This window comes from Amia ocellicauda, chromosome 11, assembly GCF_036373705.1.
Source record: "Amia ocellicauda isolate fAmiCal2 chromosome 11, fAmiCal2.hap1, whole genome shotgun sequence".
NCBI classification, from domain to species: Eukaryota; Metazoa; Chordata; class Actinopteri; order Amiiformes; family Amiidae; genus Amia; species Amia ocellicauda.
In genome coordinates, this window is record NC_089860.1 from 32,338,358 (window position 1) to 32,482,536 (window position 144,179).

The 144,179-nt window shown below is 42.7% G+C and overlaps 4 protein-coding genes and 1 long non-coding RNA gene across 14 annotated transcripts in view; 4 read left to right on the plus strand and 1 right to left on the minus strand.

Moving 5' to 3' along the window:
- Positions 1–6,865: 6,865 nt before the first annotated feature.
- Positions 6,866–14,313, minus strand: ctsl.1 (cathepsin L.1). The gene is made up of 9 exons (XM_066717485.1): positions 14,250–14,313; positions 13,987–14,087; positions 12,716–12,858; positions 11,920–12,117; positions 11,400–11,591; positions 9,661–9,826; positions 9,110–9,215; positions 8,289–8,418; positions 6,866–7,772 (listed from the first exon to the last, which is right to left on the minus strand). The coding sequence occupies exons 2-8, from the start codon at positions 14,084–14,086 to the stop codon at positions 8,319–8,321; spliced, it is 1,005 nt and encodes a 334-aa protein (XP_066573582.1). The 5' UTR covers position 14,087; positions 14,250–14,313; the 3' UTR covers positions 6,866–7,772; positions 8,289–8,318.
- Positions 14,314–29,319: 15,006 nt separating this feature from the next.
- vgll2b (vestigial-like family member 2b) lies at positions 29,320–34,994 on the plus strand. Of its 2 annotated transcripts, XM_066717488.1 has the most exons (5): positions 29,320–29,736; positions 30,594–30,852; positions 33,580–33,978; positions 34,419–34,496; positions 34,679–34,994. In XM_066717488.1, the coding sequence occupies exons 1-4, from the start codon at positions 29,641–29,643 to the stop codon at positions 34,460–34,462; spliced, it is 798 nt and encodes a 265-aa protein (XP_066573585.1). In that variant the 5' UTR covers positions 29,320–29,640; the 3' UTR covers positions 34,463–34,496; positions 34,679–34,994. The 2 variants fall into 2 exon arrangements, with proteins under 2 accessions (XP_066573585.1, XP_066573584.1); XM_066717487.1 differs by having other exon boundaries at positions 34,419–34,994.
- A 4,783-nt stretch (positions 34,995–39,777) lies between these two features.
- On the plus strand, positions 39,778–49,562 carry ythdf2 (YTH N6-methyladenosine RNA binding protein F2). Its single transcript, XM_066717489.1, has 5 exons — positions 39,778–40,216; positions 42,017–42,096; positions 43,762–45,384; positions 47,111–47,173; positions 48,584–49,562. Exons 1-5 carry the CDS (start codon positions 40,168–40,170, stop codon positions 48,605–48,607), a joined length of 1,839 nt encoding a protein of 612 aa, XP_066573586.1. The 5' UTR covers positions 39,778–40,167; the 3' UTR covers positions 48,608–49,562.
- Positions 49,563–83,608: 34,046 nt separating this feature from the next.
- On the plus strand, positions 83,609–117,114 carry msrab (methionine sulfoxide reductase Ab). Of its 2 annotated transcripts, none has more exons than XM_066717490.1 (6): positions 83,609–83,949; positions 95,218–95,286; positions 96,083–96,202; positions 100,209–100,313; positions 109,785–109,891; positions 116,608–117,114. In XM_066717490.1, the coding sequence occupies exons 1-6, from the start codon at positions 83,697–83,699 to the stop codon at positions 116,782–116,784; spliced, it is 831 nt and encodes a 276-aa protein (XP_066573587.1). In that variant the 5' UTR covers positions 83,609–83,696; the 3' UTR covers positions 116,785–117,114. The 2 variants fall into 2 exon arrangements, with proteins under 2 accessions (XP_066573587.1, XP_066573588.1); XM_066717491.1 differs by lacking the exon at positions 83,609–83,949 and adding an exon at positions 90,744–91,160.
- Positions 117,115–139,257: 22,143 nt separating this feature from the next.
- LOC136763454 (uncharacterized) overlaps positions 139,258–144,179 on the plus strand; it is a 9,068-nt gene continuing 4,146 nt past the window's right edge. For 2 of the 8 annotated variants that reach the window (XR_010820984.1, XR_010820985.1), the window contains exons 1-3: positions 139,259–139,478; positions 140,913–142,792; positions 143,299–143,773. This is a non-coding gene — a long non-coding RNA (uncharacterized LOC136763454). Of the gene's footprint in view, positions 139,479–140,912; positions 142,793–143,298; positions 143,774–144,179 lie in introns of all 8 variants that reach the window. The other 6 variants (XR_010820983.1, XR_010820982.1, XR_010820979.1 and 3 more) reach the window with 6 other exon arrangements.

Below are 144,179 nucleotides of genomic sequence, written 5' to 3' on the forward strand. Positions count from 1 at the left end.
ATAACTGTCAGTCTCCCTCAGTCTGGGGCTCCATGCAAGATCTCACCTCGTGGAGTTTCAATGATCATGAGAACGGTGAGGAATCAGCCCAGAACTACACAGGAGGATCTTGTTAATGATCTCAAGGCAGCTGGGACCATAGTCACCAAGAAAACAATTAGTAACACACTACGCTGTGAAGGACTGAAATCCTGCAGCGCCCGCAAGGTCCCCCTGCTAAAGAAAGCACATGTACAGGCCCGTCTGAAAGTGTTGTTGTCAGATGAGACCAAAATCAAGCTCTTTGGCATCAATTCAACTCGCCATGTTTGGAGGAGGAGAAATGACCCCAAGAAAACCATCCCCACCGTCAAACATGGAGGTGGAAACATTATGCTTTGGGGGTGTTTTTCTGCTAAGGGGACAGGACAACTGCACCGCATCAAGGGGACGATGGACGGGGCCAGGTACCATCAAATCTAGGGTGAGAACCTCCATCCCTAAGCCAAGGCATTGAAAATGGGTCGTGGATGGGTATTCCAGCATGACAATGACCCAAAACACACAGCCAAGGCAACAAAGGAGTGGCTCAAGAAGAAGCACATTAAGGTCCTGGAGTGACCTAGCCAGTCTCCAGACCTTAATCCCATAGAAAATCTGTGGAGGGAGCTGAAGGTTCGAGTTGCCAAACGTCAGCCTTGAAACCTTAATGACTTGGAGAGGATCTGCAAAGAGGAGTGGGACAAAATCCCTCCTGAGATGTGTGCAAACCTGGTGGCCAACTACAAGAAACGTCTGACCTCTGTGATTGCCAACAAGGGTTTTGCCACCAAGTACTAAGTCGAAGGGGTCAAATACTTATTTCCCTCATTAACATGCAAATCAATTTATAACTTTTTTGAAATGTGTTTTTCTGGATTTTTTTGTTGTTATTCTGTCTCTCACTGTTAAAATACACCTACCATTAAAATTATAGACTGATCATCTTTGTCAGTGGGCAAACGTACAAAATCAGCAGGGGATCAAATACTTTTTTCCCTCACTGTAGCTGTGTTATCCCCAAGTGCTATTCTTGCTCCGGACAAGATTAGGGGAAAAAAAGCACAGTGGCAAATTTCAATCATTATTTTTATGCCTTTGTCTTCCAGATATGGTCTGTGTCGATATAATCTGATCGAAGGCTTTGGTTTTCAGACCTGTTGCTCCATGTTAATAAACAGATATGCAAATGCTTTAGCATGATAATTTAAAAGCTTTCTACATTGAAAATACATCATTATTTTGAAAATAAATTAGGTAACCTTTTACCATGCAGTTGTTGTGATTACCCCATAAATTACATTACTCATTTAGCCTCTTAGCAAAAACAACAAGTGATAATAATAAAAATAACAGATAGCTTCATTTGTCAGAATGTTTTTCACACTTTTTGCCATTCTGTTGGGGTCAGTGTTTATTAGTAGGTTTTTGGTGGTGTTTTCAAGTGTCTTTTAACAATACAACTTTACAGCTTCAAAATGCATATTACCTACAGTGTAATCTATAATAATCACGATTACTAAGGATTAATTAAAATTAATTATCAATGAAAAAGCAGCTCAACTTAAAGAACACATAGTCAGTGTGTTCCTGGTTATGTCTGTCATACAGAAAAGTGTTATTAACCATGTGCCGGTTTAACAAATACAATTCTTGTATGGTGATACATGTAAGGAGAATTTAGTTTCAGTCTTTCATAGTTTTTATTTGCTCTTTCGTAGGTAACTGGCAGCCTGCCTTTGTCTGAAGATGCCCTCTGTCTTTGCATCGTCTCATGTGGTACAAAAGAACGGGTCCAGACCACATCTATTCCACAGTTTAAATGCCGACCCTGAAAGTAAAGTCTAAGCCAGCTGGAGAGCTTCACTCTCCCTCGAGCAAAGGATTAAGGGAATGCCAAGGTACATAATGTTGTCTTTTCCTTCCTTTCATTTCCTTTGCTTCCTTCCTCTTTTTCTTTAGTTATTAGTTTCTTGTTTTTGGCCTCATTCATTGTTTCACCCACACGCATAAGGGGAGGTGTCAGTTTCGCAGGTAGTCTGTTGGCAAGTGTTTTCCGTCTTCTGTCTTCTGGAGTACTGTTGATATTTGTGATTTCTGTTGCATTAAATCAGATGGATCATCCAACAAATTCCATATTGGGGGTAAAAAAATAAGAAACAAGTATAAAATCTCTTGAGTACTACACATGGAACAAATATTATTGTGTGTCTGTTCTTTATATTCAGTAGTCAGTCTTTTTTTCCCCGCCACAAACGTATATAATTAGTGCCCATTAAAAGCTCTTGCATCATATCTGAGCTCTGAATTCAATGTGAGAATTCACAATAATTTTTTTTCATGTTATCCAGTCATCACGTTGCTGCAAATTGTAGATCTCAGCCTACACACTGCATGTCACTTCTTTACAGTGGCGATGAGTCAGACTCGGGAAGGAAAAATTAGAATTGAAAAAATACAAATTAGTAATTCTATCACCCTGGATAAGGACGTCTGCTAAGAAATGTAAATGTATTGTAAACAACTCCGCTGCTGACTAAACCACAGCAGACCCGACCACCATCTGCATGGTCTGACTTCAATTGGTTTTGGATCGGACAGCAAGAGTAAAACAGCACCGCAGTGATTAGAAACGGAGGGGGGAAAAGGCACACTGGATCTGTTACTGAGAAGAAGTTCTTTCTGTTAAAAGTGTAGTAAAATCACAGCTGTCTGTTTCTGTGTAAACACAAGGAGCACTAGAAATACAGTGGTAATGAAACGCTCATATCCCAGCAGTGCTCGAAAACTATGGATTTTACAGGGAAAGGTCAAATGCTTGCAGGCATAAAATACATTAACTGCGTTCTTTGCATCACAAGAGGCAGAAAGTGAGAGAATCCTATCGTCTAAGTGCTCATCGGGCTCAGATATGGGCTTCCAATGTTGAGGCTCCAGAAGTTGGAGAGATGCCAGCTGAAACTGGCAATAAAGGCCACGCCAGTTCATGTGTCTTATTCAATTAGCCATATTAACCTTGGCATTGCATCGTCTCCGGATTTCACTGTTCTCGTGACACTGCAACCAGGAGAGAGAAACGTCTTGTGTTTGAAAGTACTGAAGGGTAACTTGCTCACACACGGGGTGTCACGAGTTCATCCAAATGGTCTGACTGAGAGCATGTCTTACGTCTGAAATATGCATGGATTGGGCTCCAGTGGTTTCTTTCCAAAGGTTATATCTGGGCTGAGACAGGAGGCTGAATGATGACTGGAAGGAGAAGGTATCGTAGGGATGTCTTAGAGGTCTGAATTGGAGTGGGAGTGGGGGTTGTCTTACACAATAGGGCAAGACAGTGCTGTATAAAATTTAGATTGAATTTATAGTCTTAATAATCTGGAAGACAATAAAAGCAATTTGTACCTGAAAGTGTGATATGTAAGGTCACTAGGGCTTCTGCTCCTGAGAAACTTCAGTGCTGTTCACCGCGTTCAACTTCTAGAAGCCTTTGTGAGAAGGATTGTGGCAATAAAGGGTAATTTGCTTGTAAAACAATGTAAGCCACAAAGCTGACAAAAGAATGAAATGCAGCGAGCTGAGGTGAAGGTAAATGCAGATTCGACTAAATGCTGAACACACATTTCTCCTCAGATCATTGATGTTGAATGAGACAGCTCCTTATTATTTTATTTTCTGTAGTATCTGGGCAGCCTGCGGCAAGAGTTGGATGTGCTCCAAGTCCGTTGATTATACATTAAAAAAAGAAGCCCCCAAGCAAAAGCATCTCAAAGCAAGTGTCTGCTAATGATTTAAATACTTTGCAAATAACCAAAAATAAAGCCGCGGTTTCTCATATTGCGACTTCAGGGATGCGTTTTCCTCAGAACCACGAGGGACTAGACGAGAAACAGGTTCTGATTAATTTACTAATAGCCGTATGTCACAGAGAAGTTTTCTAACTATCCCACAGTGTGCCGCTCAATACTCTCCTAAACAGAATTATGTAAGGCAAGCGCTTTCCAGATGGCTAGACTGACTCATTCAAGGCTCTGAAGTGAACGCAGACCTTTCTTCTCCAGTAATGCTCTAACAGGTTTAATTAAAGAAACTAACAGGCCGAGCGTGCCTTTGAATAACAGAGCTGTTTTAGCACTTGACTTCCTGGCCCAGCTACTTTTGCTCGGCAACCTTTTCGGAGCGTCTGTTGCCACCGAGCCACCCCTCAGCTGTGGATCAATGTGTATTATCATTAGTGACACATCCAGCATAGATTTCCACCCAGTGTGCAGGATGTGCCTATAGCCTGGATCCAGTTGGTCTCCGATCCCAGCCATGCCGCTGCCAGTGTTAGTTGTCAGTTTCCAGGGGCTGGGGCATTTTTTGGCCCAGTGTCACTATTTCCTCATTGTCAGTAACCTATTTGTGCAAAGAGCTCTAATCTTTCAAATCCTTCCTTGAAGTGTGTAGTTTGTCAGATTTTGATTTTGATTTAAAGTAATGTTCCTGGCTCTGGTGCTGACCTGGAGAAGTCCTCTAAAAAGTTTTCCACTAGAAGCCAAGTCAAGTCAGAACTCCACTGGAAACCAATCCTGAAACATCAGAATAATTGTGATGACCTACACCGGAAAAATAAGCTGCTAGCAATCATAAAGAGTGTCAGTGGCTAATCGGTCTCAGGTGAGGTCTAAGGCTCTCGAAGTGTCATTTTTAACTCACACAGATAGGCCGGGACAAGAGGGTTAACTGCCCTCTAATATGGCAAATAAAGATCTTCAAACCTTACGTCTGACCTTAACCTGTAGCTGTCATCTTTCTTGAAGTTTCCTCTAATTGAGGCTCTCCGCTGGCGTGTGTAATTTGTCATAAGTTCGAGGCGCTGTTGTGTGAGAGTGCCTAATACGCTCTCCCTAATTACATAAGACATGTCCACTGTGATCCGGTGGATGTGAAGTGGGCCACGGAGCAGCCCGTCTTCACACTGATTGCTGGACACGGATGCTCTCATCTCCCAATTATAGGTTTTCTGTAGAGACCTGTTTCAATGGCAGCTCAGACATACATATGCATGCATAGGCGTGACATCATTTTGCTTGCGTGTGCAGTCAGTTTGTGGTGAACTGTAGTAAGACAGGAATTCCGGCCAAGTGTGAATGTCATTTTCAGCTGCTTTAGTGCGACTCTGTTGCAGATCCTGGCAGAATATAAGCGCACGCCACCTTCCCCTCCGGCCGCGGTGCTGCTCTCTGACAGGCTGCCTGGAGATGCTCTAGTTAGCTGGGCTCTTCCCAACCGTGCACAGGGTCTCCAGAGAGCCCCTCCACAATCTGCACGCCACCCGCCTTCAGCTAAAACCATTCTCCAGCTCAGCCAGTTTTCACACCTTCCTGTAGCGCGAGCATGACGGCGGATCTGCGTACAGTGCCGGGGTGTGGAGGGATCACAGCTGCATGCAGACAAGCCCTCCTGGTCTCCATCAATACCCTGAGCAGGCATGAGATACTGATTTGAGTTTCTTTAGCTTAAGACTGTAGCATCTCCAAGTACAGTCCTGACGAGTGGAATGCTGCAGACTGGGAATTACACTCAATATGTCATCGGGGAAATCAACTATACTTACCTGATTTACAGATATGAATTAACCTTAAGTTCATGCATTTCGATCTGACACATAATCGGTGTCATAGTACCTACAAGATGTTCTCTTTCACCCTCGATTATGAGGAGAGTCCTGTTTAGGCTTGAAGGGAATACAATACCAATACTGAGGTCTTTAATTTGATTGAATAAATCGAAATGAAAAAAGAACAGTTCTTAACCAGGGTCCCCTAACATCAGGTCTTGACTTCGGCCATAAAGCAACAGGTTCTATAGGCCTCTTTCAATAATCTTAATAACTGGGAAAAGCTGTTACATATCTCTGATTCAGACCTTTAAATTGGGTGCTGATGCACTCATGTCCAAGTAAAACTGGAACGAACGCAAAACACCACCTCCATTCACTGCTGTGAGTGGAGTGGAGTGGAGTGTGAGTGGAGTACTGCTAGTGCGGCTTTGTGACAATAGTGCTGCTCAACTCCAACACTGCCATCTGCTGGACAAACTGCAGCACTGCAGGGTTTTGAAGGGCAGCTGTATGCTTTATTAGTTTATATTCTATTCATATATTTTTTATTTATATTTTTATTTATAATGATTTCTGTAATTATTGTCATTATGTTGGGTGTTCCTTAGGAGATTTCACAGCTGGATACTGGCACTGTTCGATATTTCTCAAATCAATATAAAAACAATCAATATGAGGTTGCAGTATGGAAGTGCTGGTTCAGCCCATCTTTCCCATCCCCTGTGTCAGTACCTTCGTGACCTCAGAGTTTGTTCCCCATGACAGCCCTTTGTGCGGCAAGAAGTGCCTCCTGAATTTAGTTGCAGTTAATTTCCATTGATATCCACAATCTTGGATATCAAGTCAGGCAGATATCAAGGTATTGGGGACTGGAAACATTTCGGCTGTAGGCAAATGGCAGATCCAATAGAGCATCATCATCATCATCATAATAATTAGAAGAAGATTATGATAATACAAAATTCTTCTTCATCATCAGCATCTTGCATAAAATGTTATTTATATATATATATGTGTGTGTGTGTGTGTGTGTGTGTGTGAATTTAATATACACAGTCCTTAGTGTAGTTTTTCCAGGGGGCTCTAAAGGTTGTCTCTCCATTATTCATGTGCCCACCGTAAAAGGCTAAGCTGACAAAGCACCTCTGAACTGCGTTCGAGCCCCACCGGCAGCTCAATCTTCCCCAGTGATAATTAGGAAACTTGCCGTGCTCAGTGGTTATAATCAGGCTCTCCAAAATCAGCCTCAGTGGAGTATATTTTATTTTGATATGTATATTAACAACAACAATTACAGTCAGTCTGACAGACAGATGAGAATCTACATTCACAGTTGTGGCTGATTTACAGTGAAATAGAAATTAAAGTGCAACAAGACAAATGCAAACTGTGAGGCAAATAAGACGGGACGGATGGCAGTTCACAGAAAAAACAATGTACCACTGTGTTTTACAACTTTAGTCTGTACCTCTAATAAAGCATATACATCTCTTTTACATCTCCTTACATCTCCTTTTTAGTGTCTTTGTGGGTATTATGGCACAGAGGTGCCATAATAGTACTTGAAACTGGGAAACTTTTCCCAGGCCTTTTTTCCCACAGTTCAATTCAGACACACTGTTTACATCTGGCAGATATTCAGAAGCACATTCAAATTACTTCAATGTAAATACCGTTTAAGTTACATCTCATTTAAAATGTCTGTAAGAAAAACAGCAATACAAAATTAACTGTTCCCTGTGTTGCTGTGTAGAGATGCCTGCGTAGTCAACCACTTCAAGGGAAGTAGGGCTGTGTTTTTCTCTGTGTGGCAAATGATGCTGTTAACCATCAGTATTTCCTGAGAGAGGAGCACATTCAGCCCGTACTTCAGCTACAAGTCTTCATTTGTTTAGAGTTACATCCGAATATAGAAAAGCGCCTAACGCACAGAACTAAAGTCCATGACCAGATTTTCTAATGACATGCACAGTTGTTGTTTTTATTTCTTTAAAAGTGAAGGTTAAGTTCAAAACCTTAAAGATGACCGGCCAGCTAATAAACTTAATTAATGAGGTATTATTGCACATTATTATCATTGGTTTGAGATTTATTGTGTATCATTTCCTCTTTGGTACGCCTCTGACTTGTTCACAGTATAGTCAGTCCAGACCTGAAAGACAAAATGAACCGATCATTATCTTAATGTAGGGCTAAACACAGCAGTCATGGGTGGGTAGGAATGATTGCAGATGAATTGAATGCCGTTTAGTTAACAGGAAGATGAAGATTAGCTGAAATTAGTATCTACAGAAAACAGTTTACATTATATAAAGTGTGTCTATTTGTGTATAAATTAATGGATCTGCAGACAGATAGACGGACATATACATAGATTGGCAAGTTGCATAGGCAGTAAACAGGCTATTATATGACCCTGTCCCTGCCCATGCATAAGTAAATACAATAATGACTATAGGTCTATCATTGTCGTATTTGGAATACAATATAAACGTATATAGAACAGTGCGGACTGTAGATAGAATCTTTAAATATAATGCACTTACTTTTAGTAAAGCTCTAATTCAACCAGATATTGATACATTTGTTTTCTAATAGTTAATCATATATGCTTTTCTATAGGTGATCAATCAGCACGCAGACTAGAAAAGACGTCCTCCTTTCCTACCTGTGTACGTTCAAGGAAACAGACTGTCCTTTAGACCAGAGGGTAGCTGGAAGCTGTGGCGATCCCACACTGGTTGTTTTGGTTTCTGGACATCTTGATGTAGCCTTTGTCTCCCCAAGACTCACCCCAGCTGCACATACAGCACATCATGCACACCAGTTAGGTTTACAGTTCCTAAAGCTATGTGTGTTTAAAGTAACCTTTGATAACATTGATCCCTGCAGCGAGGCGGTTCTGGATGTATGTTGTTACGGGCAATGAATGGAAACCACAAATGTTTCCTGTAAAAGTAGTGATAATTGTGTCACTACTTTCAGGCTTAAAGAAAAACCTATATGGTATATTGGTATTCTCCACGTACATGCAACCCGTACATCGACAGAAAGGCCACCGATGCTTCACAAAAATATATACATTATTTATGATTTATCTGACTTCAAACTTCAAACTTCAAACTTCAAATGTGAGATTGGAAACCTTAACAGTGTTCAAGTGAGGTGCCTGAGTATATCGCTTTTTCTTTTAGTTCGCCAAAGTGGTTATAAAAGTCAAGCTGAGAGTTAAAAATCTTCAGTTGCCCTTTTAGAGGAAATCATAGCGTACAGTGAATAACATGCCTTCTTCTGAAATTCACTGTAATAGACGGATAATTGATTTCCAGGACAATGACAGAAAAATCCAAGGCCTCCGTGCATTTCATCCACCTCTTGTGAATCTGAGTTTTATTCAGATACCTTTGTCTTTCACGACTTCTGTGTGTGTTTTTTTTTTTTAATCACTGATTTCCTCTTAGGTAATGCATTGGTTCCTCTCAGGTTTACCTGTTCTTCACCAGCCAGTAGTCCCTGCCATTCTCAGTGCCATAGCCCACAGCCAGCACGCCGTGGTCCAGCTCAGAGCTGCTGCAGGTGGGCTCATTGTAGATACCTGTGGTGAAGACATTTCCCCTTAATAAAGCAGAAGCATGCCGGAGACATTACTGTTTTAGGCATTTATGTCCTTTCTACATTATATATAAGTGCTGTTAAGTTTCTGGATGGAATGAAATCCCAGGCACTCAATACAGTTTTAGGGCACTTTTTTGCTGCTTTTGTGAATCTGTGAATTGTGAGTTGCACAAGATTTATTGAAACTAGATGATTACTTAAGAAAATAGTGTTTGCACTAGACAACAGAGCTTATTTTTGTTATGACAGCATGATGTGTTTTGCTGTATGGGGTGTCTGTTTTGCGTCTCTAGTCGGTTTTGTGGTTTGCAGTTGCTGTAGTTAAGGGTCCACAGGTACTGCTTATGTTTGTGTTCGGGGTTTGTCAGGACCGGGTGTGTTCCCTGGCTCGGGGGGTTAGGGGGCAAGGGGAACCAGTGCAGCACCTGACTGGTAGAGCTGGAAGGAGGAATGCCCAGCATCGATGGCCACAGAAATAGGCCCTTCGCTAGCCACGGCCTCCTGCAGGGAGTCCTCCTTTCCACTGGCGATGTCAACGTAGCCAGAGCAGGTGGCTCCGATGGTGTTGGGATTGAATCGGCATTCCCCATCCTGGACAGAGAGAAGGGGGATATGAACTGTCTGCAGGGGACGCTGTGAGGAACAGTCTGTGTTACAAATGAGCAATTTCTGTTTGGATACGCCGCGTCGGGTCCGGTCCCAGCAGGACACCATCCCAGTCACTGCATTCAATGTGGTGTTTACAACATATGTGAATATACCGACAAACCATATTAAACTTGTACTGAACTGTATTCTTGCACTTTGTATTGCACTTATATTTTGTAAGTCACCCTGGATAAGGGCGTCTGCCAAGAAATAAAAATAATAATAATAATAATCTTAAGGTGTGAGATGGTAAACATTTATGTAAACCGTAATTTCACAAATGGTTTATTTGGGGTTGTGAATATAATGGAGAAATTCAGGTGTATTTGAACAATAATTAACACATTGCAAAATTTTAGTTTGCTTAAGGTGACATTTCGTTTTTTTGTTCTCAAACACGTTTTCCAAAACTATGTTTACTCAACTGAACAATTTTAGTTTCCAAATGCTTTACCACATTTTATACAGTATGTTTGTAATGTGTAACCAATGTGAATTGTACATTTATGTAAATGTTATGCAATAGTTACACAAACTGCAGTAGATTAAGGTTGTGTGTATCCATACCCTTTCACTGAAGTTGTTCCGCTGAAAATAAGCAGTAATTTACGTGGAAAGAGTGCAAGAAATGTACAAACTGAACTCAGCACATTTTTGTCTTTTTTGAAGTAATTGAAAACCTTTTTTTTTACATTTTTTTAATTAATGAAATATTTGATTTTTATTTTCCGGGATCAGTTCATACATTTCTGATGCACTTTTTCCACTTGCATGAACTGTGTATAACTGCTTAGTTTCAGTGGAACAACTTCAGTAAAAAGTATTATTGACACACCGTGTTCTATTAATCTACTGCAGTTTACAACCCTGTTTTCAACCCTGAGTAAACCATTTGTGAAATTATGGTTTACATAAATGTCTACAAGCTGTGTAAACTTTGTAAACCTTAAGTTTGTTCACATATGTCATAAACACAACATTTCATGCAGTGAGTGATTGTGGTGTTCAGGAGTACCTGACGTTTCTTCGTGCAGCCTTCGAGCAAGACTTACTGGAGCTCAGCCCACAAAGGGGTTTGGGTATTCGAAAATCCTGAGTGGGTGAGCTCCCAAGCGAAAATTAGGAATGTTTTACGACTGAGCATAGGAGGTGTATTTTTATGCAAAGACTTGGGGGTTTGGAATAAACTATGCAGCCATGTGAGTTTAGCTGCCTCTTTTATTTCAGGAATAAGCTGAATGAAATTAGGACTCAATTAGCGACAACTCAGTGAGATGGGTAGAATGGGCCTATATCATTAAGTTCCTGCCTTATGTTTTATGTATGGAAGCCCAATGGGACAAGAAATCACCACGGTACATTTCAGAAACCCCTGTTGTGTGTTCTGAGTGGTTTTCTCAGTTTTGTTTTTTTAACACCATTTCAAAACCTCTAATCAGATGTGAATGCAAAGAGTTAGGAGACTATGTACTATAAACAAAACAATCAAACTAGACGTGTTGAATAATCAGCTCACTGTGGCCTCGTAGGGGTAAGACTCCTCCGTGTCGATCCCTCCGGCCTCCTTAATGTAAGCGAAGGCCTGGTCCATCAACCCTCCACCACAGCCGAAATTTCCGAAGCTACCTGAGCAGTCCACCAGCTGCTGCTCGCTCAGAGACACCAGCTTCTGGGTTTTCCTGAAATTCTGTCCTTCCAGAGATCCTGTCTGTAGGACACACACACACACACATTATATATGTATGTCTATATTATACATGCAGATCAGTAAAAATCAAAACAGAAACGTTTTTCCAGTTCCCCAAAAGAAGGAAGCGATCTCTCTAAAGCACCACCGTATGTAATCTGTGAGATAGACCTGGAATAGCGCTTTGCCAGTCTCACTTCAATGAAGTAAAAGACCTTTTTACAGAATAAAAGGTGATGGTTATAATGCATGCATGCCAGCATGGCTTGTGGGGTTCTGGTCTGGTTACGTGCTTATCCTGACGGACTTGGTTCCCTCTGCAGACGGGGGCCCCGTCCCCAGCTCTTACCGCACTGAAGGCCCAGCAGGAGCCGCAGTTTTTCTGGTCCTTGACCTCAGTGACGTATCCCTTGTCCCTCCAGTCCACGGTGCTGGGAAGACTGGCACCCACTGCCCGCCGCAGGAAGGTGGATCCTCGAGGGGCCTTGGTGCTGTTGAAGCGGCCCAGGCAGCCCCTGAACGCCACACGCCGGTACTCCTCGTTGTCCTGGGGCGGAAGGGCAGAGACAGGATGCCTCAGGTCTGAACTTTACTCATTTATATCCCCCACTAGTGGAAAGTGTGCAGACTACAGTAGTGCTGGCGTGATGTTCGGCTCTTGTCCTACTGCATACTAGGCATCTATGTATGTATTTAATGGGGATCATTGAAAGGTTGATACATGATGAAAAAAAATTTTTTTCACATTTTTACAAAGATCGGTGTGTCCTCCGTCGGATTAATAGCTGCCAATTCGGGTATGTTTTCCCATATGGTCCTATAGGATATCATATGGCGGTTTGAGTTAATAAATGAAAGACTTATTAAGATTAATGAAAGAAGGACGGACTCTGAACTTACTGCTTATCCTACAGTACATTGTCTGTTACTTTCCCACAACCCACTTTTGTAAGACAAAGCTACGGAACAGGCAATTTATGAGGAAATAAAGATTTTTTTTTAATAAACACTTCCAAGGATGGGCCCGATATGTTCTGCTAAGTTGGGGTACTGTAGAGTTGCAGATTTAATTCAGTTTAAAAACTAAATTAACTATGAGCAGGATCTGCTACGTAGAGCTGGTGTGTTCAGCATGCAGGCCGTACCATGTCAGCGAAGAAGGTCATGCCCAGTGTGTACGACTTGATTCCCTGTTCTGCCAGCATGTTGTGCACGATGACCAGCTTACGATTTGACATCCAGGTCTGTTTGCGCTGGGCCTCCTCAGCAGGCGAGCTGTACATCTTCCCTGAAACACAGACACACACTCTCTGCTTCAAAACCTGCAGTCTGCGCTCACAGAGCTTTTGGTGAAGATCTTAAGAAAGGTTGCTTCAGCTTGCTTTGCTTTCGAGGCTAGATCCTTTTTTTGCACCTGCACAACTTTGTGTTTCTTGTCCTGCACAGTATGCAGTTTTTTTGCATATTTCTGCAACTGCTTTGTGGATTCTGGCTTAAGGTTAAATTGAAGACTTTTCTGACTTAAGAATCTCATTGATGTTCTGCCACCGACACCGAGGGGGAATAAGAAACTGAAAGCATTTTTTTTTGCCCTGTATTTTAAAGAAATTTTCTACTTTTTTTTAATATTTACAAGAATAAGTTCCCTAAAAAATGTATCAACTCTAATTCAAAAAGCATCTGAAAAAACAGATCCAATGTATCTATATTGTTTTGACATCAAAACTACACATGTAGAAATGCAAATGTATTGTAAGAGAAGACATTTCAAAGAAGGCTAAATTGTCTTTCATGTCTTGGAAGCGGTGCGTTTTGTCTATCTGTGGATTTCAGTTCTATGACCTCCTCTGATGAATATGCTCATGCCTGTTCACTTCAGTTTGAGAAGTTTTAATCAGCGACATCTTAGTCCACGATGAGAGAGATCACATTAGGCTATTAAAGCTAAATTCATTTCAGATTGCAGCATCATGAAACTTTCAGAAACTTCTCTGATACAACATTAAAAAAACTTTTAAAAGGCTATTTCAGAACTATATAACTATTTTAAAATGTGTGTTTGTGTGTGTTTGTATAGTTATATTGTTCTGAAGCCCTAAAGCCCTTTTGAACTGCAGATTACTGTTGCAGCAATGGGCTGGCTGTCCGGTATGGGAATGTAGCCTCTACAAAGGCTTTTTTGTGACATGAAACCTTAGCCCGGGTATCTGCTAACTAGCCTTGAGCTGCTATTCAGTTTACCAAGTAAAACTTGTAACACAGGTATAATTGGGAGGCAGTCTTGTGGGTGTTGTGAAAGCAAAGACAGAAATCAAGACATGTCATGGTGCAGAGTTAGTTGGATTGAGACTTTTCTTATGGAGACTGAAGCTGATCGCAAATAACCTTTATCACTTTATAAGAGCGATTGTCTTACCATACTTAAGTTTCCATGCGTGAAACTCCAGGTCTTCAAGGGTTAAACTGGCTGCGCTGACAACAGCCACCCAGGCAGCGGCAACCACAAGCAACTTCATCCTTAAAGAAGAAACCAAAGGAAAAGTTACAGAAAAGGACTCCCGAGTAGTTTCTCTTTGTCACTCTCTCTCTTTGCCTCCCTCCCTCTGTCTCTCTCTCTCTCTCTCTCTCGTGCTGAAAGGTAGAGCTTGCCACAGGCAGGAAATCACTTCTGCTCCTTACCTGCTCAACGTTCAAGATAAGAACTGAGTGAGGAAACACGACTCTGCATGGCATTTATACACAGTTTCAGATAGTCACCTGACTGTCATAAACTCATAAACAAAATTTGAGCTTATGAACCACAAAACAATGTTTTGGGAAATTACGTATGAATAAGCAGGTGACTGAAGTACATTTCCAAAGGACTGCAGTTGTTTATTTAAATATATCAGCCCTGCACACAGTAATGGAGTCATGTTTTTGGAGATGCTTGTTAAATTGAAATGGTTTCTGATGTGTTCTTGGATAGGCGTCCTGAGATATTTTTTCCCCTTATGAAAATAAATATTTGTATCTATATACCAATATATTTCAACAATCATTATAGCCTGAAGCATTGGATTTACATTTATAATAATAACATATTTCACTATGTTTTCAAAATCTATTTCAGTATATTTTTCTGAACTGAAATGTAATTGTCCTCTGGTGAAGCCTCCCGGACCCAAACCACCCCTAACCCTGACTCTGTCCCAGACCTTTCCCAAAGATCAGTCTCTTCTACTCTCAGATTAGAAAAAGCACAGCTAAAATCAGTCTGATTACTTTAATCGCAGAACACTAACAACACAATCTTTAAACAGATAAGATAAAAGGCGAGAACTTGTTTGTACATGTGCAGTAGGAACACATTTCCCACCACCACATTTCTCTTCTAGTTACTTACTACTTAGTTGTTTTTCCAGTTAGGCACTGACTAATACTATGTGAAATACACTTTTTGACCTTTTGTTTCCCATGTTTTGAAACATTGTCTTAGTTAGTGTGGGTCACATGATGATTTAACTTCAGTTTATTAGTGATCAGGCAACTTTTAATAACCATTTAAAGCGGTCAGCAAAATCACAAGTTCATTAAGGGTAAAAGGAAGAAAAGGGTTAGTTTAAGACATGTTATTGTGGGCGTCTGGTCCCAATAGTGAGTCCAACCTCCATTTCTCCAACACGCTGTTAGAGAAATGTCTGGGTGACTCATGTCTACTGTAAGTAAAATCCTAAGAAATATTTGAAATCATTTTTATTAAAAGCGCGCCCACACGCCTTTCTAATAACCTCGGATCGTTTTTGCCATTTTCTTTACAGCCTTTTGGTTTTGTTTTGATGAAAGTTACAATCACATTAAAAGGGTACACAAGCCCAAATAATTATTTAAAAAAAACATCCCATAGCAATTCTGTGTATGTTTTTTACACCCTAAACCATTGTGCTGTGGTAGGTGTGGGAATGCAAAGTCACCCTTATGGTGTGCAACCATGAAACTGAATTTTAAAATCTCTTCAGTGTCCAAGTCAAGGATAGAAAATATATTAAATTAATATGAATCTTGCAATGAGGGGGGCTTCAACTGGTGGTAATACCCTGTGCAGGTCTAAATGAACCCACAAGCATTAGAAGTGCACAGTCATAGCACACTTCAGATTCTCTTATGCTCTGTTTAAGTCCAATGTTAAGAGCACTGCACATTGCTTTCCTGTCTGATAGAATATTTAGTCACAAGGTCCTAGTTTAGCCAACATCCAAACAGTATACCATAAAATACTTCAAGGCTAGAATCATTGACCTTTAAAATGTGCTATATACATGTTAAAAATTCACCTTTTTATTTCACGTCAGCATTCTTCTCACCTGCATAAATCTTGAATTTCAGATTTCCTTTGTTTTGCTGTGGATGTCTTTGAAATGATCATGAAAGTGTTCACTATTGCAGTACAGATGATAGCAAAGTGTAGGTTTGCAAAGTAGAGTTAAAGTAGCCATAAGATCTTGAAAGAGTTAATGTTGGTTCAATTTAGATTATATATATCTTGAAATAGAGCCAAGGAGAGTAATGTAAACTGGTTTGTTTCCTTGTCCTGAATTCAGTGGAAGCCCCTGTGTCTATAGACTGGAAGAGAACTGCTAAAACTCTAGCAGGGTAAGAAAATCACTTCCCCTTTTCCTGTCTCACTTCACCTTCAGTGTAAAAGTCCTGTGATGTTGCCTATTTTGTGTTGCTTTTTAAGATGCTTGCTCTGCAAAAGTGGAAAGTGCGATATAAATTAATAATAATAACTGAATTTGAAACAATTGGATTCTCAGAAGAATTCAACATGAAATTAAAAGAATACATTTTGAATCCAAATGTATCCAAATGCAAGGATATAATAAGTTCAATGGTTTTCCTGTATTGATTGCTTTACACTCAACAATACATTCAGCCTTGTTGAGATTGGTTGGTCAGATTGCTCACGAAGATTTTGTATTTTGTAAATGTGTTGCACACACTATTTCCACTATTCAGATTTCCCATGGCATGAAAGATGACAGTACAGTAGTGGTTAAAATCTGTTCTATATAACAGGAAACCACAAAGGGGGTCTTTTTCACCACTTGTCAATCTCAAACCTCTGCTTTCTCACCTGGTGTCTCGCAGTAAGATTGCAGCTAAAGGGAACAGGTGTTTATGATTTGGTCAGATGACTGAATATAAACCAGAGCATAATAAGAACATAAAAGTCTGGGTTAGGGTGCCTGGATTTGGGCCAATCAAAGTGAATGTGCTTCAGGTCAAGTTGCCTAAAGATCAGGTCAAGAACTCTTGTGTGTCTGTTAAATAACAAATCAGTCCGTAGTAGGACTTTGAAAACATGACTTAGGCAGCTTTCTTTTGATTCAATGTCAACTTCCCGTCTTCCAAATTCTGCAAATCATGTGATTCCCATGTTACAATGCATGTGCAACTAAAGAAAAAACGTCTGTATGGTGCATATTGTAAAAACACAAGTGTAACTGAAAGGGAGTATACAATGCATGTGACTTCTTACAAGTTTAGCACATTTGTGAAGAGTTTCAGACATGATCGCTTGTTTTGCTAGACTGAACTGCAGTTTCCCTTCAGTTGTTTGACAGTTTGAAGTTTCAGATTGTGGAAACGGGTTGTGAACCCTGTGTGGACTTTGATGGTGATATGCTAAATCCAAGCAGCATTCATAGATGAAAATTAGTAAAAAATAAATAGAACAAGAAACAGTGGTTCACAAAGTATTAAACAGGATGCAGGTCTATCAGTGGCACTCTTGCTATATGCCATTCCTCCCATGACAGTTTCTAGTGTTCATGTCTTCCTGATTCATTTCTCCACCTCATCTCAGAGGTGTTTTATGCAGCTGTGGTCAGGACTTGGAGCAGGCCATGTCATTTTTTCCACAACTTGACTCTTTTGTCTTTTTTATGTAATTTTAATCACCACTGGCAGTACACTGTTGTGCAAAACATCACAATACAGTAGAGACCTGCAATTTGGATACCCTCAAAACTCATCTGTTTAGTGCCAGGCCTCTGGTCGAATTTCTAAGGCAGCTTTGCCTTAGAGCCTCCTGTCATACAGTGTATATTAAATTTGAAATTATAATGTGGCATATTTAATGAGGCAATTTCATATATATTTTGCATTCAGTAAGGCTTTTTATCTCCCCCTAGGTACCGATGTAATTTGCTGCAAACGCCTTGCAAAGGTGTATCTGCCCATATTCACATGTAATAAATGTATGTGTAATCTCAGATGTGTAAAGTTAGTCATCTGTTTGGATTCTTGTCAGACCCAAAAGTATTTTCATAAACCCAATGCATGTTGTTTCAGAAAGACAACCGTACAGTGACTGTGGGATTTCATTTTACAATATAGTCTTTCTATGAAACATTTCCCATACACATCAGACAAATATCCTTTCCCTACAATTTCTTTAAAGTTTAATTATAGCTCCTTTTGAGACTCCCGTTATCTCTCTGCTTCGCCTCAGTCACCTGCCCCTCCCTGTTCCCCTTTTTCGCCCACTAACCACCTTTCCTGTCTGCATTGTGAGCCCTGAATTGTCACATCCTCCTGATGTTAAAAATCTTCATGACCCACGGTGTGACTGTCATGTGAATGGCAATAAAAGTAGGTCCTCCTGCTTAATGATTCTTTGCTTTTGAATTTGATTGCTCAATAATGTGGCTGTATAACAAATGTCTTGGAAATGCGTCTCTTTGCCCTCGTAAAAGACAAGTAACTCCACTCAAAGGAGCTCGCTTCTCCCTTCCCCATTTCATTTTTCATTATTTTTTTAATTGGGCTGCGTTCCGCTCTGTGTTGTTTGCGTGACTTTCTGGGTACGTTTCCGATTAGATTGTTTGTTGCCAGTGCACGGTAATTATTTCCAATAGCTTCCACTCCAAGTAGCCAGCTTTTTTAATTAAATAAAGGGCTTTCTCAGCATGAGCAAGGATTCTTAAAACGCACGCTATTTTAATCAAAATTTAGGACAGAACAAATGGGTATAGCACTCTGAAATTGGGCTGATCTTGTAATAAAACAGAAAAGCCTGGTATGTACATTTTAATTGATCTTCCAGGCAAAGATAATATATTAAAAGGAAAAACTCACTCTCAATCACTCAGACCTCATGGTTTGAAGATGACACTTAGAACAGGGGATGTGCCGACTGACTGGAAGACTGCAAATGTCATACCAATCCACAAGAAAGGGGACAAAACTGAGCCAGGAAATTACAGACCAATCAGTCTCACCTGCATCACTTGTAAAATGTTGGAAAAAATTATTAGACAGAAAATAGAGGAGCATCGTAATAAAAAACATATTCTTGGAGACAGTCAACATGGGTTTAGATGAGGCAGATCATGTCTTACTAATGTATTGGAATTTTATGAACATGCAACTGCAGCTGTGGATCATGTGAAGCATATGATATGACATACTTAGATTTTCAGAAAGCTTTTGATAAGGTTCCACACCAAAGACTGATCCTCAGATTGGAAGCTGTAGGCTTTCAGGGTAATGTAAGTAGATGGATTATGACTGGGATTATGTATAGGAAACAGAGGGTGTCGATTAGAGGAGTGAGGTTGTTAGTGGAGTTCCACAGGGATCAGTACTAGGGCCTGTGCTTTTTCTAATCTATATTAATGATCTGGACTCTGGGATAGTTAGCAAACTAGTCAAATTTGCAGATGATACTAAAATAGGCGGCTCAGCAGATACAATCTCGGCAGCACAGGCTATTCAGAGGGACTTAGATAATATTCAGTTGTGGGCCGACACCTGGCAGATGAAATTCAATGTGGAGAAGTGTAAGGTATTACATGCAGGTAACAAAAATGTCCACTATAATTACATTATGGGAGGAACAGAACTAGATGAAGTAACGCATGAGAAAGACCTAGGAGTCTACGTGGACTCCTCACTTTCTGTATCCAAACAATGTGGGGAAGCAATAAAAAAGGCAAACAGTATTTTAGGGTATATTGTCAAAAGTGTAGAATTGAGAACAAGGGCAGTGATGTTCAGACTGTACAATGCACTAGTTAGACCTCATCTGGATACTGGAGACAGTTCTGGGCTCCACACTTCAAGAAAGACATCGCTGCTCTAGAGGCAGTTCAGAGGAGAGCAACCAGACTTATTCCAGGTCTGAAGGGAATGTCCTACTGAGAGACTGAGGAACTGAACCTTTTCACCCTGGAACAGAGGAGACTACGTGGGGACTTGATCCAAGTCTTCAAAATCATGAAAGGCATCGACCGCATCAAACCAGAGGAGCTATTCCAGATCAGCAGGGACACACGCACCCGGGGACACAAATGGAAATTGGGCTTCAAGGCATTCAAAACGGAAAACTCTTCTTCACACAGAGTCGTCACAATCTGGAACAAACTCCCCAGCGATGTGATAGATGCTGAAAGTTTGGGAACATTTAAACATAGGCTGGATAGGATCCTTGGATCACTCAGTTATTAATGGACACCAAACGAGCACGATGGGTCGAATGGCCTCCTCTCATTGTAAACTTTATGTTCTTATGTTCTTAAAGTCTGAGAGGGACAAATGTAGTCAAACACTCAACAGTGTAACTTGTAGGTCTTTTATCTCCAGACCATAAGGCTGGTATACCTGGATAAGACATGATCTTGACTCCATGCAGACTTTTCTTTCTAATTCACAATTGCCTTCTCTACATCGGCACCTCCATGCAGGCTGAGCATGGGCAGAGCACAGATTTTCCTGCGTTGTTTTCTGTTTTGGACTAATAGTAATACATTAAACTCTTGTTCTGTTCACCCACCGTATTGCCTCTACCCACATCCCTGTCTGCACCCACGGGCCTCTTGTACCAAGGTGTGGGCAGATTTTCTGATGAGGATGCTGAATTTATTTTGCCATTTAGTAAAAACTTTACACACATTTTTGGATTTTCTGATTTGTTAAGCCAATTTTGTTAAACAAATTACTTGAAATTGCATTAATTACATTCAATTAAATGCGTCATACTGCTATGAACTGGCTGTGCTATTATTTCCATCCACGCTGCTTTCGTTTTACAGGAAATTACATGGTAGCCTGCATGCTGTACTTCACCTCTAATTTGCATGTGGGAACTGGAGAGAAGGCTTTACCAATAATCTTTCCTGTTCAGCATTATTTTTCCTCCACTGCCTTATTAGCAGCCCTGTTTGTCAGACAGTTTCCACTTGTGCTAATTCTCAGAAATGTGAACATGTCCTTGCTTCTGTTTTCTTTTATCTTTTCTATGTGTGGGGGGCAGGGGGATTCTCAGTTTCCTCTCCATTATGATAACATGTACAATAGGTCGGAGTAAAGTTGTCACCTGACTGTGCTTCTCTCTGAAAAGAGAAAGAAACACTCCTTTTTTTAACATAACCATGAAGAGTGTGCCAGTTCACACGTCTTAATCACACGTTTTCCTGCAATTTAAGCATTGTGTTGCAGTTTTTGTACTGTCAAATCACCCACTCATATTCTCCAGAACTAAAGGAATAGCACATTCATATACTCTTTTTCTATGAGTTCACCTTTACATTTATATAATTTCATTCACAAATTTGTTTAATTTACACATTGAAAATCAAAACTAAAAATATTAAGGAGGACATTGGTTTTATCATCACCACTTTAATTGTTGCCCTATAGCGAAACCTTTGTTATCCAAACGGGAGGGTACGTACGCATCCAAAGTATTTTACGTGCTGAGGCAGGAATGTGCGGCTGGGTTGATCTGAAAGGCACTCTGTGCAGAGCAGTGGGCGCTCAGACAGTGTGGGGGTTTTGGAGAGACTGCGGCGAAGTGTGCTCTCTGGAGAGGGTAATGAACTCAGACTATATGAAGAACTCTTGTATCTACAGTTTATTAACCCATATGCATTCACTGATTCCTGCGATATAAACTGTGGTCCATATGGGTGGGACTTGTTCTGGGAATCTGCTGTACAGTGTAAGTTGTTTTTCCATTCACCCACATGAAACTGAAAGCAAAACTGATGCAAATGGTTTCCTGTTTGTACCCAGTTACATATATATTTGTTTCTTCAATAAGTTAACAGTCTGGTCTCGCCAAAAAAAAAAAAAAAAATATATATATATATATATATATATATACACTCACCTAAAGGATTATTAGGAACACCATACTAATACTGTGTTTGACCCCCTTTCGCCTTCAGAACTGCCTTAATTCTACGTGGCATTGATTCAACAAGGTGCTGAAAGCATTCTTTAGAAATGTTGGCCCATATTGATAGGATAGCATCTTGCAGTTGATGGAGATTTTTGGGATGCACATCCAGGGCACGAAGCTCCCGTTCCACCACATCCCAAAGATGCTCTATTGGGTTGAGATCTGGTGACTGTGGGGGCCAGTTTAGTACAGTGAACTCATTGTCATGTTCAAGAAACCAATTTGAAATGATTCGACCTTTGTGACATGGTGCATTATCCTGCTGGAAGTAGCCATCAGAGGATGGGTACATGGTGATCATAAAGGGATGGACATGGTCAGAAACAATGCTCAGGTAGGCCATGGCATTTAAACGATGCCCAATTGGCACTAAGGGGCCTAAAGTGTGCCAAGAAAACATCCCCCACACCATTACACCACCACCACCAGCCTGCACAGTGGTAACAAGGCATGATGGATCCATGTTCTCATTCTGTTTACGCCAAATTCTGACTCTACCATCTGAATGTCTCAACAGAAATCGAGACTCATCAGACGAGGCAACATTTTTCCAGTCTTCAACTGTCCAATTTTGGTGAGCTTGTGCAAATTGTAGCCTCTTTTTCCTATTTGTAGTGGAGATGAGTGGTACCCGGTGGGGTCTTCTGCTGTTGTAGCCCATCCGCCTCAAGGTTGTACGTGTTGTGGCTTCACAAATGCTTTGCTGCATACCTCGGTTGTAACGAGTGGTTATTTCAGTCAAAGTTGCTCTTCTATCAGCTTGAATCAGTCGGCCCATTCTCCTCTGACCTCTAGCATCAACAAGGCATTTTCGCCCACAGGACTGCCGCATACTGGATGTTTTTCCCTTTTCACACCATTCTTTGTAAACCCTAGAAATGGTTGTGCGTGAAAATCCCAGTAACTGAGCAGATTGTGAAATACTCAGACCGGCCCGTCTGGCACCAACAACCATGCCACGCGCAAAATTGCTTAAATCACCTTTCTTTCCCATTCAGACATTCAGTTTGGAGTTCAGGAGATTGTCTTGACCAGGACCACACCCCTAAATGCATTGAAGCAACTGCCATGTGATTGGTTGGTTAGATAATTGCATTAATGAGAAATTGAACAGGTGTTCCTAATAATCCTTTAGGTGAGTGTATATATATATATATATATATATATATATATATATATATATTAACACTGCATTTCTTAAAATTAATCCTAAATGTATCTCATGTCCCCACAAGCTCCGGCCGAGTCTTAATGTATTCTGCATTTACTTCATTTGTCATACTTCCATTCAAGTGGGAATTATGGGGGTCAAATGCCAAGTCCAGACATGACACACTGTGCCAAAATAACAAAAAAGCAGACTCACATAATACTGTTTGTGATTTCCACAAAACTCATCTGTCTTGAATTTAATTTTGACACATACTGTATATTTTGGCCAAACCCTAATTCGATTTTGAAAGATGTATTTAGATTTGGCTTGAACTTGCTTGGCTGATAGAAAAAAATGTACAACCACAATAACAAATATTGTGTTCCTTTCTTTTTTGATTAATTGAACACAGAATCAGGATGAGATAAATTTAACATATTTATAATGAAGATTAAGTCCTGCTTTAGACAATAAAATAATAATAGTAGAAGATATTCAGTTATAAGTCACCACGCAGATTTGATTTTGTATTTTATGGAACAGTTCCTGCTCTGTACCTGCAGAGGGCAGCAGAGACTCTGCGATAGCTGCTGCTGATATCCTGTGAACAGACCGTTCCAGTGACAGAGTTCTTCGTTGAGGAGAATGTGCACTCATTGTTGAAAGGCGCTATACAGGCCTGAGATGCTTTTTACACAGCAGGGGGAGTAGGAGGAGCAGTGTACAAGCATGAGAGTAGTTGCTATTACAATGCTTTCAAAGAAGCTCATCACTGTCATCTTGCACTGTTTCCATCATTACATGGTAAATACAGAGCATAAAATAGAGTTGTCCCTAACATCAGTTTCTGTTTGTTTTGTCTAATTTATTTTTTCATTATTCGGGGGTATTTTATTACTGTTGACTTCTTTTTATCTTTGTTTGAGAACACACTATAAGCAAGGGTACACTCTTGGTGTTGCTCCATATTTTTCCGTTAAGGAGCCTGGTAAGTCAAAGAGAGACAAAAGCCTGTTCCCTGTGCGTTGTTCTCTCTCTCGCGTTTTGCGAGGACAAAGGCAGCGCGTGGGCCCAGAGACAGGACGCAGCGCAGAGTGAAACGAGAGGTATCCAAGAAACCAGGTGGCGCGGCCTCATTACCGCACTCCCTGTGCTGTTGGTAACCAATCTGGCCTGAAAGGAGGATGAAACACACATGCACACTCACACAGCACCGGGGAACTGTGCACAGCCCCTGCCGATGATTAGACTTTAATTAGACACTATTGTGCTGCGTTGAAATAATGCCAGTGGGTTATTGAGTGGCGGTCACCTCTCCGATGAGGAAAAGCAGCGAGGAAGGCGCTCTTCAGTTGCTCCCCGTGCCCGTTTCCACAGAGAGGGCTCATTATGACCACCAGCTTTGTGTTTCCGACGTAATTAGCAGTGTTTGTGCATGCAGTTTTCCCTCTGCCCCTCCGAGAACAAAGAGGGGACAAAGGCAAGCAGCCCTCGTTTTCCACTTCCCCCAGACCACCAAAAAACACCATTGGCCTTAAAACAAAGACGGGGATAGGGGCTGTGCAATACATGTTGCTATCTTTTTGTTTTCTTTTCCCATAAAGCTATGGTTGCTGCTCCTCCACCCCCCACCCAGCTTCATTCAATTCAATCCTGATTTTCAGGAGTGTGAACCAAGTTCCTAAGAATGGCTACAAATGAGAGGAAGCTATTCAGACTACCTTGCTTGTCTGGTTGCTATTAACGTATTGATCCAGGTACTAGTGGTAATAATGAATCCTTTGGCAGATGCTTTCCATTGCCTTACAAAGACTAGGGGTGTGAAATCATCAGCAACTGCTCCTGCAAAGCCACTCACAACAGGGCTTCACTTTTAACGTCTCACCCAACATAGTGCCCTGCAATTCATAACCACAACCCCCGTACTTATACACTCAGTCAACACACCGTGAGATATAACAGCTGTAGCAAATGTGGTCTACCATTACAATACAGTTGAACAGTAAGCATGTATTTGAGCTAAAAAAAATCCACAATTGCTTGTGATTTAATCTTTGATCAGTGGGGGTGTTTAAAGCAGAGGGAAGCAGAGATTAGGATGATAGAGTCCTCAGTTGGAGCTTGAATAGGTTCAATTAGGGTCCCACAGTTCAGGAGATCTGTTAATGTGGAACCAGTGCACAGTGCACAGTTTGTCAAATCTCCATGCATTGTGCTTCCTTCCCTGTCCGGGGATAGGCCTGTATTCCTTGCCCCAGCGACAGCAGTATTAATAGGTGTTCAGTATTCACACATCAGGGTGCTGAATTTATCTGCCTGCTCCCTGCACACAAATAAATAAATAAATACATTGCTGGGCCGAGAGTTCCCAGAGGATTATTGGTAATGTAGACAGGCTAGTGTGTGACATCACTCAGAGAGAACTCCGTCACATGGCCCTGTTACTGTATGCCATTTTTAGGAGGGGGGGCAGTATTCAGACAAACAACTTGTGCTACTCACATCAGATTTTAGGGCCGGGCACTATGAATACATCTCTCAAGAGACAAATGGTCATAAGGTTGAACCAACAGGTGTTGCCCATATTTAGATTTCATGTGTATTATTCACAAAACCGGAGTCTGTAGGGAAGCGTGCAGTGATAACATTGCAAAGGGTCACGATGCAGTGCAGTGACATCAAACAACGCTGAATACTGAATGCTATGAAATCTTTCTCTCTCGTTTTCACCGTATAAGCAAGTGAAAGCTCAAATCGCACAAACCCAGATCTTCGCTGGTCGCATTTCCTTTGATAAAATCTGTTTGGTCAGCCGTCTAATGCAACATCTTCAAAATGACTGCCTGTGGAAATCGGCTTAAGACTAAACTCTCACACCCTTTCCCCTCTACGAGCGCACCGGCACGAATAGGAACTATAGCTGCTTTGGTTTTGCTGTTTATCGTGCAATAAAAATAACCGCAGTCTCCATGATGTCACCTTGGCTTTAATCACCGGGCCTGCATCAAGCGCCCGGGCCTGTCCTTTTCCACAGGAGCGGAGCAGACTGCACCACAAGCCGAGAAGTTCCCCCTCCGGCCCGCGTGCTCATGTTTCCCCCCGCCACTCTCCCCTTACAGCCCGGTCTGCGTTTACGAGAGCCGCCCGTGGAGGAGAGGGGGTGATGTCACCAGGAGCCAGGTGTGGAGACCTTGGCAGCAGGCCGCGTGTCCCAAACTGGAAAGTGATCTCACGCCAGCTCTCAGCCCGGGGCCATCTTCGGCGCCGGCAGCAGGGCCGTTCTGGAAACCTGACCTGCTATAAATTATTATTGTTTTAGCATATGACAGATCACATTGGTGAAGGCGGCTAATCTCGCTCGGGGAATCGAAGTGCAAACAATGAATAGCTCCGTGCACCTTTGGGGAGAACTGCAGAAACACAGTGACAATCTTCTGTTGTCCAACAAGTCAATGTGGCAGGGAATGTGACATTGTGAGCTGTTTCGGGGAGGACTGTGGTTTAGTGCAGCTTATACTCTGTGGAAATATGTGCACTGCGACCTACAGTACAGTATAGGAAACACCATTGCACACTCACTGACGAGAACGAGAAGGCACCAGAATGCATCTAAATATATTTTAAAATGATCTCTCCTTGCATAAAAAGCATGGAGACACACGCACACTAATACTGGCCATTTGCATAGTCACTAGGCTGTCCCCCGGTCCCCTCTGCTGCATAGCACTGCTTCGTAATGGGTAAATGAGATGCAGCCTTGTCATCACACACAGGATGATTCCCCTGTAGTTTTCTGTCTGCAGTCTTTCCCCCTTGCACCATCTGCCACTCATAAGCACGGTTTGAAGATCCAGTTTTTGTATTGTTCTGTGCACCATATCTCCCCCTTCTGTGTGCAGTTTTTCTCTTTGCAGAGTCCTCCGTCTCTGCCCCAGGCCCAGTCCTTTTGGCTAGCCAACAAATCAAGAGAGTAGTTATGATATCTGACAGTTTTATAAATCAGCCTGCAAGAGATGGGATCAGACAGCTGTGGGGGTATAATGGGGCCGTAAACAGCTGTAGAGCTTGCACAGGAACAGGGTTAATCCGGTGGAGCTGCAACTAAAGCAGAGCGATTCCGAACAGGAATTCAGCGGTTAAACCCCCCAGGGTATACCCAGCTGGCATCCTAAACCCAGACTCAGACCAAGTCAGCTGCACTAACTTCGCTGAATAGCTGTACATTCTCATTAGGTGTGCCGGGGGTTGCAGAGAGCATTGGAAGAAACCCTCAGGATTTCATGTTTTTATCTTACTTCAGTTCCTTATTTTATTGATGTAAAAAGTCCTCAGAATGCACCAAGCAGTATTAAGCCGTTTATTTACTCGGGCAGGGAGAAAAAGATTGGTTGGTTTCAAGGAGCGGTCTAAAGTTGCTGCATAAACCAAAAGGGAAACCGTAAGTTAAAATTAACTTAAATGATCTAGTACTAACTGCCTCACAAGTGGACTAAATGAACCGCCCTCTGTGTTTGTACAGGAGACATGCAACCTTCCTCCAGGCTGAGCAGGCCTCACACAAGGCGTGTCAATCTGCAAGAGGCACGCACAGTGAAAACAGAGAGGGGAGGGGTCAAGCCTCAGAGCATCGTAAACAGAGAGGGTAAGCCTGGCTGGAGCATGTGAACCGGGGAAGTACCCTGGTAAATCTTTGGACAGGATGCAGATCCGCACTTCATGGCCCACAGCCTCCAAGTAACCTTAAAGGGCTGACTACTGGAGGTGGAAAAGTTCAGACAACAGCCAGGCCATTTCTTCGTATTTATATCTGAAACCTTTGGCTTCAGCATTTCTCACATGGTCATCAGGGCCCGGGTACTGAGAAGCCAGAGAGGGAAGGAGGGTGGCAGGGAAGAGGCAGAGGGGTGGGGGGAAGGGGTGATCAGATCCAAGCAATGATGTAACCCGTTTTTATTTTTGGCCCATGCACGCTTTCTCCCTAACACACACACACCCACAGACTTATTTTTACCTGACTGTCTCCTGACCGGCCGCTCAGATGTTTGTTTTTTCCTAGGCAAAGCCACACTCTCTGGCCCTCCACCCCTCTCTCCGATCCTTTCCCTAGTTTGGTCACTTTGTGGGGCGGCTGTCAGGTGATAGGCCCCCACATGAAACATTGGACTGGCCAACAAAGACAAATGAGTGGAAACAGCTGTTATGGACATGGGAGGGGGAAAGGAGGTGGGGGGGGGGGGGTCTGGAGGAGTGCAGGTCAGGGTCATTAATACCATGAACCGTCATAGCATGTGTTGTTGTAGCTCTACCACACAACCTCCTTGCTGTCGGGCTGTCAACAGCTGCCGTTCCCCACCACAGCCCAGGTTCGAAACGTTGCATCATTCTCCAGAGCTCACCTTCCCTGCTGCGAAGACTTTAGGACTGAAAACCTGCTCAGCTTTGTTTTGCAAGTCAGGGTAAAGCGCAGGATAGAGGCTATGTGTAGATATATTATATAGTGTCTTTAAAAAAGAAATGCCATTGAAGACCTAGTGCTCAGACACACGTAATGTTCAGTGGCACTGAAGTCAATTTGAGACGTGAGTTTCACTAGGAACAGTGCACTTGCATGCAGAAACTATAACAGGGTGATTTGCAAGGACTTCAGTTAGAGGACAAAATTTGCTCCAGATTTTGCCTCAAACTGGTTGTAAAAGATTAGCCCAGCAAACGTTCAATTATTTGTGCCATGCAACCACAATGTAAATATAAATATATAAACAATAACTTCCTGGTGCTGGTGAAAATGTGCATTTAATAATGTTCTTGAGCACCTTTCAATAACCATTTAAAAACATGATCTAAATTCTGATTGATACAAAATCTGTGGTGGAAATGGATTGAAGAACTGAGAAGATGACAGAGGGGTCCTGTTTCATTTTCATGCCGCTAAACCCTAGCAGCACTAATTGCTAATTGCTGTTGCCATGCCGCTAACCCTCATTTACATAACAGCAATTTAGCAACAGAGACAGTCCCAGCACAGGCCAAACACAAACGCGTCCGGCACCATCCTTCCCCTCATACCACTGCTAATAAGAGCATGCAAGAACTATTTCATGAGAATGTGTCACTCATTCTTAAACAAAAGTGCGTTCATTTAACCTACGCGTTTTGCTGTAAAGTTACTTATTAAGTGACATTGAACTGCATTGGCACTGACGACGGTTTTGAAAAGGATGTTTGTTTTTTGTTTTCCATGTATTCCACTTTTTGGTGCAAGAAATAAATGCAGTAGTAAATAATTGTATATATTTGTATTAATGCAGTTCTGCTGTATTGGTGTTGGGAACTAAATGTGTGTGTGTGTGTTTTATTCCCAGGTGCAGTTGGCGACCGATATGATGTTCATAAACATGGGAATTTGCAAGAAAATGTTTGAACGAAGTGAAAAGTAGGAGGTCGTTGGTTTTCCAGTCTAGTGTGGAGTGAGATGAGATGGGAGGAGTCGAGCTCTTGGAAGAAAAGACTTGTCTCTTCTGTCTGCTCAACTAGTGACCGAGTAACAGCTGTCGTTTACACCGTGATGTACAGGAGTGTCCCTTGGCTGTAACCGGCGGAATGCATGGCTCTTACAACACGGCGATTTCCACCGGAGAGACCCGCCGTCCCGTTCCTTGAGCCTTTGCACCGCACACTGGAGAAGGACCATGAGTTGCATTGAGGTTATGTACCCAGCCTATGGACCTTATCCACCCTATGCCGCCGCCGCCGCCGCAGCAGCCTACAATATCAACAGCCTGCAGGTAAGCGCCGTGTCACTGTGACACACCGAGTGCAAGTCTTACAAGATCCTCAGATTATTTGTTATACTTTGTAAAACTGACCAAAGGCAAGAAACCCCGAAAAGTAGTTTGCATGTAAAGATCCCCATTTATTTTTAGCGCTGGGGGGCGGGGGGTGAATGCTATTAACTACTTGGTATATGTTGTCACAGCTGTCTGGGTGTTTTACCCGTGACAGTTTATAGTCGGAGCTTAAAAAGAGATTGGGGGTGGGGGGATCCTCACATTTTTCAAATTCTGCATCAGAACATTTTGTCTTTCTATTCTCAGTGAAACAGTCTGCGCAAAAAGATTTATCCTTGTTAAGTGTACCCACTGCATTAGTATTACACACATCTTTCCTTGTGTGGAATTTGCCTGAACTTTGATCACATTTGCGCGGTGATGAGATGGGGCTCACTTTCAAAAGGCACTATATAGCAAAAGTGAGTGATTAATTGATTGATGGGTTGTTAATACACAATAATACATGTATTTTGTATTCCAAATTTGTATTCCAAAGTCATACCCATTATATGTAGTTTTAGATCATCTTGCCCCACTCGCCTTTTCTGAATCTCCACTTTATTTCATCCACAAGCATAGACCTGGAGTACTAACATAGGTCAGTGTGTTGTAATGGCCCCATTCCACTTTGTGTTGTGTCCGAATCCAGGGCAAGGCACTGAAGCTTTGAGGTCAGGACTCGGCCCAGGCGGTCTCTGCCTGGTCAGAGTGGGCTCAGAAAATGCACAATGGCATGAGGGAGGGCAGAGTTAGTCAGTTCGAGAGATCCTCTCTCACCTTTGGTCTCAAAAATGCCCTTCCCCTGTGGTAAGGTTTTAGGGGACAGTGGCAGGATGCAGAAGCGGCTGGACAGTGTCCCAGCAGCCAGTGCCAGCTCCTTTAAGGGGCCCAGGGAGGACACAGAAAAGGACAAGCAGGAAGCACCGGAGGCCGAGTACCTGAGCTCGCGCTGCGTTCTCTTCACCTACTACCAGGGCGACATCAGCAGCGTGGTGGACGAGCACTTCTCCCGAGCACTGAGCTCCTACATGGAGGGCGAAGGCAAGAAGCGCGGAGAGGAGCCAGGCACAGGTAACAACAGGAGTGGGGGCAGAGGGATTTTGGTCTGTTCTAGGAGGGCTGGCGGAAAGTGAATGTTATGACATTCGGGTCTGAGGTGGGGTAATTGATGCCCCTTTATTACCACCCCCTCAGATGCACCTCTGCTTATAGTCTTATGATCTGATTGAGAAGTGTGATTATCGCTCATGGTTAAACTTTGGATATTGAGATCTTTTTTTTGGAATGCATTTTGCACTGGAGTTTTGACACGCTCTTTTGCTTTTACAGTAATATATTTTCAGAATCAAGTGTCAATTACATTAGTTTAATATTAGGCTCTGTGTGTTTTCATGGTATTATGTTTCTTGTGTGTGTGTGTGTGTGCATGTTATGTATTTGTGTAGCCTATATGTAATTTATTGTCCTCCCGCAGCTGTTCCCAAGTGTTAATTAATTATTCATCGAGCAATGCTGATTGCTTCAGTCACCCAATTTCCCTGTTTTTGCATTGAGGAGTCCTTTAGGCGTTCCTGGAATAGCAATTGACAATAAGTACAACACCACTGGAACCCATCGCAGAGCAGTGCGAACACGGCAGGGCGTTGTAGAAGAAAAATGATCATCCAAGAACATAATGCTAACATGATATATATATATAAAATGCACGGGCCCAGGATAGTAAGAGCACACACAACCAAACGCAAAGCTGTGCCTTTTTCCTGTCATCTTTTAAGACTCGTTACTGTATTCAATCAAGTTCTGTGCGTAACTCTCTTTCAGCACTTCTGTAACGGGACCGTTAATTTTGCTAGTATCAGTTTACTGTTCCATCAGTTCATCAGCAACGCAGGACTAATCTTAATTCGGTCAGCATTTATACTCTCATTAGACAGGAAAACACTCAAAGCTCATGATAATCAGTATGCAAATGTGTGGCTTATTTTAGAGACACTTCCAGCGATCACACTAATACAACCACGACAGGCACCATTCATCTCTGCGCCTTGCGCTTTAAAGTACAGCCCCGAAGTGAATCGTATTTAAAGACTGCCTTGGACAGTATTGGCTGATGATAGTTCGATTGATAGTTGGATTATTACTTTATATTTCAGTGGAATTCTAAATATAAAATCAACGTCAAAATACAGAGCTGGCTGCCGGCAGTGTGGCAGGCGGGCAGTGAAAACAACAGGTGGACAGCGGCCGTCACAGAGCGCATTGCGCGCAGCGAGATGTCGCCACAGCCGTGATTTAAGACGGCTCCCATGCCTGCTGTTTTTCAGGTTAATGCTGCTTCCTAATATAGGCAGTTCAGACTTTGTTTTCACGGCGTGTACTTGTATTTATTTATATATTCACTTAAATGTCTTATGCTCTCATGGATCCGCGCACTGAAGGCAGAGTCCAGTCCGACAACATATACATTTTGCATATCCACCTGCAACGCGCACACCCATCAAGAACATAAGAAAGTTTACAAACGAGAGGAGGCCATTCGACTCGTCATGCTCGTTTGGTGTGCATTCATAATTAAATGACATACTATACAGTCTATTTTTAAATGTTCCCAAATGTTCAGCTTCAACCACATCGCTGGATAGTTTGTTAATAATAATAATAATAATAATTCTTGGCAGACGCCCTTATCCACAAAATATAAGTGCAATACAAAGTGAAAGAATACATTTCAGTACAAAGCATCAAACGTTACAAATTCAAATGTACATAATACAAAGCAATTCAAAGCGTAATACTTTTTACAACTTCCAATTTACACAAGAAAATACAATAAGTGAGGTCATACATCCTGGAAAGTAAAAGCTAATTGCTGTCAAGATGTTAGGTTACAGTCAAGGGCTATGGGAAAGGGAGCAAGGGGGAGATCAATAATACAACTTAGTATTAGTAACGCAAGAAGCATGGTAAAATGTTGTGAAGTGCTATCTTACATGAGAGTAAAAGGGCTAATATTACGAGTACAGTCAGATTGTGATGACTCTCTGTGTGAAGAAGTGTCTCCTGTTTTCCATGTTGAATGTCTTAAGCAGAAAGTCTGACCTGTGTTGTTTGGCCAGATATGTTTAGATGGCTGAATGTTTGCTGGGGGTCACTCAGCTCAATGCCCTTATATTTCCAGGGCGACTTACAGTTCTTACAATATATCACATTAGTTTTACATATAATTACCCATTTATTACAGCTGTGTTTTCACTGAATACCTTGCTCAAGGGTACAACAGTGCCCTCCACCAGGGATTGAACCCAGGACCCTCCATTCCAGAGTCCTGACCACACAGCTGTTAATGCATCCCATATGTGATGCTAACATAAGTATGCAAATTCATTTTGCTGCATATGTATTATCTTTTCTTCACTAAACATTGTAAATTATTTACCGCAAATGGTATTCATTGTTCATATTACATCTGCATGCAATTATAATGTTTGGAGACCAATATACAGTTTAATGTGCACCCTAACTGGTAATGGGTGCAAAATTATAATTATATTGTTGTCTAAACACAATCTGGTTCGCATCCTTGTTCTGCATGAGCCGTTACCAATGAGGCAGGTGGCACGCATGTGTCTGGTGACCCTGCTAAGCCTTCATGTTATTGCAGTGTGTAAAAGGTGAGTACAGTAATACTGTATTTAAGTAGTGTAAACAGCGCAGAACCCGAGAGCCTCCTGCCGTCCTTCATTCTCTCTGGTTGGTGCCGTTGTTCACTGTTCCCCCCTGTCTGGCTTCCTTTGACAGACAGTCCTTCCCCGAGCAGCAAACGGAGCTTCCCCCCCTCCTTCTGGGACAGTAACTACGCCTCCCCGCCAAGCCGGGGGCCTTCTGAGGGGGCAGCATACTCTGTGGACCCCTACTCCCCCACCCTGCACCCAGGCCTGCCGCCCCCGCACCCCTCTGAGTCCTGGGCTTACCCGCAGAGTTCAGCCTACGGTCCCCCGCGCCCCCTGCACGAACTCTACTCCCCCCCGGGGCTGGAGTCTCACTACAGCCCCCTGCTCATGCCCACGGTGCGTCCCAGCCGACTGCCCGCTCTCCCCGGGCACTACGATGTCACCAAACTGGACACCAGTCCTGCCTGGCCGGGCCTCCTGCCTTCCAGTGATGTCGCACAGACCTTGACACTAAACATTGATGCAGGTACGGGCCCTTTCACCGAGAGAGGAGTGTGTGTGTGCAGTTTTATAGCAGCCCTGACATGTTCACAAAACAAGAACGCTTTTCATCATTCACGACTCTGGATTTACACCTCTTTGTGTGAATTAAAGTATCGACGCATCATGTTTACCGCTATGTGACACATAAGCTGCTGTAACCCTCAAGTAATGTTCAAATTCAGCATCGACAAGCCATGACATTCATGACATTCTTAAAACTACATTCATATATCCATAGAGAGCCTCTTTTGTGGTTTTATTAGCACTGCAAAGGGTCATTTGTTTTGACAAAACAAGTAAACATGTCAGAACAGATGAAATCATGATGAATTGCAAGCTTTAACTTTTTTGTTTTTAACCATTTTGGAATAGTACTAACTTTGTGTCCTTTTATTTTTTCCCCAATGTATGTTTCTGATTTAGGCCTCCAGCACCACAAGAAAGGCAAAGAACTGTACTGGTTTTAAGATGCCTCTCTGAACTCCTTCCATAATACTGGTGGTAAACATTTTCGTCTCAACTTTAAAAACAGTTTTTTTTAAGGGTTAGTCTTCATGAATGCTCACTGACAGACTTGAGCGAGTGCCACGGAAATACAACAAACGCAGAGAGAGGTGCAGGACAACTTGCCCCCAGAGATACTGATTTGTACTTTTGTTTTCTTTTGCTGTGCTGCATTGAAGACCAGACAGCAGTGTTACAACCACAGACTCCCTGGAAAAGAGAGAGCAAGCGTGAGACAGAGAGAGTGTACAACCACTTTATTTGGAGGAGTGGAAGATGAATGGAGACTAAGACTGCTGCTTTATCTGAGTTTTCCCAGTGATGTTCCAAAGACATTTTGTATTTATCAGCACTACATGTAATGTGTTCACCTGTATGTAATGCTAAAGTGCAGTGAAATGATTAGATGTTTTCGTTGTTGTTTTTGTAATATTTATATTTATATACATGTAAAATCTGCCAAACTAAATGATAGTAAAGCAGGTACACTGAAAATATGAGTTTCTGAACTTCTGTGGCTTTGAAGGATGGCATTTTTTCGGTTCAAGATGGTGGCAGTGGCGACGGTTTTATTTGAAGTAGAAGAAAATGAAGACGTCATTATGAGACTGAAAAGCTTTTGCCAATTGTGTGTGGATTCAGCTCCATTCCTTACTTGACCTGCCTTACAGCTAGGATTGGAGACTACTTGGATGTTTTCTGGAAAGAAAACTGTTGAATGAAGCCAGAGACGCCGCATATTCCTCTGAATGTTGTGGTAATGGACGAGTCATCTTACTATAATACACACACACACACACACACACACACACACACACACACACACATTTTATTTTTGAAGGAACAAGCTCCAAAGTAAAGGTTATCAGATTAAGAACTAAAGCAAATAAATATATAAATAGACTATGACCTACTCATAGCAAATTGCTGGCTGGTTTAAATTCGGTAAAAGGATGCAATTATAATAAAAGTCGCCATCAAGTTATGGATTTGCAATTAACAATTATTTTAATATATTCCGGCCCTCAACTGGAGATGAAACTAGCAACCATAACATGGGTTTCGTTAATCTGTTCATGCTACTGTGACCGAAACAAAAGTGTGGTGATGGATTAGGACATGTTTCAGTTGCTGGTAAGTGCACTGTAGGACACAAACAACAACATGGAGCTAGCAGGACTTTTCTGACCCCCGTTCGCATATCTGCCCTGAGTCCCAGACAGAGGGCTAAAACTAAAGATCCTGAAATAAACACAGACAGGGCTCAACTGCCATGGCCTTGGTCTCACACGGTAGGGTTTATTTTAAAGGCTATAAATTATGGACTGACTTTGCACTACCTTTATTTTTTAGGTCTGTAACAAAAAAACATCAAAAATAAAAGCAGCATTTTTCTCTGTCTTTAAAAACTGGTTACCAAATGATTTGGGACGCAAGACAAGTCTGTTATGTGTTTTATGGGGTGGAGGGCCTTGGCCTTGTGTTATTCCTCTCTTGCAGTGTGGTGTTTAGCACAGCCAGAGATGTTTCAGTGGGCTCCTCCCGTTCCCTGCTCTTCCTCAGGCATGGATCTGTGGGATGGAGGTCAGGACTCTGAGCAACCATTAAATAGTTTTAATTGTGTTTTCCAGGAACCACTGTGTTGCTCAGATGGCTTTGTTCCATGTCAGTATGTCTATATATGGACCTCATCATAAAATACGATAAATGCTACGCTGTTGTCCAAAATACCACAATATGTCCTGCTAGTCACGGTGCCCTTCACATAAAACAACCTCTACAAAGCACACAACCCCGAATGCGACCTATTGCTGGCACAGGGAGACCTGTGCCATTACTTTTGGTAGCATAGTGCAGAATGCCTACACTGGAAACATCCGAGTGTCTCAGTACATGTCAGTGAGCTTTGGCACAGTGTAACGGGGGATTGTTTACATGGCTTATACAACATAACAGCTTTCAGGCTGTAACTGTAGATCCGTCCATTACCAAGTAAAAGCATAACAATAAGTGAGATTATTACACTTGGGTATCTGTGTTGTAGGCAACTGTCTGGCCTTAGCGCACTTAGCTTGCAGGTTGTGAAAATGTTTATTAATAAATCACAAATTACTGTACAAAAGCCACCCACACTTTGAAGTTCTTCTCATTCCCAGGGCCCAAAAGTTTGCAATCATCCTGTTTTTAAATTATGACTGAACAGGAGGGGAAATCACGTGGTTTCTGTGTATGCTGATGATCTGGCATTTATTTTGGTACCGTGAATAATATTAGACTGTGGTGCATCTTTGCTAACCTGTCCCTTTCCCAGCAGACGCGGAGGGTGCTTGTTCTCTAGAACCTAAGAGTTCGAAGTGTGATGTCACTTTATGCTAACACATGCTCCATGAAACGGGAAAACAAGTCTTTCAATGATTACTATCAGGTCACCGGAAGTTACTCCTTTAAGCTGTCTGGATAAAAACAAAACCACAAAAACAGACTCGACGAGGGACTGTTCTCCACTAAACACAATGACATGAGAGTGCAAACTGTATGTGTATGCCTTACAGGTATTCATGTAAGAAGAAAGCAACTCGGCTCACACGGGAGCTAACATGATAGAATCCTTTTTTTAGGTTGCACTGATATATATCAGCTGCTAAAAAGGTTTTACCCACAATCGGAAGCTGATATATACACTGATCAGATGTAGAAACAAGAAAATGATCTGCTATTTCACTAGTCTTCCAAAAAGTTGCATATTTAAACAAATATATTGGGTTTCCTCACAAGGGAAATTAGATTGACTGCTATCATGGAGACATGCTGTAGATGCACCTGTCTAACAGCTTTAAAAAATTGTCTTAAACTCGTGAAAAATATATTCCTCATTGGGTATTGTGTTCTAAATTGAATTTGTCAGGGTCATTTTAAAGATGCAAACACTAGGATCTTTGTAAATCAGAGGCTGAAGCACACCCGTTTGATTTTCTTACAACAAATGAGGAAACTGTTCCATTTGGGTTTCTTCTCATAGATGTTTTGCCTTTTTAAATAATTATTTTCTGTGCCTCAGACCCCACCAACAGGCAACAGGCAGCAAATAATGTTTTTTTAATCCTTGATTCATGTGTTGATGTTTATATGTTCTTTTTTATTGTTCTTTTATTAAAATGCATGTCTTTATCCATGGTTGTAATTATATTTTAAAAAATCAATGTGATGCAGTTTGTATTTTCTATTTTGTACAGCATTATATGTTGACTGTATGTTGTGGGCCCATTCATCAGCACACACAATATGGTTATCTGAGGAAACTGAGATTGCAGGGCAGTAGTTCAAGTAGTATAGCGTTGTGAACATTTAGTGGACAACTTCCTGATCTGCTGTTCCAGTTCCTTCCACAGGTGCTCATGGGATTGGGTTCTGGATTCTCTGTGTCACTCTTCAGTTTTCAAAACTGTAAAGCTCCCAGATCTGTGCTGGTAGATGTACCAGCCCTCATCATGAAATGTCATCAAAGCTATGGGTTGTTATGTTTCCCTAAAAATACAAAATAAAAAATAAAAACCTCTACATAGCACGTGACATCTTGGTTAACCCATTACTAGATGAGGGAGGCTTGTCTCATTAATGTGAGTGTATAGTGACCTGTATCAATAGCGAAGCTACTGGAATCTCCTCAAAGAGAGACTAAACTATTTCACAGAGGGTCCCGAGTTCTGATGGAGCAGATGTGTTGCAAGACCTGGACTCCTTGAGATACACGTCTCTCTCCTCCTCCAGGTGTCTGTGATTAACAATGCTTGGGGCAGGTCACGTAGCGAACATGATTTTGATAACTTTGATGTTCTGAAGTGCAGCTGATGTTTATCTCAGGAAGTCGCCTGGCAGTAGCCTTAGTTCTTGTTGATCACTGATACGTGTCTGAGAGTCAATCACCTTGTGACAACAAAGGCACTGAGATCTTGAGTGGCGCTAGTGTACAAAGTTTCACATAAAGTATACACTTCAATATCAATTCAAGGTATTAGACATCATACCCTCAAACAAAAGACAAGCCTTGTAGGTGATGTTTACTGCTTGTCTTGCCTTTTTCTTTATTGATTTGACTTCTCTTAATGTGCAATCTGAAATAAATAACCTCTCAGGTGGGTGTACTGTATTCTGTGTGCCCAAATGTTCACCACTTTTATAACATCAAGAACATTTTACAAAAGCATTGTATACACGCTAGCCATATCAACTGATGTGTTTTTATTGTTTGTCAGAACATTGTGCTTTAGCAACTGAGTCAGTAGACAAGCAGAGCTGAGGTCAGTCCACTCCTGCGCTGCACATGTGATCTATGACAGTTGTTCCAGCACCATTGCTCTAATCCGTGTGCACTACTCACATGCATTAATCTTGCCATCTTGTGTTCAGTCACGGAAATTACACTTGAAACCCTGAATACAACGAAGAAAATAATATATACATTTTTGTGCGGTGTCTTCATACTTGCAAATCAAGATGTCTGTATAAGGACTGGGAGTCGATTCCAGAAAAGTCGATTATATTATTTGATAGTCATTCCAGCGCTAGATTGATTCCAATTTGTTTAGACGATTTGATTTAAAATGAAGACTGATCCGTAAAGGGAGAGAATGGAGATAATGAATCTTTAAATAGTATAATAATGATAATGATGATGATAATATACTCATGTCCCCTGTCTGAGGTTTTGGGGGGACATAGACACTTTACTATGATATAGTACACCACACTTTACTGTGTTTCTATAGCACTCCAAACTACACTGTACCATATGTTTACCATAGTACACCACACCCTTCTTTACCATGTTATTACCATGTTTGGCCAAACACATGTTTTTACCATACAGTACTACACTTTAAGTTTATATATATGCTTATAAGTATCTATGTGTGTATCGGTCTGTGAGGATGTTTTTCAGCATCATCATTTGAACTTTTAATGGTTTACAAATCAATTACTTTGGTATCAGTTAAAAATAACTGTGTATGATGTACAATCACAAGGAAGTTTCGTCTGTCGGGCAGTTAGTGATGGAAATGAATCAACAAATAAACACAATTATCCAGCTAGTCTTTTCAAACAGATTTAAACCAGTTCCATTTTAATTAATAAAAGAATTGGGTATTTAAAGCGTCAGCCAGCGCCGCGACTCCTCCGGGTAGACAGGTGGCGCTGTCCTCCCGCAAACACGTGTGTACGTGGTGGCGCCGCGCCGGCCGCTCTGTCGGCCATGTTGAAATAGTGTCTGTGCCTCTCGCCAGTGCTGAGAGAGCAGAGGAGCTGCAGCCCGCCATTGTGTAGGAATCAGGCTCTATAGAGAGACAGGGCGCTTCACTCTCAAACAGGCTTTTCGCTCACCCGGCCGCGCTCAGTTAAAACTAAACTAGACATTTAGGTCCCCAGGGGAGAGAGAAATGTCAGCCAGCAGCCTTCTAGACCAGGTAAAGAGAGGCACTTTTTAATATTGACGAGACCCAGAAAGGAAAAAAAACACCATCGAGACGTAGTACCAGAAGCGGCCGCGACTCTCTCTCTCTCTCTCTCTGTAGTGCAGTAGGCCTGACCACCTGCCATAGGACTGACTGGGTGACTTTAAATTTCTCCATTTATTTTTTTTCCTTCTTTTCTTCTCCTTACTCAAACCTTCATGAATCACCTGGACCCAATCCAGAGACCGAAAGGCCAAGGAAACAAAGGTGAGTGGCGGCGGGGTCGGGCTGTGCCAGGGGGCTGCGGGCTGGAGCCCTGGCGCCGTGCGTGGTGTCGGACTTTCTTCGCTAGGCCTCTTTCCACAAGGAAAACCGTGTTTCTGTATCTACGCCGGAAAAAACGACAGCATTGCGGGGGGAAGATGGGGGTTTAGGGGTTTAAATATGCGCACAACATAACCGGGCCGTCTTCCACAGGCCATTTCTTGTTTTTACTTCACAATCGGAGGTTTTCTCTGCTCCCTCCTCGCCCGCTGTCTTGGTAACGTTACCTGTACGGATCAACTGAGGAAGTGATGAATAGAGCACAAAAAACGACAAAAAGAGGGATTTAGAGACGGGTATGGCAGCATGTTCAAGGGAATAACGCACCGATTGGCTCCCTCTTCGGCTCTTATCGACAAATGGATCGATATTGATCATCTTATTTTCTGACACCCCTGTAACTCACCAATGCTGTTTAAAAGATAGGAGACGAAACTGGTATATTCACCAGTCGGTATTTTTATTTCTTCCCAAGTCGTTTGGCACACATGGGGGGTATTTACACCCTAATGTGCGTTTCATTTATTTATTTTTATATCATTACGTCAGTTTCCACGGGGCATCCCGTTGGGTTGCGCAGCCTTGGTGTCGCTTCGTAAAGCGAGACGTGTCTTAATTAACTTAATTGTTCATTTCGTTTTTGAACTGAGGTGACCCCTTTTTAAAGTGGTACCCAACGTCCCCATCTAATGTACTCATCCAACAATAACGCTTATTTTCCAGTGCGGATCAGTAGGCCTGTTTGCCACATTTTTATGAGCTGTTGATGAGTAATGATACCAGGGTTTCCAGGTTGATTTTCCTACTTCTCCATCGCCATTTCAACAGTAATGCCGTCGACTTACCCATCTTGTGTTAAATGAGTCTTGAAGCTTTATAGGTCGATCCAAATTAAAAACGTGGTACAAGGAGTCAGAGCTAACCAGCCCCCGATGGTAACCTGTCTTTATAAGCGCACTCCTGCACTGTTGTTTAAGGGCGAGGTGAGCTGACAGGTCATATCATGCGTGCATTAGGTGTGAAGGAGCGGCTTTTAAAAAACACAATTCTGGGTTTAATTTTTTTTGGCTTATAAATATTTGTTCATGTGCTCTAGAAACGTGTTTCGGAAGTGGTAGCCATGTGTTGCCATGATGCTGGCAAGTGTAATCAAAATGTTAAACTGAAGGAGGATGATGCTTCACCATATGTATACTTGATAACTCATGATAAATCTTTCTATGCACCAGATTATCCTCTTTTTGAGTCTTCCCATTTTTAAAAAGTTACCTGCACTTACAATGTAGGGACATTGCAGAATTTCACACTTTCCTTCCATGACTTAGCCTATTAAAAATAGTTATATATGAACCTTTCATAGCTCCGGAGAAAACTGGTGCTTTGCCACAGAAATGCCTGAGCTTTTCAGACATTTGTGGAAGTTGTAAACTGCCCTGCACGGAATTGTCATTTTTTATGGTCTTAGATTTGTTTGAATCTAAAGGTAATGAAGCTCTGACATGTTTATGGCTGGTGTCAGTCAGTGAAGCAATGACTGGAAAAACTGTTTGCAGGTTTAACCTTTTAAATGCTCTGTTTATCATTTTAATTTGACACTGGACACTTTTAAATTGCAGTGGGATTAATCGGTCTTGTACCATTTATTGTACAGTTTTTGCAGACTGCGTTTTGGGGTAAAAGTTTGTTGTAAAAATGACAAGCTTTGTTGAATAGCTTTATAATCTCTCTCCCTCCCATTTGCAGTGCAAAACGGAGCTGTGAACCAAAAGGACACTTTAAATGATGACGAGTTTGAGCCTTACCTGAATTCTCAGGCTAGACAGGTAAGTTATTTTCCCTCCTCTACTGCATGTAGGCTCCATCAATACAACAGAAGTTTACTGCAAATTACCTGTGAAATGATGCACAGAATAATCAGTTCTCATAATCAGCCAGTATGCATGTATGCGTGTGTGTGTATATGTATATATATATATATATATATATATATATATATATATATATATATATATATATATATATATATATATATATATATAATTAATGTGTATATAATATTTTGGCATCTATCATCCTTTCAGATGAAAGCAATGGCTAACAAATTATTTTTGATTATCTTCCTGCAAACATTTGTTTGTTTCCCCCCATGGGCCAAAGTGAGTTTTATTGCTGTGAACAAAAGCCTATCTGTTCCTGTGGACATTCTGGGCTGCTGATAAGACTGACTCCTTATTTGGAGTCTGTGACCACAATGACACTGTGCCCTGTGACTGATCAGCTGCAGGCTGGATATTGGATTAAAGCAGGCCCACACACACTTCAAAAATCAAGATTTCTGCACGACAGCCTATTTGGCAACTTTGTGTGCCAACTCCAGGCAGGCTGGCATCCTTCTCGCACATTGCATGATGCTTTGCCCATGCGCTCTGATTTCATGGTCCGCTCTGAATGCGGTGCACTGAAGCAGTGGCAGTCCTTATCAAACCTGGGGTGGATGCTCATTTTGGCCCTTCAATGCAAGTGCTTTTTGGATGCTTGGGAATACCTTTTTTTCTCCAAAGAAATACACATTTAATGAAAGATTTATACTATAAACAGTTTGAATCCTTCTGCAATTGCCGACCTGCCACATGACATCTGGGCAGGTTTTTGTTTAGTTATACATTTCTTCATGTGCACTTGAAGGAACCTGTTATTTTTAATTTCTCAAATTCTTGGGTGTGAGTGATGTATTTTTCATTGGTAAAGAGTGCCTGGTGACGGTTCAGTCACACTTTTTAATTCCTTGAAATTTGATCCCTCACAGAGGAATCCGTGATTCATCCAATGAGACGTCAGGATGTTAGTAACAATATTGCTGAATTGCATGGCTGCTGTTAACGTTGTTTTGACAATATACAGAAGTGTATGCAGCCTGTTTCTGAATTGTCAGAACATGTTCAGTGCTTTTCCTTGGATGAAAAGAACTAACAAAAACAATGCAATGTTTAAATAATGAATTACAAGTAAAAGAAAACCACTTAAGCAAGTTCATCAGTGTCCTTAGATGGCATAAAGGAAGATTGATTTGTTTTCGTCTGGTTTAATGACGTAGTTGATATGCTTGGGGGGTTTATAAAAGTCGGACATCTTCCCAACCTCCTGTGGGCTAGAGACGGCACCATAAGTTTTTAGTATCTGTTCCATACATTAAATGTTCAGTCCTTAAATGTCAGAAATTGAAGACTTTTAGGCTTTATTGCAAGTAAATCCTGCATTTTGTTTTACTTCTTATGACTCAGTCTTCCATATAATTGAAAAGATCCTTCACTAATGAAACTCTAAAAAAAAATTATAGACACGGGTGCCTTCCATTCAGTAGGCTGTGGTCCTTGAAGTAGCATGTTTGTAGGTATGAATTATACCCTTGAATTATGTGCAGCCCATTGAGTCTGTCTAGTGTTAACTCCATGTGCACACAACGCTGATGTCTATCTCCTTCTCCACAGAGCAATGCGTATACGGCCATGTCGGACTCCTACATGCCCAGTTACTACAGCCCGTCAATAGGATTTTCCTATTCCCTGAATGAAGCGGCCTGGTCCACTGGTGGTGATCCGCCCATGCCCTACCTGACCTCCTATGGACAGCTGAGCAATGGGGAGCACCACTTCCTGCCAGATGCTATGTTTGGGCAGCCGGGGGCGCTGGGTAGCACACCTTACCTTGGGCAGCCTGGATATAACTTCTTCCCTAGTGGCATGGACTTTTCAGCCTGGGGCAACAGCAGCTCCCAGGGACAGTCCACGCCAAGCTCGGGCTACAGCAGCAGCTACGCCTACGCCCCAAGCTCCCTAGGGGGTGCCATGATCGACGGACAGTCTCCCTTTGCTGCCAATGAGACTCTCAACAAGGCACCTGGGATGAACAGCTTGGATCAGGGAATGGCGGGGCTAAAGATAGGTGCTGGGGATGGTGCCCCGAAGGTGGTAGGGTCTGTACTCCCTGGGGTTCCCCCCAACCCAGTCTCGGCCGCTCCCAGCATGCCCCCAGTCTCCATAGCCCCGGCAAAGCCCGCCTCCTGGGCTGATATCGCCAGCAAGCCGGCCAAACCGCAGCCCAAGCTGAAAACCAAGGGGGGCACGGGAGGGACGAACCTTCCTCCCCCTCCCATCAAACACAACATGGACATCGGCACCTGGGACAACAAAGGGACCATGCCCAAGGCAGCTGCACCACAACAAGCTGCCATTCCTAGCAACGGTCAGCCGCCCAACCAGGCTTCCCCTCAGCCTGCCTCCTCTGCTGGAGGAGGGCCACAGCAACCGCTCAGCAATGGACAGCTTGTGCCTCCTGTTGGCCAGCCTGGACAGCACCAACAGCCTCCCTCTGGCCAGCCAGGGACAGGGCAGCCGCAGCCCCCTCAGGGTCCACCTTCCGTCCAACCGCCGCCACCTGCCCGCTGGGTGGCACCCCGCAACCGTGCCAATGGCTTTGGCGATGCGGGCGGCGGTCCTGGACAGTCCCCACCGAACTCGGGGGCAGGTGGTGTGTCTGCTTCCTCCGAGCCCCACCCGGTGCTGGAGAAACTTCGCTCGGTCAACAACTACAACCCCAAGGACTTCGACTGGAACCCCAAGCACGGCCGGGTGTTCATCATCAAGAGCTACTCGGAGGATGACATCCATCGCTCCATCAAGTACAACATCTGGTGCAGCACGGAGCACGGCAACAAGCGCCTGGACGCTGCCTACCGCTCCCTGGCTGCCAAGGGTCCCCTCTACCTGCTGTTCAGCGTGAACGGCAGCGGGCACTTCTGCGGCGTTGCGGAGATGCGCTCCCCCGTGGACTACAACACTTGTGCTGGCGTCTGGTCGCAGGACAAGTGGAAGGGCCGCTTCGACGTGCGCTGGATCTTCGTCAAGGACGTTCCCAACAGCCAGCTCCGACACATCCGCTTGGAGAACAATGAGAACAAGCCGGTGACCAACTCTCGGGACACACAGGAGGTGCCCTTGGACAAGGCCCGGCAGGTGCTGAAGATCATTGCCAGCTACAAGCACACCACCTCCATCTTCGACGACTTTTCACACTACGAGAAGCGCCAGGAGGAGGAGGAGAGTGTCAAAAAGGTAACCGCAGTAGATCTGGCTGCCCAGGCCCAGTGGACTTGTACATTCAAGCAAATGTCTGTAAACTTTTGCTTCATGTGTGAATGCAAAAGAACCAAAGCACACCTGTCATTAACCAGCTGCTCTTGTGATGTTTACAAAGACCCAAATGTGCAAAGCATGACTGATCCTCCTATTATGTATGATTACAGTGCAGTCATTATCACTGTGTGATAAATCAGGAATTACGGTCATGCCTACTTAAGCAGTGTCTGGTCGCTATTAAATATTTAGTTCCGAAATCTTCAGTGTATATTAAAGTGTAAAATCTGCTGTAAATTCAATATCTATTGGCACATCTGTTTAACTGTTATCTTGCTGCATGAGAACATGCTTTACTAAAGATGCATTTTGGAGGGAAAAGGTTCTTGCAAACATGGCTGAAACTCTGGCTCCTCTAAACACTTGTTGGAGTGGAGATAATGCTAATTCTGCACCCAAGTCTAACACAACTGCATCACTGTATGATTCCGGATTGATTTACACTTTGTATTTTGCTGTTCGGTGCCTTGGATATCTCTGTGCTAGATGTATAAGTGCAGGGTTATGCAAAGCCCTGTAAATGTATATGATGGCGGTCTCTATTTTCTGTACCTGAATATAGTTGAGCATTGGAAAGAGAGCAGTCCTGAAGGTTTTGTTCAGAAGTGGCACTCTGTGCATGAGAGCCCTAGTGCAACAGGTATTGCTTTGAGTGCTGTTACATCACATGCTCTTCAAAAGCATCTTTCCATCTCGACCATAACCGGCAGTTCCACTACTTGCTCTAAACCAATAGCCTTAACTGGACCACAAAAGCTAATTATTCACCCAGTGATGCTGCATTCAGTGGCAGCTGTGGGTTCGAGTTTGCATTGGTGGTGTTCCATCGCTGCACGTGTTGTGAAGGTAAAGATCAGATTTATAACGTGGAGCATTCATACTTTTAATAACATGTCATTGTTATAGCTTCTAATTTTATTTAAACCCTGGGACTGTCTTTACATAGACAAATGCACTCCGTTTGCTGCTTATCTAATATAATCCCACTGTGACCATTTCAGCTTTTCATAATTGGCAAAACATTTTGTTAAGACACCATTTCCAACAACTATTTACAATATCATTGGTAGAATGTAAGGAGGAAAATAACTAGTGGAATAAATAGGGATGTGAGTGTGACACTTTAATGTAATAAACCTATAAATACTGTGGGTTTTAAAGTTGACACTGCCACGCTATACATTCATGACCAAATTACTTACTCCTAATCTTACGCAGAATCTGCTGTGACTTGCCCCGCTTCAGGAAGCGGACATTGGTGACGTTTGTCACCTTTAAAAACAATTACGTTTAACTGCTCACCGAAGGAACATACCTACGGGTAATCTCCTCTTCTCTCGCCCAAAACTGGGTGTTGTAATATCCAGGACTAAAGAGGTTTTTCCTCTGGTCTGTACCCGTCTTTCTGTGACTGTGAATGTGGTCCATGTGACAGTGTCAGTGAAGACAACGTGATCTGCATTTTACTTCCTAGTCAGGATGGAATATGCAATGTGTAACTGCAAGGTTTTACATGATTTTTGCTATTTTCCTAACCAATTTCTCACGCTGTGAAACTCTTGAAGCTGCGATTATGGGTATAATTATTACAGTAGTAGATATCTAGGTATGTTTTACCTAATTTGCTTTTTTTCGTTTTCAACAGGTAGAAGTTCAGGGAAGTGATCCCTATACCAGTAACCCAAGCAGGAGCCATTATCGACTGCAGGTATTTCTCCTCTTCAGATGTATTTGAATGCATATCCAATGTTACTATAAAACGTAAACCTTTATTAAACACTTGCTCACCACCATGATGATTGGAGTCGACTTGTGTTATAGCACCGCACACGGGCCAGTACAGATCTCTCTCCGTGCTCATCTGTACACGCATGACTCCCGCTCCCACTTTGTGTTTTTGTTGTCCTCCATCCCGCACTGCTGAGAGGTTCGTTGAGCTCCCCGTCTGGATGGATCAGTATCCATGTGGCTGCTTAACATAAACCATTGAACAGCCGTCGCTCCGGTTGACTCTGTAGGGTTTCCTTCACATTTGGGTTAGGGTTTGCCTCGTGGCTTTGCTGCAGGAAAGGGAGAAAAGAAAAGGCCATCTAACAGGATTGTTGTATTGTTTAGTTTTTTAAATGGGTTGTTGTACTGTTTATAGTCTATTGCCACAGGGAGACCATTTACTAGGCCTGGAAGGGAGTGTTGGAAGTCCTGTCAATAATGCAACGCGCATCTTGACATTTGGTAGTTAAATAAGTTGTGGTTAAGGCTGTCCTCACCTGATAATCCTGGAAAACAAGACCTGACCGATGCAAATTTTAGCCAGACTGTCAGTAACCAGAGTGCATTTAGGATCTATTCATACAAATGTGTTTACTCGGAAGCAAACGTCTCGCAGCAGCTGTGGCGTTGTCCTCTTGTGTGAGCTTGGGTGCGCTTTGTCAAATGAAACTTCGCCCCAGCGCATGGCATTCCCCTTTGTCAACTTCACATGAACCGAAAAGGAAAGTGTCACCTCCAGCACGCTCCACCAAAGGGTTCAGTGCCATGTGCTCGGGCAGTTTCCAGCAGTCCGCACAAGCTGTTAATTCAAGTTCCGGCAAAAAAAAGTGATTGGGAGGTGAACACACCTGGATTTTACATAGTTTAGAGGTCTCATTTCCCTGACTAAAGATCAGCCGTCCCTTCCTAGAATACAGATCAATGATTACGCCCGTGAAAAAGACTAATTCCATATAATCGGGAATACCTGAAGGAACGGGATTAGTGTCAGGGTAGACTGATTTTAAATTACTCCCAGCAGCAGCTTTGCCATCTTATCACTTTGAACTTTGAATTGATGTTATGGTCATCTGTTAACTCTGATTAGAGCCGATGTGTGCCAACTAGAGTTCATGACATGGCATTCATCACAGATCCAAAAAGTGTGTATATATGTGCGTGTATAAATATATAATTGTTTGTGTATGGAGATGTATGTATGTGTGTGTGTATATATATAATATATATATATATTTTTTTTTTTTTTTATGCATATAAATTAGTATATATGTATAATACATTGGCCAGGGGATGGTAGCAAAATTACAATTCTGGTTCTGCTTTTAAGTTGTCCTTCCTTCTCTTATAGGATCGCCAAGGACGTGTCAAGTAATGGTTGTCCCTCCTGAGCTAAAGACTGCGATGTCCCGCTCAGCCCACCCCCCCGCCCCTTCCACATCTTTTCAGAAATTCAAATGGGAAAGAAAAAAAAAAATAACTAAGGACAAAAAAAAAAAAACTAAATGAAGACTTTTTCTTGATTTCTGTTGACTTTAAAGACTTACTTTGAACTCGTAGTTTAAAAAAAAAAAAGGAAAAAAAAAACAATTATTCATAGGACTACAAAAACTTAAAACAAATCTATAGCTTCTTTAGGTGAAATGGTCAATTTATTTTCGCCTTTTTTTCTTGGTTTTGTGATTCCACTGCTTATGTTCTTTATTTTGTGTAGTCCCCCCCTCCCCCCCTACCCACACACTTTCTTTTATTTTATTTTTAAATATAAGATCTGATTTTCACAGTCCATCAGCCAGGCTTTGCCCATCACACTGAGAATCTGGTGTGGAAAAAAGTGGCTTCAGCCTAAATTTACTATCAGCTTTTGAAATGGGCCTTTTTTGTGTTTTCCCTTCAGTTTCAATTTTTATTGCTTCCCCAAGGAGACTTTTACATAAAGGATTAAGAATGGCCCCTTTCAATGGATTGCAACTTGATGAGTCAAGGAACACCCGTTTGTGTCATCTAGCTGAAAATTTCTGAAAGAAGAAACGAAAACGGATGTTCAGGAAAACTTCTGAGTTTTTTTTATTATATTGGAAACGGATTGAAAGCAAGAACAATTAAGTTGAGTCTTGGTCTCTATAATTTTATAGTCTAAATGGACTGTGTTCTGCTGTCTCTTGAGAACTCACTTTTTTTTTTTTTTTTTGACAAAAGTTGAATTGTTGCTATGGGCTGCTTTTTTTTCCTCAGTTTCTTGTTACGTCAAATGAGGAGACGGGCTTTGCCTTGCTCTATCTCTATTAATCAGTTCTCCGTAATAAATGTGATATCCTATTCAGCAGAAACTGTGTGCATTCCCCTTGTTTTTGATGAGCATGAGTGTCACGCAGCGCATCTTGTTTTAACGAGGAAATTAATGTCTCTACCCTTAACCGATTCTCTCACATTCCCACCTTCCTTCCCCCTGAATGTAGACGTTGGTGCAAGAAAGGGTTTTTCTCTTCTTGGAAATGCTGGGATTTAACAGTGGCATAATAAAAATGCAGCATAAAAACCTTGTAGTTTTCTTTTTACAGCCACTACAAGATGCAATGAAAACTGTGGGAAATGACAAGTGTTTATAGTGAGCTGGCTAATCTGTGATGCATTAGTCAAATGTTTTTATCTGCTCAATTAAAACTAAAAGTGTAACCTGAACTCCTGTATCAGTTCAGCCTTAATCAAGAGAGCAGAGTCTCCGGCCTCCTTGGCTGTTACTCTTTTGAATGAAGAAGCAAGACATTGCAGTGTGGGGGTATTTGGGGGGTTTGGTTTGATGGGACTACATAGGAAGCATCTTTGTGTTGTAATCTATTGTAATCTGCATATATATCGTTTCCTCTTCTGGGGCAGTCTTATCACTTTACCACCGCAGAATGGAAGAACATTTATTCATGTGTATATTTTGCTGTTTCAGTCTCGCAGTTGTTCATAGAGAAGACCAGTAAGATGGGGAAGAGTGAGAAGGGTCTGGTATCAAAATCGCATCGTCCTTTGAGATTGTGGGGTGGCAATAAAAACCACTTATCTCTTTGAATGAATGCAATGTTTTAGGAGTTCATTCAGTAGATTTGTGCACAGATTGTTGGAAATGCAACGTTCTTTACAATGACCGCAGCGAACATCGAGATTGAAGATATTCGCAAAGGCCCCTGCCTTATGTCTCTTGCTAGCTTTTAATTTCATTTAATTGTGTTTTTCATTCTTGTTCAGTACCTTATTGAGCACGTTGCCACTTTCCCCGTCTGCTTCAGTGTGCATCAGTCACTTTGGCAGAATTTTAGCCTAATTTGTTTTAAAATTACTTTATACCCCCTCCCTCCCCCTTCCATGTATGTGGGTGGAATTCATATACCAAGAATATTTTTTTTTTTTGTTCAGAGAAGTGTGGTCTTGAAGTTTAATGACTTTAATTAACATTCATTGCCTTCTGTGTTCTGCTAATGCGTGAGGTTGTGCAAGTGCAGTGAAATTCAGCTCCCTGTAGCGAAGACGCTGGAACTTAAAAGCGAAAGTATGGCTTTTCTACTGAGACGTGATATAATGGCACTGGTATGCACAGGAGTGGGTTTTCTCCATCGTGGTTCTGCTCTATGGGTTCAGCAGGAGAGGCACATATGTATGTGTGATATGGAACGGAGAACCTCGGAGTGGAATTCCGCTGTATTTCTGGAATGGAGTTCTAGAATTCCTCAAAGTTAGTTTCCTGGAACTTCTTAAGTTCTTAAAATTGACTTCCTGTTTGGTTACTGGCTGGGCGGTGGTGGAGGTCTCTGTATTTTTTCCATAGGCTGTGAGGAATTTCCAACTTTTATTTATATCCTATAAAATGTATAGCTGGACTGGCAGAAGTCCCACCTCAGGACTCCTGAAGCCAGAGGTAATGCATGTTTTTTGGGTGGGTATTTATTGGAAATTTGGCACCAAGATCACACACTGATGTAGCTAAAGCAGGTTAAACAAATTCTATATTAATTGTCCCTTTGTGTGAAGAATGTGCGCCTTAATCAGGCAGTCTTAGATGTGACGCCAAGCTTCATCTGGTCAATATGTAACAAAATGCCCAATTTTTAAGGGTTATATGAACTTACAAATGAATGCAGTGCAGTGTTTGTGCCGCCTTTGTTAGACTAGTTATAAAATATTAAATTTAACCTTTTCCCTTGCCTGTTAGCAATTACTTAGACCCCCCTACCCCCTCATTTTTATTTCTTGGCTTGTTTAATATGCATGGCTTGGGTATGTCTGTCACAATGGACATATGATTGAGATCGTATGATTTGTAATGTGCGTCCCACAGTGATAACCATTCTTTAAGGAGATCTGAAATCTGAGAATCGAATGTTGTAGCTAGTCTCGTACTGGAGAGCTGCATTGTGACAGATCCCTAATAAATGAAGCCTTTCTTTTCATGGAAGTAAAATGGTTGTGAAGCAGGGTTATCAAGTGGGAGCTTTTCGTGGTTTTTGATTTCCTGAAACTGAGCAGCCTTAGGGTTCCATGGATCTCGTTCGGGAAAGGATATAGAGTGTTGCATGACTTGGGGTTTAAAAGCAACTGAGGGCTACTGAACAGTGAGTGTTACCCGAGTCAGTAATGCTTTGTCCAGAAGGCTTTCATGTTCATCCAAAAGGAAACCACCATATAATGAGATTTTGCTGCCCTCCCACATCACTGTAAAATAGAACAAGATTCCTCCGTTTTCTAAATCGCACTGGACTCCGCTGTGGCTTCACTTTTTTCGCTCTTCCGAAAGAGGCGCAACGCAAACGCCGAAGCTGCCACGGTCGCCTCCTGCAGGTGAGTGCTCGTTTGTTTGTCCGCTTTGTGGAGCCCGTCGGATGAAGGTGCCTGAAGCGGTTCATGACGGCAATACGAGGTAACTGGATTAAGGGATAATTCACATTGTTTGAAGTTCCTCGCCCACACTGCCATTATCCACTGAAGTGTGTATAAATATCATTTACAAGACTGTGTGGGAGGGGAGCAGATAACGGATGAAACGACAGGTCTGGCTGGAGTCGGATCTACAGCTGGTACAAAATCGGTTGCTGACTAATTCCTTTTATGCTGCTCCTGAAATGCACTTCAATTACCTTAAAATGCCAAAAAAGCGTGGTTTCCGTCTGTTGATTGGCGGTACTTTTATTCCTTTTAGAAATAAAGCTGTGGCTGTTTTTTCCTCCCATGTGTTTTTTAAGGACTTTTTAATGTGTACCTTTTTCATGATGAACAGCCATTGTCAATTTCTAAATGCTCCCGTCAGGTTCTTGCGTCTTGTGTATTTCAGAAATGCACTGTAACGGGTTGAAAACTGAGCAGCAGAAATAACCACAACCAGGTGTGGACGGTTCTCAATTTTGAGCTCTGTGGAAATTCGTACTCATTAAAAAGCGAGGGGGGAACAAAATCTCAAGCCTACGTGTTAGTAAGAATTCTACCAGACCCCAAAATATGACATGGACACCGCAGGTGCGTTTTTAGCAGCTCCCCCGGTGCTATCCTCGCTGACCCTCGTGTGTTATGTCTGAGCTTCATCAACGGATCGTGTTACAGAGGTCTCCACACGGACTGGCCCCTCGAGCATCCTTGTCCTTCGTCTGTGGCCCCACTGGGGCTCTTGAATTATTAGGTGACCCCTGACCTCGAGAGGCCGCCTCCTGCAGAAGGTGTCAATTTCTTCATTTCCCACCTCCTCACAACCAGGATGATCCTGTGGCCCCCGGGCTTTGAGGGACTACACCCTTGATCAGGGCGACTTAGTTTTCAGAAGAAACCTTTCGAAGCATGACAAAGTGCAGTGAGTATGTGATATATAATAGGCATACATCCTAGCAAGTGCAAATGTAATCTGTCCCTGCTATGTGCTAAAGGGTTAGTTACATAATTTTCTACACGTTTTCAGTGGGTGGATCCAAGAAACTACATTTTCAAATGTATTGTTTTGGCACATGGAAATATTTGCAGTTAACTTGGCTCTGATATGGGATATGTACATTTCTTCAAGAGTTGAATTCCTTTCATTGATTGTCAAAAAGTCAAAAAAGGTATATAATAAATTATAACCGGTTTCTCACTGTTGGATCCATTCAAATCGGTTTCCACTTCAAATTGTAGCATTTGCAAGGATTGTAAAACCCAGTTCATCCACAAGGTGGCAGAAAACTTTCACTGAAAACGGTGCGGTTTTGAATTTGTTTTATTTCCAGGTTAGCTATGCATGTAGAATAACTTAAATCAGATTCTGTATCAATACAATATACATGATTTATGAAATATATTGCAGTAACAATAAAACCATTAATACGTCGTTTACCATCATATTCAACCATTTCAAATCAATTCAAAATGGAGACATTATTTTACCGCATATGAAATTAATGTTTAATGTGTCATGGTCTTTGAAATGGCAAATAGTTCCACAAATAGACAATTACAACATAAATCGTCAACAGATTTAAATTATATTTACCTTAATTTCTGGTGGAATAACATATTTCCCGTCGAATGTGTGCATTTAGATTAGTTAAAATTATTTGTAAGGACATTTAAGCGGTTATATCTGTATATAAACAGGGTTCAAAAAGGAATTATAGGAATGGAGGAACATGGGAAAAGTTCCCATTTTCTTGTTAGACTTGGAAAGCAAGGCTGCTGAGCGACCGCCAGGGGGCAGCAGAGGACAGGGCGCAGTGTGGAGCAGATCTGTTGCCACATTTCCGCAATGTAAACGGGCATCTCTAGTTTTGAATTTGAATTTCTTAGAGCTCTGATGACTGAGTTTGTATATATTCAATCAATGCTTTCTCACCGTCAACAAAGCCCAGCACGGAGGAAACTCATTCTCTGCTTCTGTGTCTTTAATGTGATGTGTTGCTATCTTTGTAAATACTTTGTATAAGATGGGAAGTAGACTAATCGGCCTATTGTCCTTCAGCTCTTCTGTCTCCTTTCTTGAGCAGGAGAATGATGGTTGTGTTATTCCATTTATCTGGGATTTGTTCACTTCTGAGACACTTTGTGAAACGTTGGCCAGAATCTCCTCCATTTCTTCTAAAGGTTCGTTTAGAATCTCTCCTGTGATTCCATCGTCTCCAGGTACTTTTCCATTTTACATCTTCTTTATGGCCTGGCCTATTTCTTCCTGAATCGCATCTGGTAAATAGAAGCCAGTGGAAACATCCTGAGGAGGCCTTCATCCAGCAGTGGGTTAATCTGAGCTGATGGTGATATATATACAATGAGTGTGAATGCAGTGTTTGAGGATGCTCTGTTCTGTGCTTTTTGCTTTACATGCATATATCAAGATGTCTCATTTTTAATATGGAAGGGATCTGGAACCCGGAGTAACAGCTGTTGTTTGGGGTTTGCAGTTTATAAGCAATGGACAAATTCTGGAAGCTGGGCAGGACAGTGGTTGGAACCGTGGCAGGGTGTGTGTGTGTGTGTGTGTGTGTGTGTGTGTGTGTGTGTGTGTGTGTGTGTGTGTGTGTGTGTGTGTGTGTGTGTGTGTGCACGTTTTATCGATGGGATCGACGGGTGAATGGATAGGTTCAGCTTTAACCCGCAATGTGGCAGACACGCCTTAAATCTTTCTACATGAGGTTCATCGCAGGTTGTTTGCAATTCTGTAGAACAAGAGCCACACAGGAGAACAATGGGGATTAACCATGTGTCAATATGTTTGGGCTGCAATCTGAAGCAGGGCGCTCGTGGTGCCAGGTGGCCTGTCTGTTCCTGCCTGTTTCTGGGAGATAGAACCGGGGTACCGTGTCAAGAGAGGCCCTGGGCCCGTTTAACGCCCGCCAGAACATCTTAACCGTTCTTCAGGAAACCAAAGAAGCCCCACACACAGTGCGCGGAGAGAGCCCGTTTAAAAACAGCAGGAGTTCGAGTGCGGTGATGGAGACGATGCTCTCGGAGGCAGATATGCTCCGGCTGATATGGAGTCAATCTACATAAATATTTGTCTGTGAAATTACCGAAAGGGAGGATAAGAAAACACCTGTCTGCCTTCTATTAATATCTCAGCAGAGAATACAAGCTGGTCAGCATTAGCAGATGCCAAACGAGTGCAGCAGCAAAATGCAACTGATAAACGGGAAAGGGGAGCGTGTGTTCCCAAAAAAAGCAATGACGTTTAAAGCACTTTGGAGTCAAATTGATAGTGTAAGATGTCCCACGTCAAGGTACAAACATTAGGCAGTGTTACTATAGTCCTCCATGCCTGTGATATAATGCAGAGGTGATTGTGTGTGCTGTTTATCACAGTTGTATTAAGCTGACTGTGTAATAAGGCAAGGCTCTGTATGCGTCACAAAGCCAGAAAATAATTTTATTGCACAATGTGTGTTCAGTCTAATAGCAATTTCTCTTTTTATTGAATAATTTAGAAGCCTCTTTTAATGAAAACACTGAAACCAAATTTCCTCTGGGAAGTGCGACTTAATTTTTTATTTCCAGTCAATCGATTTAACTTCCTTTCAAGAATGACCTAAAGGAAAAAGACGCACATTTCAGTCCTTCGATATCGACAGGGCCAAAACAATTTACAGCCGTTTTATTCATGGGCTTTAAAACGGGAATCTGTAGCGGCTTAGAAGAAATCAGTTGTTTGCCTGGCTTCAGAAGCTATATTCAATCAGAGCTGGAAAGGTGGGTGAGACAAAGACGATGTGATGTCATGATGGAAGTGACTTTTCACCTCTTGGGAAGCTGAAGCATGAGGTGTGTCTTCTTTTAGTCCAAGTTCCCCATAGACTGCTTTATAATAGAACAGAGTGGAGATCAGGCAAAGTGTTCACAACAGGTTAAGAGAGAGGGAATGAGAGACCACGGGACGTTCTGACCATTAAGTGCTCCTCAGTCTTTGGAAGCTCAGCTCGTCTGGTTTATAAGGCATGGGATTTAGGACCAGAAAAATCCCCTTTGAAGCCCTGTCTCTCACTAACTGCATGTCCCCGTCCCCAAACCTGCCCAGACTCTGTGCTTCTGATTTCACTGAAAGCTGTTGTTGACCCTCATCAGCATAAGTTATTTCGGAGAACAGACATCGCTATTTGCTTTTAGCGCTGCGTGGTTTTAGAGGCGGTATTCAATTTTTTGGGCCCAAGAGGACCTTCTCTGTCTCCATCGTGGAGCTACTGCCCAAATCCACCCTCGGCCCCCTGAGAGGCGACACTGAAGCATATTCTGGTGTCAAAGGTCACCAACCCCCCCCCCCCCACCACCACCACACGCAAGATAGAGAGTGCTGTCAATAAGGGTGTCACGCAGAGAAGAGCGGAGAACAAAGGAGCTGGCGGAGAAGAAGGCAGGGCTCACTTCTAGATTAGTGAAATTGGTGCTATTCACTGCACATCAGCTGCAAAAATACCACGGAGAAAAAAGATGTAATCTCGGTCCATTTCGGTTTCTTTACTGATCATATCTGAGCATATATTAGGAGACATTTTAAAAGCTAAATTACTATCATTTGTTTGATGTTCGTCCTTTGTATGTTTAGAAAATAACTGAAAGCAGGAGGAAACCCTAATACCAGTACCAATTCAGAGTCTTCTGCTTTGTTTTAGCAATTCCATCTAGTTGTGTTTAGATGCATTCTTCCATGTTTTGTCTTCTGGAGGGATGGCTGATGTGTGTGTGTGTGTGTGTGTGTGTGTGAGTGTGTACATCTCACGGCCCTGCAGGAAAGCTAGAGATTTTGCACGAGCGTTTACTTTCTGCTAGTAGTGACGGAGTGGAGAAAACACTCTAAGAATGCATCTTCCAACCCTACTCTGTCACTGAGCAGGATATAGCTCAAGTATATCTGAAGAACCGACCCAAAGGAGAGCCCATATCTAACTGGATCGGCACTCACTTTCCTGGCCCTTCTGGGTGGGCTCAGTCCGATCTTGGACAGTGTTTGCATCAGCTCTGGAAATGATCTTGGGTGGCTTTTGAACCTGGTGTGTGAAGTGTTTCAGGGTCCCGGACGCAGGGCAGGAGATGTACTCCTCACACAGACTGGAAGCTCGATTATATCTGATGTGAATATGAAAGTGATGCAATGGTTTTGTCCTTCCCAGGGTGATGCAGTTGTTCGGTCCTGCCGTGCCACAGCGCTGCACACTGTGCTGAAGCCAAGCGGGGATCTTTTGTGCCTGTCAGACTGCATCGCTGTCCAGCTTCCCTCTGTATTTCTTTCTTTGTTTGGCATCTTTTCTTTTTCTGCAATGTTTTGATGACTCTCATCTGTGCAAAGACCTCGAATAAGTCAGAACTGCGATCCCAACCCAGGCTTCCAGCCCTCGCCTGTGAAATACTTGTATCCAGAGAGCGACGGTACAGTGTATCTTCAGTCAGGTGCACTGCAATGACCCTGACGTTCAGGCTTGTGAAAGGGTGCTCAAGGAGGAAGAATTATACAAGTCAAAATGGATGGTTCCCACGTCCGATAGCACTCTCTACGAGCATGATCATGCATTTGTTGTGTCTTGTGTATTTGAAAGAATGATCATAAGTATTTCATTCATTGTAGGGTTTGTGTGAAAGGGGAAGAAGAAGAAGAGAAATCAGATCAAAAGTAAAGAACACTCACAACGATATTGGGGTTTTGGAATTTTATTCAACACAGACACAAATTATGACACAGCATCCACAGTGTTACAGAACAGCAACCCAGCAGCTAAATCTGCTATTCCTTTCATCGGGAGATTGATTTTATTGCTGCGTATTCAGAGCTACCTGTTCCAATTGCATTTCGTCAGCGCAATACAGTCTTGAACTGGACCTGCCACACATCAACATCTGCACCATGTTGGATATCCCTGTGTGTCTTTCAAACACAGCAAACACAGAAATGTGAACACAATTATGTGGCTCTGTCTATCTGTGCATTTAATTATCCACTAATATTAATAATTAATGGCCATTTTAAATGTATTTATTCTCTTTTAAATGTATTATTTGCAGTCTTGTTACTCATCTTAAAAATGATATCTGCTTCAGTCGAGTTATTTTTCATTTGCTGTGGCACAACGAAATGATCTGATGATTCTATGTATTCTATGTTTATTCCCCCTAACAGAATTAATACAAGTTCTTATTTTTCAGTTTACCTATTTTAAATACATACAAACCTAACGAAATGAATTATTGTTTTTTGTGATTACTCCTTCAAACAGGCGTCTTTTGGTCTTCGAAATATCAACTTGCTTGAGAGAGTTTAACTTATATATATATATTAGTGTATATAATGTAACGATTGGTTTTTCCCAGGTCTGCTACTATATATATATATATATATATATATATATATATACTCGTATATAAACAATTGCAGCGGAACAGCTGTCTGGTAACCTCTAACATCCAGTTTCTCATTTTCAATCCGATGTGCACATAATCAGTCAAATTGCACGCTTATTATTCTATGGATTTATATGGATATGTTCACACCCCTAATTATCATAAATGCATCCATCTTCTCCTTCCATTAGTTACGCTTGGGAAAGCCTCAGCCGACCCCCATTTACATTAGGAATTAGAGTGAGTTTTCCCCCCTTTTTTGAAAAATTAAAACAAATTAAATCTAATGATGATTAAATATATGAGGGCAAGTGTTGCAGAACATGTCGTTTTCAAATATTTAGAAACTATATGTGGTAGAAATAGACATCGAGACACTATATATATAATTTGTTTGCAGAAAAACATAATATTAAGTACAGGATATCCCTTCATATGTGCAAATAGTAATTTGCTTTATAACGATAAAGGTAGCTGGTTAGCACCTGTTTCTTTAATATATTGTGGTAAAAACAAACAAAAAAAGTTAATTTAATCACTTTTAATTTGATTTTTCTTTATTAGAAACGGAAAAGCCTGACTTTGTCAGAAGGGTATGTTAATTGAAGGTATCTTAATTGATCTAAGCCATTATTTCTGGTATAAAACAGGCTTTTCACAAAGCGGCGGCTGAAAAAGCACATTGTTAAATGTATTTATTGTAAAACAGAATGTAGTTTAAATACATTATGTAGACGCAGTTACATGGGATAATAAACGTCAATGCGCTTTTATTTGCCCGTCCATTTTTATACTAATAAACTCGTGTATGTATTTTTCATTCCATTTTTTATTATCATTATTTCCCCACATTTTCACAGCTTCTGTAGCCTAACAATGGGCTCCTTTCAAAGTGTGTGTGTTGAAATTAGTGTCGATGTTGGGACAGTTACATATGGTAACATTTAGGATGTGGTTTAAATAAATTAAAACCTAATCTAATTCACTAGATGGTGAACCAAAAAACTACAATACGACATTAAAAGTTAAAAAAAACATGAAATAAGTCACCGCTAAAGGCTGGGAGACGCAAAATCTGCGTCATTTCCTTCGGCAGCGAAAGTGCGAGAACAGCGTGCGAGTGAGCAGAGAGCCGACACGGGCAATATAATACAATACAATACAATACAATACAATACTATAATATAATACTATAATATAATAATACTACAGAAGAGAGTGCGGGCTCACTGAAGTGACAAACACAGGCCAGGCCCGGGCGGTTTCCCAGCTTCACTTGGATGTGCTTATGTAACAGTTAATGTAATGGTTGTGTCGTGTTTCGATACATTTGTATATATAATGTAGCATTGCGAAGCCAGCAGCAGCGCATGCGCTAACATTTAGTTGTTGTATATTTTAAAAATTATTGTTGTTATTGTTCTAGCCTGTTAAAAAATCATAAATCGGGGCTCAGCTCAGGTCCTGTCTGGTCGGGATGCTACTCCCGGGAAACACCAGGAAAGCGGAGAAGTGTTTGTGGATGTTTGTGACGGAGTGTGAGTGTCTTCTGTGCCGGGAAGCAGCGCTGGACTGCGGCCTGCGGCGGCGGCCAGGTCAGTCATAATACCGCTTATCGCATGCTTTCGTCAAGGACATGTGAGATGTATATCTTGTATATCTGTATAATGCATATATACATGCACAACTGCATCCCGGTTGCGGACTGCATGAGAGGCCAGTGCAATCACTTCAAACACAGAGCCCCTCCTCGGGATATCTGTCACCGCTGAGTGGACAGATTGTGCCTGTGATTTATTTCCCCCCTCATGCAATTATTCTTTTCTCATTATAATCGGTCAACCGCTCGTCACTATGAGGGTCGCAGCAGCCCCCCCTCTTCTCAGACAGCAAATGGTTAATGCGGGAATGACCCCTGACCCCGCACGTGCCTGCGCCCCGCACCGCACGCGCCGCTCGCCGGGGTGAATCTCGAGGCTGTCATGCCCGGGGGGTCTGCGCGCATGCGCACATTGATCCAGCCATCTCTCCTGTCTGCTCATGTGTGCGATCAGACCCCGCGTCTCCTGAAAGGGATAGAATCGACAGATCTGGACACGAAATGCGCTAATATTTCATTTCTAGATTTATGTTTTCAATTATAATTATAATTGTTATTATTAATAAAATATGAGGTCATTTACTAGTGCCTGTGCAACCCACGGGTTTTATTGCATGCCTAGGCCCCGCTGTTATTTTATTCTACCCGTCCCCAGTACTTGTTACCTTGCAGACGTTTAGTGAGAGTATCTCTTATTTGTTGCAATTGTTCCCTATATTGTGGTTGATATGATGATAAAAAATAAATGCACCGATCCTAAATAATACGTGTGTTTGTAAATGATGGCGGAGAGCAATGCGAAATGCGCGGACTGACGGGATGGACAGTATGCGCTGCAATGTTTCCAATATGTAGGTCAAACTGAAAGCGCATCGCAGCCTCTGGGACTCTTCAATCTGAGGTGCATGCTGTAATGCAGAACTGTTACTTTGTGTTGAAATAGCTAATTATGTATTTGTGTGCGTTTAAAAACGGTTATGACACGTTTGCTTCTAATAGGTTACCCTTTTCTATGTGCTATTTTCCGCTGTTTTGCTTGGCCTCCGACTTCAGCCTTTGACCCCCGTAACGCAGACGGCTCTAACACAGCAGTCAGTTCAAATCCGCCACGAACAGCCTCTCAGGCGCATACTAGCGCATTTAACACACTCCCGCAGCAGCACCTGCACTCTCCAACATTTTGGGTACAGAACTGAGAGATGTGCAGTTGCATTGCCACATTATATAATTTGTCTGCTTGGCAATGACTCAATAGTGAAATAGTGCAGATGTTTTTTTCCCTCCCTTTCCAGAATGCATCATGTAAAAGTGAAGACTTTACACGTTCAAATGTCGAAGCCTTAAATGAACTTCACCCTCCCCCCCCCCCCCCAAAAAAAAAAAATGGCCAAGGTGGTCTGTCAAAATATTTACCAATCCCCCTGATTTACGGGATACCACTTTCCCTTCATTACAACGATCAGAGTATCCGAGCATCTGCCAGATTAATAGGAAGAGGAGAAAAAGAGCAATCCATTAACGGAGCACCCCCTTGTCTCCCTTCCCCTCAAAAGCACTAGACTGCTGTTTTTTATTTAATCATATACATTTATATTATACCAGCAGGTTCTGTGAAGGGAACATTAGTATGCAGCTGGTATATGCACTGCCTGACACTCAAAGCAGATTGGAGTTTGCAGTAAGCATCTAAGCATCATTAGAATTGTCCTCAACAGAAAGAACAACCTGTTCTTGCTTTTTAAATCAATATCCATGTATAAATATACATGTGTGTAGGTCGCACCTTCGCTCTATGGACCAGGGTTAGTTTGCAGACTTATTCCATTTTCTTTTCCTGTTTACCTTCAACGCCTTTAGTCTTGCAGGTAAGCGGTGCTGATGGTTTCTCTCTTGGCATTCACCGCGTGCCTTAATTGTATAAAATTAAATCAAGGTCCACTGTGAACACAAAGAGCTCAAACCCAAGTTAAATATCCCTTTCGGTTTGACCTATTAAGCGCATGCATATCTATGTACTTGTCTAGGTCTCTGCCGTCTGTGTGAGCATCCATATAGATCAATCCATATTCATTCCTCAGACGGAGGCGTGTACCCGTCGCTGTGCCCTAATGCTGACACACATCCAACCTCATATATTCATTACACATATTGATCTTCTAATACATGCAGTTCTTTGTATGAAAACACTCTCACTAACACAGACAAATACAGAACTGTGTGTGTGTGTGTGTGTGTGTGTGTGCGCGCGCCAATGGTTTGCCTACACGGATTGCGTGCTAAAAACGACACCACAAAATGCGTCCAATACAATTGCAATCATAGCAGAAAACAGGAATGTGAGTCTCTGGATTTTGATATGTTGCCGCAGAATAAAAACCAAGGTACATTTTTCAGCACACCCACACACAGCTACTTCAGAAATAAATGGCAGACGGATAGATGTCATTTATCTAGGAACATTGCAGGATACAGTTGCAGATACACAAACAGACACAGAAAGAGAGAGAGAGAGAGAGAGAGAGAGCGAGAGAGAGAGCGATAGAGATATTATATACCTTTGTTGTATGACAATTAGAGTAGCAGAGGTACCTGGTTGCTATTTCATTCTTGCAGATCTTCTTGCTTGTAGCAAAACAAAGGAGGATGATATGATCAGTATTTACAGCATCAATACAGTTAACTAATATTATTAATAATCATAATATAATTATTAAACCCTTTGAAATGTATTGCACATTGCAAGCCAGTCCTGTTTAGATGTTTGTAAGCATATGCCCTAGAACTAATGTTGCTCTTTAGTAGTCAGGCTCTGCTCTGTCTCTCTCTCTCTCTCTCTCACACACACACACACACACTCTCTCTCTCTCCTTCTCCCTCCCTCCCTCTGCCTGTGCCGTATTCCTGCACAAGCCTGTACGTAGCTTTAAAACGATGCAAAGGAGAAAAAAAAACCACCATGAGATAGCTAGGCTCCAGGGTCCAAAGTAGGATATATGCTCCATCTGGTGTGAGAGAATCTGTAAAAACAAAATAAAATCACAAAAGACCGATAAATTAAAGATTTACCTTCATATGCTTATATCTAGAACTGTTGATACATACACACATATACATTGTATCTACAGCAAGAGAACCTGACACATTACATCGCCAACACCTCAGTGATTAGAAGAGAAAATTCTGAAAAAGAATGTTGAGGGAAAAATTCAAGAAAAATCCTTTCTCTCTCTCTTCCTTTTTTTATAGCCAAGCAAACGGCGGCAGATCCTTCCGTCCCAGTCGTGAAACGCTTGACCATCGCTGCAGGTCCGCGGAAGCCGACCCAGGTCTGGTGTCACAGATAGGTTCCTTTGCGGTAAAAACAGGGGTGCGCTGCAAAGCGGGGGGGGGGGTGGTGGGGGTGAGGGTAGGGTGGGGGTTGCGGTAGAGGAGGGGAAGCGATGGAAGTAGTTTTCTGTGGGGGGTGGGGGGGTGACAGGTGTGGGGGGGTGGGGGGGATTTGTTGAGGAAAAAATAGTAAAATTCCATCTTCCATCACCCCACACACACACACACACACACACACACCCACCCACCCTGTCCCGTCCCACCCCACGCCGTGCCACCCCCCGGTCACCCTGTTCCCGAAAAATTCCATTTATGTAAGTGGGTCAGCGTAGGGAAAGCGCAGAAAAAGAAAAATCGTAAAAGAAAAAAAACGCCGAAATATTGGTCCGATAAGGAAGATGGGAGTTGGCGCAGTTGTGCTGACTGGATAGCACGCTTGCACGGAGAGACACTGTGCAAGGAAGTGCATTGTGCTTCAATTTATGCTCTCTGGATGAAACCACCCCCCATCACACACACACTCACACACACACACAAGCACACCCTCCTGCTCTCCCACCCCCATCCTGTCCGCTCTCCCTAGCCCAGCTGATCCAGGCGGGGTGGATTAATGAGGGAGCCCCAGCTGCCAGGGATTATGCAGGCAGAGGGGACAGTGGGACCAGGAGGACAGACCACCGGCCGACATAAAGACTGCAATCACAGACTGATAACAGGGAAAGGAGCAAAGCAGGCTTAATGGTATAGACGCACGTACGGAGAGACCTTCAAATTGGGGACTGACCCCCTGCCCCTGAAGTGCTCCATCACAAAATAATGATATGATACCAAAAAAAAAGCCATCCGACAGCGCCGTGCATTTAGAGCGGAGTGCGTCGTGGGTCGGCGTTCTTCCATCTTTACATATTTATCCCCTGTCCTTTATTTAAAAAAATAATAATAACACAGCGAAGCCGGTCTCGATAAGCTGCCGGAACCAACGTTTATTTATTTACTGGGGAAGATGTAACACGCAAAGCAGGTCCTAATCTCAACTCCTCTGTCTTGTGGTGAAAACATGGAGAGATGCACGGTTTAACACACCACCGTGTCTGCGTCAGCAAACTGACACTTTGTGTGTTTCTGAATCCCATTGTCCAAGAATAGAGATCAAGTCCAGACTGTGAGATACCATGAAAGGCTTGGGAAGAGCTTCCTAGGGTCTAACAAATGTAACGTACAGGTCTCATTTCTAAATAGGAATGCATATAGTGCATTTTTATAATATTAGATACTGACATGGAAATTTTGCATGGTAGACCGCATTTATTTATTTATTTTGCTATATACCGAAGGACTCAAAGAAGCAACACTATACATTTCTGGTGTTGATTAATACAAACACAGATACATATTTACATACATAAAATGAATGTTCCTGTATATGTGTATTTTATTTTGTGTAAGTCAATAAGAATGTGTATTTTTAACTCAGCCCTATTTTAAAATGATACAATAACAATACAATTCCTCAATGGGGAAATGAAGAAAGATCAGCCATATCATCCTGTACTAAAAATCAAACTATAAAAGCTTATTCATCGGGCCCTCATTGAGAAGGAAGGTTTGTCTCAGAATTAATAGTTTGGTGTGCCATTTAGTGATTTGTATGCATTTAGTGATTTTACTTTCACAATACAGGAAAATAAGCAAATATTTGTACAATTAAGAAATAATTACAAATAGGTGGGATATTTTATTAGATCATATTTTTTAATGGGCTGTAAATAAGTAAACCTAGAAATAATCTGTGCAATATCACAAATAATATAAATATAAAATTGCCTATGAATGACTAATAAATATGATTTAGATTCAGATTGTAGGAAAGGTATGCATTCTGATTTTTTTTCTCTTGAAAATGTGTCTGTACAACTGTCAGGTTGAAAACTGACGACGAAAAAACAGGGTTGACTCTGCAGCAGGGCGGGATTGTGTTATTAATTCATTAGATAAAGACAGGATTAAAAAAATAAAGTCTTGTGAGATTTAGAAGGGTTCTGACAGATAGGAAGTCAGGCTTTTTTATTCCATACTGTCCTGTAGGGTTACAGAATAGCTGTGTGATGAAAAGGATGTCAAATGTGCTGAGCGTATTACATGCACCTCCGTGGCTGTATGTCGGCATATAGACCAGTGTGTGTCTCTTAATGCTAGGACAGTATTTTCTGTGCCATGGTTCAATGTGTTCTTTATCTTCTGATGGAGGGCGCTTGTTTGAACGCGAACATGGTCGGTGTGTGTTGTGTTAGCAGGGCTCTGATGCTTGCCTCGTCCTGGCGTGCTTTTATCCCACACCTTAGTTCTGTTCTCATTCTGCGTTTACACTATCAAGTGGCACCTGAATTAATTTAATTTATAATAAGTAATTGTATGTTTTTGTTTCTTCATTGATGTGTCATTAATTTAGTATACTGTTGAAGTTGTTAGTGTATTTGTGTTTGTGCACGTGAGCTTTCCTGCTTGTGTCAATTCCTACGAGTTTTCAGTCTCCCATCATGAATGTCTTTATTCCAATTTCTTAAGGGTGGGGTGTGTGAATTTCCTATAATTTATGTACTACCGTTCTTGTGTGTTTTTAATCATCTCTTGCAGGAGACTCCTCTTTTTTATTTGTTTTTATTTGTTAGATTTCAATTTTTACATTATTCACTAGGACTTTGTCTGAAATGAATTGATGTTTAATTTAAACAGTATTAAATATTAAAAGATTTAAATAAGCTGCGCCCGTGCTTTGAAGAGGTAGGATTCGACAAAATGTACATGTCCTGAAAATGGTCTGCATTCGGTGAAGCACATTGTTAACGTGTGTTATGGAAATCAGTATGTATTTATACAGATATGTGTTCATGTTGCAGATTTCCCCAAATAGCTTGTTTAGCAGATCACATTTAAGTTTTTCAAGCTTTAGAAAAAAATAAGCATGCAACTGAATTTTAAATAAAATCATTCATATTAAAATACCATGCAAGGGCTTTTTCCCCCAGCAAAAGAGCTTTTGGAAGGTTTGATAAAGAGATGTCTTATCAAATAATATTAAGGAAGGGATCTACATAAACTGCATAGAAAGATAGTAACCAGTGAATGTGTAGAAAGTGCATTTGCCCATGTTAAAGGACAGATTTTTAGTTTTTAATTGACATGTCTTTGTTTTGCATTTTGAGGCACCTGGCTTGCTTGTCTTTTTACATCAGGCGGGTAAATAAAACTGCTGCATATAAACTCCTGTTTCTTTTGTGGAGGGATCTGTGCACCTTCAATAAGATCCATAGGCTAGTGTTCTTCCCTTCTTGTGTTTTGACCCGAAATGTATTATCCGAATTTAACAGAAGAACAATATTATTAAAAATGATTTTACAAGAAGAATTAGTAAAAATATTTGATAATTTGTGACATCTTAGCATTGCAGGATACTGTAGCCATCTCCCAAAGGTTGTGCATATGAGGCATGACATGTCTGTTCGCACACACACCCACACACACACACACACACACTGAAAGAATACATTTTGAGGCATGTAGTGAGACACAGGCAGACAGTCACATCAGACACAGATTTACATACTCAGACATCTTTAAACATACTGTATGATCATATGAATGCATGAATTAATCTCCTACAGGGAACAAAAAATCCATTTACATGGATTTCTGTATATCTCATTTGGTCATTAAGTATCTCACATAAGCATGTATTACTGCCAATAAAATTTAAATTGAGCATTTCAGAGTTAAATTGTATAAATGTATCCTTATTTTATATTTTTTATAAACATTGTCTATTTCTTATTTATTCTGGTTTTCCAAAAGATAGAATAAAAATATAATATTTACATCCGTAATCTTGGCTATATTTTGAGCGTTATCATTGTCTCTTTCAGTGCCTTGCCACAGTGACATTTGACTTATTTAAATGCACCCCAAGCGGGTCAGTACTGGGCTTGCACAGGTTAGCTGCCGATGTCAAATTGAATTAAATGGACAACCAAATTCCGAGGCATTTAAAAGTATTCAGATTTATGTTTCTATCCATTAGATGCTTAAGGCTTATGTGTTTTGTATTGTAAAGGCAAGTAGTGCAGATTATATTATTATTAATTGTTTTAGCATTTCAGCACTTCATGCTGGGCTGAAAACGAAAGATCACAGACCTGTTTCATAAGCATGTTTGTAAATTGTATGTGTTTATAATTAAAAAAAGTAATTATGGACACTATTCTGAGCTACAGCTTAAATAGACCAGTAAAACGCAGAATGAATTTTGGGGCAACAGGATTAAAAATCAGCACCGTATTAAGAGATGAGTTCCTCCAATCCACAATAAAGTGAGCTTCCTCTGTATCTACTAACCGTTCTGTGGATTCTGTCATTTGTGTTCACTTTTTTACACAGACGTGGGGATTTTTTAAATAAAAGAAAGCTCATACATTAAAAAAAAAATTAGGTAGTATTTATAATGATTTTTAGTAATAGTATAAGGTTGTATTTTGAATTTCTAAAATTAAAAAAACAACAAGACCTTTTTAAAAATGGCTGCAGTGGGGATTTGAGGCTTTGCTTTATATGACCACGTCATTTAACTCCACTCTCCGGTGGTAAATAACAGGAATCAGTTATATCCTTGGGCCTGAATACCCTACAGTTACGACACGGCCACACGTAGATCATTTGAGCAACTCGACTTCTTTACAGCGCAGGCAGAGTCTTTCTGCGCCATTTCATTCACGGCTAATAACAAATAATCGGCCTCAATGAAGATCAGTGGCACTTATTGGAGGGGATTAACAAACACACTCTTTGAAAGATAAGTCATTCCTGATTATGAAGCAAATTTAATGACAGCGCTTTCTAACCCTGTTTGACTTGATCTCCGGTTTACAAAACGGTTCCTCACCTTCACTATACCTGCCAAGAAAAGAGTATTTAAAATCTCACAGAGAGACAGCCCAATAAAACTACAAAACCAGAAAGCTAGGAGAAGACATTAGAATTACAAGTGTGCATTGGCACCATCATAATGCTGGATAACAACATTGCTAGTAATTACATTTTCTGCATCAGAAGCAGGTGTAACATTCTTCAACCTATTTAGGACAAAATTGAGTTAATTTTCCATCTGAATCAAGAACCAGCTGAAACATTGCCATCCAGGTTAATTCTGAATCTTATTTTGACATGACTACCTCATGCAGTCAGTCATTTTGGACTATCTTTGTTTGCTGAATGAAATGCAGTTGTAGAGAAAACTGGATTCTTGTGTTTGACTTGCATTTGCATGAAAAGTGAGCAGAAGCACATTTATCTACTCAGTTGAATGCATGCTTTTTATAATGTCATTTAAATTTCTAACACTGGGTGTACAAAGCAGGACAATTTAACAAAAATATTGTAGTCTATTTCAGATTACTGAACGAGGCATTGTGCGGTAGGCAGTAGATGTGGAGAATGAGTGGTCAATAGCAGTATAATGGATTTAACTTCTATGCTACGCGCACGAAATATACCAAGTGTACAGTGTGAGGTGTGGAGACATAAACCGCATGATTTTCTGTCGGGCAAAAAACACAAACTAGGTCGCAAGGTGTTTTTCAAAGCCTGACTCTTGCAAATAAATCACTTATTTTATAAAATGTTCAACAACTGGATGCACAACATACTTAATTTCAAACCTTTGAAAGGCATGCATGCAGTGACCCAAATCCACAAATCTAACCTTTTTTGTTTGCGCCACACTCGAATCCTCTGCTATATATGAATACTAGACCTGGTTCCAAGACAGGGTTGGCCAGACCTATGCAATCATACCAAAAAGACAAGCTGCTGATTCCTTTGTTATAACACATTTCTTAGTTTTGAGTGATTGAAGGGAGAGGTGTTCTCAGGGCTTGCCAAGTGTAGCTCGGAGTAAACTATGTTTTAAATTGACCTGACGATACTGTGGTCTTTCCTGTGTGAAGCCAGAGCTGCACTTAATGGTGGCTTGTATTTTTTGCTCCATTTTATTTGAAAAGAAAGTATTCCTTCGCCGGAACAGTGAAGCGCATCTGACTTAATTACCCCAGTTAAATCAAAATATCGCCTTCAGGAAAATTCCCTGCTTTTTTGACTTGACGTGCATTTCCCCGAACAAAACGGAATCTGATTTTTATTTTCTGTGTGTTGCCAATACATAAAACGGAAAACAATATAGGTTTCACTGAAATAATGTATTTTATTATGATTAAAATAATATACTGGAATTTTGATCATTTTATGCTGTAAGGATTAGGTAAAGAAATTATTGCAGCCCGGTTAAGCAGAAATGTACAGTGCGAATTCATTGGGCCAGGTTTGCATCAGCTGTATCCAGAAATGGGAAGATTGTTGCTACTGAATTCAAGCCAGAGGTTATGTATCAACACAAAATGCACATTTTCTTTTTAAAAGGAATAATGCATTGTTTGTCACTTTACACCACTACTATGGCAAGTAATTGCTAAATACTTATTGTGAACGAAACTCGAACGAGAGTTCAACCCCTGTATTTTAGTGCTAAATAGAATTGTCTTATTGTCAGTAAATTCAGCTAAAGCTTAATTGAGACAAGAATGTTTTCAGATGTGTTGGACACATCCAGAGCTTCTTATTGATCAAACATAGGAAATGTACTCTTTAAATACATTTGTGGTTATGAATTTGTGTGTTTGCTAGACATGTAGCCTCACTTAGTTTTTTTTATTTTAATGTATCAGAATGTATTCCTTCCTTCCTGAATAGACTATATATAAATGTGTCAATGCATTATCGTACAGTTCATATAAATATATAAATTTTTGCTTTATCGTACAGTTCATATGGAACAATGTATTATCTTACAAAAATTAGTACTGCATTTAAAATGTATGTGTACATGAAGCAGACAGTTACTACGGAGGTCAGGGTCACAAAATGTTGACTTTAATGACTAGTATATTATCTAGGCTGTAGACTCACTCGGGAAAGTTATGAGGTTCGAACGCTCGGAAGTCTGATTTAGGATGCCGTCTTCAGGGTGTTTCAGCAGCACAACAAGCAAGTCTTTAAAACTGGTGTTAACCAGGCTTAGACTCTGTTTTCTGAAGATCATACCCCAAAACTGCGGAGGGAATGCCGTACAGCGCAGCTCTGTATTGTGGCACAAGTAGTGCACGTCTGCCTTAGTTGTGTGTTACAGTTAAAATGACCAACACTGTCATGTAGGACTGGATATTCTCTTTCAATAATTGTCAAGACCTTCTCAGGGGTATATCTGTCTGTGAGATGAAGATCACTTCCTACAGCTGGCAAGTGCTCAGCGCTACCCTGTCTCTGCACAGCGTGGCACAGAGCTGGACCGGCGCAGGACAGGGATTAGCATGGCAAGGTAGAGGAACGTCAGGTTAATGCAGAGCGTCCTGGATCGCACTGAGCATGAGGGGATTAGGAGCAAGTCGACGGCTCGCTTGTGACTGCTGTTCCAGGGCAAAATAACCAGGATCTCAATGAGTAATAAGTTGACATTTTCTTTTCTCTCTCTTTTTCATTTTAATTTGTTTGCCATAGAAGAATACCCAGCCTCACACACTGGTAGAATTCATATCCAGAATAAATCAACCAACCGACCAAAAAAACTCTTGATTTTTTTGTATTTTGTTCTGCTGGGTCCATAAAACAATAATCCTGAAACTAACAATGAAATAAGGAGATATTATTATCATTATTGTTATTAATAAATAACAGGTAAATATATAATATAAATAAATATAATAAGTAAAATATAATGCTTTAGTAAATGTATTATATCACTGAATCATAAACCAATATGACTTTGTTGATTCGTTACTTTAGTGTTGGATTTTCCTCACTGTATGTGTGTTTGTAATGCATGCACTGATATGTGTGTATGTGTGTGTTTGTGTATTTGCATACATGCATGCATTAGTGTGTTTGCAGTGCATGCATGCATTCATATATATATATATATGTGTGTGTGTGTGTGTGTGTGTGTGTGTGTGTGTGTGTGTGTTCAGTGCAGTCTCAGGGCTGTGGTAGTGCTGCTGCAGTAGTGGTGCAGTGCGCCTGCGCTCTCTCGGGGAGCAAGCCGGGGACGAGCTTGACCTTGATTGATTGGAATCAGAATACACTTGACAGCAATTAATTTCTCGAATTAACTATCTCCCCGCGTCCGCTCTCCCGACCACCCCACCCTCCCAACACACACACACACACTTTTTTTTTTTTCCTTCTGAAGGCAGATGAGGACCCAATCAATATCTACAATTCATTTCTATACATCTGCCCCCTCCGCGCGACCACATCTATCATCCTGTCCGAGACATTTCACACGCATAAGTAGTTGCTCCTTAGTTCGGCGCAAGGGAGGTGTGCTGTTGTCTTGGATTGTTGTGTAGGATAGGTGTGTTGTTGTGCCTTTTATAGATGAACCTGCTGCCTGCCCCAGTGCTTCCACCTCTAGACCTCGTCCTTCGTGTTTTTCTTCTTCTTTTTTTATATGTAAAATTTTCTTAAAAGGAAAAGAAAGCAGTCTTTGCTTGGTAGCATTCTATATGTTATTTAGTTAATTCCTCTCAAATCAAAGAAATTGATGAATTAAGGGTAAATTTAGGCTGTAATCAGGTCATAACAGGCAAAAAAACAACGATGAGGAAAATGTTTATATTTTGGAAATGTTCTGCATGACCCAGTCACAGGCATTGTGAATGCACTTCACCCACTTCTCTATATCTCAGTAGCATAATGAACTGAGGCGAGAGGTGGCTGCCCTCAGGGATGTTTTGGGGTAATGTTGTGGGGGATGGGGTTCACCTCTGGGATTTTTACTCATGCAAACATCTCATTTCATCCTATCGTGCCAGGCTAGCTACTCACACACTCACAGCATTCCTCACCCTCTCTGTTCTTCACATAAAAGGTCTTCCATCTTTAAAAAAAATAAGCGATTGCGAAATTGTAATGTGTGGAACAGCAGACAGGAAGTGATATCTGCATCAAGGAATGCCATCCATCAGAATCCAAACAAACATACAACCAAATATGTTTTAAAATGAGCAAACACTGACAACTACTTAAAATTACTGAAGGAATATAGGTTTAACATTTAAGTATAGATTTAATAGACACAGGGATGCAAAGGGGTAGGGTATTTAAAGCAGGCGGGGGAACTATTGGAAGTCAATAGGATATTTTTGGTCGGCATGTAAAAGTCAAGTGTTCTGTGACAAAAGATACCACATGCAATGAGCTTTTCAATGAATATTCAGGTGATGGAAATACATTTGGAAACACAGTCCAATAATGGTCAGCACCGCACAATTGTGACTCAATAAACAGAATTGGCATACCCTATTGCTGATGAATATAAATGAGGTGTCACAATGTGGACAGACCCAAATTACCCCTTGTCCACATAGTCAGATAGTAACCCCTGACTTCCTACAATGGACACAATTAAAATGGATGTGGTGCATTTTGGAATAGCATAGGCTACTTTAAGTCCTTTTCACAGATACCATCAGTTGCGTAAGAGTGAAGCTGTGTTGTGCAGTTGAACCTGGGACAGATCCTCCTGCTAAAATGTCAGAAAGACAAAGACTACTTTCTATGACTACAATACTGCACGATCGATTCAGGATGTTCCAGCTTCTATAAAACCAATCTTTCAGTGTCTTTGAGTCTTACTTTCATTTCACATCAATCGCTATTAAAAATATATTTTACAATGCATTTGCACACAGAAAAACACACTTTTTGCACATGTTTATATTATTAGAAAGTATTCTTACGACTCACACAGGACTCTTCAAGTCAGTATTTTTATACCTTATTTTTTATTCAGTAAGTACTTCTTATGAATGCACCACAGATTACTAAGGTAACGCGGTTTGAGATGCTGAGGGATGCGTACTGGACTCGAATTGTGTAGTTTCTGTTTTGCGCTGGCTGGCAAATTTTGGCTGCAGGTTAAGCAAGGCAGTGAAGGGTTAAGAGCCCAGCTGATGTCTCTTTTAATGAATTGTTTCTAATGCACTGCAATGGAGCTGACTGCACAGTGATGTCATGGTCAGGCCGCTGCTTCAGACCGCACGAGCTGAAGGCCTGGGGTTGACAGTCTGATCTTATTAAATCAAATCTGAACGCTGCCACGTGCAAATGCTGTATTCCCACATGAGTGCATGCATAAAATAAAGCCCCAGTCTGGGACAACATAAAAATTCAGTTAATTTGCTTTTGTGTGGTTTGTGGATTTCTATTTAGGACCCTCGTCGGGAAGGTTTAATTTTTTTTCTCTTGCCTTAATCCTTTCCTCATGAAAGAATCATCAATATTACATCAAAATTAATATTAGAGAGATGTACTGTAAAGCAGCGGTGTTTCAGAGATGGGTTGTTAAGAAAACCAACAAACGGGGAAAAATAGGCCATGCAATTCAGTGAGTGCACTGGCGTGAAAAAAGAAAAGGGATTTTGTTTGCGAATTCGACTGTGCGTGTTATCAAAGAATAGACGTGGGCTCCCGGTACTTGAGGGAGTATGATGTTTGAATGATCGATTATGTAGATCTAATGTTCGTGCAGTTCATACATTTCAATTACTATATTGCTGGCATTCAAATAGATTGTCTACTCCACCAGTTGCAAGGCGGTATTATAAAAGTCAAATGTTGCCTGCCTTTGCTGTACCTGTCTTGTAAAATTGTATTTATATGTGTTTTTTGGGATCTGCCAGTTGTCATCAACACAAAACCACTTTCAACAATATGTCAACACAGTGTGAGCTGGGTTCGATTATACAGCCGCCCTCCCCCGCGGGGCTGTGATATAAATATCAAATTTAATCTTTATGTCACTAAATATCACTGAGCACCGCCTTGATAAGGACATAGGCAGCTGAAGAGTAATTTGCCCTAAAATACATCTCCATATTATCCTAAAGTGTTAAGGGGGCTTTCAGCTTTCATTATTATTCACAATTAGTTTCTTGGAAAGTAAAAGAGGTCCATTGGGGTAAACCTATCTGGCACTGAAGTGATATCTGTTTTATCAACACTTACATTTGAGAAAATAAGGTTTTGTTATTTTGAAAGCAAGTCATCTTCAACAAGGATTGCTACCGTGTTGTGTTTAGTGGCAAAATGCAGCACATCGATTATTTAACAATCCTAGGATGTAAAAATACAGTACAGAATGGAAAGAAACATCGTTGCGTAGGATTATTGTTACGGTTAGGTTTTCCAGTTGATGTTCCAGAGTTGCATTGTGTTGTCATGTCATGTCCCGTACAGAGAGACTGTGCACAGTGCAGCCTCCTCTGCTGTTGCTGGGATGCCAGCACAGCAGCCCCTGCCAGTGGATAAATCTTCTCTGTAGAGCTGCTTTTCTTTCTTGCCTCTTTCATCCTCAGCTCTGTCTTCTGACAGTTCAAGATGCTTGGTTTTACAGCAGATGCAGCATAAACATTCTTGGCTATGTGTTCCCAAATGTTTTCCCCTCTTTGACAGAGGCAGGTTTTCCATACGCTGTATCTGACTTCTCCATAACCTCTCCTCATAGAGTGATGTGTTCCAGAGTGCAGGATTTTGTCTTTCTGTGCCTTTGCCTTTTATATTACTTTGAATTTGAAGCTTTTGTCATAGCACACACCGTACCGCCGGCTGCGGCATCAGCAGTGGATCGTCTCATTTGGGAACTGATTTTAATTGGTTGCTTGACACTGGCCAGTTTTTTCAGTCACTTATGAAATTCCAGTAGTGACATGATCATCACATTGTTTCGACGGTACTTTTATTTTATGAGGAAAAAAATCACCATGGTTTAAATTAGGTGTTGTAGAAATTCTGTCTGTTTAAAACCAATATATATATATATATATATATATATATATATAGATACACACTTTTTTTAATATATATATATATGTATATATAAAATAGATACATCCTGTTGTCAAACTCATTTGAATTATTGCTTAGCCATGTCGAACAAAGCCATCATGAAAAGGTTTAGAGCAAATCCCTTCCAGTTACACAGCAGGCGCTTGTCTAAAGATCTGAGTCACCGAGAGGGATTTCTTTGAAAGCTTCTTTTCGGATGGGTTCCACAGAAACCGATTAACCTTAATCTTGGGAGTATGTTGGTTTAGGTAAGGAAATCCACTGTGAGCCGGCCGGAGAGATCGCTGGCAGGTGGTGAAGGGGTTAAAAGGAGAGCGGTACATCGCTGTGGACTTCAGAGGGGCTATTGCTGAGGTGGCTGCCGGATTAAAATCCAGTAAATAATCTGTCTATGTAGGACAGGAGTGGCTTAGCTAGAGGAGGGCCTGTGGACTGCAGGGCGAAGGTGAGTCTCAGGTTTGGGTCTGTGAAGTGATCTGGAGTGTAGGCCCATCACGTACAGACCATGTGACCCCTCAGTGATTCCAGTTGACAGACATAAAACAACATTTGTAGTCTTTTATGACATTGTATGTACTGCACTTCTTCCAAACCCCTACTGTCACCAATTCCTTACAGAATATCCCTTCAGGGACACTTAAATTAGGGGACTTTAGAGGCATTCTTGACACTTAATGGCTTGCGTGGGCTTTTGTGTTACTAGAACAAAACAGGTGTAAAACCAGCATGGTGGTAAGTGTTTTATGAATATGGCTCCTTATGTCACAAGAGCGAGGGCCGGCTGAGACGGGGAGATGGTTACGGCCTTCAGTAAACCCGGAGAAAAGAGAGTTTGTGTCTGTTTCTCATTGTAAAAGCTGACATAATATGGGTTACTGTATATGTATGAAAATTAATATTGATTCGCTATGGCTTATGTTAATTGTATAAGTGTCGTCCACGTTCAGTAGATTTAGTTGTTTTTGCCGTGCATATCCAGCTATCTGTGTGGGTCACAGTGCAGTCAACGCAAACCCGCAGTCCCCCAAGCGTAGTCGGAAAGTAAAGGGCCTCGTCTCTTTTCTCTGGTGATTGATGTCACACGGTGATACTAAATGGAGTAAACGAGCTGAGCCCTGAGAAGAGCAGTGCTTTAGCAGCTCCGTTAATTAATTAAACAACATGCTAATACAGGCTTCCACGGCACAACGTTTCACCCCTGAAACACCGTACACATACAAGCGCCTGCCTTGGTGTAGAAAAGTACCGCAAATCATATCAGTATATTTAATAATATCGCACACTCTCTCCATATGGCAGCAGCCGTATCTCGCCCTACAGTATGTCGCTGTCTTCCGAGTGTCTATCTGATTTCCTTCTTCCTCTCCCGCTCTCTCACTCCCCCTCCCTGCCTCTCCCTCTCTTTCCCTCTCTCTCTCCTTGCCCCTCCGGTGGTTCACCCCACTGAGTCTTTGTTGTTGTTTTCCAGCCAGCTCGAATCTACATAATTGATGTCTGAGCCCGGCATCAGGGTCACGAGGCAGGCTGCGCGGAGCGGGGGGACCTTCCCGGCAGCCGCCTCCTTTCCCAGCCCTTGCGTAAACTCGACCCAGGTCCCGTCTCGCGGCCGGGCGCTCCCGCCAAGCAGACGCAGGACGAGGGGAAGGAGAGGGTGTGTGGATATCTGAGTGTGTAGTGTTTGTAGTTTAGTTTTAAACATATTTATTCCTGAACTAAAGCCATGCGATCGTGTCGGGGACCGACAGCAGTGATGCACGTTTAAAGAGGCAGGCTCTCCCAATGTTGCTCCACACTTCCCTGCTTCCATGGCATTTCTTTCTCTCCTCTCTAATGCTCCCTCTCCCCAGAGACCCTTTCTACTGCCTTCTTTGTGGAGCAGTGTGGAGTGACCCAGTTACAAAGGGCTATCTCAGTTGAAGATACTTCACACAAATGGGGCACTCTAACGAGAAGTAAAATAGGCTGCCGGATTATACAAAATGGAGTCCTGTAGCTCTTTACATGAAACCGACCCCTGGGGCGCTACAGGAAAACTGCCCTGGGAGGTGGAAAAACTACAGAAATCTTGAAATGAATAACAATATGTATTGAAAGATGTATCTTAATTCAATTAAAGGTTTTATATTTTCAAGGAATTTGTTAAACTCAAAGGCTGTGCCATGAATGAGCTCAGTTGGAGGACGGCAAATGAATCCCAGGAGTCTTACACTCCAGACCTGAATATGGCCAGTGAATAAGTAATAGCAACTGTGCTTTTTGAGTCCTGCCTCATTGTCACTATTCAACTGATCATCCCTGCTGCTTCCTGGACCATAAAGTGGCTGAATTGGCTCCCAGTTCTACTATAATCACAACATATGAAGAGGTGTGTTGGCCTTCCAGAAAAGAAGTGCGGTCGGCCTGCCATCGCAAACAGACCACGTCGCCAAGTAGGCCTCAAGGCCAGAGTAAACTGGTATTACAAAACATTTGTTTGCTTTTTTTAATCTTTTTTCTTTTAGGCCTGTACTATCTTCTTGAATAAGATCATAGAATGTAGTTAGTTTTAGATTCAGTGCCTCCCTTAGTAAAGTTCCATTATTTCTCTCATCAAATTGAAAATACATTTGAAATCCCTACTGCAGAGTCTTTAAAGCCTTGGGTGATTTTGCTGAAAATGCCGTGCTTTAGTTATCGAGACGTTAGATAGGATTGGCTTCCAAAGCTTTGTGCGATGAATGAGCTTTGCTTATGTAGAAAACAATGGAAACAAATCTTTCCCTGGGAAAAAGTGCCATGTACAGTTCTGACCTGAGCAAGGCATTCTACTTTCCTTGACGTATTTATTAATTAAATCAATCAGAAAAAGAAAAAACATCAATGTGCATTTTTAAGGCTATTCATTCCAAACCATCCCTTCAAATTAAATACAGAAGCAATTTCCAACTGCACACATCTGCGGTAATCAGTCCTTTTATTTGCCTGCGAGTTTGCGAGCACACCTGTTTCTTGAAAAGGAAACGATCTCTGAGCAATGCGAGAGTGAGATTTATCACCTTAATTAGGGCTCACCGTCGATCGGGAAGCCTGCGCAAGGTAGCAGGTTGGAAGCGGAGCAGCAATCAAATTAAAGTAGTGTCAATATACCACTTTAATATTAATCTAGGAGAATACTCTCCTTCTCCACTGAATTCTCCATCTTCGCATACTGCTTCACAACTGTAAACAGCAGGATTACCATCCTACACCTTCACACACGCTCAGATGCGATCAGACACACACTTCTCCCTGCTGATACACACACACACACACACACACAGGAGGCTGGAGGCCACTTACAGACATTATCCGAATGGCTCCTTTTGAGGGAACTCTTGTCAGTTGCAAAGGTAACAAACAATTAATAAATACTGTGGACAGATTGTACTTGCTACATCTATTGTCATCTATCATTTTGGTCTCTTATATATTGCCATTCATTTCATTCAACAAAGAAAATCCATCCAATTTAATCGCCAGACACACATTCACCTCAGATTAATCTCCGAATGTCCACCAAGTGTACATGTATTCAAGGCCTTGATAAATTGAATGATAACTAAACGTCCCTTGGTCAGTGCAACATACTGCATGCATTTTTGATAGTTAGTAGTCCCAGGGTGGCCCTTTCCTTTGCCATCAGTTCAGCAGTTAAAGTCAAAATATTGCCTTTACAGCAGCTTTCACTTCCACAGAATGAACCAATCCAAAATGCGATACCAGCCAAAATTAATGAGGAAACAATTAAGCTAACGATTGCCAGCAAACCCGCTTTAATTGATAGGTTTTTCATACAAGCACAGCATTTCTGTAAGCAGCTTCACGTCCAATTCATTGATAATAAAAAAAAACTTATATCCTCAAACAATAAACCTGCTCTTTTCCTCCCATCCAAGTGAACAGCAAAACTATAATGTAACATCACAATTTCCACATCATTTCCAGAGCAAAAGCAGCCTATTTCACCGCCGAAGCAGAGCAAATCACATTTCTCCAACAGACTGCTGAGGGGAAATAAAAAGTGAGGAGTTTGTCAAATGAAATTAATTAACGGAAGCAAAACACATACATAAATGCATAAAAGAAAAACCCTTTATTATCTTGCTCTATAGCACACTTTTCCCACAACTTCAAATCACCTTAGGTGTTGCCAGCATCAACAGGCATCCTAATTGAGGTTTCTAGAAGAAAACGCTGCTCTATTTTTTCCTACTTACACTCTTGTGGCTTTGTAATTACCTCGCATTTGCATTGCAAAGTCCCCCGAGCAGGATTGAGCTACATTGCAGGTGATGAGGCTTCATTTCTAAACGCAGACAAAGAAAGCAAAGAGAGAGGGAGAGGGAGGGAGAGAGGGGAGTGGGAGAGAGACTGAGGGAGAGAGAGAGAGAGAGCGAGAGAGGCAGGAAAAAATGGAAAGAGGAAAAGAAATGCTCTTGAGGTAACCTATTCACCCCCACCGCTTATCAGTTTTGCTGTAAATACCTGCTTCGTTCCCGGCACGCTCAGCAGATCCCTCTCTCACACGGTGCCGCTCCTCTCAGGGATTGGCGTCAGCCATTTATCATGTGGTGTGTTTCTCAGCCCTCCGGTGGATACAGCTGCACAGCGTTATAGATCTACAGGGGAAGGACGGTGACACGTTACGGGGAGACAGGGTGACAGTGCCTTTTGAGCGAACAATGGGCTCCTCAGACCGAGGTTCATAAATCCTGCATACAGAGAGTTGGATCTTAGGAGCTGTGAAATGGAGGATGTTTTCTAAACGTGCCGACTGACTGGGCTCTGCTGTGCTGTATGCCAGGGCGCCGGTGGTTCAGTGTCTTAGCCAACTGAGGTGGCAATGCCGCAAGGCTAATAAATGATTGTATGTTTCACTCTCTCTGTTTGCATTGTCTGAGGTTTCTTTTTTTATACAAATGTACGGCTATATTATCTCATTATCTTTGTTTTTTTTAATTAGTCTTTATTATTGCCTCTCAGGGGGGCCCTTATGCCTCCTAGCCTCTCCTAGGTTGAATGTCGGGTCTCGATGCAAATCAGCTGCTAATTCTTCAGCCCAGGAGAGCATAGGAACCTCATAACCTCACTGAAGACTGGCCCCTCACAGAGATCACGCCATGGATGCTTTTGTCATAAGAGCTCGGACACAGGAGCGTCTGAAAGTCAGGGGAGTGAAATGGGGAATCAGGGATAGTTTTCTTACAGGGCTGATAATGAACCTTTGACTTTAAGTGAGGGCTTCAGTGTATGTGCCATCAAACAGCAGATCATAATAGATGGCTTTCGGTGAGGGTGCATCCTGGACTGCTTTACTTTGAAGAAATTGATTTGATACAGGGTTGAGGGTGTAACCCCAAGCCGATTGAAACTGTTATGTGGCCTGAAGAATGAACAGGCGGCTCCTTACTGGTAAGATGTGACATGACAAGACAATTTCAGTTGGTAATCTGTCCTGCCCGGCGAGTGTCAGGTGTTTAGTGGACTTGAGTGAGTGGGGGACGTAACTGGGTAACTCACACACGTTCAGTGTGGAGGTTACTTCTCTCTGCAGTGCCATTGCAGCACAATCTCTTAGGAAGAAGGCACCATTTTGGGAAAACAATTCCTGACGTGTGCATTAGGATAACTGTAAAACAACATTTTCCCATAAGGCTGAGCGGTGGCCATGGCACATGAGCCGCTGTGAAGTCTCATTATCTGCTCCTGCCTCGCACTGTTCCACAACCGCTCAGATAGCGCAAAGGTTTGAAACGATAGCAATAGTCTTCAGGCCGAGGAATGACCTTGCTGCTGAGGTGCCCGTTTTCTGTTTTGCTTTCTTCAAGTTCGAATCTCCCACAGCTGAACAACACTGCACTTCACGGCACACGCTGAACAGCACTCTCTGTTGTGGAGTGAAATCAGACACCAGCAGTGATAAATTACGAGGTTTTCAGGCCTCTATAAATAACATGAGATTACTGTAAATTTGACATCACAACACAGGTTTTTTTTGGGGCTCATTAACAGATAAACCCTCTGTTTACAAGGAGGCGTCTAAAAACATTGTCGGTGAACAGACAGAACAGATTTGTGGGTAAAGAGACATCCTCGGGTGTATTGCAGACCGAGCCAGAGTGTTCACGGCCCCATCGCGCTCTTCTGCCGCAGATTGAATTCTCTCTCCAGTCATTTGACCCGAATCAATGGTTCTACACTAGCAATCCACTCCCCGATCCGGTAATTAATTTAATTCAAGATTTTGTCCCTCTGCAATGTAATCTGCTGTGCAATTTCCCATTTACAGCTCTCCTAATGACGCTGCCTCTGCCGTGTTGCCGGGACCCCCGCGGTGAAGAGTGATGCTTTTTTAATGGCCTGTTATTATTATTATTTGAAAATCAGACAAATTTTGGGATATAATTTCTTGATGATTCTCAACCCCTGCAAAATAAATTAGATAAGCCATCTTCTCCGTGCATCTCAAATAGTGAATAGCTTGTAATTGTATTTTTTCATTTAAGATGTTTTATGCTATGTCAGAAAATTACAATGCTTTGTACAAAAGATAAAATAAAGCATTTGTTCCTTTTGAGAAAGGGAAAAAAAACGGGCGGAGGCAGACATCAGAATATTTCCTTCTCAGACCAGATTGAATCATGAAAGGAAATACAAGCGTCTTTCTTTGATTAATAATGCAAAATAATAATAATAATGAAAAAAAAAATGTACTCGATTAAATACTGCTTTGTTAATGTTTCCTTCGTGGGGCCTGTCAAACGATCGTGGTAAACAGGGGCTGAACAAAGCCACAATGATCAGAACAGAAGGGCAACTTCCAAACAAAATAAATACAAATTTGTCACTACTTGAACTCATTACAAAAAAGGTTGCTGATATGTAGAATACTTAATCACCGCAGATTGCTGTAACCCCCACTCAGTCTACAAGAACCCCCTGCGCTGATTAGATCTGACAATTGAAAGTAACTGGAGAATGCAATGATGGGATCATTATGATTTTTTTTCCCCAACTGTATTTTATAATGAAAATCATAGTGAAGTGGGTTTACTATGAACTCACTTAGAAACACTGAATTCGGTGTGTATAGTACATTTTAATTGTATTACATGCGTTTGCTGCAGTCACAGAGGGGTGACAATCGGTTCCATATCAGGACATCAGAATAAAAACCCCATTGCGGGCATGTAAACACAAACCACAGAGACCCAAACCTCAGTGCCTGTATTGAGGATGAAGTGTGTGAGGAAGGCCTGTGCTGTAACCGTGTGTTTTTCCTGTAGCGTTGTGGGCTCTCAGTCACGGCCTGGACTGACAACACATTCATCACTTCAGCGATCGGTAAGAAACACGTTGAGGAGAGAACGCATGTGTACTGATACTAACTTAAATTAAAAATAATGTTGTGTAAGCAGTCCATCTTTTGTATTTCTTATACCCAGAATTAAGGTTGCAAACAAATCCCCCCTAAACATGTAATGTGTACCTCAGGACTATATTTTATTCTTGTTGTTTTCTAGTTGCTAGATTTATTTGTGTAATATATACATACATATAGTCACCTAAACAATTATTGGCACCCTTGATCAAGATGTGCAAAAAAGACTGTATATAAACACAGGTAATTAGCTATATTTTATGCTCAAAATATGGGAAAACTAAAATTGTATATATATATATATATATATATATATATATATATATATATATATATATATATATATATTTACCCCTGGCAATTTTCCTCACTTTATGATTTAGTTTCAATGTATGATATTCAGATGAGGAGCTTGTTACATTAATTTTGTGGCTTTTGACTGTATAATTAGCAAGGGGCATCGCCATACTGAAATATTGGGTTGGCATTGTAGAGCAGAACAAATGCTGGCTAAATTAATTAATCAGTTTGTATTTCTGATGTTTTTGGCTTTACCTTGTTCACCCTTTGCCCAGCTTGAATCGTGGACAGTAGTTTTTCACTGATTTAGGTCTGAAACTTAGGTAAAATGTATACATCAGTGTTTAAATCCCTTATGGTTGAAATGTCATGCTGTACAATACATGTAGGAAAACACTGTTTAGTATATCTGTGTGTCAACATTAGTGTAGATGGCAGTCGTCAGGTGTGCGCACAGTGTCAGTACAGGCGCAGCCCCTGCAGGTCCGCTCTCTGCGCACCGCACTGGCATCGTACAACTATTTGTCAAGGTTTCTTAATGTTAATATTGATGCAAAATCCATTTTACTGCCAAACATGAATTTGCCGCTGTCTGGGATGCTCTATGAATATTCATGTCGTCGCCAGTTCCTCTCGCAGGAAGGGCAGGGGGAGGACACTGCAGCGGCACTCCGGCTCGCCATGTTGATCCTGTTCAGACTCTTACAACTGCTGGCGGCGCATCTCCTCCATTTCCCCGGCAGCAGAGTTGCGGGCATGGCAGGGAAGACTCAGTTGCCCAGCAAAGAGCAAGTCCTGACAGGCAGGCCCGACAAAATGGTTGTTACAGGTAAACTAAGCGCTTTGCTACTGTAGCGGAGTTGCGCTGTGACGTGTCTGCCTGCCTGCGCATAGAGACGAGCGGGATCCGCCAACTGCTAACTTATCTGGGAAAACAAATCTGAAAACACGCAATTTAAAAGCTACGATTAGTTACGCCAGTAATTGGCAATGGTGACAACGTACGTGTATAAATGCACGGGCTTGACTTATTTCCTTCCGTTTAAATTGATGCAACTTCTCTTAAAGTGGGAAAGGCACATTTTTGTCTGCGTTTTATTGCATGTGTGCAATAACAAAATTATGATCAGTAATATTTAAAAAATAACACGCACACCTGCCCAATTTTCCAAAACAATGCAATCTATTTTTAAACATTATTTTAATAATATAACTGCTGTACCTGAAAGTACACTATAATGTTTTTCAGTGTTTGTTTTATATAGATATGGAAGAGCCCCTCTGTGGTTCGATAGTGGAGACCCTAGATACTTTTCTATAGAAAATTGCTTGCCCATCTTTATTTTAATTTTCACATCTTTATAACTATATTTAAAACAAGAAGCTTACATATACTTTCTACTTTAATTTTCTACTTCTGATCTGGACAGGGTACCCAGCCATGTAGTACTGCCGGTGTATTTGCATTAAAATGCTAGCGATTAGGTCCAAGAAAATGATGAAGATGGGCCGAATTACACCCTTTTGTTTGGAACCTTGCTTCTGTTTTTTTATTTATTCAAATCTCAGCTACTGCGTTTGATTTGATTGTGGTTGCAGATGAATGACTGGTTTTCCCATCGTGGTGAAGTGGTAATCTTGAACACATACCGAAGTGAAATCATTTCTATATTCCTTCGTGTTGGAAGTCGTCCGGCTAGATCTTAAAACTGGTTACATTTCCTACTCTCTCTTTAATAGAGCAGCAGAGCTAACCTAGGATGAGATGGATGTATGGGTTATACATCTAGCTCTAGGATTGCCATCATGCTGTTTCCTTGTAAGTCCTTATAAGTGCATTTACTGTGTGACTGAATTCCTTGTGGTGAAGCCATTATGGCCTCTTTACCCCGGCAATGAAACTTCACATTGTCGTGATTTACAGTGCAGTCACCAGCCAATGGCATGGGCAGAGTTTCCCTTTGAAGGAAGGCTTTTAGATATAGTACCCGTGGCACCCATTTCTGCCCTATGGTTGGGAAGTTGACTATATATAACAACCCTCTGGGCTGCAAGGGAATGACCCCTATTCCCACAGCCTTGGACCTTTCCCCTTCACTGCAAAAACAAGCCTGGTAATATAAGTCCACCAGTCCCTCAGGCTTTTTGTTATCATTCCTTTTTATTTTGTGGAGAGGAATTTACTCGTCTGATGGCCTCCCGCTGAAACACTCTCTTGGCAAGCTTGGGGCCTCGCTGCACAGGCATCAGAACAGCACACGGGCAGCCAGCGCGTCCTCCTCGCTCGAGCATCGTTAAAAGGTCTCAGAGCTAATAAAACAATTATTGAGCTCTGCAGCACTCCTCCATCCAAAGGCCCATCTGTGCGGAGCGCGCATGATGATTCCTCCCCGTAATAAATTCTTTACAGGCTGTCGGAGCAGCTCGTGGACCGCATGGTGGACATCTGTCTCTTCCGCTCAACCAGGGGGGAAACAGTGGGCATGGGGAAGGAGGCTGCCATGACTTTGTCCATCGCCTGGGCAATTTTTTGTGTGTGTGTGTTTGCAAAAAATAAAATTATTATTAATAATAGATTAGTATTTATTTATTCCTAGTGTTGTGTGAAACTTGGCATGGGCTCCAGACATGCCCCCACACTGGGGATGTGTTGAAGCATGTTGTGCTCAGGGGGCTACAATACAAAGTCAACAGCATGCCTTCAGAAACTGACGGTGGGTTGTGTAGAGCACCTCATGATGGCCACTTGCCTGGCGCTTTCTAAGATCTGACTGTAAACAAATAATAATAAATAAATAAAAGACCTGCTAGTGACTTTGATTTTGCTTGGCATACTTTGCTATGGCCGTTGATCAGGTGTTGTGTGAAGTGGAGAGAGCTTTTAATCAAGGCACAATTTATTGTAAGTCATATTTTTATTAATATATTTGTATAAGCAGACAGTAGATTGAGGTTTACCACAGGGTACCACATCTTTATTTCCGTGGTTTTCTGTAAAGGAGAGCATTACGTTGTTTTTATAAATGTCAGTCAGGCAACTTGTCCATAATTATAACTGTTACGATTATAAAAGTACAATGTGCAGCATCAGCATTATTTTGAATACATAACATGGATTTGCTTTCTGTGTTGCGCTTGTCTTCCAAGATGCTTTGAGTGATCCATGGATTGACACTTTATCCAGTATCTGTCATCAATTTATCATGCAGTGTCTTACAGATTATGAAGAAAGAAAAAATACATTTGAAATCATGGTCATGTTTCCGTCACAATCATTGTTTCAGTTTTGTATTTTAAAAGAATGTGCGATGGCTTAATCCAAATATACACACTGCAATACAACTAGAAGTGTGAGGTATACTACGTCTTTACCACAGACCACATCTGATTAAATATTCCACTAAAGCCCAGTGCTGTAATTAAGAATACATTTCAAGAAATATCCATTCTTTCTTACACGGTAGACATATTTTAATAATTTAAATGAGATTGAAAGAAAGGCAGTCACCTGAAAGAACATGCAGCTACCCCCTCCCACAGTATAGTAAATTACATCATGTCACTATAATGTCCTGCCTTTGTTAACCTTACAGCTTATATGTTCCAATCGATACTTGTAAGTGTGATATTGAAGACAAGTAATAATTAAATTAAGTTTGTATCAAAGGTCTTCGTGCAACACAGCCAACACAGATTTTTGCCAAACACTGGTCTGTAACATTGACCTGTCACCTATTTTAAAGATGCACACATTGTCTGTCATTTGAACGCACCAGGACAAAGTGACGATCAAGCCAACCCCACTGCATCAAAATGCCGCAGAGCCGAGCTGTTGGGTTTGGCTGCACCGGAAGCGGGCTCCCCTTCTGAAGGATGGCTGGGTATAAGGACGGGCTGAAGGCTGAGACTGAGGTGGGATCGTAGGCATCTGCAGCCCAGGAATAACAAACGTGGGTGTGTTGACAATGACTAAGCGATAACAGGAGCATTGATCGGGTCTGGCCTTTCCGGGGTGGCTGACACTGAGGCGTGTGGAATCGTGGATCTCTTTGTGCAGTGCAGTTAGAGTGAGGAAAGGATGCTGTGAATACTATCAATACGAGAACTAGGCAGGTTTGTCCGCTGGAATGCGGCGACGGCTGACGAAGCAGGCAGGTAGGGAACAGATGTGGGGTTTGCGGAAGGCGGCCGTTCCCGGACGGGGTGAGAGAGGGCAACAGCCATTCACACGGAGAGAGCGCCGTATGTCTCTCATTGGTGTGTTCGCAATCAGCCGCAGTCACAGCCGAGGTGCGACAGGGGCGGCTGCGGCCGTGGAGGCTGCCTCCACGAGGAGACGGGCGCGGCGCTGTACGCGGGCTGAGCCTCTGCCTTCTGCATGGGAATGAGGCAGCTTTAGGAGGAGTTGGTCTGCAGGACTCCATCTTGCTGACTGCAGCAGTTACCGTGGCAAGTGGGGTGGAGGTTTGAAGGGGAGGAGATGATGGGGAGGGGGGGGGGGTTCTCTCCATAGCAACAGGAAGAGGTTGCTAGGATACTGCTTCAGATTCAAAGGATGGAATAAATGCCCAGCAGTCTCGTCCCTTCTTAGCCCCCTGAATAAACTGTACCACTTAAGCAACTTAACTGCCTTATGCAGTATTAAACATTTAAAAGGGTTTTGGAAAAGTATATATATTTTATTTCCCTTTTGTCTTCATTTACTCATAGTCATGAGAAAACCCAGGAAATGCTTGGTTTTCCCCCCTTTTTACGATTGATTTGTTGCAGAGCGAGCAGACATCAGGGATTTCATTTCTGTGCCGCAGAGCTGGCGGGTTTGCCGTTGTGTTTTTTAACTGGTTTAAGGCGGGGGGGCATTAAGGGACAGGTGGTGTGGTGGTGAACACGGGGGTAGGATTGATGTTACGTGCGGTAAGCAACTTTAAGTGATGAAGTCTCAAGTGCCTGTAAGATGTATGACTTTTAATTCCACATCTTCATGCAGAAGGCGAATCGTTTAATATATATGCATCACTTGAGACCGGGACATTGAGCTCAGGTCAGTCGCGTCAGTCACCATTACGTGAGCTCTGAAGAGCCCGTGCCGGGGATTCCTGGTGTCTGTCAAGATGGGACAATACTGATTCTCTTTATAAGGAAAGGACATTGCTCTGAATGTGTGGTTAATGCAAGATCCCTCTGCCAGTAGGTGATGAGCACCAGTCTGCTTTAAAGAAGTGGTTGAGGAATGTCTTCCATTGGGGTGGGCTTCCTTTACCTTTGCAGCACATGACATTTATTTATTATCAGTATTATTATTATGTTGTTGGGTGATACATTTTACCAAGGTGGCATACTAAGGTTACAATAACAATACAAATCACAGAAAAACAGGAAAAAAATTACAATTCACAATTAATAAGTGTAATAAGTTACAAATAGACCTCTATTTTTCTTTCTTACAAAGAATTTAAATTCCACTCCCAGTATGTTCTGTACTTCTGGACCTTCCCGACTCCCGACACGGCAAAGCCTGCCACATAAGCTAACTAATGCAATACAATAACTGTGTTGCAGTGAGACAGTGGCGCTGTGGAAGTGGTTGTAAGGCATATGTAGTCACAAGGATATTCAATCTCAGTCTGAAATTGAATAGCTTGGGGGAAAAAGTTGCATTTTCAACTAATGTCTTTGCATTATTTTAGAAGTTTAGCAATTTAGTTGACTGTTCTTACAATACAGCCCAGCGACTGCCTCAGCCATCACATTTGAGAAATGGCATTGCAGTTTTATGACGGAGCAAGCTGTGCCCTTTGAACTTAATTTGAAGCTGTAAAAAGTCATATATGCTGTCCAAACGCTCTTGTTGAGGTTAGAAAAGTAACAATTTGGGTCTTGCAGTGCAAATAGTTGTTTTCATGGCCTACGATGGTTGAAAACAAAAACAAAAAGTAAGTTGTGGTCTGCATCAAGGTTTCACATCTGGAGTGCATGATTTAGAGGTGACCTTTAAAGATATCTATATTGGTGCTCTTTAGGACCAGAGCTGGAGACCACTGGTCTCAACTGGTTCATGTATTCTTAGTTCTTCTATTCCATGAAGTTTTAACAAGATAATCCTGAGCTTCATGCCAAAAGTGCCAAAAAATGGCCAGTGTACCTGAGGTGAATGGGTATCTGAGCCTGGGATAGCAGTACAAATCCAGGATGCATACACTCCCAATCCTCGCAGAAAGACATTTGGGAATATGTGTGGACTTTTTAAAAACATTATATATCTTTTTCGTTTCTCGTTACAATCATTTTCTGAAAATCAGTTATAACACGAACAACAGATTTATTGTAGCCTGAAGTTTCCTAATTGTGTAGGACACTGTGTTGGTTTTACTGCTCTAACCGTGGGTTTTATTTTCATGACATTTGTCCTTAAAATACCCGCAGTGCAACTCAATGATAACCTACAGGATTTAAACGCAGTACAAAAAAAAAAATAGTGTTCAGCAAATTGTACTGCGTTGATATGGACATCAATGAATTCCCCAGGTCATGTAATCTAAGAGTCGCAAATGACACTCTTTGCTTGCATTTTGTTTCCTAGGGTTCGTCAACTAATTGCAGTCCTTCACACAGTAATTGTGACATTCAACAAGTTAAGGTCATGAAGATAAAGGTCTTGCTGCCACTTGAGCTTTCAGCACCTTTAACTGTCTGTACGTATTTGTATTCAGTCAGTCACACAGGAATTGCTTCACAGATTGTAGCACACCAATTCAGATCCCAAGCACACTTCCTTAAATTTGCAAAAATCTTTACAGGCATTATTTACGTGGGTTAAATAGATGTTAATCTTACTCCTAATGTTACAGTCTGTATATTTTATAGTGCTCTTGTATTTCGTTTGTACAAAGCACAAGAGACAAACACAGACACAGCAGCGCAAATACACACATTCAAACAAAACTATACACACTTAACACGCACCCCCACCCTGTTGCTTTGCCAAATACGCACAGCAACAGGCTGAATCTGAAGTCAGTCTGCTCCTGGGGGGTGGGCGGGGGCATCGAACCAGCTAACTAACGCACACACGGCTTAACCGAAACAACCTGGCACCGGCGCCTGTGTGTGTCAGGACTACAGATCAGGTTTCTCCAGACCGGGCTCATTAGCCGCCGCGCTGCTACATTGGGTCAGTGCCAACAGCCAAGGAGATAAAATAAACATGAGTCTCTCTCTAACACGTACCCCCCCACCCCTTACCTCCTACCTCCAACACCACCTTCCTCACCCCTCTCTATCCATCCCCGAAACCCCCCACCCCTCCCCAAAACTCTCGATATCCCATGATGCTGTGCAAGCACGGCAGGGCTGGTGCCATATAAAGAAGCAAGCCTTCATTTCTGCCCAGTGTCAGATTGCTCCTAAGGCAGGAAGGGGAGAGTCACACTTGGAAAAGGGGGAAGATGGGGACCCCGTTAGACCCCGAATTTTCCTGGATTCGGTTCCGTTTTTCTTGGATTTTGGTCAGGGGGAGGTGATGGGGGTGGGGGCTTTGGGAGAAAAGGGGTGAGGTGGGGGGGGCGCGGCGGTGGTGGTGGTTTTCGGGGACGGTACCAGGCTGGAGAAGAGCCGTCCAGGAGAATGATAGAAAAGAAAGGATCTCACGGGGGGTGGTGGTGGTGGTGGTGGTTGTGGCTGGTGATGGGTTGGGTTTCAGAAATTCCAGAAAGGTAACAACAACAACAACCACCAAAAGAAATCCGGCGGGCTCTCGCTCTCTGTGGGAAGACGTCCGGTGGATTTGTCGCCGGGAGGAAAAAGGAAAAAAGGAGATAATATCTTGAAGTTTAAAAGACAAAAAAAAAGCTTTCCCTCTCTCTCTTTTTTCTGTCTTTCTCGCTCGCTCCCTCCTTTTTTTTTCTTCTTGTCTCCCTTGTTTGTTTTTTGGTTTCTGGCACTGTGTTGGCTGGCAGGGGAACAGTTGAGCACTGAATAGACCAAGCCTGGCACAGCCTGGAGATCTGCCAAAGCTGGTTGGGAGAGGTGCCGACTAAAGAGGTTGGTATGCTGTTGGAGATTGTGTGAGTGAAAGTGGCGAAGGAGGGGAGGCAGGGGGAGGTGGGCAGGGAGTGCGTTTGTGTGTGTGTGTGTGTGTGTGTGTGTATGTGTATGTATGTATGGAGGGTGGGGTGGTGGTGTAGTAAAAGGATTGCAGCAGCTTGGCAGGGCTCAGATGTAGGGGGCATTGTACATGTGATCTTGTACGTTTCTGTCTTTATCTGTCTTCCAAAGCCGAACTGGGCTGAAAGCTACCTTTATAAGCAAAATTTATTTTCCCTGTGATTATCTGTATCATCTGTTGCATGCTGGCTTTCTGCCTCCCTCCCCTCCCTTCTTTTTATACTTGGTGTTTCATGGCTGAAGTCAGCAGATTGTCTGCCATCTTTTCTGGCTTGGAAAAACAAAACAAAAAAAAACAACACATTTCTGAAGTCTCCAGTAACCAGCTGGCCAATTTTAGTGCACAAACTGGCACGCTTTAAAATGCAGTTAGCCGGCCATGTGCTTGATTATTCTCCTTAATTAATTAATTAATTTATTTTCTTTGGCTCTTTTTCAAATTTATTATTTCATTAAATCGTTTGTCAGTTAAATTTAATACAAAAAATACTAGTGACCTTGGCTGGTATGTGTTCAGCAGTTTTATTCGCTTAAAACGTGATTTGATTTAATTTGTGGTTGTGCAGCATGGGCACATTATCTTATACTTCACACACTGCGCGTGTTCCTGACAATCCAATACACAAATGATTCGCTTAGAATGACTTAGTGTTTTACTCCACAGAAAAATAACCTATTCTGGCCCATTTCCAAGCAGTCGGCATACCATTGTGAGAAAATAGATGACTGTGCCTTTCATGAGATGATTTGAAATTTGTTTTCCATTTCTTTCCTGCAGTTAACAGATGTGTTGTGTTGTGGTGTTCCCTCAGTGGTCCCATTTTTGGCACATTTTGCCTTCGATCTTTCGGTCAATCCATTTAAAATAGCGAAACCGTATATAAAGAAACAATACAAAAATTATAGCTGTAGATTTCTGTGCTGCAGTTATAGCATCTTGGGTGGCACAGATAACAGGAAGGAGGGGTTTCTGTTGGTAGGATTGTATGCAGGGCTTGGTGGTGCTGTGAACACCCCAACATTTTGGGGAGCAGCAACATACTATATATTCCAGTACCTATCCAAAATCATGAAATGTAGTAGCTAAAGAGGCACAGCTTCACACCTACTCTGAAACGAGTGCTTGGCCGCCCTGTGTTTGCCTGCGATCGTCTCATTATTGACTTGTTGAATGTCATGCCCAGTACGTGTTTCTTGCACACTGCGCTGCTCCTCTTTCTGATTACACTGTTGTGCGCCATGGTAGCTGCCTGCAGGCTTTAGGTTGAAAAGGAAACTACTTAAATACGGCATATTCCCTGAAAACACCTCTATGTTAAGTCCTTGAACACAAGTCCTCAGACACTTGTATGAATATTTCTACCTAGCACACAGAGCTATAGAAAATAAGCCCTCTTCAGCACGCTTCTACTGCCTAAGGCTACAGGAACACACAACACATACATACAAAATTAGTCAGAAGGAAAAGCATATAATTTTCCCCCCATGACCCCAACAGGCCCTGCTGTTGTTTTTTGCATTTTTCAAAAAAGAACCTTGATCTCAGTTATTCTGGAAAATGGCTCTCAAAATGGCGGTCCTCAGTAATCACGTAGGTGGTCCTGTTTTATGTTTTTCTTTTTCGTCTTCTGTACATTTCTTTAACCAGACAAATTGTGCAGGAGACATAGTCATTCTTCATAAAGCCCAAATTGGACTGTCACAACCCTATGGCCTAGCTGTCCAAACTTCCAGTTTTACTCATCAGCTACGAAAATGGGATTGCTATGTTGGTCTTAATTACAATAAACACATATTCAATATCAACAAATGTTAAAGAGTGAAAGAAATCACATTGCTTTTGTTTATTTAATTCCTGTAAAAACGTGCACACTCACATTAGTCTATCCTCTTGTTTTTGGTGTTTGTTTTGTTTTGTAGTGTCTGCCTATCAGATGTAGATAATACATTGCCCTTCATTATTAGGAGCTATTCTGTAATAATTCTGTATATAAAGAGTTATTCTTTTCATCTGCTTTATCAGAATGACTTGATTCACTGGTGTAGGTTCCCGACTGCAGAATCGTTTGTCAGGTCATTTTAATTCACAGCTTAATTTCTCTGGGCTGCACACACAATGGCTCATTAAATTTGTTGGAAAGTGTATATGCTCTTTATTGCTCAGTGTGTCCTCCCGGGTTGGTGGTAATTCGAGAAGCACGTCCGTGTGAACATGGGTGCCCCCATCGCAATCCTGTTCCAACCACAGCTATGCCATTCATCTGCAATACTAAGGAATTGGCACACTGGCCGTAAATGCCAATCCTTCCGCTGCGGTTTTTTGTACTGGACAACATCCTGTGCTCTCCTTCGCAGAGCCTAGTTTTCCAGGGCAGCGGTTCTGAGCGATTCATATTGCAAGCAGACGTGTGTCTCTCACAAATGCCTGTGAAGCCGGTTTGCTGCTGTCAGATGTCAGCGAGACTCTTGAAGTGGCTTTGACTTCGAGCCCTGTGATGCTGGGCCTGGGCTGAAATGACACATGGGGTGGTCCTGTCTGTCAGAACTTCAGATTATTGACACCGGGCACGATTCACCCCTTCCCCCGCGGTGGTTTGCACTAATTGTCACTGCATTTTTGTCAATAAAGCTACTGCAGCTACCTTACAGTTACACAGAGGACAAAAGGTATGTGCGCTGGGTTTGGCAGGGGGTTTGTGTGGGGGGGCCGTGTGACGAAGCATGTTTGCCCACAGCGATTTTAAGTCTAATCCAACGTATCACCTCTATCAGTTACTTTTTCTTTTTTACTCGGCTGCATCCCTGTTGGTTTTTGTTTGTTAATCCCTTAATGGCTCAGAAAATATAACATCGGCTCATACAGGGATGTGGCATTGTAACAAAAAACAATAGCCCAGGCTGAGATTTCATTATTATTTTTAATCCCTACTCTGATTTATTTAGGGTTTTTTTGGTGTGGGGGGGTTATTGATGTGTGTGTTTGTGCCAATTTAGCAGGGCTTGCTTGCTGGGTTGAACCTCCCCACCTCCCACGCTAATGTGCTTTTAGAGATTACACAAATTGAAGAACAAGGAAAAAACTTGCCTGGGGAGGGTGCGGGGGCTCATGTACCCTTACAGTTGGAGCTGTCAGTGCTGGGCCGAGCAGGACAGGTGGTCTGATCCCTAAGTCAAGCAGAGAACAGACGGCTCAGGGTGAGGTTTAGGGGGAAGGGGATGAACAGCACACGAGGGGTTAAAGCAATTAAATCTTCTAAATGTCTTTTATGGGGGGGGGCTTTGCTTTTGATCCTGCTTAGTGAGAGCAGGCTGGGCCAGGGCTAATCCCTGCTGTACAGTGTCATATACCTGGTGTGGTGGCCCTACCTCGGACCGATCTGTCAAACCCTGTCTGGACCGGGGGCCACATCTGTCACCCCCTCCCCCCGCCGCTCCCACCCCGGCACCCATCTGTGTCCAGTCGCTCCGAGCCGCGTTCACTGCAACACTTGTTTATTGTTTGGGGGTCTGTTTGAAGACGCTCGAGAGGTGTTTGAGAACATGAGTGGCCCTTAATCGTGTGGAGTGGACGTACTGTAGCTCTTCAGTGTTTTTTCTTCATTTTATGTTTTGCGGGTGTGTGTTTATTTCTAGCTGTGTTGTGTGCAGTGCTGATCTGATCTAGGTGGCATAGCAGTATTGCACCTCAGTTCTGGACCTTGGAATTGGTTCAAACGGTATTACAAAGGATACACATTGTTTTTATATAAATAAAGAGAAAAACCTGTATATTTCGGTAATTAACCACCGACCAAAGTACCACACACAGCAGGGGTGGACACTGGGTACTTTTTTACTGCTTTACACAAATTAAATCGGAAAGTGTATATATATGAAATAAATCATATCCTCTTTTAATTAAGTCTTCCCCCCCTCTATCTCTCTGCTCCCCCAGGGATACATGCAGTGAACGGCAACCCCACGGTGGAGCCCTTCCCTGCAGGAATGGAGCTGGCCATGTTCGGTAAGACGCACACGTCCAGGACCCGGGGACGCTATTGATTGCCTGCACTTTTTTTTTTTTTCTTTTTTTTTTTTTCTTTTCAAGTGGAAACGTTTTCCATCTCTTCTCTGCAATGGTCCGAAAGGATCTGTTAACTGGGTTTTTAGATTGGATTTTCTGCACAGGTTGATCGATACACGGTGACGGTATTAGCTGTTATTAAGGAGTCCTCAGCCCTGGCAGAAATAAAATGGTAGATCAGCTGAAAAAGAAAGAGAATAAAGGGGATGGAGAGAAGTTTTCTCTTACATAAAGACAATTGCTATGATGACTGAGTGGCAAAGGAAAACAAATTGTGAAAGGCAGGACTGAGTTATTGTTTATTTATCACTCGAACCAGTGCTTCACACTTCTGTTAATCCTCAAGTCTGCAGTGCTGACAATATATACACGCACATTGTGTTTGTAGCATGAGGTAAATATCATAAACTCACAACAACATAAACAATCTGTAATGTCAGTCATGGTGTTACACAATTTGGAAACACAGTTGCCTTCCTTCTGTAAACCAATAGTACAAAACTAAAAAATTGTGTAACTGCATCACCATTTAAAAAAAATACATATTATATGTATATAAATTCCCGTTTAGGAATTCTGGGCTAGAGTAAAAAATTGTATGACCTGCCCTAGATCATACTACGAATACTACGATTTTTTAATATGTTTTTACCTTGTATTCATCTGGTTTAAGTCTATCAAACTTCCCCCTGCATGCCTATCAGGGTGTATTAGTGTGTCTGCCTGTGTGTTGCAGGTTTGGGCTGTTTCTGGGGGGCCGAACGCAGATTCTGGAGAATGCAGGGGGTCTTCTCCACACACGTAGGATATGCTGGAGGTGTGACACCCAACCCCAACTATGAAGAAATGCGTACAGGTACCTGTTCCTCGACCTCGCCATACACTCTCCGCTGTGGTCGTCACCGCTGCCCAGAGAAGAGGGCATCGCGGGGGGCTCGGTGATTGGAGCTCAAACAGGCTAGTTACACAAACATACTCTTCCACAGACACATGAGAGTAAAAATCCTTGTCCCCATAAACCTCAGCCTGGAGGCTGCACTTAACCCCAAGGAAAACCTGCAGCTGAACCTTAACCTTCATCCCCAAACTAAACCCAACGTTAACCTCAGTGTGAGTTTTGGAACGAGAAGCTGCCAGCACACTTCCTGCTCTGCTTTACTGTACACCGATTCATCGAGGGTGAAAGCTGGTTGAAATAAGCTGCTGCAGATGCATCCCTAACCCATCTGAGCTGCACCTAATATGCCTCCCACAACACCCTTCTGCAACCCCACACACATTGTCATCCTGCAGTCTCTGAGCCGCTCAGCCCCTCCACCTTTTGAGCTGTGGCAAATCACTGGCCTCTGAGCTCCTTCAGATGCCCTTGTCTCTAATTTGGGAACATTTAAAAATGGGCTGGATAGGATCCTTGGATCACTCAGTTATTAATGGACACCAAACGAGCACGATGGGTCGAATGGCCTCCTCTCGATTGTAAACTTTCTTATGTTCTTATGTTCTAATGTCTCAGCCCCTGTGAGTGTTTGAGGTTGTTTTCCGTCCTTTCTCCTTGCGCATAGTGCAGATGAACTACCTCCTTCCACTTTGGCCTTCCAGCCCTCTCACACCCGGGGCACTCGCCCCATCATGACTGCCCCGCTCCTCCCTGCGCTCTCCCCAGTGACGCTGTAACCAGGATCATGCGTGCTTCCCATCCCCCTTTTTCATCCATGTGACCTACTTCCAGAAAGCGAGGGCTGCAGAGGAGAAGGCTGTGGCTCCCCGAGGCCTACTTCTCGGATCACGCTTAATTGCAGATTTGAATAATCTAGGAAGCTGCAGCAGCAGCCGGCCTGCAGTTCGAAAGGAAGTATAATATTTGTATCAGTGTTTTTAATTGCAGCCGCTAATCTGCTAGCATGGGGAGAGGGACAGACGAGCGGCAAGGCTTTGCGATGGTTTATCTGTCAAAGCGTTTAGCAGGCCAGCCATTGAGCATATCCAGGAGAAAGGGACAGGATAATCCGGAGGTGTGAAATACTTTACTGTGCGCGTGTGTGGATGAGCGCTCTTCCTCTAGGGAGAGAGAGATGTGTGTGTCGCTCTGTTTTGTCCGATCCTGTTTTATAATGTCCTACTGAGCATTCACTGTTCTGGATAAAGGTAAAGGTTGAGTGCTTGTGCAGGAAAAGTCATGTGAGAAGCGCTGGTGTGCAACCCATCCCTGGTGGTGTTGAAAGGAATGCTTGGTTATATTACTGATGAATGAATCTGCACTCAAGAGTGTTTTGTGTAATGAAAAAACACAAATATTTGGGTCTCATCCTCTTGAAGGCAGAGTAAAATTTGATTGTGGTGTGGTAAAGCCACACACTGACATGTTCCCTGGCCCTGTTATACAGCGGAACACAGTGGGGCTGAGCTGGGTGGGAGCAGTGATAGGGAATGAATAAGGAAGACAGCAGAGTTTGAAGTGGCTGCCTGCTGCCCTAGGCCAAAATTAGCGCTGGTCTCCTGTCCTCTCAGGCTGTCCCAGCAGCCTCTGCTTTACAGCGAGATCTGCTTTGCTCATTTGCGTTTGTCCCCATTTCTGCAGGCATAGATTTGTTTTATTACTCACTATAATATTGCAGTGTAAGACTGGAACACTCACAGTGACTCAATGTAAAGTGATGAATGCGTTTTATTGCATATTAGGCACATTTTTTGTTTGTTTTAAAGAAAAGTTTTTATCTGTGGAGGAAAAAAAGTCCCTTGTGGTACTACCACATGTGCTGCTGACATTTCTGGTTTCGCGGAAGTGCACAGTGACCTTTCAGTGCAGGTCAGAGGCGAACTGCACTCCCATAGAGAGTCTTGCCTTCCTCTGCAGGCCTCCACAGACGTCCCCTGTACAGAGCTGACACGGTCGGTTTTAGATGATGAACCTGCTTAATGTGCTGATTAATCAGTGGTCAAATACTGCTGGTTGGTAGCCCCTTCCATGAAATATAAGTGGACAGAAGAAAAAAATATGAAAATCGAAATAGATAAATACAAATAAATCAAAGAGGCATCTGGGCCTGTATTGTGGTTCCTTTGTTGTAGGAAGTGGAGAGTCACTGGCTCTGATTGGATGCACTGCAGTCAGGAGTAGTGTGGTTTTTGAAGTAATGCAGTAACCCTCTGAGGTTAGTTTTTTGGCCTCTGCTCCATGTCCGCAGCGTCATTTTCACATTTTATTTTCAGAATCCATATGCTTTTTTGTCTCCCATCTTACAATTAAATCCCCCCACGCCCCTCACACCAACCAAAAAGCAGAGACCTCATTATTGTTGTTTTTTTTGGTATCCTTTATTTATTTTTACTGTTAGTAAAGTCTATTTTTTGGTTTAGATCTTCAGCCTGTCAGTAGGCAATGCATGTAAACTGTTTGTGACTGCTGGCATGTCGTTGAAGTACTGTCTAATGAGAAGCACTGTTATTTCTGGCTGTACTTCAGTCCATAATCCCTGCAAGTGGTTTTGGATCCGTTAATACGATTTTAGAAAAGTGCTGTGTGCCCGGATTTGTATACTGAGGCATAGTGTAAGGTTGGATTAACTTCAACAATCCTGCGCTCAGGGCACCCAAACTGAGATCCCCAACTTGCTAAAATGTAACACTTGAATTATTTTTTTACCTGAAAAATGTAAGTTTCAATACTTTTCAGAGTCTGTATCGTGTACAAGAGTCTATGGAGGTTTGTTTGTGGCTCTAAATGCTCAGATTGCACCACGTCTTACAAGGATATATATATATATGTGTGTGTGTGTGTGAGTGAGTATGTGTGCACGCATGTCTATATTTTAGTGTGTGTGTGAGTGTGTTTGCACGTGCTGAGCAGCTGACCTCGTGCGACACTTCCCCGAGGATGCCTGTGGGCTACTTGTCACAACACTGGAGTCCTCTCAGTCGAGGGTTAGGGAGGTACCCCCCATAGTGCCCGTTTGCTTTTGGCAGCACCCCCACAGTTGTTCCGCTCCCAGACAGCCCTGAGCTATTTATAATTATGTTTGTTTTTTCATTTAGAAATCCAAAGAATGTAGGCAAATATACAAAATCAGAGTTCTACCATTTGTTTTTTTACAGGTTACGAAGGATAATTATTAATGTAGCAATAATAACCAGGTAGCAGTTCTTCTGCTGTACAGCTTTTGATGTATTCTGTTCTGTTCTGTCCACCTGTCTGACTTCCTATCTATAATTAGTCTATATTAACAGTATGGGACTGTTCTCCTCTGACTCACTGTTTCTGAACTGTAGCATTAATATTTCTGTCAGTTTTCCCTCTGCTTTGCCGTTTCTGGGACAGCGTCGCTGAGCTGTGTCATATTTTTGCACTCGCGTGTGATTTTTACGTTACAGTGCTGTCATTACACTATCTTGATCTGCTTGTGATTTTCTCCATCACATTTAACGAACAAACTAAACTAAAAGCAGAATTGGAGATTTGCATGTTTCTCATTAAAACCATTCTTCCTTGATCAGTGTGTCGCACATAATAGGTTTCGTTCTGGGTCTGACTAAGACATTCTCATTTATTAGACAACAACCAAGTGTTTGATTTACTGCTTATAAAAGCTTTAGAGAGACCCTGTTGAAGCTACACCATCAGAGCTTCTGACATTGTATTCATCTTGAATTATAACTTATTTAAATAGCACGAGTCCACATAAAATTGATATATCATCACTAACTATCCCTTGGAATGGGTACAGGTATTAGAATGCAGTAACACGGATAATCATTGCATCATTTTCAGATACAAATCAATACAAATAAGTGCATCGGCATTTGTGTTTAATGATTATACCATTAATCCAGGGAGTGTGACTCTGGCTGTCATCTCTGTTTCTCAGGGCTGACGGGCCACACGGAGGTGGTGCGAGTGGTGTACGACCCCCAGGCTCTCAGCTTCGAGGAGCTCCTCAAAGTCTTCTGGGAGAGCCACGACCCCACACAAGGTAGGGCTGTGGAAATTGCCGCACTCTGCCTACGTGCTGCACTGTTGGTTCTACAGAAATACGGCGCAGGTGGGGGCTTCTCTTGAGGAAAGGCGCCTCGGCGGGGAGGCCGCAGCCGGGCCCTGCGCACACACGTCTTGCAAATCGAATTCCCCGTGGATGTCGGTGTACGAGACCATCGCCGCCCCCATTCCGTCGAAAATGTGCAGATCAGGATCGCCCAGAGCATTGATAAGCCTCCATTTCCTGAGAGAAATGGGTAGAAGTGTAGTAGGAATGGTTTGGTGTGTATGTGATATATTACAATATACTGTAATATGTTATGGGTTATTTAACATATTTTTTACTTGTGTGAAATATTTACTGCCTTCTGACGCCTCTACAGTTCTTCTGCTTTTGTCACAACAACAGAGAATATTAATACTCTGTAGAAGGAAAGTGGATTTAAAACAATTTTTCTTTTGCAGTGCTGTGCGTCTTTCTTCACTGCTTATCTATTATTAACGTAATTGCTAAATATTGTTTTTCATCGTCTCACAGTCGATCGAGTGTTGAGAAAATTAAGAAAATGTATTGAGAGTGTGTGTGTGTGTGTGTATTAGTGCACACTTCAGAGAGGTACATGAATAAACCTGATCGACACATTGTGTAGTACGAGTCTGTGCAGTCCAAGAGGCGTTAGAAGAGATCCTGCTAATATTTGTTTGCAGTTAAAGCTACAGTATCAAACAGTACCGTGTGGAAATTGAAAAACAGTCATATTGACAACCATGCATTTCTGAGTCCCCTGATTCCACGGCAGTGTCACATTCTGTTGAGGGTCCTGTCATCCTCCCTGTGACACAACCGTGCCGCTACACTTTGCAGCTGGTAGATTATGTATTCACTGCTTTAAAAGAAAAAAAGAAAATAATTTTCTAAATATGAACTGTAATGGGTAACATGCCTACAGTGTTTTCAACTAAATGTTTTCATAGTAAGAAGGGGATGAATCAGGAAAGTATAACCTTAGAGAGGTTATAATCATCCTAATTTGGTTGCTGGTAATTTATACATTATCCAAGAAGCATACAAAGCAACAAAGACCAAATTGCTGCTCGTCAAGGGGCAGGAGTTGCCGAGTCAGGCGAGGTGGAGGGCCTGGTTGCTGACAATGCGGGGAAAGTGTGCCTGCCTCCTCTCGCTGTCTCTAGGACGGTGATGTAACACCATTAAAAATCCATGAGGCTGCCAGCTACTCTGCGCACCCACATAGAACAGAGTTCAATCAAAGATTCATGAAGCCGGGAATCCACAGATGAGGGCCTCTCCTACAGCAGCATGTAAAGAGGACCTCTCTGTTCTCTTCACACTGCCCTCTTGCTGACAGCAGCACTGCTCTCTGTTTTCTTGGGGGGCCCAGAATGGCTGATGACGAACACGCCCAGTTAAAGGTGCGCACGTTCTCATGGGTGACTGTGGACTGTGCAAACTCAGCAGCACCAGGGCTGTGTTCTGTGGTGCCATGGCTGTCTGTGAATAGCGGTGACCCATTTGGATTATTTGAAATGAAACTGTAGTCGAGATGTGAGAGAGCGTGCCGGTATATCCCAGAACCCCGACATCATCTGTCCATGGAAAGATTCCTCTGCATGTCTTTATTTATTTATGTAAATGTTTTACCCCATGTCTCCAGACCTCCCCCTGCCTAATCTTTAATAGTTCAAATGACACATTCCTACACTGCTCACAGAAAGAGCTCCCTCCCCTCTCGTCCAATCACAACGGGGATAGCAACACCCACAACCAATCGTGAACTCCCAGCACCCTCCTTCCACTCCCTTAACTCCAAATACTCCTTTACTGTTCTGTTGTTTTTAACCCCCCCACCCACACACACACACACACACACACACTTCAAACCAAGGCTTCCACTCTGCACCCCACCTTTCCCTACATGTGTGGAATATCCTATCAGACCAAGAGCCAAATAATCAAACAACCAATAAAACAATCACTGGATTTAATGTTTTAAGAAAAAAGAAAACTCTTCTATGGCCCAAGATCACCATAGCTCATTATTGTCTCTGTTGCAATGTAGTTACCTTAGGCAGAAAAAAGGCACACACACACACACTTACTTACATCCTCATTAAAGAAAACTGGGATGAAAACACACCTCCCCCTGTATCCCATAGTCTCATCTCCTTCCGAACCCCCCCCTGCCCACCTCCGACTCCCCCCATTGCAGCTCTCTACACCCCTAGCCCCCCTTCAACACACGCACGCAAACGCATACACACACAGCTCTCCTCAACCGCAGTGTGCATCAGCAGCAGAATTCTCCGTCCCTCAGGCAGACTGTTCATCTTGGGCTCTCCTTTTATCTCCTGTTCTCTCTCTCTCTCTCTCTCTCTCTCTATCTCTCCGCAGCTGCACGGAGCGGCTCCGTCTCGGTTGTTAAAATATGCAGGATCCACAGGGCCGGCTGCTGTGTCCGTCTGCAGGCTGCGGCAGCACAGACATGACAGCCGTCACTCACTCGTGGCAGAGCATAGCACAAAAATGTCCTATATGACCAGAATCGTATGTATCTGGTTCACAGTTTGTGTGTATTTTTCGTCTAAAAAGAAAAAAGAGGTTTGCAAACGATATGATTAAGGTTTATTTGCCTTAAGATTCTGAAAGAGTGAAACCTAAATGTTTTTATTTATTATTATTATTGTCTGTCTTTCTGTCGGTCACCCTTTGCAGCCTGTAGATTATGCTATGCTTTTGAATGGTGTCAGAGTTTTTTTAATAGTTTCTGTACTGGCTAATGTACATACAGTGTCCTGAACTTTCCAATGTTTTCATAATAAAAAGGCAGTCTTGAAGTGAGGCTGCAAATTAATTTATCAGGGACAAAATAACATGCAAGGTTGCAAACACAAGGAGGCTGGTTGGCATATTTTGCTAATTTAGTTTGCTAACCCAATGAATGCATCTACACATTTGTAGAAGGATCCCCAGAAATCATCTCCAGTAATGTGGCTGATCCAGACGCCTTTTCATGAAGAATTACAGTGATTTAAAAATCATCAGTTTAACCTTGAGGCCTTGTCAGCCTTTGGTTTGCGTGCTTGTGATAACAGACTACCCTGTGTGGATTGCAAGGCCTGAATCGAGAGGACACTAGATACAGGGGACTCCCAACAGTTTATAATCACTGAGCTAAATCACATTTCCGGACTCTTTTGAGGAATTTTGTTCTCAGGGCTGGCTTTTCTTTCCCCTTCTTCTTCCAGGAATGACCTTGAAAGTCTCCCCCTTTCCCCCCAGTCCCAAGAAAAGGCTCATTATTATGTGTCATTTGAAATGAGTGGCAGTTGTGACAAATTTAATTTATGTAGATTAATGGCAGCGTGGGCAGGGGAGTCTGACAGTTGCTCGGAGGCAGCGACAGATTTGTATACGTACGATTCATCGGCGGTGATTAGGAAAGCCTCTAGTGACAGGAATATTAATTACCACTGATGACACAAACAGCCATTAACGTCTTTTGCACCCTTAAACGAGTGTGTTTGTGGCTTGGATGCAATTAAAAGAAAAGAAGGGTGGAAAAAAAAAGTTGACGGAGACATTCTGCAAAAGCAAAGCCCAATGCTGCGGTGTTTTTCCATGTGTGCACGTGTGGGGGGGTGTGTGTGGTGGTGAAAAAGGAAAACTCCAGCTCGCTGCAGCACGTGACACAGAGACCCCAGGGCGATGTGGGCCTGAACTGTTCAAAGTGCGGTTTATTTTTAAGACCAATGTATTATTTACCGAAACATCCCCTTCACTGCTTAGACAGTTAAACAGATAAAGCAGCGCAACCACCAGGGCTCCTGTTGAGAGCATTGCTGCAGTCAGTTCAGTGTTTTTTGTTGTTGTTTTTTAGCAGGATTTAATTAAATTCTAAGGTCAAATCAGGGGTGTTGGAGCTCTGTGAATATGCATAACTTCACCGTGCCATGATCTGTAGAAACAGATCAGTCTTTTCAGCCATACTTGAGACAGGCGAGACTTTGTTGTTTGTTGACTTCCTGCGTGGAATTAAGAAATATGCGTTTGCATAGTGAACAGTGAGTTGTGAATCATATGCCGACTGCGTGCTCATTATCCAGATGAATACTACGAGTAGTCAGAGTAAATCAGCCTTCTTGTCATCCCTATTGGTTTCTCTTGTCCAGCTTACCCCAGCATGCATGGAGAGTTGTGTTTTGCCTTTCTTCCCTGCTCTCCTCCCTGTTCTGAAAAGTTCACATCTCAAGCTAGGCCGTCTAGGTACACATCCTTCTGTAACAAAGGAGCTAGAGCTCTCTTTTGCCGTCCATTTTGTCTGTTGTACATCTGCGCAATGCAATATTTCTGCTATCACTCTCAAGGAGCATGGGAAGGTTTACCACACTGTCTTTCACCCTCCGCTATTAGTTTACACTATACTTACAATATGAAGGTTAGGATAGGTTTGACCCCTGCAGCAACCCCTTCTTAATCCAGATCAGAGATCTGGTCCTTCAGCCCCCTTAAGACTGCTCCCCAGAAAAGACAGCGTTCATTTGTATTGGTCTGAGAGTTCATATCCACATTTTTGTTTATCTATTTAGTAAATTCAGCTTTTGTTCATCAGCAGAATAACTATTGATTCCTAGGTACAATTTATGGACTATGTACAGCATAATAGTTAATAGTTTAATTATTATTAATAATAATATCTCCAGTGATGCAGCTGTATGTAATGTTGGTCGTTACAGTGAATCTCTGTTGCAAATTGAAGCTCAGTCCCAGTTGTCCTGTGCTCAGCGCCTCTGCATCGGCCTCTTGCATAATACGGCTATAAAAATAGCTTGCACCAGGGCGCAGCATCACAGCCAGGAATCACGCAAACGCTTTCCAGAGTGTGAGCTTTGTCTCTCAGGCATGCGCACACAAAGGAGGAGGCTGCTTTTGCAGGAATTCTAGTGCCAGTGCATTGCATCATTAATTAGGCTGGAGAATTCTCCATGTGTTTTATCTGGAGCGCTCCCTAAATTGTTCGGAGGCAGCCCTGCAAAAGTGCCCCCACATCCCCCACCCTCCGTTCTTATCACAGTGTTTTGTCTGGGGAATTCTTGTATTACGGTAATTGACATGCAGTGCTACAACATGCAGACCTGCACTGACTGTCACTACATTGTGGTAAACCCACAAAAATGTACTGCTACTCTGTGATGTTCATCCCAAATATCCCTCACTGGATAAAGAATATTCCTACGCAGATCTTTGGCCTGGTAACCACTCTGTAATGTCTGTAATGTTGTTGTTTTTTGAAAAAATAAAAATATTAACAAGGATAATACTTCTCTGTTGCACCAGTTTTACCTAAGCTGTAAAATAATGATGAGACCAGGCCACACATTTCAAGTGGCCCTACATTAGCAGAGTGCAGTTCTCTCCCTCCCCCCTTTCAAACAGCCTGCCTCTCCTTTAATCTGATTATCTTCTTACCGTTTTAGCTTTTCTTTTTTTTTTCACAAAAACAACATTTCTGCGGTCCCCTCTCTTAGCGCACAACTGATCATCTGAGTGTAAACTTGTAGGAAAGGCATGACTGTTTGTCGGCTTTGCTACTGAAATGAAAACTTGGGCATCTTAGAGGACAACCTGAGAGTGAGTTTAGCAGCGTGGAGCGAGAGGGAGTGTGGGGAAGAAGCTGAAATCCCCTGCAAAGGGCAGATGGAGCCATTAGGAGCCAGCAGCTGGCAGCGAGTGTCACTCCTGATCAGAGCAATCTCTTCCCCAAGACTGGATTCTTCAGAGAAATTCAATTTGGGCAATCTGGGGCGGGATTAGCGCGCGGTTTCTCCGAATTGTTATATAACCGTGGAGAGAATAGCTCAGCGGGGATGGGCAATAAGAGAGAAGAAAGGGGGCACAGCGCACAGGACTGCAGCCGTGGCGATGCCAGCAAGTGCGACACTCAGCCTGAGTATCAGTCACCGCGATCGCCCCGGCAAGGCAGGGCTGAGTCTCAGGGCAGCTGGCGCACAAACCCCCAACCCCCTCCGTCTGCCTGCAGCGAGAGAGCTGCATCTCGGTCGCCCCCTCTCCGGACGCTGGCTAATTCTTTGTGATTTCAGTTACTGCAGATTATTTTCAATTCAGTTTTTATGTCAAGGCGGATTTGTTTGTTTCTTGTTCTTTTTTCCTGGGTCGTTACATCACTGCCAAAATAGCCTCTATAGGAAGAAATGGGGGAGGGGGTTTAGAAAGGTTTACATGCTCACTGAGGCACTGACCCACTGCAGATATTTTCCTCTGTGAACTGTGCACCCCCTCCTCACAAAGCCTCAATGAGAGAGGCAGCTTGCAGCTCTAGCGCCACAACGCACTGTTCTCTGAGAGAGCGCACCGCGGCCACTAATGGGCTGTGGAAATACTTTTGGGATACCAAAGGTGTCTAGAAACCCTAGGTCTGGAATGAGGAGAACCGTGCCGTACAGCGCTCTCCCCACTCACATACTCACAGCAAAATCTAGCAGTTGTATCAGCCAGACAGTATGCATCAGCAATCTGTGTATTTTATCCTCAGATATTCTGTACTCCACACTGCCCCCCCCCCAGTGTCGGCCCCTAGCTGTAGCTGTTCTGAAGCCGTGTGCTCTACCTTGTGCAATATCTCATAGTGACACTAAATCAGTAAGTCAGCCTTTTCAGCATCCACAGAGAATGGCCCCGGGGGAATAAAACACATATAAATATTCATATAGGCGCAGATGTCTGTGTATATATTAGGGGTTAGGTGGCACATATCAGACTAGAAGCCGCGCGGATGATGCAGGTCAGGGAACGACATCTTGGAATCTATAGGTGGTACTTGTGACGGGCTGCTTCCTGGGATCAGTATTGAGACGCTGTTGATGGAGCACGCACTGTAATTTTTGTTAAATGTCCCAGGAAGGTCATATACTCATGTTTAAATTATTCATCATTGTCTTGCTGTGTAGTTGACAAAGTATCAGCTCCAGACCGTACAGGATGCCCAACCTCTTTGGTGTGATGTACTGTATTGTGAACAGTAGTGTATCAGCCAGGGAATAGCGTCCTCTCTCGTGTGTGTTTGTGTATAAAGCTACCCCTTACTCTCAAGTGTTTTCTGTTCTGCAAACAATACGGCTACACTTTCTTGAGTGAGTAGTACCTCGACTGGAAAAGCTTGTATGGCGCACTGAAATATTTTTAACAATATTAGTATCCGTGAATTTGGCAGATGCCTTCATGGTCCATGTTGTAATCTCAATTATTTCAATTTTGTTTCGGCAAAGGAGAGATGTCATTTTTTAAAGGAACAAATGTTCATTTCTGTAAAAATGGGGGGTCCACTTGATCCATAGGAGGATCCGGGACTAACCGACTAACTGAATGTCGTTTGTGAATAATTAAGCGGGTGTAAGATGGCGCTCATTAATAATTCATGTGTTCTTTCATTGGACTGGGAGGAAGATGGGAAGCACAAGGAAGGAAGAGGGGAATTGTTGGCCAATGATAACTCACAAATGAGATGGAAAAGGGAGGGAGTTAAATACAATACATTTTAAAGGTCTTATGGACACTTTTCTAAGAGTTTTTGATTAGGATCATTAACATATCGTCTGTCTTAGTGGATTCAAGGACATTTGGTCTTAAGGACTTAAAGAATACAAGATCAAGGGAGTCTTGGCTCTTCCAAGAAAACTGGTAACAAGTTTGAAAACAAGTGCTCAGAGTTCAGTTTCTCTAAAAAACATTTTTGCTTTTCCTGTAAATGGAGAACATTAGCACTGAGCTGTTGTCCTGATATGGTAGCGAGTAATGACTGCCTGTTTGTAGCCTGAACTACCCCTTCTTCCTTCCCGCATCTTGCATTCCTGATTTAATGCTACAATTGTATTTTTCAAGTTCAACCGTGTTCTCATAACTGTCTGTAGGGGTTGCAGAAGTATGACATCTGGATCAGCAGTGGCCCACAAAACCCTTAACATAGTCTGTGTCTCTAAGAACTGGTGCTTTTCCTTATCTTTTTTTTTTCTCCTGATTCCAAGCATGCAAGGTCAGACTAGGGCAGCTTGGCAGCCAATTTCACTCACAGGTCCCCAGGAAGGTTACTGGAACATTAACACTGCAATGTTATTATAACCGAGCCAATGAGAAGTACCTATGGCCTGTGATAAATGAGATCTTGACAGCTGGCCTCCACTGAATGCATTTCATTGAAAATGGGTATTGTACACCGTAAAGAGTCTGAGTATTGAGCCTGGGATGGATGACTCGAGAATCCAACCACAGTTTTCCTATGCACAGTGGCCTTCATTTTAAGCAGCACTGTCGTATGTATGAAAACATTGCCACACTGCAAAGCCTACAATCGTCTATAAACAGGCCAGTCCGATTATAGAGTATAATACAACCATTTCTCTGTCTGGAGTCTTAACATGCAGTCAAAGGTGAGGCTTCAGACTGCCAGAAAGTGTAAATATATAGATTTTCAGCCACACTTAATGTCAAAGGTCCGTATTCATAAAACCTTTACATCCACAAGAGGTTTACAGCTGCTTTGTGTCTTATTCAGTGTCAGGCATTGTTCTGTAACCATGCAGACAGACAGCTTCTATCACATGGTACGCTGCAACCTCCACGGCAGGCTGGGAGCTTCGGTGTGGACATGATCTTCGTCCACCTCTAGTAACGGGTGTGCCCCAAGGATCTGTCCAGGGCCCCCTCCTGTTCTCTCTCTACACCCACTCTCTGGGACCCACCAGTTGTTCTCTTTCTACTTCCTTGTAGGTGATGTGCAGATCTTCCTTTCTTTCCCTATTCTGACTCCCTCATCCCCTCTTGCATCTCCTCCTGTCTCTCTGCTCTCTCCACCTGCGTGCACTCACATCATCTCAAGCTTAACTTGTCCAAATCTGATCTCCTCTTCTTCCCCTCATCCTCCTCGCCCTCTTCCGATCTCTGCATTTAAATTCCCCTGGAATCTACCGCTCTCGCACCACTCCTGCCTACTTAATTATTGTTAGCACTTTTGTTTTACTGCAACTCCTATGACTACCCCTCATCTTTAGCACACACCTCGATGTTAACTGCATTATGTCTGAACTTGTTAGCTCATTGTACTGGGATGTATGCTGATTGTATTACTGTACTTTGTAATGTTTGGAAATGTTTCTTATGTAAACTGTAAATCGTCCTGGATACGGGCGTCTGCTATGAAATAAAGAATAATGGTCTAAGGACCACAACTGGCAGTGGAGTAACAGTGACCTGGTTGGCAAAAAAACCTACTTAAGTTTCCCCCTGGAGCATTTTTCAAGTTAACAGGTGTTGTGCGAAGTATCTTAACACACTGCAGTGCCTGTGTCTGTGCTAATTAAGGGAAAAACTCCAATGTTTAATGAGTTCAGTTCTTGCAGTGTTTCCTGCCCCAGGCCCTAACCTGTGTTACCCCCTTAGGGATGCGCCAGGGGTACGACGAGGGCACCCAATACCGCTCTGCCATCTACACGTACAGCCCCCAGCAGCTGCAGACGGCTCTGCACTCCAAGGAGGTCTATCAGCAGGTCAGAGACTTCATTGTTCCGTTTATGAATAATCCAAGAAATGTTCCTTAAGATTTTCTTCCATTGTGTAGCTAGGCCTAATGCTCTCTCTCACACACACACACACACACGCACACACAGTTGCCATGGAGGATGTTGAAAATGGTTTCAGGTCTAGATTGTACAGTTTTGACCCATCCTTTTGTTTCCAAGACAACACCAAAGCGATGCAGTTTGAAAGTCTCTTCAGCAGTGTTCGATTGACACCCTTCCCTGGCTCGGCAAGGAACTGAATGTTCTAAAATGATTGCGTTGGGGGGTGACCGTGGGGGAATATGTATATATATCCTGAATGTTTTATTGGACTAATTTGACTTTCATACATGACAGGGACCGGTGTATGTGTGTGATAAACTGACAGGGGGACAGATGTACCCCACTTTACTGAGATAGCATATACCATATATCGTGAGCCGTGTGGAGGTGAATATAATCCCCATAGCTATCTCCAGTGCAGAAATCAGACATCACTTTCAATTAGTCACTTTTCTGTGTCTTGATAAAAGCATGTCAATAGAAATAGTGACAAAACATGTTTCCACTGCATCATCCACTTCTCAGTTGGCTGTTTTCTGAATGTCCTTCTACTACGGTTTGTTTCCCTAACAAATTAGGGATTGGCACCACAAATCAGTCCTATAATTCCTCTCTGACCTTAAAAATCTGCTGGCAACTTGCAAAGAGATGTGGATGTTTTCTTGGCCTCAGATGGAAAGAAGGTATATAGGTGGTCCAGTGGTTAAGGGATAACAGTTGTTACCGGACGGAGTCCTGGCTCGGCCGCTGACCCTCTGTGCGTTGGCCCGAGACTCTCTATGAACCTCTTTGTGGCCTGTCTTTCAGATGTAAAACTGAGCTCCTCTTTCCATTCACTCGACTGCAGCATATTTCACACCCTTGTCTCTATAAGTCAGCTTGGTTAGAGGCATCTGCTAAACAACTTATTTATCTTCCCAGTGTGTCGAGGGAATGCGTATTATTTTTAATGTATGCATCATGGATGTTCTTGCATAATTACTTTAAAATAACATAAAAAAGGCGTTTCTCTTTGTGATTGTGTGTGTGTGTGTGCGCCTGTGTACGCACTGCCACGCTAAAGACTCGCATACAATGAGTGGCTCAGTTTCTCCCTGCAAAGACTTGATGGATCTTTCCTCCTCAGTCTCGTACAAATGGCATAAATGACCAATCTATCTCACAATGGCAGAAGTGCAGAACTGCTACTTATTCCCGCACCTTCCTGATAGGAAATGCTAAGTGACTACACTTTTATAAATCGGCACCTATAGATCCGGATATTTATCTCCCCCGGGCAGTTTAACTCCCTCCTGACAATGACGGTGGGGGTAATAGGATTCCCCGGGTATTAGATCGCCATGGAAACGGACGGTATGTGGGGTCAGAGGTCGGAGGGGGGCAGATGCAGGTTGTCGGGTTGCCATGGCAATTAGCGCCTCGCCCCAGCCTTGGCCTTGGTGAGAGGTCAGGGGTCGGGTTGGGTGCCAGCTGGAGTGAGAGACGCAATCAGAGCGTGTAATAAACCTGACAGACTGTCAACGGCCACCAAGTTGATAACATTGTCCCGTCCTAACCGCTCCGCCGGCGTTTCCGGAGCCACGAGCCCGTAAGGAGTGTGACGGAGGGGTATTCTTCTCCTCCTCGCTGCTTCCCGCTCGGCTGGTGTAGCTAAACGGCATCTTTTTGTGTCTGTTCTTCTAAAAAAAAAAATGCATTACTCTGATACTAACTTTATATAACCAGGCGATATCCCATACAATGTCCGTGTTTTAACTGTACATGGCAAGGGTAACCTTCCAGGTACAACGTGATTCATTCACCCCCTACTCTACACTGTCTTTTGCAGATTCAGAGTAAAGTCTTGTGTGGCTGTCTGTGTCAGTAGGTGTTACAAATAGAGTCTCAGAACTGCCAGATATTCTGAAATAAAAACAACCTAAAAATGCCCGATTATCTCCATCTACTGGACCTACGTTCATAAAATGGCTCAGCTCGGTAAGAGTCCGATACGAAGTGGTGGGGAATAGATCGGTGGTCTTGTTTGGAGTGCGAGCCGCCTTTCTGCTGTGTGAGCGCGCTGAGGTGGCCTGGCTCGCTCTCCGCCCTGTGGCCATTGTCTGCAGCTGGACCTCGGCCAAGCATCCAGGGTTCTGTTAACGCCAGCGCCGGCCAGAGCGCACGGCCCTCCTCGAGCCCGAGTCAGATCTGCAGAATCGCTGTCACATGGGAATGGTTTACCGAGCAGAAACTCTGTCACTGACATTTGGATGTAGTTGTTCTCTGGCAAAAGCAGATTTCATTGACCTGACTTGACAAAAAAAAAAGAAAAGGGAAAGAAAAAAGCCCTCTCTGCTGACTTGTGCATTTCGAAATCAAACCGTTGCTGTGACGTCCCGCTTTCTCCTAAGTGATGATTTTACAGGGGAATAAATAACGCGAAATGCCACATTGCATTTGAGATGCTGTGAGTATATTCAGACCCTACTTAAAATTAGTGATATTTTTGGAACTCTAAATGTCACCATTGATCCCAAAAACAATCAGCCTGCAGTGTTTGTCAGGTTGATACAGGACATGTTTAAAAGGACTGTGGAAACTAGATGTTTATTGTAGAATGAGATTCGGTATTCCCAGGGAAAGCATGAAAAGTCTATATAGCTTTCCTCCTGTATATTTAAAACAGCACATGATTGCTTGTAATGCATATCAGAACATATCTTTACCATATTATAATAAACAGGTTTTTTTTGGTACATTTTAAATATACTAATGCAGATTGTGCAAATAGTAACAGTGATGCCGCAGTGGGTTTAATCCAAATGTTCAAATCCTGCACGTAGCCTGACACAGCCTTCTCTCACTGCCACCAGGCCCAGTGATAGAGCCGTGCCCTATAGACACTCTGCCTTTCCCTGATTACAGACCTAGACGCTGGATAATACAGCTCCATAGAAGAAAGAATGCCTCTTGCAGGGCTGTCAGTTTCTTCAGTTTAGCAAAAGCGCCGAATTAAAAAGCTGAAAGAAAGAAAGAAAAAAAACATAATGAAATTTGCTGAACATCAAATGCTGCTTTCCTTGTTAATGCAGTGAAATTAACTGAGCCGCAGTATCTCTGAAGGGGTGGGGGTGGGGGGGGAGACTCGTGGGGTTGTGTGTGTGTGTGTGTGTGTGTGGAGGGGGGTGTTGTTGTGTGTGGAACAATGGTTTATCAGCGAGCCGAGTTAATTCTCCTTCTGTGGCGCTGGCGCGTGTGCAGGCTGATAAGGCAACTCCAGTTAATTAGCCAGAAGAAAGAAAGAAAGAAATGAGGCAAGGTCTAGAAAAAAGACCCGTGCCCCAGGAACATACTTCCACTCTCGTTGGGGCGCCGTCCTCGGCCACTCCTGCCTCAAAAGGCTCTGTAAAATGGGGATGGGGTGTAAATTTAATTCTTTAGGCTTATCCAAAGCCGACAGTTTGTTCAGACACAGCCGGGTGGGGGCGAAGCGGCCATTGGTGAACAGCGTGTCCCGGCTCGGGTCTGCTCACAGGCGCCGGGACAAGCGTCGGGACAAGCTGTATACCGACGGCCGCTTCGCCCCGACCGGCGTGACCTAGATGGGAGCAGAGGAAGGTGAACACTGCAGGCACTTTCCACACGGTTGGAAACATCCCCCTGTCCCCCTCTCTCTGTGTCGCTCTCCGGGAGAACGAGAGTGCTGTCAGAGCGCATTACCGTAGTGCCCCCCACGCACCCCGTGGGAAGATGTAGGCAAGGACGAGACTCACCCAAAATGGATGCCGTCAGCTCGAGGCATTGCAGTGCAGAGGCTGGGGTTTGTGTCTGAGCTGCAGCACGGCTATAGTAGATGCGTTTCTCCTCCCCGGTTTCGCGTACGGGTTGAGGATACCGTTCTTCCCTGTTAAATTAACCAGATTTCTTACCCTTTCTTGGCTTCGCCTGCTCTTACACCTTGGAGGTTGAACCTTCATGCGAGCGAACGCCTTGATTGACTGATGTGTCCAGGAGGATGTCATCTGATTTAAATTGTGGGCTGATGCAGCTCCATGCTTGAGGTCTTTTTTGGGGTGTGTGTAATAATTTCTCTACCTCAGTTTATGCACAATCCCTCAAAGAGTTAATTATCCAGTGAGAAATATTCATTCGGAGAAGTGATGCAAAATATAACTCCAGTAATCTGAAAACTGTTAAAAATAAATGAACAAGATGAAGCAAAAATGTTTTTGTTTATTTCAGATTTGTGTTAATTTGTTTTGCGCTGTATTTGAGTATGTTTTGTGCTCTGTGTGGAAGGAGCACATTAAAGTGAAAAGACAAGTTTAATTTGCTGTTTGTGTGGCTGACCTGACTAGACTAATTACACAGTTCTATTGGATACTATGATGATGTCTGTGTTGTAGTTATAATTTGTTTATATTTACCTGTTTTGTGTTCCTGTATTATCTCATAGAAGTGCAAATTGAAAATGTATTAATTTACAGTGGATTGGAGAGTTTGCAGTGTGGAAAATCAGGCCTTTCTTTTATGTACTTCTCATGTTCAGAAAGATGATGTGAAGAACATAAAGAATGCAAAAATAGATCTGATGTAATTGCAAAATTGCCAGAGAGAGACACAATGGAAGGTCTCCATACAGTTTTATTTTTTATTTCTCTTTCTGTCGTGGGGACACTTCAAGGCAGGATTCCTGGTCGTGTCCCTGACTCTCAATCACCTTCTTTCTGGGGAACTTGTGAGATTTGACAGAGTTTTCACCTTCATTGTCTGCTCTGACACTCACTAAACGCCTTTCATTTCCCTAACTCTTCTTTTCTCTGAGAGCAGGTGGAGTGGGGCATTTGAAATGACTGTCTCTTGTGGAAAGTACTTTTTGTTTTCTTCGGCTTTTGAAACCGATCTTTTTTTTTTCTTTAAAGAAAGAAAAGAATCAAGAAAACTTTTGTTTTTGAACTCCCAAGACTATACTTTAAGGCTAGCAAAGAAGAAGGTGTTGTTTCAAGAGCAAAACGATTAAAATTAATGTAGAGGATGGAGCTGCAGAATGTGCAAGTTTCATCTGCATTTAATCTTTGAAGGTAGATTTTAAGCCTTCCTCGTGTCACATCAGATCTGTGCTTCAGTGTCTCCGTTTAGTCCTCTTGACTGGGGTTTGTAACTCAGCGTGGAGAGGGGTGCGCATTTTTAAAGACAATCGTCGTGGCTCTTCAGGAAAAACTGGCCATAAGTAAAATACGCTTCAGCTCTCACCCCCGAGGGCCACGGGTCCTCTCTGGTCTTCATTCTACCTGAGCTCTCAGTTATGAAGTCATTGTTCACAGTAACCCTTTTCTCAGGGCTTCAGCAGGTTTGAAAGGGACTCCCGAGCAATACACTTATGGATACAAAATGAAGGAGAATATTTGTATTTATTTTACATCTACAGCTCCAAAATGTTTCCAGCTCAGTGAGAAGGCTCAGCTAGGTCTGATTGTGCACACTATAGTCACATGATGTGCCTCGCAACCCCATCTCCTCGAAAGATGGATAAAACACGCAGTCACCTCGCGTCTGCTGCCTGGGTATCACCCAGCGAAGCAGAGGTCTTCGGCAAGGCATGGCTTTAATTAATACTGCAGTCGTTTATACGGAATCAGTTTTAAGAGTATTTCTGGAGACCATTTGCTTTGTTCTGATTCAGCATACATTCCTGGTGGCAAGAAGGACCTCTGTCATCTGCAGTGCAGCAGAACTACAAATCCTGTGGTGCCTTCTAGTGGCCGACAGAGAAACTGCATCTGTATTTCTGTACGCGTTTGTATTACTCTGCCTCTCCTGGAATGTGCGTTATCACCCCAGCAGACACAAACACAAGCGTTTATGTCCTTTACTGAATGTGTTAGTAATGTAGTTTATTAACACACAGCCTTTGAATGACATGGCGACAACTGCAGTCCCTCATGAATGACATGAATAAAGCTTTTTGTTCAATCTAAGGCACCCGATTATGCAGTCATAATAAAGAATTGGCTTAATCAGTAGATTTGGTCACCCTCAGTGTCTTCAACTGAGAGATGCTGTTGATTTGTTGGTAAAAGCAATAATTTGATGGTAACATTTCAGGGATGAAAAGGCATTTTTTGAAGAAAGGCTTTAAAAAAATATTTGAAATAGGAAATGTTTCCTGTAAAAAAAACTTTTTTTATTTTTCTTCAGTGTATCAAGAAGATCAATCAATGACTGTAGAATAGTTTCTAACCCTGGTCTGATTGTCAGAACAGAAGTAAAACCACACGGTCCAGATTCCTCAGAGGTTAACTTCCAAGAGCCTCGACCGAAAAAGGCCATATTTCTGTTGTGCTTTCGTGTTTCCCCCCCAAAGAGAACAAAATACAAACTGATGCCAGCTAGTGTGGTTTTATCTGCTATAGATGATGTGTGTCTGGGGTCTTTCTAAAGGTTCGGATGTTCCCCCCTGAAGATCACACAAGTTCAAACTTGCTTGTAACCAGCAGTTTTCCTTTCTTCCTTTCCACAAAATGCTTTTCTTTCAGGAAGCTGGTAAGAGACGCTGTTCTTTCTTGTGTTCCCTGAAGGAAAGCCGTTTCGTTTCGGTGTTTCCTGTGTCCCCCGTGCCTTTGAAGTCCGTCTGGTTGATGTGTCTGCTCTTTCCCTGCTAGGAGCTGTCGGGAAAGGGCTTTGGGCCGATCACGACGGAGATCCGTGTGGCTCCTGACTTCTACTACGCTGAAGATTATCACCAGCAGTATCTCCACAAGGTGCCCAAGGGATACTGTGGGCTGAAGGGCACGGGCGTGAGCTGCCCAATCGGCCTGAGCGCCCGAGAGGAGCTGTGAGGGTGGAGACCCAGGCCCTCAACCAGCAGTGGGGAAAAAAACAAACGGGTATATATATAGTATGAATGATGTGTAGAATCTGTACTGGAAACAATATTTGAGTCACAAGGCAGCAAATCACACAAAAGGGTCTGAAAAAGCTTTTATATATATTTTTTTTTTTTTATTGTTTAGGAGATTGTAAACTGTGGTGTCTTGTGTGTGTATGCTGCTGGTTTACATGCTCACTCACTTTGACACTGTGTCTTTTTATCTGACAAAGCACTTACTAATTTGTCATCAGGAAGCTGGTTTTAGATTCATTAAAATATATCCTCAAGGGTCTGAAAAGTGTATCTTTTTTGTGTGTGTGAGGCGGGAACAGAGAGGTGTGCAGATTATTTAATCTCACTGCGTTCTTGACGTAATTTGTGTGTGTTGATGCTGGCTCGTGAAACAATAGGTCTGTCGCTTTAAAGGTAGAGGATTTGACTGCCTCTGTCAGAAACTCAAAGGTGTTTGAGTTATCCAGGGCAGTGGTGTCACTCAGACACGCTCTCTCTCTCTTTCAACTTTGGGTCTGGAAACAGGTTGGTCTACAGACTTTGCATTTGGAATCTGTTCCCACTCGGCTGCTCCCGGAGGTGTTCGGTTTGTGACCGCAGAGTGAAGCGAATTACTGGGCCTTTTTCTTGGCAACAAAGAAGGGTAATGAAGCTTGGCTATCGAATGTGAAACTGGGCTTGAATCAGCTGTTTTATGCCACAGGTTGTCTTCTGTTTTCAAACTTGAAAACACATCTTTGTATGCAGCAGCAATGAGGGCTGTTTTCATCCGAGGAGAGACTCTTCAATGGTGGTGTGCCTGCTTTACACAAGTGTTAATTAATCTTCCCTGCCACTACATCACTGTACCTGTGGAAGACCACCAGGTGGCAGCAGATTGCAAGTGTTTTCCTAAACTAGATGGATTTTTCAGTCCTTTTCATTTTCAATCTACTTTGCATTTACCCAGTGTGTGTGTGTGTGTGTGTAGGTGTGTAGGTGTGTCCATGTATGTGTGTATATATACTGACCCAAAATATAAATGCAACATGTAATGTGTTGGTCCCGTGTTTCATGATCTGATTTGAAAGATCCCAGAAATGTTCCATACGTACAAAAAGCTTATTTCTCTCAAGTTTTGTGCACAAATTTGTTTACATCCGTGTTAGTGAGCATTTCTTGTTTGCCCAGATAATCTGTTCACCTGACAGGCGTGGCAGATTGAGAAGCTGATTAAACAGCATGATAATTACACAGGTGCACCTTGTGCTGGGGACAATAAACGGCCACTCTAGAATTCGTAGTTTTGTCACACAGGTTTTGAGGGAGTGTGCGATTGGCTGCTGGCTGCAGGAATGTCCACCAGAGCTGCTGCCAGAGATTCAAATGTTCATTTTTCTACCATAAGCCGCCTCCAGCATCATTTTAGAGAATTTGACAGTACGTCCAAATGGCCTCACAACTGCAGACCTCGACTCCACATCCGGCTTCTTCACCTGCGGGATCGTCTGACACCAGCCACCCGGACAACTGATGAAACTATGGGTTTACACAACCAAAGACACAACGGTCAGCAAGCGTCTCAGGATAACACATCTGCGGCTCGTCCTCCTCACCAGGGTCTTGACCCGACTGCAGTTCTGCGTCGTAACCGACTTCAGTGGGCAAAAGCTCGCCTTGGCTTGGCTGCTGGCACACTGGGGAAGTGAGCTCATCACACATGAATTCCTGATTTCCTTATATGAACCGAAACTCAGTAAAATCTTTGGCAATTTTGCATGTTGCGTTTATATTTTTGTTCAGTGGGTGTATATAAATATAAACGCCTTTTAAAGTAACTTGTCAAATAACAGAGACATTGTTAAAATGGTTCTGATAGCATTGGCTGGGATTCTTTTTAAACTTTTAAAATTTTATTTAACCAATGAGAAAAGAGCAATCCATTTTCAAAGTTTCTGTGTATTATAATCAAACGCAAATTATCAAAAGCCTGCTTAAAACAAGTAGGAACAATCCTATAAGCAAGTTTCTATCCTGGCACTCTTCCTCACACTCTCAATGCGAGTCTTAGTTCCTTCTGTTCTGTATTTAAAAGTTTGAAACTGTGCTAATTAGACTCTTGTCATTTCCAGCAGGAATCGGAGTGAGAAAATACGGCATCCCCTGTCATCCGGTTTGTTTTCTTCCTAATTAGTTGAACCTCCTGGTTTGCTTTTCAGGTCCTCACTCAAGATGCTGTGTCCCTAACACCTGTAGTAGACCTTGGAGATCTCTAACACTCTGTTGATGCCGATTGAATTGTCCAAAGTATTAACTGCACTGTGCTAGGGTGGCTTCTGTTCAGCCTGTTATTACCGTCTCCCTGTCACTGACGTAAAGCTAACTAACTCTGAGCCCTCGCTGCTTTGCATTGTGGTCCTACTTGCATTTTTATGTTGTACCAGCAGGTGGTGCTTAGAATTTTCAGTTTGAATCAGAATTCGAAACTAACAGATGGATCAACAATTTATAGTCTGTATCAGTTTATGATTGTGTAAGGGGATTATAAATCCCATTGAAAGTGATGTATCATTTCTGTCTATAATATTTAATATCATGTTCATTTTCAAATGTATGGTAATAATAGGAATATATTCAGTATTTCCATTGCTTTTATTATCACTTAAATGCAAATTGAAGCAGCACAGACTACACTATTCAAGATTTAACCCTATAAACCATAACTTATAACATTTTCTAATGTGCGTTGAAGCTCAGACAAGAGTCTCTCTAAGACTGTGTCTCCCTCTGTGCGCTTCAGACATTGCATCATTTGTGAAACCTGGAGTGATGCGTGTTTGGTTTTTTGTACACCCATGTCCCTTAGGAAAGGAAGAAGCGTGTATGTGTTTTATAAGAAAAAAATATGAGGCCCTGTTTGTTTCTTTTTGGATAAGTTTCAAGTCATTCATAGTGTGTGTTCACTGCCCAGGTGTGCGCACTCGCTCGCTCTCTCTCTCTGTCTCTTTCTCTCACTCTCTCTGTCTCTCTCTCCTCTGGGCTGTTGAGCGACGCTGGGATCGGCTGTGTGATTCATCGTGCGCATCCTCAAGCTGGGAACTCAGACCTAAAGTGAAACCTCATAAAACTAAAATCTAGAAAAGCTTTTGTAACCACAGCAGTTTGAAGTCTCTCGCTCTACTTTTGGTGCCTTTGTGTGTCACAGTCACTTCCTGACACCTGTATGTAGGTGTGGGCCCGAGTGCAGGTGCTCTGGGGGTTATTTTGGTATCCTTCAATTTATTTTTTGTGTGCGTTTCTTACTGAACATGTCTATATTTATGTATCCATACTGTATATAGACAGATGAGAGCACACACATGACATTCATGCCCTTAACAGGATGTAGCTGCTTCTCATAAGATTGATGTTGCAGTGTTTCCCAGAAGTCAGGACTTGTTTTATTAAGAGTAATTTTTATACTCAGCCTCGTATATTTAATTTTATTAGTGCAAGAGCAACTGATGCTAATCAATTGAGTGACATTTTAATGATGGCAAAACCAATGTATCATCCTTTTTTTTTTTTTTTTGTCATGAAAGTGGTTGCGAATTCATCGATCATTTTTGCTGTACAGATTCAGCTGTGGTCCGTGTGTTAATGAATGTTAGGTGACTTGTGCGTAATTGTAACTATACATTCGTTTTTTTAAGGAATGTATGTATGTAATAATTTGGCATGACTAATTCAGCTTCTTATAGGTCAGTTTTGCCTGATGCACAGATTGAATAATTGAGAGAGCAAGCTTGTGAGTGAAGAGCCATGTTGACAATCAGACTGATCATAGGATATCTGACACCAGAGGAAGACGAGAGGCCAGCTTTACTAGTTTTTCCTAAGGGAATTAAAGCATCATTTGTTTATTTTTTTACTTTCCCTTGATGTTAACACGCTGTCGGTAGAGTTACCTCCACACCCATGATGTAAATATCGGCCTGAGAGACTGCAGCAGGCTCTGCAAGGTCCCCGGAGGAAAGCAGACAGATATGGATGTTTTTGAGTCCACTCCTTTTTCTGCTAGGTGTTCTGTTGCTATCGCTTTCTCTCACTGTTAAGACTTGTCATTTTAGTGCGGCAGGGCTCTGTGATACACGTCTCCCGAGGTTCTCTTCAGTGCAGTTGTGGAGGCCTGAGTGCCTGCGTGTGCGTGAGTGAGGGCTCAGTGCTGGGGGTATTTGTGAAGCTGGGTGAAGGCAGCGAGTGTGAAGGAGCCAACTCGTGACACTGGCCGCGGCTGCCTCATGTCCAGGTGCGGGCCTCTCTCTCTCTCTGCGCCCATCTGAAGCACTGGATGAAGACACTGAGCTATTTTTGCACATCCTGCCTCTCGCTCACAGGTGCAGCTGCAGGCAATCAGCCAGCTATCACACGTGTGGCTGCAAGAGCGAAGATACCCAGGGAGGGGAGGAGTGCCTGTGATCTCATCGAGCAGAGGTCAGTTGATCGGCGCTCAGGGGAGCTCGTCAAAACAGGCCACCATCGCTCGGAGCGTCCACGCCGACGCGCCAAAGTCTGGCTACTGCCGGATCCCCACTCAGACCAGTTGAATGTGTCCCCCGCCTTGATTAAATCTTACAGCAGCGCAACCTCTTAACATCACAGGGGCATTAACGCACAGGGGAATTGTAGTAAAGCTAAAGAAGCGTGTTCAGGCATGATACAAATCACTAGAAAGTAACGTAAAGCAAAGTCAATTCGGAACATAAGCATTATGGAAATTGTGTGCTTCTAGGATCTTTATACGAACTCAACATTTATAAGTGTATTGGTTTGATTGGTTGGCTTTTTTTGTGTAACTCTAGTGTTCTGTTGTTTGGAAAACTTTACTTGCTGTGACTCATGGGAAATCGTCACAAGCCTCAAAATGGACGCCATCAGAATGTCATTGGCAGTTCAAAATATTTATATTTTCCTTAAGCCCATTTGCAGTCTGGGCCCGGTTTTTTTAAAAGTTTGAAATCCAAATGCCTAACTCAAGGATTTCTGTGTATGATGCCAATCGCTGCCTTTGTGCAGTATTTGAACCCTTTCTTTAGCCCTTCATTCAGGGCTTAGTGTTCAATAACACGAACGTTCAACAGAGGACGTTTTTATTCATTATCACAGTACACCAAAATAGTGTAACCAGAGGGCAAACTCTGTGCCTGTCTTTATACAGTGTCCCGAAAGGTCAGGGCCAGCAGGGATTTTGGCATTCCCTTTGGAAACTAATGACTGTGCTGGATTGCAGCAGTATTAATGAAATTCCTGTAAATGGGCTCCAAAAAGAGCAAGATTTTAATAACTCCATTAAACACTATATACAGAGAAGAGACTTCCTAGACAAAAGTGAAATGCATTTATCAGCTGAGGGGCAAGATAGGGCCATGAAGGCCAAACCCTGCTTTGCAGATTGAAGGACCATTGCAGCTTAGTGTGTCAATCTAATGTTCTCCTCATTAAACATGTCTCTTAAACCCATCCCGCGCAGGCAGTGACAAGCACACAGCGCCTACCACAAGTGCGTGGGAGTGCTGCTCTGTATTAGTTTGTGGGGAGATGAGTGGGGGGGTTGTGAGGGGACAGAATGTACACCTCTACAAACAAGTACATTGACACCCTCCCACTGCAGAGATGTGTGAGAATCTAATAGCACCACCCCCCCCACCCCACACACACACACACACACACACACACACACGCCTCCCGCACCGTACGAACAGATCGACCCCGCTCAGTGGAAAAACACCACCGTGCCAGCTCGTCCCACATGCAGATCCACCACCCACCCTTGACAATAAACGCAGCGCTTAGGTGTCTCGATATCGGAAATGCGTTTGTCTTTGTGGCTGACTTTTTCATAGGGCTATTTCTGGGTTGCACAGAAAGACCTTGCACATTAATGAGCCAATCCCCCCACAGTGACTTTTATCTAGATATAACTAGAACTGCTTTATACATCCGTCTCTCTTCAGACTTTGAAATAATGTGCCGGTATTATAGATATAGTTTTCTGCGTTTTTCATACCCTAATGTTTTTTTATAGCTTATGGTCTCCAGTGCTTCACAGCCACTTGCGGTTAAGCAGTGGATGTGATTTTGAAGCTCCTGCTGTCCTGTATGTGCGACAGAGTTGTCATTTCTCTGAACTTCCTTCACTCTTTCCACAGTTTCACCTTGCAGTTTTCTAATTAGAAAGAAAAAAGAAAAGGTTTGGGCCCTTTATTACTCTATAAAATGGACTCCCAAATTTCCCCTTAGATCAGTAACGCTGACACAAGCCTGGTGTGATGTTTACCAGTGTCTTGTCCCGGCTGGTCCAGTGATTGGACTGCTCTGTCTCGGGCGGGTGAGAGAGCCGCTGAGGTCGGGAGAGCTCTCTCTGGAATATCAGAGGAACAAAGGGGCTGCCATTGATTCGCTGCTGACACGATATGATTCCCAGAATATTCTCTTCTATATTTTTTTGTTTGTTTGTTCAGCTGACAGCTGCAGGCGGTTATGTTCTCTTCTGTGCCTTTCTCTCCTCTTTCTCTCTGCTTTTTATTTTAATTATTCCCCCATAAAGACACAATGCAGCAGGTTATTAAGTGTGTGTGTGTGTGTGTGTGCGTGTGTGTGCGCGTGTGTGTGTGAGGGGATAGAAGGGACCTATTTTCTTCGCTCCCAGCTGTACTCCATCTGCAGACAATGGGCCTGTCTGCCTGCCAGCAGTCGCGGGATCCGGGCCTGCGTTCACCTCCCTCTGGTCTCTCAGCTGGGCAGGGCCTGCCCCTCTCCGCGCGGACAGTGTCTGCAGGCCACGTGTTAGCGAACAATCAATCGCACCAGCTTTACGTTTAGAAATGGGATTGCCTTCTCTCAGCTCTCAACAGAGTCAGATTACCCTTAAAAAAGTATTTGAAAAGCACCATAGTCCAGTGAAAGTGAGTCACAATAAATAATAATAACTTAAAACAGATGAACATGAGTATACCACTTAAGGTATTTTCATTCCTCACATAATTGTTGGTTTGTAGATCAGGAAGACGTTATTTTTTGGTGTTATTAACCCCTTTTGTATTCTGCCTCCCCTAACTCCAAAATGCCACAGTCTTTAAATAATCCGGTAAACGTAGTTTGGCGCTGCATTTAAAACAATGCCTGTGGTTTGTCTGAAATGGTAGGAGCATCAAAATGGATGCAACTTGACAGTGATTTGGCAGAGAAATAAGCATCGATCCAAAAGGCAGGAGAGGCTTGAGAAGACATGATGAGACTGCAGAGCCATATTGATCCTACACTCTGACTGTCATCCCCTGGTTTCTGAGTGTCATGTGAATATTATTGATCTTCACGAGAGCGTGGGGGGGTAGTGTTGCTGTGCAGCCAGCAGAGGAGGGGAGGTATCAAAGCTAAAGAGAGCATGATGTCAAAAGGATACTAAAGAACCAGTGTTTGGATGTGTGCATAAGCAAATGAGGCAAAACCAGGGAGTTATGTATGCAGTGGAGTTACGTACTCACAGGACGCAGTCACGCCATGTAGCGCTTTGTGTGTTGAGCGAAGAGAGACCAGATCGATAGCAGGCCGGCCTGAGTGGGAAGGTGCCCTGGGAGTGTGAGAGAGTACCTCGGCAGCCTCTCTGCCCTCCGGCACTCCTACATGTGAGATTGTCCCCGGAGACCTATGCTTCTGCAGCTATTTCACTTCACCGAAGCCGAACAATGCTAGGCTGGGTTGAAATAACTATACTAAAACCACTGTGTATCCAGATCAGTGTATCCCATCATTAACTGTATGTGTGTGTGTCTTCTTGAATGGGCATATATTTTAGAGAGAGAGAAGAAATTGTTGTCTAAATGGATAGACAGGAAGACTGATTGATAGACGTTTGAACAGATTTTGAGTCTCTTGTAGAAGGAACCACAGAGAGCCTTTTGATTGAAGCTTTGTTTGCATTCAAATTCAAATTCAGAAAAGCTTTATTGCCTTGACAAGGTTAGACACGTATTGCCAAAGCGTTAACCGTAAACAGCTAAAGATGACATAGATTATATATTGCGTTGCTCAGCGTGATTGATAGATAAAGTACAACGCAGCCAGAGAACCGCTACAGTCTGCATCCAAAGCAGAGCGGCTTGTGCTGAGTGTCGAGGAAAGGAAATCAGACTGCTGATCTGAGCAGTTCGTTCGGAAGCAGATTAAGGAACAGAATTGAATGTCAAGAGAGGCCGGACAGATTGATCTGTGTGTGTGTATAGCCAGCAGCCCCCCGCCAGCCCCACAGGACTCAGGAGCACGTCTTGCCCGTGGCAGGCACTTCACACTTCTGCTTTTTGTGACTGGAGTGTTTTGGCTGGATCCAGTGCCCGAGAGCCAGCCCAAAGGTATACTTCAAGCCCAGCAGTGACACAAAGGGCCCGGGGCACAGCTGGAAACAGTGCCAGTGCAGCTGTATTTATAGTTGATAATAAATGGCACTTCTGTACACAGTTATGGCTCTGGAACACACTACACACACAGGCGTGTTGTTGAAGCATGAGATTCTAGGATCAATAAACTGGAAAATAAAGAAACCGCTTAGGCTGAATTCCCTTTCCTAGTTTATTATGGTCACTAGTGTGTTTTTAGACGTCTTTGACTCTTTCAAATCAGTGTATCGGAAAGTCTTTCTTAAATAAACGTTCGGGAAGGCGAGAACCCTCCCTGTGTAGTAGATTAATAATCATCAGTCGTATGTTGAATTTTTCACATTTTAATTTTACGATTGCAAAAGGTATAAATAACCAAGTAAAGGGGGACTCTCGAGTAGATTGAGTGAAGAATGTAGGTTTTTTAAAGGAGGGCTGCTGTGTTCAGTTTTATGGGCAGTAAAGAAAAATCTGGGTTTTACCATCCCAGTTCTGAGGCGCCCGGCACCCCGAGGTTGAGCCAGATAAGAAAGACAAGCGCTCTTAACAATGATTTTACTCTCTCTCCTTTGTTCACCAACATGTTGCAAGTTAACTTTTTTTTTTTTTTTTTGGGCTGATTTCTCTGTTTTGTTCCTTTTCACATCTTCTCTGTGGCTTTGTAACCGTGCAGCAGCCGAAAGAGTTAAGGCAATGAAAACAGGAAGCGCGTCTGTCTTTTATTAGGCGCGCGGTTCTCAGCTGCAGGTGATAATCTGATCGCTGTGGCGTCCTGTTTGTGTCGGCTCCCGCCCTCCCGCCCTGCCGCCCACTCCCTCACCTGCGTTTCTCTCTGTCTCTTCCCTGCCTCACACTTTCCCTCCTCTCCTGCCTCGCTGCCTCCCAACTCAGAAAGCACACACAACTGTGCAATGCTTGCATCAGCTTTTAAAAACTAAAAAAAGATGAAAAACACAGAAAAAACAACAAAGAAGGTTAACACGGTGGCAGAGCCCAGTGTCAACCTTGACCTCTTCAGTTACTTATTCCAATGATTATTGGCTTAATTAGACCAATTTAACACCATTTCCCAGTTCCTAAGATGCTGAGGATGCAGAAATCTATAAAACCCTACAGGTACACAAAACTACCATAAACTGGTAGTAACTTGCCTCTACACAGATTAATTGCTGAACTAATTGTTCTCATACATAAACCCTCTGTGCATGAAACTTTAGTAGCTTGGTTATTCATTATTATTATGTTTTACCCAGAATTGCTCAAAGTAGTTAATGAATACATTCCTAGACTAACCTCCTCGGCTGAATAGTACTATTCATACGGGGCAACAGTGGGCAGAATGGTACTTGTCAGGTATCTCGGTGTCGATCCTGTCTATGCCGTGTGCTCTGTGTCGATGCTTTATGAATAGAGATCTCGCCGCGTACCGCCGACACCGGGGGTGAGGGAGGTGGTGGGGGGGGTTAAACCACGATTGACGTCTCTCCCGACAGCTGCTCCCGAACGCCCACTCTCTTCCTGTGTGTGTGACTGGCAGCGAGAGTGTGGCAGCCCTGCCCCCGGCCTCTGCTCCACACAATCCGCTCAGCTGTCACTGCGCTCTGGGACTGGCAGGCTGGGACCGGAGCCCAGCCAGAGCCACAGTAGGAGAACTGTGCATAACCACAGCCCCCCCGCACACACACACACACACACACACACATGTGCACACTCGCTTACACACCCCCACTCTCACCCCAGCCTGAATCCCTCTCCCACACATCCTTTCTCGATTTGAAGAAGACTGAAGTGCAAGTGATTCTAGCTCAATGACTGTCTTGTTTTTTTACTACTGATTTTATATCCCTTGTTTATCATTGATTGCTAATATGTCCCCACTGACCTTGTTTTTATCTTGTGTGTATACATATACAGTATATAGATATATATTTAATGTTGAATCCATTCTAAATTGCACCATGTACTTATTTCAGCACTACTCCAACTCTTCCTATCGTTTTTACATTAAATGTTGTTTAATTATTGTATTGTATATTCTAGTAAGTTTAATGCCAATGCCTTAAGGTGTATTGCACATTGATTGTGGTGCATTAAATATAGAATTTAAAAAATATAAAAAGAATATCAGAGAATGATAATATGAGACAGGAAGCTTTCAGTTTCCTGTCAGAGTACTTGCCAAAATGCGTTTTCTTATTATTTTTCCAAATCTGCATTCAAAGTCAGTGATGACAAATACAATTTCAGCTAAACTCTCCCCCCCAACTTATGGAATCAATAATAAAAATGACAAAATAAATAAATACATTTAATTATTTAGCAAGACCTGCATCTACAAAGGCATTATAGAAATCCCTTAAAAGATGTATGCCAATCCCCAGAATCAATAAGCGAACGATACAAACAACATCCGCTCATTTGATACAGGTTTTCTGTTCAGAGTTATTTGATCTCAGTCAGAGCTGAGACCTGGTCCATCCCCATGAACCCCAGAACCGCAGAGCACAGCGAGGCCGAGAGCAGAATCCACAAGACAAACGGCAGAGCTGTGGCCTTGCAGGGGAGGACTGATGCAGCTCTCTCTGAGACACGGACGGATTTACAGGTGATTGAAAGCTACAGGGCTCACTGGAAACCCTGGCAGACTGAAGTCCACACAAACTGCTCACCACCCTGTAGGCACTCAGCACAGACAGATCCAGCCCAGAACAGCACACTGAGGCTGCTATTAGTGCAGCAGAACGCTGTCCTGTCTATTACAGCCATCTTTGTGGATAAATACAGTGAATTAGCCAGTGGAGACAGGGTTTCAAAGCTCCGGGTTTACATTGGCTTCATTCATAAATAGTTTTTATAGTTTTAACTTTCCACAGTTACAGCAAAATGGCATACATTTTGTGTCCGTATGAATAAAAACATTAGGAAGGGTTTGAAGGAGGCCCCTTAGACGAAGGACCTTCGTTCTGTCGATGGAAACATGAGTGACCGTGGCCAGGCGTCACGGGTTGGACGAGACCCTCGCTTCACACGCTGTCGGCGGTGGAAAAAGACAGAGGCTTCTGCACCAGTGTGTATTTGTGGTGACTCATAAATTTCCATTCTCGTGAACAAACCGCCGTACTCATTAAGCAATCAGGTCAGTCGCTCTTCTCCCTTTGAGATCATTATAATTAACACAAAAACGAAAAATCTTTCTCTGAGGAAAGAGCCATTTGCCAGATTTGAAACGGGCTTGTGTGAGTTTGGACAGCAGCCAAACTTGAAATACCTTCTTTTTTTAAAATCCAACTTCTCTAAAGCTGTAATCTATATCCAACACCTGATAACAAATTAAGAATAAATGAGTACATTGCCGGTAACCTGCCCCTCTTGCTCTTCACCCAGGTTTCTCACAGCACAGCCCTGTCAGGAGTGGCGCGGACACCAGGTATTCAAAGTAAAACTGGCATCAACGGCCCGGTGTCAAGTGACACCCTGGAAAGGGCATGCAGCAACCACTAGAATCGTATACCAAGCTTTATATAGTAGTACTATTAGTCGTCATAGTACAGCAAAAATAATGTAGCATAATAATATTTCTAGTGTTAGTAGTACAATCCCACTTCTGAAAAAGTGCTTCTATGTAATAGGTAATAATAGGGTGATCATTAAAATAATATGAATTAATATGTTTGTATATGGATTCAATATGAACTTCTTAAATAAATATATATATATATAATGTATATATATAGGCTGTTATTATTTTGTCAGTGTTCATGAATGTTTCAGAACAGCGTCGTCGGTTATGAGAATGTTATCAGAACTTAAGAGGAGTTTATGTTAAAGTGTCGTCCTTTATTAGAAAGTGCCGCCACCCCACCTACAGCTTCAGATGAGGGGGAGAGGAGTGAGTGACTGTGTGTGTGCGTGCGTGCGTGTGTGCGTGCGTGCGTAAGTCAGTGAGTATGTGTGTGTTTGTGTAAGTGGAGTGACTGTGTTTGTGATTGAATGTAAGAGAGTGTGTGTGTGTGTGTGTGAGTGAGTGTGAGTTAGTGAGTGAGTGACTGTGAGAGAGAGTGCAGTGCGGTGCACCACAGACAGAAATAGCTGCTGTTTATTATCAGCTCAGATGAGACCCTCTTTCCTCTGTTTTCAGGCCCTCACAGCAGAGCGCAGATAAGTCAGCAGAGTGAGGCTGGGGCTGATGGAAAAATGACAGGAGCGCGCGGGGGGGGCACACTGCTGACGCCACGCGAGAAAACAATTAGCATAGGGCCAGCAGGTGTGTGCGAGAGACAAGGTGTCTATTCATTAACTCATTTCCCTGTGCATTAAGAGGAAGTTTGGAAATGTAGGACCTACTACATTAACTAATAAACCCCATTTATCGTAATCGGGAAACATGAGAGCATGAGATCAGCTTGTGACAACAGCTAAACATGCAGCCCCGTAAATCAGCCTCTGTTGGCCTCAGGCAAATTAGCGACTACAAGCCAGCCTTGGTCACTGTCTTGACAAGCTTTCAAAACTCTCTGCTAGAAAAAGATAAAGGCAATACTAAGATCAGTGCAGATCGTTTCCGTTCATTTTGTCATGTTCTGTTTGCTGGTCTTGGTTTTGAAATTACAAATTCATGTAGCCGTGGCTCAAGTCGGCCATAATCACTCAACTATGCAATTTCTACATGGTGCATCTCCAAGTTCACTAAGTCAAGGCAGTTAAGACATAGTATAACTAGAAACCACTAAAAATAAAAAGCTGGAAATCTATGTACACTTGCTGTTGGTTTCCATTTTATTAGCTTTGTGCAGCTTTTGATATGACAGTGTTTTAATCAGTGGGCCTAGCCGTGAACCAATAGCTGTGATAGCAGACGAAGACGCAGAGTTAGAGGCACTGGAAAAAACAACGCTGCAGTTTGCGTAGCCTGATTAGCTTTCTATATTTACTGATCAGGGTTTTCAGTGAAAGGATGTGGTTAACTTGAAAAGCACATAGAAGGAACAATACAGAGAAAGCAGAGAAGAAGCACACTGCTATTAAAAATAGCTCCAGCAGGCAAGATCTTGTTGTGCGATTGGAGGTGGATGAGAAATTGAGAGGCCTGCTTCTAAACATGGCCTCTGCTGCCAAATGGATAGGAGGCAAGAAAGTGGAAGCTTTACTTGTTCAGATTTCCTCTCAGATCTGCTGCTGATCAAGCCTCCGATAGAGATGGTTTCTCAGTGGGAGAGGAGGAGTAAACCTAGAGTAAAGTGCTTGTTCTGCTTCAGTGGACAAAACAAGATGATATCCTGCTCAGAAAGACTCAGATCTGCATTGTTGTTGCCGCCCCACCTGTCAGTGACAGCGTCCATTATGCACACAATGAAATTAATTTCCACTTTCCGAATCTACAATTACGTTCGGTCGATCTTCCGGAAAACACTGGGCTCTGAAGAGATTTAGGGGATTAAGTATCTGGCAGCCCGGATAATTTCCTGAATAATAACCTCCAACATTAATAAGTTGAGAGTGGCAGTTATTATTGTCGGGATATGTCTCTACTGTGATGGTCCAGTAAATGGTGTTTCTAAAAGCAGCTGTTCAAAAAATGACTGTTGCCATAGGGACAGCACCTGGCAGGCTGAAAGGGCCCAAAGGCACCCGACTCCACCTGCTAAACCCCCCCACTCCTCTTTACAGTCACTCTTTTCATGAACCTCCCTGTAGCTGCTATTGTAGTGTGGTGGCAGTCGCACAGTGTCAGGGTCTCTGTTGTATTATTAGCAAGAAGAGAAGGCCTGACTGACAGAGACTCGCAGGGAAGACGCTTTGTGGTTCGCAGTGCAGCGGATGTGACTCAATTCTCCTTCTCTTTCTCATCCCCTTTCTCGGGCTTTGACCAGCAGACACCTGGCAGGGTATGAGGCAAGCTGGAGATACCCTCCCTTTTTTTTTAATGCAGGAGGTTAACTGTTTTTGTTTTTTGCGTTTATTTTTAAAAACACAATATGCATGCTTTGTTGGTGTTTTTGTAATTTTGTCTGTGTCGGGTCTTGTTCAGGTTGTGCTTTGTGCCTACAGCCTTCATTTTGGAATGAAATGAGCCCTGAAAACCCTAGGGGCAGAAAAGAGATAAAGGGACTCGGGGTCTATTTGCCCACTGATAGTGCATCATGAGAGCTACACTGACATAGTCTCCCATGTCATTTCCTCTCTCAAAATCAGAGAGGACTTTTAGCAGCTTTTCTTTTCATTTCCAAGAGTAGGCAGTAATCGAGTCCAGTTGGAACTGAAGCCGTGCAATGGGACATGCAGCAAAAATAAATTAAATAGAAGTATAAAACAAGCCATATGACATGAACTACAATCTCTGTTTTTCTCAGTGCCATATTGAGAGCTTCTGCTGGACAATTGGCCTATTCTTCGGTCTCCGTCAGTGGTAACAATGCAGGGCTGTAAACCGCTATGCTGTTACATAAACTCGTCAGGGTTGCAAAACAGCACCTATGGCCTTTAGATATCAATGGTGGTATTTGAGAAACATGCATATTTCTGCATGTTGTGTCTGATTGCGGTTTGTGCTTTGTTACACCAGCTCTGCATTTAACGGGGTCTCTCTCCCACCAGTCGCTCTCCGCGTCGCTCTCCGTCAAGTCTGCTTTTCTGTGGGTGTCTTTGAATGAGCGATCTCAGGGCGTGTAGGGGGGGCGTCGCATTGGAGTTCAGAGTTAAAGATTAGAGAGGCTTCTGGGCTCCATTCACACCTCACTTACTTTAGGTAATTTTGTTTTTTCTTTTTTTAACTCTCTTACTTCAAAATGAGAGACACAGACACAGAAACACAGGCGGTCTAACCTGAGAGAGAAGCCCGTCGCCTGCTGAAGTTCAGGATGCCGAACAATGAACGCCTCTTGCCAGCGGCTCGCTCGAGCGCCAGAGTGCTGTCTCTGTCGATAAGGGGTATCTTATCATTCCTGGCGGCCCACTTCCCAATTCTCACTCGGCTGCCACAATTAGATTTTGTTAACAGGCCTCCCAGTTCCTCCTGCTATTAACGGATATGCCATCCCTGCGTTCTCGCTGCCCCTGTGCCTCTGCGCTCCTCCTCTTCAGTGCCGTCTCCCCAGGCACTCGTGGTAATCTAGTTCTGGTGTGTCAGCCGGCCTTCAATTATAATTTTTTTAGTTTTCATTGTTTGGTATCTTCCCTGCCACGCTGTTGATAAATGCCCCTGTGCAGCTTTGTTTGCTTCCAGACGATACTCTGAGAACCACAGAGATACTGAGGAGGAGTTCGCCTGGCAAGGGGCGACTGGGTCCTCAAAGGCCAGTCGTGGCTTAACAAACCGAACTGCGGAAACGGACCTATTGAGAAGCCAACACACAGCAGCTATCTAGAACATTACTTTGGCCCTGGTTTGGGAAAAGTACTAGTTTTGAATGCCTTTTTTTTGTTGTTGTTTTTTTTTAAAAAACAGTACTAGTTGCACATGTATATTACCAAACAAGCCACAAAAGCACCAGTTCCAATTTTGTGTTTGTTAACACCAACATTTAAACAAATAGCCAATGTCTAGAAAAATTAAACAAATAACAAGATTTATTTTTTTCACAGCAGTTCACTTCCCACCGCTCACTCCAGACAAAGTACCCCCCCTTCTTCCTTGCATCTTTATTTTTCTATATATTTACAAATACTGTAGTTATTGTTTATTTTAATGTATTTATTTATTTAAAATCCACATTTTTGAACCCCTCAGATTTACTTTCCCAGATGTCCCAGGTGCCCAAACAAAGCTGACCCAGTACATCTTGCAGGGGGATAATGAAGCCTGGCCCGGTGTCGTGTCTGTAAGATGCTGTTGTTTCCACGTGGAGTTGCGCTCTTCCTCAGACGTATGAACATCGAGGGGCTGTTTTGAGATCAGTTAAATAAAGATATATATAGCCAGGGCACGAGGAGAAACAACAGGACTCGAGTGAAGTGAGTTCCTCGTTTTTATTGTTGTGCTCTCAGCTAGTTTCGGTTACATTCATGGTCAAGCTGGGGCTCGTGTGTAGATCAATACGTGGGTGTGTGGAGGTGCGGGGGGGTTTGGGTCGCCTTGTGCCGCTGTGTGGCTTCTTCGTCTGTGCTGTAGCCGTTAGACCACATGACCCCGGGCTCATCTTTAAGCAAGAGCAGCTCAGGCTGATGCAAGATAACCTACTGATTCAAATCTCAGGGTGGCCTCCTCTGTTGTAGGTCAGGGCCTTTGATACCCTTTAGATCTCCACACACGGCCCTGCTTTAGTTCAGTTGGAGTGCAGGTCTGATGCAGGTGGGAAATTCAGTTCACTAGCTAGTCTTTTCAGAGCTTCATTATGGGCAGACATTTATCATTGTAGATTCATCCAAAAGTAGACGGGCAAAACCCGTGGTTATAAATATATATATGTTTAACTATTGAACGGTTTCAATGTGGTCATAGAATGTTTTCCAATTAATCTTGAGAAGAAAATGTCTGGGACCATAATCATAATATCCCCCGAAAAATTCCTAATCATGTTTGTTTTCCGTAAATCTAATTAACATTTCTTATAGCCAGTTTAAATATTTCTTTTAGATTTGGATCTTTGGATAAATTTTCCTCCCTCTTAAGAATAGTGGTGTAATCTGTGCTTTTTGCATCAGGCGTCAGGGTAAATAAAGAACTGGTTTATTTATTTATCATTGACCAGGGATAATTCAACGCCTCCCCCACTAATTGCCAGCAGGGAGGAAAAGCAATGTGTGGTGGAGGGGCTGTGGGTGGAAGCATCTCCCTGTCCTGGGCAGCCCACACCACGGAGGTGCATGTAGCACCGTGGCGTCGCTTCCTTCCCCGCTGCAGGCCACCCTGACTGGTAGTTGTTCAGCAGCGCGGAGGGCCGTATGTCAGCTGCACCGGTGGCTGGCAGCCACGGGTGGCCTTGTCAAGCTGGCACAGTGGCATCATTTTTAAATGGGTAGAAGCTATTTCCTGCTGTTTCTGTTCACTGGGGCACCTGGTAGCCACAGCTGTGGCCTCCCAATAGCGGCGAGAGAGAGAAAATTGAGCCCTGTGTTGAGCCTGGCGATCTCTCCGTGCTGCGGGACAGGACATGGGCGCTCGGAGCTCTGTGCGGTTTGTGTGCCGCCTTTGTTTGGGCAGTGTGGCGCTCGGTATGGACACGAACTTCGTTGCTGTGTTTGTTTTCGTGTTGGTTGACAACGACAGATTTTATGATTCTTTCCCAGAAGAACAAATGGAACTTCTTATCTTCTCCCTGCAATCTGACTCCATGAAGATACAAGCGGCACAGATTAAAGCTAATTTTTTAATGAACTGTGTGCTTTTAGGGCAGATAAAAATTTAATTTTGGTGAAGATCTAAGAGGAATCACATCTGCAGATGTTTGTGAGTTCATTTGTTCTGTCTGGAGGCCTTTTGGGTTGAAACAAATATCACCCAGCTGCTTAAGGACTTCTGAAACTATAGAGAACTGTATTTCACAAAGTTCAACGCAAGAACGGACTGAGATGAGATAAAACCACCACTTTAGCTTTGGATATGCTCAGTTTTTAATCACCATTCAGTTAATAAAAACATAAAATGACTAAAAAACTAACCCCAGGAGAAAGAAAATATTTAAACCTAACTTTATTCTTGTTACGTACTGGTCTTCTTTGCAATGTGTAAGTGGCATTACTTTGAACGCTAAGTTTAATAATGTGGTAAAAAAAAATCTAGAAAAAGAAAAGCTGACGAAGGTCTCAAAACAAAGAAAACAATAGAGGAAGTGGCCTCTTGAACTCTTCAGCATTCACAAAGGTTTTATTTCCCATTTTTCTAAATACATAATTTTTTTCTTTCTTAAAAATATATATTTTTAAATGATGCTTCAGACCTTCCGCAGCAGAATGCATCTCTTCCTGTCCTTGCTTACATGGCAATCAAATCCTAATCTTTTCCAAAACCTAAGCTTGATAAACAGTCACAGACTTTAACAGAAGGACTTCATTCAGAAAGAAACTGACCGTGAAATCCAACAGAGGAAATAGCAGCAGCCGTGTGACGATGGTGTCGGTGCTACACAACTGTCAAGCTCGTACAGGTGTCCAGAGAAGCATGTTTTCAGTTTGCATGTTTTAACTCGGTCCTAAAAAAGCTTTGTGATGACTGAGTAGCTTTTCATTGTATTTGGTATCATTTTTAGTAAAGGACAGCGCCATCTAAGCAAGCTGTCTGGTGTCAACTTGTTTCTTGAAACTAACTCTTTGGCTGTGTTAAAGATGTTCGATATTTTAGGTTACAATTAGATGCACGCGTAACAATATTCTTTTAAGATGCAGTTCGACTCGTACTATGTAGTGCTGTCACTGTCCGTTTTCTTTTTTCCTCCGTGTATTTTTTTCCAGATTTTTCCCACCGTGAGCAATTCCCATTGTGTTCTGCAGAGGGGGTTGTGTATCTGGAAAACAGGCTTTCTGCTGATCTAGGGACTTTGAGGCGAGGCTGGTTACTGGAATGGTCCTTGAAATACAAAATAGTTTAAATGACTCCTTAATCAGAAATCCTAGATTAGGTGGTCCCTGTTTGGTTTTGCAATGCATCTCTCAGTACAGATTGGTTATGTTTACATCGTAACTATTTGATAATTGTTCAAAGCGGGTTTTTACCCTGATTCCCGCAGTGACAGTGGAGTCAATCTTAATGTTGTTACAGTTTTTCAGTCTCTTCATGGGGGATACCTTGTGTTCCCACTGATTCTAAGGTGTAACCATTTGTTATGTGCACTCTGCCTAGACAAGACACATTTCTGATTTCCCGCCGCTGCTGTCCTTTAATTGTTCTCATTCATGTCCTGTGTTCATTCAAATGGGCGTGGGTCCACCTGCCCACCGGACACACCTGACTCTCAGCTCCTGACCACTCGGGTGGGCCCCAGATCCACCTGACCAACCAGTCTGCAATCAGTGCCTTTGCTCATTGTGCTGATCGTCCTGGGACACAGTGAAATAATCTTTCGAGCGGCAGTGACATTCGAGGCGGCATTTGACAACAGGATCAGAGGTATCATTCATCCTCCATCCCTTTAGCCTGAAACAAACAAACCTTATCAAGTGGCAGACCGCAGTGTCTGAGTGGCAAATTCACTGGCCTTTCACCCAGTGAGGACTGGAGTCGCAGCTGGTACAGGGAGAAGCGTACAGAGGGGATTTCTCAACACTGTAAACCACAACTCCTGATCTATTCATTGGGAGAGTCTATTAAAATTAAAGCACAGTTAATGTCGTGAATCATTACAAAGGCTTGGACAAGGATTCAAAACTGGGGGAGAACAACTGTAAAACAAACTAAATACACAGCTTAAGCAGGGGGCTAAAGCAGAAATAACTTGATATTATTACTATTTTGTGAGAGTGGATCACAGTTCAGGATTGTGCAAAGGCCCTATAGGGACAGGAAGCTCTCCAGCTGCCTCTGCCACCGCGTCCCTCTGGTAAGAGCTGGTTTGTACGGAACTGAGAACTTACTGGAGCGGATGATCTGCGCCGAGGAGGAAATCAGTGCAGCGCGTTTCATTTCTCCAGTCAGTGGTCGCCCTTGTTAATGTTCAACTGCTGTGAACCAAGTTACGAATTGTGAAAGAAACACAAACAGAAATGGAAGCGCCTTGACTGTCCAACAATGGACAGTGAGTGCCAGTGCACAGGGCCTCCTCTCATAATAATGTATGGGCATTTGTTTAAAAACATGACTGAACATTTTGCTTAAGTGCTCGTGTACTCGATTAAATGAATGAATATGGAAATTGAGCTTTTAAGCATCTCGTTTTGAAACCGTACGTCAGAGTGTAAGTAGATTGTCATCTACTCTTGGGCAGTAAACTTTTCATTGACTTTTCAGAATACATGTTTATCTATAGAACTACTTTTTTTTCTACAAAATCAAAATTCAGGACTGATGATATGTCATATGGTTAATATTGATTTGTATATAGCTATGTCATTTTTTTCCATTTACTTATTTTGTCTAAAGTCAAGTGTCATTGCGTTTAGCTCTAGGACAGGCGGGGAGGCCTGATTTGAACCCTGAGCTGCCGTCTCCAAGCTTCAGTGAACTGAGCTGAGACACCTTCTTGGTTCCAAGACCCATTTCACACTTGAAGGGGCAAAAACAGCAGAGTTAAGTGACTCAACCAAAGGTCAAGCTTTTAAACCCTGACCCTGCTAGATGAGGAGCTGACAAATCACCCCCCCCACCCTATCCCAACAGTCTGGGCTTCTCCACACTTTGACGATCCCAACTAATGTAAACTGTGGAAACAACATAACAACAGAGTTCATGGGCCTGCCACATTGAAATGAGCAGCTTTAACACTGGGACAATTTGATGCAGACAACACGACACAAAATGGAGCATTTTCCCACAGAAAAGTACTGTGAGACCTTAATTACAGGGAGAATCAGGAGAATCGCTTGCTCTAAAACAATAATATTTTATAATTACTTTCTACCAAAACAAGAAACACATAAAGCCTGAGGTTGGAAACAATGTTTCACAATGTCTGTGAGTTGACCTGGTTTTTATGTTGATTATCTTAATCCAGAAAAGAAAACGGTATTTTGGCCATGTGAACAGCAGATCCACTGTAATCTACCCGTGCCATCCTGTGCCATGTTCGCGAAAACTTGAGCGACACCTCAGTGATGACTCATGGAAATGTGGTGTGCAATTGTTGTTAAGCTTTTGTGTCGTATTTTTCTTTTTTACTTTAACCACATCCTCAGTTTGTTTTGTTATTTTTGCCCACTAGGACACAGGCCACAGCCCTTTAAGTCCACGCCATTCTTCTCGAAAAGCAGGTGTCACATTTTGTAAAGGTATGTATCTATTTACTCATAATTAACATATTTAGCACATCCTGAGAAAGCTTGAGCAATTTGGTTTCTTCTTTTGCCCTGAACAGTCACAAGGTATGGCTGTACCAGGCCTATAGTCCTTATGTGTCAGGGATTACAATATTGACACTACAATCAACCAAAACCAGGCAGAAAAGTGGCATTCTGCTATTTGTTTTCCCCCAGAAACATGGTGCTCTGGTTTACAACAACAGCAAATATACCAGTCCTTACAGAGCAAGGGTGTCAAACCTTGTTCCAGCTGGAGTATTACATTTCTCAGTTAATTAATGTTCTCTGTTAGGGAGTAGAAATCTTAACATTGGATTGGATTCCCACACAGATACAGTACCCAGGGTTTTGGGTTTACAAGGCATCTAATTAATCATGTAATTAGACAAAGTAGCTGATAGCTGGGTTGGAACAAACTCTAGAAGACACTGCACCCCCTCCAGTAACATACTTTGACACCCCTATTATAGGGTGTGTAGAGGCTTTTTAAAGCACACAAAGCTGATGATGACATTATAAACAGTCATTCTAGACGCTTGGGTTGAATATTTTCTCTCCTGCAGTGGTATTGAGAAATGGTCCCATGAAATTTCTCAGGTTCATTAGGCCATGTCGGCAGTGTAGTCGGTCATGACTGGTAACACAACAACGGGGCTGGGAATTATTAATGAAAAAGAAGTAAACCGCAGTTTCACATTCTGCACAGCACAATAAGTGATCGATCAAGGAAACAAAGAGTACATGCGATGTCTGTCATGTCTGGATTCTCCTATGTCTGTCACTGGTTTCTCTCCATTATTTTATTACCATTATCTCATAAACATCTTATTGATTCACTGTGGTTCTGTGGATTCCTTACAAATTGAATTTCTCACAATTATCGAGCCAGCCAGCAGGGGATTGCTCTATAACCAACAGCTGTTTTGATATGTTGCATATGATATTTGATATGTTTAATCTTATAACTAATGATGAGGGTGGATGGGAAAATCCAATATGAAATATCCCGTGTGAAACTTGTTGTGTGTTATTCTTTTTTGAACTACAAGATGTTCCTTGTCTGAGATATACTCTTATCACAAGGTCAACACTGACTAACAGTGTTGGCTCGGATAGAGTATGCAGAATTGTTGTCTTGATTAAACGTCTCATGACAATAAATCTTCGCATGGGGGGCGTGGGGAGGAGCGGATAATCACTGCTCTATAACTGAGGTTGTATGGTGGGGGCTTCCCTTGTCCATGCTGAATAAAAATCTCATCCCTGCGCAGACGTCTAGATTCCTGAGTCTGCTTTTAAACACTGCACATCAATTGGCGTCACTAATAGGATTCTTGCTGGGACTCTTCCCTCACCAGAGCAAACGGCAACTGAGGTGAGTATTTTTAATATAGAGTTACCACCTCTGCATTGACTTGGATAGCGGGAAAAGTCTGGGATTGGAAGGAAGCCTAGCCTGTCACAGTACAATTTGATTATTTGGCTAAACATGGAGACCTGTAGAGGATATATTTGTCGGGGCACACAGACAAGAAGAACCATTCACCTGTGTGAGATAACAGAAAACTGTGCACAGAGCTCCACTGGAAAAGAGGTGGCTACCGTTTTTCAAGTACTAGTCACCACACAAAGGGCTGTGGCAGTTGTTCAGAGCTGAGTTGTGTAGTAGAGAAACGTGCGTACATAGATCAGAATGAGCAGCCCAGAAGTGAAAGGCTTCGGACCTCACTGAAGGATTGCGAAAACTCACAGCTGCAGGTCTCTGTGAGGAAAGAGACAGCCTGTCAGAGGAGCTGATAGTTGCTGGGAGGGAGCTTGAGAAAGTTGGGAGGGAGTTGAAATAAGCATTGGATAAGCTCAGTAAGCTCTTGCCACACTTGATCTGAGAGAGATAAATGGGAGTATGGAAGAAGCCAAGTGAAGTCAGGAAGTAGTGCAGAATTTTTATTTTAAAGATTGCACACTATGAGGTAAGTCCAGCAGCAACGTGTGGTGCTATCATAGAGAGTCTGTTTACTGTAACAGCAGCTGCACCGTCCCCTTTGTATTTACAGTCGGTACGAAGAAGAAAAGTACACATCCTGTTTTGGTAAAGAAAAGCATTCAACATCAGGAACAGTTGCCTGACCTGTAACTTGGTTTTGAATCAAATCTGTCTTTACTTGGCGATATTTTGACTTTTACGATGGGGGGGACATGTGGGTCGCCTCTGACTCTGATCTTTTGTTTAAGACCCATAATGTAGGAGGACATTTAGGCAGACAAAAGACTGGGGATAAGCTTTGTAGTGCATGAAAAACGACATTGAGACACACTGCCTAAGTTGCTTGACTTAATCCAGATGCTGTGGCTAAGAACGGCAGACTGCGGCCTACTTGTCTGTGTGAAAGACTGATTTGTAAATTGATGTAGGCACCCTGCCTTCCTCAATTGGAGGATACAGGTACATTTTTGTAGTGAGAGAAGTCCTTTGGGAAAAAGTCTATTGTAGATGGGGACAGAAGAACTAATTTCACAAATACATAGAGATCTGTCACATGTGTTTGAGATGCATATACCTTTGGCAGATGGTTGGTCTTGTGAAAAATACATTGAGACTCTGTCATGATCAAAGATTATAACGATAGCGGACTGTGGGTTGCTAATTGGAGGGGTCCCTATGTCATTATCTTCAAATGTGGGCACAGCTTGTATAAACAAAGGCTTGTCAAAGAAAGCAATGGTTTCATGTTGATGAGCTTAAGAAGGCCCCATGCGTGGGTCAGCTGACAGATGTTAACACAAATGAAATACTGCAATTCTGTTTCAGATGGAGTGCTTTACTTTCCTGTGTCTACTGACTGTGACCCTGGGAGTGCTGACTGCTGAACATCCGAACATCTGGGAGTGCCTGTAATGTAAGGACCTGGGCAATGTGATTATTCGGTCAAGGGTTATATGATCGTCTACAAGTTGTGGTGATGGACATCACCTCTCACAGACCCCTAGACATGTTCTCACTGAAGAGAGTTTACCTGTCGCTGTGGATCCACATGGCAGAAAACATGACAAAATTGATTTAACGCAAATGTGTTAGATTTGAACCTAATCCTGTAGGTATTGACAATTGTTGGGAAAGTAATAATGCACAACCGTTCTCATGCCAGTTATTGATTATTTAACACCTTATGTCAGCAGCGATTGAGAGAAAAAACACTGATTCTTAGTGGAAATGGAAATGAGCAGAATGTGAAACCAAATGAATTGTTGATATGTGTGAAATAGATTTTTTCTGATTGCTTACCTATACCTTCTCATTAACCTCAATTTTAAAGTATGGCATTGCAAAGGTGGAAACAACAACTGCCTGGCGTTTATCCTGTCAATTCCAGATGTGTATTGGAATGTTTCAATTATTACACATATTGGGGAAGTGAAAAATGGCTTGGTGTGTCTGAGTAATGATTTGCCGAAGGCTATCTTGTATAATGACAGGATATGGTATGGTATGCTATGCTGGACCAGGGATGTTGTCTTGATAGTGGGAGATGTATATCTTGCTCATGTAATGTTACTAGGAAGTATGATCTTACTGACCGTTTTGATTCTGAAAGTATGCGTATAATCATTCTTATAGGTTATATTCAAGTGGGTTATAGATGTGATGGTAGCTGGTGTGCTACTACAGGGGAACCTCACTATTTATATACCTCCATTGTTGCCCTGTTTCCTCACTAACTTTCTGCTTCTCTCCCGGAGTTACTCTGCAAATTTCCAGCAATTCAATATCATCATTCCTAGAAGACTGGATTTTTCTATTGAGCCTCTGCAAGACTTGGCAGACATGATGAAACCTCCTCTGTTGTCAGTCTTGTTCAGAGTAAATTTAGACACAAACCTGAGTAAAATTCAACAACAAACCAACCAAATTATTAGGGATGTAGATTTATTGATAACCTCTGGTGATAGACAAATACTTTGGCAGAATACTTATTTGAAATTGATTCTCCCAGTGACGGGTACGACTGCCTCTGTGGCGGCAGCCTCCTGCGGTGAAGGGGGGACTCGTAAGAATTTCTAGTATTGATCAGCAACTATGTATTCATTTTGGCTTAGGCTTTTGCCTTTCTTTCTGTGTCTTGAGAAGTCTGTAGCAGACAGAGACGCTCGGTTCCCGAAACATTTGTTTTCCCTTCCTTTCCACTTTCAGGGGATGAGGTAAACATGGTTACATTGATAACAAACCTCCCTGTTGTTTCTGAGAGTCGTCCACAAGGTCACAGAAGAGGTGAGGCGGAACATATCTACTCATTAGCTATATTGTTGATTATTCGGAAGTCAATTTAATCTGTTAGACTTGCATATTATTCAGCATTTAATAAATATTCACTAATTCTGCCATTTATTCACATATATGGGTTTTTTCTATGTTCGGTCTTGAGGTCTCGACCTAGAAATAACCGCACCAATTTTTCTCAGTGCTCAGAGCCTTCGGTCACCTGATCCTCTAGATTATTTTATGACCATGATCTAATAAACGTCTTATTGGTTCAACGTGGTCCTGTGGACCTTACAAATTGGATGTCTTACAGATGAGAGAAGAAGGAAGAGAACCGGGGAGGGAGACGGGGCGATGGCGCGCTCTCCCTGACTCCTCCACCCTGCCTCTGAGGACGTCCTGTTTGCGACTGGATACACATCTCATTTCCAGTTAGTGTGTGCGCCTGTGTGTGGGAGTCTGTTTGGGATGTGACGTGAGGAGGGGAGGCGAGGGGAGGCTGTCACATTATTCTCATGTGACCTTTCCTGAGGTCGGACACGGCTGGCCTCCCTCTCCTTCGCTCCCAGCACTGAGCTCCTTCACTCCAGTCAGGGACAGAGAGAGACTGAATCTTTCTGTTTGTTTTCATTTTCTCTTAGAGGGAAATTTTATGTATTTATTATTTAGCAGATACCCTTAACCAGGGCAACTTACAGCAGTCACAAAATCCATTTCTCAAAAGATTAACATAATACAGTAAAACACAATAAATGCAAAATACAATATACAGCAAAAAAGTAAAACGATACAAAAACATAAAAAAGATCTGGTGTGAACTGGGGAAATACATAGACGCTGTTAGCATGTGGACAGCATAAAGAACTGTACTGACCTTTTTAAAATAATTTTAGTGAGTTATTTTGGTGATGAAGGTGAAATTTGTGGGTGTTATTAGGTTGAAAGTCATTGGCTTGAAGAGGAACTAAGATGCATTCGACCCATTCTGAAAACAGGGGGACCATCCAGGCTCCCTCCCTCCCCGTGTGTGTGTGCTGGTGTGCGGCCTGCCCAGCCTCCTCCCCCGCAGGAGGGAAAGCCATCAGCAGGGCCGCCATGAGTGAGGGACCCCGCTGCCCTCGCTGTCTCCAGCCAGTCTGCCGCAACATCTGGATCTCACATCAGGCAGGACTCCCGGAGGAGGGGCGCGGGGGGGAGGAGGTTCTGTACCCATAACTCCCAGACAGCCCGGGTCAACAAAACACTCCAGCCTCCATCCATCATGTCCCCCAAGTCTATCTGAGCCAGCCCGGCTCTCTTCTCACAGTGAGGACTGCGTGGCCATCGATGCGGCTCCAACACGGATCCAGAACCAGATCTCCTGGTTCCAGCGTGGGGGGGTGCCCTCACCGTCACTCCCTCCTGCTTCACAGGTTAAAATATACAAATACCAGGTCAAAGTACTGGTTATTAGGAAAAATTAAAATAAAAATCAACTCGGAATACATGGCTCTATAAAGGCACCGTGCTGAGCAACCTCTAAATAATTTCGAGTAGTATATGTGTTCTACTCAGGTCTTGGTATTCATATATATATATATATATATATATATATATATATAATTTATTTTGTTAATATACTTTGCATCGCCCAGCAATCAGTTCAGAAGGCAGGAAGGGGTTAACGGCTCCATCCCCCTCCTTGTGTGAGCCGTGCGGTGCTGTGCTGTGTGAATGCCCAGGTGTTCGCTTGTTTGTCTGCTCTGGTTTTGAATAAGCTTGGCCTGGTTTCACCCCAGCCCTCTCTCCCCACACTCCTGCTCAATGGGCAGACAGGAA

What these genes read in the sequence shown, in the direction of transcription:
- ctsl.1 (XM_066717485.1), bottom strand. Translation starts at nt 14,086, where the DNA reads ATGAAGTTGCTTGTGGTTGCCGCTGCCTGGGTGGCTGTTGTCAGCGCA. An exon ending in CCTGCTGGGCCTTCAGTGCG is followed by an intron (nt 11,592 to 11,919) that starts GTAAGAGCTGGG and finishes TGTGTCCTACAG; the next exon opens with ACAGGATCTCTGGAAGGACA. An exon ending in TACTGGCTGGTGAAGAACAG is followed by an intron (nt 8,419 to 9,109) that starts GTAAACCTGAGA and finishes CTGTATGTGCAG; the next exon opens with CTGGGGTGAGTCTTGGGGAG.
- vgll2b (XM_066717487.1), top strand. Translation starts at nt 29,641, where the DNA reads ATGAGTTGCATTGAGGTTATGTACCCAGCCTATGGACCTTATCCACCC. An exon ending in ACAATATCAACAGCCTGCAG is followed by an intron (nt 29,737 to 30,593) that starts GTAAGCGCCGTG and finishes CCCTGTGGTAAG; the next exon opens with GTTTTAGGGGACAGTGGCAG. An exon ending in CGGAGAGGAGCCAGGCACAG is followed by an intron (nt 30,853 to 33,579) that starts GTAACAACAGGA and finishes TTCCTTTGACAG; the next exon opens with ACAGTCCTTCCCCGAGCAGC.
- ythdf2 (XM_066717489.1), top strand. Translation starts at nt 40,168, where the DNA reads ATGAATCACCTGGACCCAATCCAGAGACCGAAAGGCCAAGGAAACAAA. An exon ending in GAAAGGCCAAGGAAACAAAG is followed by an intron (nt 40,217 to 42,016) that starts GTGAGTGGCGGC and finishes TCCCATTTGCAG; the next exon opens with TGCAAAACGGAGCTGTGAAC. An exon ending in GGAGCCATTATCGACTGCAG is followed by an intron (nt 47,174 to 48,583) that starts GTATTTCTCCTC and finishes CTTCTCTTATAG; the next exon opens with GATCGCCAAGGACGTGTCAA.
- msrab (XM_066717490.1), top strand. Translation starts at nt 83,697, where the DNA reads ATGAATTTGCCGCTGTCTGGGATGCTCTATGAATATTCATGTCGTCGC. An exon ending in CTATGAAGAAATGCGTACAG is followed by an intron (nt 96,203 to 100,208) that starts GTACCTGTTCCT and finishes TCTGTTTCTCAG; the next exon opens with GGCTGACGGGCCACACGGAG. An exon ending in CCAAGGAGGTCTATCAGCAG is followed by an intron (nt 109,892 to 116,607) that starts GTCAGAGACTTC and finishes TTTCCCTGCTAG; the next exon opens with GAGCTGTCGGGAAAGGGCTT.